We start from the raw sequence: 137,419 nt of genomic DNA on the forward strand, positions 1-137,419 counted from the left end.
GGATAGATGGTGGATGACTCACGAATGGGTTTTGAATGAATAATGAATTATGGCTGGATGATGTATTGATGGATGGAGGATATTGTGAGATGGGCAATAAATGGCTAGATAGGTGGTGAACAGAGATAAGAAGTGGGTGGATGGTAGATGGTGGCTCCATAGACATATGAATGGGTTAGGGATGGGGCGTGACTGGTGACTGAATTGTGGATAGATGAATTGTGACTCAGTGGTACAGAATCTGCCTGCCAATGAGTTTGATCCCTGGGTCGGGACAATCCCCCCGAGAAGGAAATGGCAACCCACTCCAGTATTCTTGTCTGGGAAATCCCATGGAGAGAGGGGCCTAGCAGACTATAGTTCATAGGGTCGAAAAAAGTCAGCCAAGATTAGCGACTAAACAAGAATAAACTGTGACTGACTGGCTGGAGGCTAATGGGTGAGTGGGGGATAAATTCAGGTAAATGGACAGTAGCACTGGATTAGTAACAGAACCAGATATGCGGTGAATGAATAAATCACCCGTAGATGGATAGACAGTTGTTAAATAGATGGAAAGCTGTTAGACAGTCAATGATGGTGGATAGATGGATGCTGAATTAATTTAGGACTGAAGGGTATTTTCATGGTGTACTGATGCTTGGTGAATGGTGGTGGGGGGGGGTGGTGAATGGACGGATGCATTTTGTTGTTGTTGACTCTGTGATCCTATGGACTGCAGCACGCCAGGCTCCCCTGTCCTTCACCATCTCCGGGAGCTTGCTCAAACTCATGTCCATTGAGTCAGTGATGCCATCCAACTATCTCATCCTCTGTCATCCCCTTCTCCTGCCTTTAATCTTTCCCAGCATCAGGGTCTTTTCACCTGAGTCAGTTCTTCCCATCAGGTGGCTAAAGTATTGGAGTTTCAGCTTTAGCATCAGTCCTTCCAGTGAATATTCAGGACTTATTTCATTTAGGATTGACTGGTTTGATCTCCTTGCTGTCCAAGGGACTCCCAAGAGTCTTCTCCAACACTATAGTTCAAAAGCGTCAATTCTTCGGCACTCAGCCTTTTTTATGGTCCAGCTCTCATATACATAGCTTCTCTTCCAAGGAGCAAATGCCTTTTAATTTCACAGCTGCAGTTACCATCTGCAGTGATTTTGGAACCCAAGAAAATAAAGTCTGTCACTGTTTCCATTGTTTCCCCATCTATTTGCCATGAAGTGATGGGACTGGATCCATGATCTTAGTTTTTTGAATGTTGAGTTTTAAACCAGCTTTTTCACTCTCTTTCACCTTCATCAAGAGACTCTTTAGTTCCTCTTTGCTTTCTGCCATAACAGTGGTGTCATCTGCATATCTGATGTTATTGATATTTCTCCCGGCAATCTTGATTCCAGCTTGTGCTTCATCCAGCCCAGCATTTCACATGATGTACTCTGCATATAAGTTAAAGAAGCAGGGTGACAATATACAGCCTTGATGTATTCCTTTCACAATTTTGAACCAGTCTGAACTAAAATGGACTGGAATGGGCAAATTTAATTCAGATGACCATTATATCTACTACTGTGGGCAAGAATCCCTTAGAAGAAATGGAGTAGCTCTCATAGTCAACAAAAGAGTCTGAAATGGGGTACTTGAGTGAAGTCTCAAAAAATGACAGAATGATCTTGTTTCGTTTCCAAGGCAAACCATTCAATACAAGTCTATGTATCAACCACTAATGCTAAAGAAGCTGAAGTTGAATGGTTCTATGAAGACCTATCAGAGAAGGCAATGGCACCCCACTCCAGTACTCTTGCCTGGAAAATCCTATGAACGGGGGAGCCTGGTAGGCTGCAGTCCATGGGGTCGCGAAGAGTCAGACACGACTGAGTGACTTCCCTTTCACTTTTCACTTTCATGCACTGGAGAAGGAAATGGCAACCCACTCCAGTGTTCTTGCCTGGAGAACCCCAGGGACGGGGGAGCCTGGTGGGCTGCCGTCTATGGGGTCACATAGAGTTGGACACGACTGAAGTGACTTAGCAGCAGCAGCATGAAGATCTATAAGACCTTCTAGAACTAACACCAAAAAAAAGATGTCCTTTTCATCATAGGGGACTGGAATGCAAAAGTAGGAAGTCAAGAGATACCTGGAGTAACAGGCAAGTTTGGTCTTGGAGTACAAAATGAAGAGGACAAAGGCTAACAGAGTTTTTCCAAGAGAATGCACTGGTCATAACAAACACCCTCTTCCAACAACACAAGAGAAGACTCTACACATGGACATCACCAGATGGTCAACACCGAAATCAGATTGATTATATTCTTTGCAGCCAAACATGAGAAGCTCTATACAGTCAGCAAAAACAAGACCAGGAGCTGACTGTGGCCCAGATCATGAATTCCTTATTGCCAAATTCAGACTTAAATTGAAGAAAGTAGGGAAAACCACTAGGTCATTCAGGTATGACCTAAATCAAATCCCTTACAATGGAAGTGACAAATAGATTCAAGGGATTAGATCTGATAGAGTGCCTGAAGAACTATGGACAGAGGTTCATAACATTATACAGGAGGCAGGGATCAAAATTATTTCCAAGAAAAAGAAATGCAAAAAGGCAAAATGGCTGTCTGAGAAGGTCTTGCAAATGGCTGAGAAAAGAAGAGAAGTGAAAGGCAAAGGAGAAAAGGAAAGATATACCCATTTGAATGGAGAGTTTCAAAGAGTAACAAGGAGAGATAAGAAAGCCTTCCTAAGTGAACAGTGCAAAGAAATAGAGGAAAACAATAGAATAGGAAAGACTAGGGGGCGGGATGAACATGGCGGCGCGTCGGGGGCCAGGGCTCTCAGGGCTCGCCATTGCAGCTGGGAATGCTCGTTTCGTGGGCTCCTGGGTCCCCGTTGATTGGCATCCAGCGAGCAGAGCGCAGGGCTGTGGGCCACAGATTGAAGATGCATTCCATGGTATTGCCAACTGAAGCCTTTTCATCGCTATGGCATATCTGTCCATGTCTTTAAGAACTTGGGCTCTGGAGCATGCAAACTTCAAGAGCTGTTCAAGGGCTTCGTTGCCCCTGGGCGTGTGGAATCTCCTACACAGGAATTGAACCCGTGTTCCCTGCATCGGCATTCTGAATTGGGATCCTTCTTGGGGGCACACGCATCACTCAGCTGAGATGGATTCCAGCGAAGTGGATCCTGGGAGGTTGGTAGGACCTCTGAATTGGAGCCTCCCATCTCCTGACCTCTCCAGAATTCTGTAGGTCATCCAGAGGACCTAAGACATGGTGGTTACTAATAGACTTCCCACAGTACTTCTTCATTCCACGTGGACTCCTTCACAGGCAGTGAGCATCGCAGCTTCCCTTGAACTTCATCTGGATTTAATGACAACAGGCTCAACTTTTCACTCACTTGTATGACTATGAGCAGTTTGACCAAGTTGAAGAAGATGACTCGTTTGTAGTCTTCCTCATCAGCTCATTCCATCTACTGGCTTTAAAATCATTTAGTACAGAGCTCACCGTCTAGGTGTTCATCCAGTGTTTTGTTTGCTTATCATGCAGGATCATTTTAAAAGGGAAAGTATGTGTGTATGAGTTAGAGCTCTGATCCCAGGAGTCCATGTAGAAGCTTCCCCTGAGAAATGGATCGTTTTTGCACCAATGCTACTGAAATGTGTGAATGTGGTATACCACGCGTCCCAATAAGTGTAAACAGCTTCACAGGCTACTTATTTGAAATGACCAGTACTCATGACATTCCATTCAACTGAGGACTAAATATAGCCAACGTAGGCTGTGTTTGCCAAATAGACTTTGAAGTATTCTTCACACAGTCCTTCATCGACGCCAGTTTTCAGATCGAAGAAACCCTTGCTCCATGAAGTTTGTGAACACATATACTCATGTTTTGTTTGAGATTTTAAAGTCATTCTTCAGTTTTGTTGGAGGAATGGTTCTGTATATGCCCCATGGATCCCCAAATCCACTGATGTTCATGTGTCTTGGGGCTTCCCAGGTGGTTCTAGTGGTAAAGAACATGCAGAACATACCCATGCAGGAGACATGGGAGGTATGGATTCCATCCCTGGGGCAGGAAGATCTCCTGAGGGAGAGCATGGCAACCCCCTCCAGTATCTTTGCCTAGAGAATCTCATGGAGAGAGGAGCCTGGTGGGGCCTAGTCCATATGATCCCAAGGAGTTGGACACAATGTAAGTGACTTCGCACAGCACATGATTCGTTGTCATAGCTAATATAATGGAGATGACATAAAAAGAAGCACCAGCGGGCGAAAGTCAATATCCATCACTTTTAAACTTTGGAATGTATTGTGATATTTTACATCCATCTTTGTATGACTTGATAGTTGGAGAATCGATGCATGTGAAGGCCTGGTTGTGTTATATGTATGTTGAGGGAAGATATATTTTTATGTGGTTTGACATATGGGTCCCATTTCATTCGTAGACATATGCATACTCATCACTTATCATCATTTTTTTTGAAAAGACCATTGTTTGGAAAGGTTGTTGTCTAACCATGAAAGATGCTTGAAATCTTGGGCTCCTTAGAGGAAGAATTCAACCCAGGGCCAGTGATGAGGCTTGATCAGTCAGAGCTTTTGTGTCCCAACGTTTTATTAAAGTATAAAAGAGAGAAAGCTTCTGACATAGACATCAGAAGGGGGCAGAAAGAGTGCCCCCTACTCATCTTTGGCTGGATGTTATCTAGCTACTAGCAGTCTACTCATTAGAGAAAGGAATGGCAGCAGACCCCTCACCCACAAGATATATGGAGATGACCGTGGCACCAGGTGAGTCATCCTGGGCCATAAAACGATTGATATGAGCAAATGGATAGCTTCATTCACATAGATCAGGAGAGCCATGTATGAGTAACGCATATTGGTTTGTCAAGTCAGTTCTGAGCCTTTAGGCAGAACCTACTTGAAGATAGAGTCTAGGGTAAATACCTAGTACATTCACATAGCTTAAGGCAAACCTTTCCATGAGAAAAATGCCTTGGTCAGCTCAAAGTATGAGAAAAGTGAAGTTCAGGTGGAACCAGGTGTCATTATAGCAACACAGAATTGTAAGAGAAAACCTCTTTTTAAATTTGTATCAAGAAGGGGAAAAAAGATAACAGCTTGTTTCCTCCTGCCTCGGAAGTGACAGATAACAACTGTCTGACACTTGCACCCCATTTCCTCCCTTTGGAGACCCCTGGCCTTCCTGGCTGTTACCCTCTCAGTTTCATTCATTGAGCGTTTTCTGCCTTGTGAAACATTGGGCATAGAAGTATGTGTTTATTTAGGGGTATTTCATCCAATTTCATTTAAATGCATATGTGAATTAGAAAGTTTGACATGCTGTTGCTTTGTATACCGATTGGGAAATGTGAGCCTCCAAGCTTAATTTAGTTTTTCATGTTCATTTTTCTTTTTAGGGGTACAAAGAAAAATAATATGACTGTTAAGATCAGCTTTTGTATTTTTTGCCAAATATGAATTGGGATCACATCGATCAGAGATGAGTCTGTGCATGAAAGCCCTAATAACTAATGCTAATTGACTTCACTACCATGGGATGTTTTCATATCTACTGAGGATTTACTTCATGTATTTCGATTTTAACTTTCTGTCTTACAGCCTTGTTTATAGATCAAAGCTATTTGAAATTGTCATCTGGTTTCAAATGGCTTGTGAGGTTATTCATGAGTGGTTTATAAAACCGAATGGATTGTACGTAGCCATACTTTGTTGTCATTCTATGAATTTGAAGAATGTCTGAAGAATGTCTGCAGTTATGCCTTAAAGATTCATACAATTGATGTCCAATATTTATCTCAATAGACTTGCTTTCAATTTGTAGTTTCCTATGCATATGTCTTTCTTTATGGATTTGGGTAGAACTTGTATTGGAACACTGAAAAATCTGTGATATCAACCCTGCTGACCTTCTTTCTGGTGGTCATCATTAAGATTTTCACGCTCACTGTCACTTTGTGCACTGCTATGGATCCTAGTGGAAACAGGTGCTGTTCATCCTACTTTTGTGAAGATTGAACTCATCGTAGAAAGTGGAATTTGTTGAAATATTTATGGTATAAATAAATCTTTTCTATATAATTAAAAAAAAAAAGGAAAGACTAGAGATCTCTTCAAGAAAATTAGAGATACCAAGGGAACATTTCATGCAAAAATGGGCTCGATAAAGGACAGAAACGGTATTGATCCAACAGAAGCAGAAGATATTAAGAAGAGGTGGCAAGAATACACAGAAGAACTGTACAAAAAAGGTCTTCATGACCCAGATAACCACGATGGTGTGATCACTCACCTAGAGCCCAACATCCTGGAGTGTGAAGTTAAGTGGGCCTTAGGAAGCATCACTACAAACAAAGCTAGTGGAAGTGATGGAATTCCAGTTGTGCTATTTCAAATCCTAAAAGGTGATGCTGTGAAAGTGCTGCACTCAATATGCCAGCAAATGTGGAAAACTCAGCAGTGGCTGCAGGACTGGAAAAGCTCAGTTTTCATTCCAATCCCAACGAAAGGCAATGCCAAAGAATGTTCAAACTACAGCACAAATGCACTCATCTCACATGCTGGCAAAGTAATGGTCAAAATTCTCCAACCTAGAGTTAAACAGTACATGAACTGAGAAATTCCAGATGTTCAAGCTGGATTTAGAAAAGGCAGAGGAACTAGAGATCAAATTGCCAACATCTGTTGGATCATCGAAAAAGCAAGAGAATTCCAGAAAGCATCCAATTCTGCTTCACTGACTATGCTAAAACCTTTGATTGTGTGGATCACAACAAACTGGATGGAAGCATGGTGGATAGAACTTGGACGGTGGAAGTTAGGTGGTGGGTTGTATGGGACAGTTGTTGGTTTATTGGTGGTGGGGGACCCATGGCAGATGGCTGAGGTTGGCTGGTGGTTGGATGATGATTGGATGGTAGAAGAGACATGAATAGATGGGCGTAGTAGATGACAGTGCCTGGGAAGCGGATGCTGAATGGTGGGTTGTAGGTGTGGGCTGGGTGTTGGATGTTGGGTAGATGATGGTGGTGAGGTGAGGTGCGGATGGTGGAAGGCTGGACCAACAGGCGTGCATCCTGGCCTCAGGTGTCAGGTCTACACGCTGGCTGAATGAGACTGTCCCTTTGGGGGACTGGAATCAGAGATGAAGAGGGGCCTGGTGTGGTGACGCTCTCCCGCCACACACACACTGGCCCTCACACTCGGGTGTGCCCCTTGTCCTCTTCACTCCTCCTTCCAGCTGGAGCGTGTCCTCGCTCTGATCTATCTAGTCGCCCTGAATTCCGCCCCGCTGAATTCCAGAACTTCAAACTTGAGGCTGGGTGCCTCGAGTGATCAGGATCAGGTGCTGGGGCGCTGCGGTTTTGGCAAGGGGGGAGATGGCACGGGCGTGCTACCTGGGAGCTGGACCTGGGAGCGCGAGTGTGGACGAGGGGCCGGGCGAGGGAGCGCTTGTGGGCGGAGAGCGCGCGGGAGGAAGGCGGGGAGCCAGCCAGGGCGGGCGGACTGGCAGCGGCGGAGCAGACAGTGCCGGCCCTGCGCGAGCACCCGCCGCGGTGAGTGTGAGCGAGACGCGGGGCGTGCCCCCTCCCCACCCTCGTCCGCCCGCGCCCCACAGTGCGCGGCGTCTGGGAGAGCAGGAAGCGGCGAAGGGTGGGTTTGAGTCGGCGCTCCCCGGAGAAGGGGAGGTGTGGGGACCACAGCCAGCCCTTGACTGCCGGACGCCGGGCTTTGGGCTCGAGCAGCGTCTCTGTCGGCTGGCCCGCCACACCTGGCCGCCGCTGCAGGTGTGGGTGGCCGAGCCTTCGCTGAGGGGATGCCCCACTGGCAGGGGCCCCTGGTGCCAGGCTGCGGGGAGGCAGCCCTCCGGCGTCTGCCTGCCGCCCGCCGCCCCCTTGGCTCCACCGTCTGTCTCCATCAGCTGCCCTCTCTCCTCCTGCGTCTCCATCATCTCTCACCTCTTTCTGTCGTCTCTCTGAATCTCTAGTTTTGTCATCCCTGCGTCCTCTCTGTGGCCCGCGCGGTTCTTTCTGCACCTCCCTCTGGTCTTTCTGGCATCTGTCTGGATCTCTGAGTCCACTTTCCTGGGATTGGTCCTGTCTGCCCTGGGCTCCAGTTGAGCTTCTGGGATCCTGGGGTGGAATCCCAGGAAGGGGTGACCCGGAGCCTCGGGCCTGGGGGAGGGCTCTCGCGTGCTCTGTGCCTGGGTGGAGGCTCTGGTGGGCATGTTGGCTGCCCATCGCCCCGGAGGCCCCATGCTGCATACACGTGGCCCACCCCCCACCCCCCAGAATCCCTGGGTCCCAGCGGGACCTGAGCTGACCCAAGCTGGGTTTTAGTCAAAGGAATTCATTTCCTGGAATAGCTGCCCCCTACCTCTTGTTGGGTGTGCACAGCACCCCTCCCCCACAACCAGCAGGGCATTGGGAGCCTTGCAGCCAGCTGGCCAGTGCCCTCCCTCTGCCCAGCACCCTCCCAGCACTCCTGCCCCTTGTCAGAGGCCTCCTGCTGCCTCCCAGCCGGTGCCCAAGTTAGCTGCCTGCCCGCCAGACCCAGCCCAGCCTGGTGCAGGTGGAGCATCTGAATCTGGTGCCCAGCAGTCCTGGCAGGGCCCCTCTTCCCAGCGCCCTCACTGTGTGGTCTCTAGCCGGACTCCCTGGCGCTTGGGCCTGGCCTGAGGGGAAGTGGCCACAGGCAGGCAGAGGGTCAGTCTCCCTTCAGCTGCGGGGGTTGAGGGCGGGGCCTCGGGTGTGTGCGTGGGGCGTCTGTTCTCAGGGAGGAGTGGGCCCTCCTGCCTCAGCCTAGGGCCCCCAGCGTGGGGCCTGTCCAGCGCCTCCCTGATGGTGGCTTGGGCGGGCGGCCGCAGCGGTGGAGGCCCAGCCTGGGCAGTGGCTGCGGGCCTGGGGTGGGGTGCGTGCGGGCTGGGGCAGTGTGGGGCTTCCGGGAGTGGACGGGGCACTGCAGCTGGGCCCTAACATGCACCCCGCTTCTGCTCCTTGTTTTTGTGCAGCTGGACAGCAGCTGCAGCATGAGCGGCCCCCAGCCCGCTGCCGCGCCCAAGCTGGGCTCAGACAAGCAGGCCGGAGGCCCGGCAGAGGTATGTGTGCGGTTGGGGACCGGCCGTCTGCCGCTCTCAAGCCCTGGCCTGTGGCAGCACGTGCCTCGGTTTACCCATCTGGGTGGGGGAGGCGGTTGCCCCTCCGCAGGAGTATGATGTGCACAGTCACTGAAGGCCCAGCTCTCCTGACTCAGGGAGCTCCCCAGCCAGCCCTGGGGGCCCAGGGCCTGCGCCCAGGTCAGTCTCGTCTCTGCTGGGTGAGGCCGTGCCAGGGCCTCCTGCTCCCACCTCAGCTCCTGCAGGAGATGCTGATGGAGCTAACAAGGGAGGTTCTTGCCCAAGAGGCCCAGGCCTGCCGCTCTGAGCCTGGAGTTGGGCTCTTCTTGTCGGGGCCAGCGGGCCCCTGAGGGGGTCCAGCCCAAGGGCCAGTCTGGAGCCTGGGGTTGCCCTCCTGGCAGGGGGTGGGGGGCGGATGGAGAGGCTGGACACCAAACTCGACTGGCCCAGATCTTCCTGCACCATCTGGGCAGAGGAGCGGCCCTGGGTCGGGCCCAGCAGGGCTTCCGGGAGGAGGGCGGAAAGGAGACTGGCAGGGTGAGGGGGAGAGGGGTTCAGGGGGGTTGGGCAGGGAGGAGCCCCTGGACAGGCAAGGCCAGCAGGGAGGCCCAGGAGATCCAGTCACTGGGCCATGGTGGGGTCGCTGGTCTTGTCCCTCTGATCCCATGGAAGTCCCAGCCTAGTGACACACTTTAGGATCTCTGCGGTACTTTGTTCAAAGGCTGATCAGACAGTGCACTGAAACACATGTTCAGATGGTTCCCCTGGGCGGGGGCAGGGAGGTGCGAGGGCCATTTAGCAAAGTCCTGCCAGCCGTGTGCCTGCTCTTCCCCGCCTAGACATGCCTTTGGGGAAGGCAGAGCGCCCAAGCAGCCAGCCTTCTGGGTAAGAGGTTGGGGACAAGCCCAACCAACCGGAGCAAAGGCATGGAGGTGGGTTGGCACAGGAGAGTTAGGGCTGCAGGTCTGCGCACAGCACGGGGCGTCTTGGGACCTCTACCTTGGAAGGCCTTGAATGGGAGGCGGAGATGCTGAGGGCTCCAGGAGGGCTTGGGGAGGCAGCCCCCGCAGGCTCTTGTGAGCACTGAACAATGAGCCCAGAGAAGTTGCTCAGGTTGCCATAGCAACAGCTTCCCAGCTCCCCTGAGCTGGGAGGGGGCCAAGGGCCCATAAGAGAGACCCCAAGAAGGGGCCCAGTGGGATGCGGGAGGCTGCCTGCCTGGGAGGCGCAAACACCCTGAGCTCGCTCACTGTGTGACCTTGGCCTTTCGCATAACAGGCCCTTCTGTGAAACGGGCCTGAGGGCCAAGCCCAGGTGGGATCTGTGTGGCCCAGGCGCTGAGTGCCCCAGTTCCAGGGGTGGGAGGGGGAGGGCCGCGACCCTATGGGGGATGTGCACGCACGCACAAGAGCTCACCTGGCCCTGGAGACTGGGCAGGTTAGGGACGCCCGTTCTCCCCATGGACAATGCAGGACAGGAGTGGCAGGCCGTGGGGAGCTCAGGCCTGCCATTGCTTTGACCCCCTGCCCACCCCCCTTGCAGGCTGTGGTGGGTGCCTGGGAGAAGGGCCCTCGGCTGGGCCAGCGGCTGCCCTCGATCGTGGTGGAGCCCAGCGAGCTGGGTGCGGTGGAGAGCGGGGAGCTGCGTTGGCCTCCAGAGGGCGCCCAGAGGGCGTCTGCCCAGAGCCAGGCTGCTGCTGGTGAGTGAGGGGCGGCCTGAAGGGGTCCCAGGAGAGGTCAGACGCCTGGTCCTCCACCCCTCCAGCCAGCCTGCACCCCACCTATCTGCCCGCCCCGTGAGCTTCTGTCGCCTGGGCACCGCCTGGCCTGGCCTTCCCTGCCACCCTCCCCACCATCTTCACAGGCGATTCCCCCATCCAGATGTGGCCCCAGGCCTGGCATACAGGTACACCCTTGCTCTCACCTCTCAACACCCGGTCCCGGCCCCTCTCCCCTTGCTCTCACGATTCATCACCTTTGGGACAAGTGTGCATTGCCCACTAAGGCCTGGAAGGGGTAAGGGTATGGGTGCAAGGCAGGGTGGGTGGGGGTGCAGAAGCTGGTGGCAGGCTTCTGTCCTGGTGTGGGTGCCCTGGTTAAAGGCCGAAGGGCTGCCAGGGCCAGGGAAGTTTCTAGGAGGAGGATGTGTGGGCAGGAGAGGGATCAGCCAGGAGCCAGTCTGCCGCGTAGGAGAAACAGCTGGCCAGGCCCCCAGGAAGGGTGCTCGAGGGGTGAGCCGTGCCCTGGGCGGCTTTGTCCCCTGAGCCCCCGAGGGGTCAGTCCTGGGGGATTTGGCCTCAGATGGGGCTGCTCTTCCCTGCCTGCCCTCTTCTCCTCCGCCATTGGCCCCTGGCCCAGCCCTGCAGCCCCTGTGGTCCGCCGCTCCCAGAGCTTGGGCCCAGAGGAGCTTGTCTGCCACCTCTCCCGAAAGTCCCCTCAACCTCCGACAGGTCTGCCCGGGGCCTGCCCCTTGGGTAACCACTGAGACCTGGGCTCTGGGGAGGACCCTGGGTCTCCGCCCAGTCGGCCACCCTCGAACTGGTGGCCTTGCCGGGGGCCAAGGGTCTCCTGCTCCTGGAGCCTGGCCTTGCCCACCCTTGCACCGGGAACCGTGCACCCAGTGACCCCCCGCCCCCTCACCGGCGGGGAGCTTGTGGCCTGCCCACCCTCACACCTCTCCTGGCAGACCTGTCAGAAATGCGTGTCCCGCCGACACAGAGGCCTGCGTGTTTCCTCAGCCCCCTCACCACGTCCGCCAGGAGAATCACCGGGGGAGGCTCCTGACGGCAAGCATGCCAGCTCCACGGGCCAGGCCCCCTGCTCCCGGCCGTAGGACAAGGACCGGCCGGATCCTGCCGTCCCCGGGCTCTGACAGCTGAGAGGGGGCCTCTGCCTCGGAGGGGCTGGGCTGACGCTTTGAGAGGCCTGGGCCTGCCCGGGCACCCAGTGGGCACAGCTGACCACCACCCCTCCTGCCTCACCAGGTCCACCAGTACCGCCCTCCCCCGCCGCCTCCCAGCCGCAGCCCAGGGTTTGGATCACACCCCTCCTACTTCTCTGGAGGGAAGCACAAATAAAGGCTCTTCCTGGCGGCCACTGGGCACACTGGGTGGGGACTCCAGGGGCTGAGGACAATTTGGGTCCTGCCAGTGACCTTCCAGGCGAAGGTTTCTGCTCAGAGCTCAGGCTGCCAGACCAGAGTGACCACTGGCTGTCCCACACTGGACGTGGGGGTGGCTGGTGCAGCTGTCGTGTCCGCTCCTGTGGCGCCCTGCCGAGACCCTCTGCCCCACTTCAGCTGAGGCTGAGACCAACGTCCTCCAGGTGGCCTCCCCACCTCTGCTTGGGGCCTCCAGTCCTGGCTGGCCCCTGAGGGCAGGACTCCTCCTGTCACCCCTTACCGACTCTGAGTGCAGTAGGACACAGGAATGGTACCTGGGTGGGGTGCCCTGTCCCAGCTTGAATCTTGCATAGTCCCATTGTACAGATGGGGAAACTGAGGTGCCCGAGGCTAGTGCTGGCCTCAACTGGCACAGGACTCCTGAAGTTGGGAAGCCACCCACCCAGCCAGATAGACAGTCCATGCAGGAGACTGGGTAGCACCTCTTCCTGAGCCACGTGAGGGGCCTATCCCTCCGAGGGGTCCAGCGACATGGCTTCTTGGCCCTGCTGACTGGTCAGGGTGGACCTGGGGCGTGGAAACCTGATCACTGCCTGGGTTCACTGTCCAGGTGTGCCACCCTCTCTCCCATCACCCCAGGCCTGATCCAGGCCTGAGGAAGCTCAGGGCCGGGCAAGGCGAGCCCTGAGTAAATGTTAGCTCAGTAAATCCACAGGCCCAGTGGGTGGTGCAAGGTCAGAGTCAGCATGGAGGAGGCAGAGGGAGACACAGGCCCCTCTGTTCTCTCCTGCAGGCCTCGCTAACCTCCAGGATGAATAAAGCACTTTCCAACCCGCCTGCCTTCTAAAAATAGCCCACCCCCCAAATGCAGGAGAGGTGGAAGGCGGAGGTGCAGAAGTTTGCCTGGCAGCCAGCTTTAATTTTAAACCTGTGGCCAGTATACAGGGCCCAGGCTGGTTCCTCTTAGGGTGGGGGATTGGGGGGATTGGGCTGTCCTTCAAGGTCCCTCCCGTCCTCCTCCGGCCCTTCCTGTCGCCTCCACAAGGGGGCAGGGGACAGACATTTCACAGAAAGCCTTGCCAGGGCTTGCGGACACGGGGGATTTGGGTCCAGGGCTCGAGCAAGCCGGGAGTCCTTCCCAGGCAGGGGTTTCCGGGTGCGGAATGTGTGTGTGTGGCGGGGGATGGTGCTGAGATTTCATTCTCGCCCCTCCTGGGCAGGGTGTCACAGCGACTTTCTAGAGGTCCCGCGGCTGATAAAGAGCCGGGCTGAGGCAGAATTCCCGGTGCGCCTGGGACCTAAGCGCCAGAGTGCTCACAACGCTACCCTCGAGCTCACCACCGATCAAGGCAGATCTGGGGAAGAGACGCCGCCTCAACTGGGGGTCTCGGGACCTCGTCGTGCCCCGGGAGCAGGGGAACGGGGGAGTCAGCCCCAGGGAGGAAGCCCGGTGGGGCAGAGCAGAGTAGCCTTACCCTATGGGCCTGCCCTGTAGCCACCAGAGCGGGCTGAGTCCACACGCAAGGCGACCGACCCGCGAGAAGCCGAGATAGGTGCAGGAGGCGGTGCCAGGAGTATACCCCGCCCACCGGAGGCCCCGCCCCGTCTTCACGGCCCCGCCCACCAGCAGGCCGGGCCAGGGACACCTAAGCAACGCAGCGTCCGGCTTGAGAGATCCAGGCTTGGAGACAGACACTGTCCCTCGTGCAGGCCAATAGCCGGTGAGGGGCAGAGACCGGAGCCTCTGTGTCCTGTTCCCAGGCAAAGCTCTGTCCTGGGCCCCGCAGCAGTGAAGCTGGAATTCAGGCACTTTGGGCCCCTATATTCAGCGTGCGGTAGCCTGGCTCCTCCCCAGGAGCCTCTAGGGCGCGGGCAGGCCTCTGGTGGTGTGGTCCTTGTCCCTCCCCTTCCAGTTCTGGGCGCCAGGTGCTCTGCCGAGGTGAACCTACTGGATCCCAACAGCAACCTCGTTTTATGGAGAAATAACCTGAGGCTGGGTGCTTCCCTGGTAGCTCAGCTGGTGAATCCGCCTGCAATGCAGGAGACCCCAGTTCGAGTCCTGGGTGGGGAAGATCCCCTGGAGAAGGGATAGGCCACCCGCTCCAGTATTCTTGGGCTTCCCTGGTGGCCCAGCCGGTAAAGAATCTGCCTGCCACGCGGGAGACCTGGGTTCGTCCCTGTATTAGGAAGATCCCCTGGGAGAAGGCGTGGCAACTGACTCCAGTATTCTTGCCTGGAGAATCCCCATGGACAGAGGAGTCTGGTGGGCTACAGTCCATGGGGTCGGTCGCAAAAGAGTCAGAAAGGGCTTAGCAACTGAACAACTACTACTACCCGAGGCAGACGCAGGGTCGCCTCTCTGAAGGCGGTGCAGTCCAGCATGAGGCAGCAGGGTCTGTTCTCCTCGTTGGGTCCCCAGCTGTGTGCCCCTCTCCAACTGCCCCTCGGCCCAGCCTTCTCCTGGCTCAGGCCAGACCAGCCCTGTGCCCAGGGCTCCTCTGAGACAAGGCTGGGACTTTGCTGACAGGATTTTACTGAGAAAGTTGGGGAAAACCACCTAGAAATAGGACAAAAGAAACATCCCAGCCTCATGCTGAAAAGTGGGCACAGGTTTGGGCAGGGGTGGGGTGCAGCTGGGAGCTGGGAGCTCTGGGAGAAACTCCCCCATCCTGGGCTCTGAAGTGGAGGTGACCCACAACGGGAGGTTCCAGCACCCAGATGAGCCTCGTTGAGCTGGAGAACAGGAGGGGTGGACTGAGGACCTTCCAGTGCCCACGCGTGGCCCCATGGGAAGACCCAGTCTTCAGAGGCAGAGACCTGGACTTGCCTGCCATGTAGCAGGTTCCTGTGTCTTTCCGAGCTGGTGACCCAGTGCAGCATGGGTGGGGACCAGCTACCCCACAAAGTCCCAGGGCTCCCACCAAAGAGCCCTGGTTGGTCTCCTCGAGGACCCCTCCTTCTGTCAAGAGTTGTGCTTGGCCCTCTGATCTGTTAGCTTCCTACCGTTGGAGAGATGCATGGGACAGGAAGCCGGCAGGCAGGCTAGCCTGAGCTGGGGGACGGTTCACCCAAGTAGCTGGTGCCTCACAGGCTTGAGCTGGGACTCTGATTACCTCACAGAGGGGAACCCAGGGCTCTAGGATCTAATGACTCAAGAGGAAACTAGAGGGCTTCCTGGAGGAGGTTGCTGCTCCAGGTACAGCATGGTCTGTCTGCAGACGACAGCAAGGCGCCGCAGCACCGTGGGTGCCTTCCAGTCTACTGTGGGCTGGACTTTGTCCTGCAAACTTCCTTCTGTTGAAGTTTTAACTCCCAGGACCTCAGAGTGGGTTTGTATTTGGAGATGGGTCTTTAAAGAGCCACGGGGTCCCAGAGAGTCGGACCCGACTTAGGGACTGAACAACCACAACAAGTTAAAACAAGCCCATTTTAGTGGGTCCTAGTCCAACATGGCCTTATGGGAAGGGGCGGTCAGGACACAGACCCACAGATGATAACCATGTGAAGACACAGGGAGAAGATGGCCGTCCGCAGCCCAGGAGAGAGGCCTCGGGAGAAGCCAGCCCTGCCAGCACCTTGATCTGGAACCTTGCAGCCCCCAGAACTTCGAGAAAATGAATGTCTGCGTTGGCAGGCTTGGGATGGTCCACAGGCTTGCGTCTGCTCTCTCCAGGATGCTATCTGGAGCACCTCCGCTGCTCTGCGCCATGGCCCTGTGGCTCCAGCCCGAGTGAACAGGCCTGGATCTGTCCTCCCTGGATTTTCCCTAAGTTTTTTTCCCTAGGACGCCGGCAGCGGAATCCCCCCAGGAAGGTGTGGGGCCTGCCTCTTCTGGGAAGTTTCAGTGGCCCTTCCCACTAAGTGTCTTTGGCTGGAGTCACCGTGGGGAACTAGGCTGCGTGCTCGTGGCTGATCAGCCTCAGGCCCACCTCTGCGCCGTCCCTCATGGGCTGACCCCTGCCACCCATCCCCGTCCCTGAGTGCGAGCCGATCTGTCCTCCTCCCAGCTGCTGAAGCGTGGCTTACAATGTTCCTTGTGTTGTCTCCGTGTCCCTCCCTGCTCTCGGTCCCCCATGTCTGCCCTCAGGGCTCTTAGCACCAGGCAGGGCACAGGGGCTCTCACGATGAGCTTGGCAGGGCACAGGGCTGGTGCTGGCGACTCCGCCCTGGAGGGAAGGGTCCTTCTGGGCTTGGACACCGTGGGCTGGGTGCCCACTTCCAGCCGGTTGGCTCCTGCTCCTTTGAGCCTCAGTCTGACCACGAGGGACGGGCTGTCCCAGCCGTCCCCAGCAAGGTCAGCTCCCTACAGACCCCAGAGTGCTACCCCTCATCCTCTCCTTCACCCTGAGAAATTGTTGTTTAGTCGCTAAGCTGTGTCCAACCCTTTTGCAACCTCAGGGACTATAGCCTGCCAGCCTCCTCTGTCCATGGGGTTTCCCAGGCAAGAATGCTGGAGCGAGTTGCCATTTCCTTCTCCAGGGGATCTTTCAGACCCAGGGATCGAACCCGGGTCACCTGCATTGGCAACTTTACCACTGAGCCACCTGGGAAGGAGCAATGGAATATTTCCTGTCGTATCAGTAAACAAGGGTGTCACAGTTGACCGCAATTGCAGCCCTCCAGTGTGAACCTGTGAGCCCTAAGGGGACACAAGAATACCTGCTATCTAGCAACCATCAGACTACAGCCACCCCCGACAGTGAGGCCTGAGAAAAGGAAGGAAGCTCCGGATGTGAAGAGCAGATGGCCGGCCCTGACAGCTGAGGTCCAGTGAAAGCAATGATTGCAGTGACAGCCTCTTGCGTCTTCCCACACAGAAAAGTGCCGAACTTCGTGACTTGGGATATCTGGTTTTCTTTAACAAGACTACCTTTCATTGCAAAACTTCAGTATAACCAGTCCCCTGCTCCCCTTCTCAGAGCAGTTCTCTCAGAGTACTTGAGGTGCTGCTTCCCAGGCTTGAAGTACTAAAACTGCCCACCAAATGGAATGCAACTCTCAACTTTTAGGCTGTGAGTACTTTTTAAGCCGACAGCCACCAAGGCCCCTGACCTGAGCCTGGGCTGGGCTCCACACTGCTGCAGGATCAAAGGTTGGCGTGATTGCCTCTGAGCAGGGCGGGGGGCGGGGGGAGGCCATCTCAAAGTGAAAGCAGGGCTCCTGGTGGAGGGTGGGGCTTGGGGTGGGGCTGGGGCCGGCCCGCGTGACTGCAGCTGGAAAGCCCCAGCCGTGGGTCAATCCCTCTGGCTGCTTCAGGGACCCCATCGCCCGGGTCCTGCTCTGAGGGCCCGGCCCCGCCGGCTTCCCCTGGTGGCCCTGCTCTGCCTGGGGCCCAGCGTCTACTCACCCAGCAGGTATGTCCACGCAGGTAGAGGAGGAGGGCCTCTGGGGTGTTGTGGGCAGGAGGCGGGGATTCGAGGGCTTGAGGACAATTCCGGTTCTGCCAGTGGCCTTCCAGGCTATAGGCTTCAGCTTAGAGCCCAGAGCAGTATGCCAGCTCAAGTCACAATGAACACACACACACACACAGATAGGAAGCAGACAGACAGGGACATGAAGACATGCAGACAGATGGAGACTCACGGACAGAGCCACTCACAGACCCTCTGAGGCACACACACACCAGGGGACACCACAGTCACAAAAGTGGCTGCACACCCATGGGCTGATGCGCCTACATGAAACTGCTTATCTGTTTTCCTTGGCACCTGCCATGGTTGGACGCTGGGTCAGGCCCACTCCCTGCTTGGGGGGCTCCTGGTCAAGGGGAAGATACCCCAGACTCTGGAAGTGCCCCTCAGTCATGGGAGAAGTCATGCACAGGTCAGGAACCAGGCGTGGAGCAGGAGGTCTTGACTGTGGTCTGGGGCTCAGGTGGTCAGGGAAGGCTTCTTGCAGGAGGAGCCGCCTGTGCTGAGCCGTGAAGGAGCTGGAGAAGGTGAGAGTGAGGTCACTGTTGGCAGAGAGAACAGTCTGTACAAGGTGTGGAGGACACGTGAGTGCATCCGAGTGACCAGAGTGGGTGAGCGAGTGAGTGAGAGAGAGAGGGTAGGAGAGGAACCTGCAGGGGCCAGGTGCTTCCTTGAATTCCGCGCTGAGCAGGAGGGTGTGCTTCTCCTGAGGGTGACGGCAGCGCGGGGTGGGGACAAGTGTTATATTTTGTTGCTGAATTAAGGGAAGCCTTTTTAAAATTGGTACTTATTTATTTATTTTTGGCTATGCTGGGTCTTCATTGCTGCGGGGCTTTTCTCTAGCTCTGGCCAGTGTGGGCTGCGCTCTGTTGTGGAGGGCAGGCCTGTCTCATTTCAGTGGTTTCTTTTGCTGTGGAGCACAGGGTCTAGGCACGCGGGCTTCAGTAGCTGCAGTTCAGGGCTCTGGAGCACAGGCTCGATAGTTGGGGTGCAAGGGCTTAGTTGCCGCGCAGCAGATGGGATCTTGCCGGGTCAGGGATCGAACCCACCTCTCTTGCATCGGCAGGTGGATTCTTTCCCACTGAGCCACCAGGAGCCTCAAGAAGGGAGGCTTTAAGTGCCTTTTTGTTGTTGTTGTTCAGTCGCTCAGTCGTGTCCGACTCTGCGACCCCATGGATGCAGCACGCCAGGCCTCCCCGTCCTTCACCATCACCCGGGGTTTGCTCAGATTTATGTCCGTTGAGTCGGCAATGCCATCCAACTATCTCATCCTCTGTCGTGCCCTTCTCCTCCTGCCTTCAGTCTTTCCCAGCACCAGGGTCTTTTCTAACTCTTTGCATCAGGTGGCCAAAGTATTGGAGCTTCGCCTTCAGCATCAATCCTTCCAATAGTTATTCAGGATTGATTTCCTTTAGGATTGACTGGTTTTGATCTCCTTACAGTCCAAGGGACTCAAGAGTCTTCTCCAACACCACAGTTCAAAAGCATCGATTCTTCGCCACTCAGCCTTTTTTGTGGTCCAACTCTCACATCCATACATGACTACTGAGAAAGTCATAGGTTTGAGTCTACAGACATTTGTCAGCAAATAACGTCTCTGCGTTTTAATATGCGGTCTAGCTTTGTCATAGCCTTTCTTCCAAGGACCAAGCGTTTTTTAATTTCACGGCTACAGTCACCATCTGCAGTGATTTTGGAGCCCAAGAAAATAGTCTGTCGCTGTTTCCATTCTCCCTGTCTATTTGCCATGGAGTGATGGAACTGGATGGCTTGACCTTCGTTTTTTGAAGGCTGAATTTTAAGCCAGTTTTTCCACTCTCTTTCACCTTCATCAAGACACTCTTTAGTTCCTCTTCACTTTCTGCCATAAGGGTGGTGTCATCTGCGTAGCTGAGTTTATCGATATTTCTCCCGACAGTCTTGATTCCAGTTGTGCTTCATCCAGCCCAGCATTTCACACGATGGACTCTGCTTAGACATTAAATAAGCAGGGTGACAATATACAGCCTTGACGTACTCCTTTCCCAATTTTGAATCAGTCCATTGTTCCACGTCCGGTTAATAACCTTTTAAAAATAGGCTTTTCTGGAGTTTAAGAAAGCTATTTCTAAGCAGGTAATCCATCCCCTCCAAATACTGACATTTTTATCAGGTCCTTCCCAATATTGATACCTCTTATTCATTTTTCTTGCCTTGTTGACTTAATTAGATCTTCCAGGCAAATGCTGAATGCTGAGAGCACACACGCTTGTCTTCTTCCTTATTTCAGAAGAATCTTACCCGCAGAGAAGGGCTTTAAGGGAGGGTTATATTTTGGCAAGACCCCCGACCCCTCTAAGGATGAAATCCAGGGGGTTTAGGAAGGAGTACAGGTAGGACCTGTGACCAGGCAATGGGGGGATGACCGGTGGGAGGTACGAGGGAGACGCAGTCCTCTGCCCCAGGTGGCTACTTTGGAGCTTTGAAGGATGGGGTGATGGTCCAGGCCCTGGGGAGGTGGAAAGATTGGGACTGCGATGGGATACCTGGGAAGAGCTGCTATAGGAGGGCAGGCCTGGGAAAAGCAGGTAGAAGCTAGGGTGGAGATACCCAGTGGTGAGGGGAGCCCAGACGTGACTTGGTCACAGATAGGGTGGCCTCAGGTGGGAGCTTCCAGTAAGCATGGCTTCTGGGTGGTGTTCCCACCCCTGTTACTGGCCCTGCAGTGGGCGCGATACCCTGACCTGGAGAACATGGGCCTCAGGGCGCAGCCCAGGCCTGCATCTCCTGGCTCCTGAAGCTCAGCTGAGGCCAAGGTGCAGGGGCCAGGGCCTCTGAACACTCAGGGCAACAGAACAGAGAGAGAGAGAGCCAGGAAGAGGCCCCATGGCTGGGGAGGCAGGCCCGGGACGGGGCCATGGCAGAGTCAGCAGGGACTCTGCAGCCCAGAAGACACCAGCCTGATACCCGAGAGGGCCCGCACAGGCAGGGGTGATCCTCACACTGAAGGCTCACTGTCCCCGCAGGCTGCCTCTGGGCAGTAAGGAGGGGTGGATGGACAGAGGTTCCCAGGCCAGTGAGGAGGCCCCATCTCCAGGGAGCCAGTCCAGGCCTGATGAGCAGGCAGGCGGCACAGCGCAGCCCACGGACTGCTGGGAGGTGGAGGCGACTGCACCCCAGCTTCTGAAATCCAGGTCAGCGCTGGGGAGCAGAGGGAGAGGCTGGGAGGAGGAGCTGCCTGAGCAGAAGCCGGGAGCCGGGCTGGGTGCAGGCCCAGGAGGCCCGGGCGTGAGGCTGGAGGAAGTTCAGACCTTGATGGGGGGCGAGGGCGGCTTCTAATGCCAGGCTGTGGGGAGCCACGGAAGGGTTTAAAGCAGGAGAGTGACCTGATTGATTGGTGCCTCCTGAAGGTCAAGAATGACTTGGGAAGCTGCTGAAGCAGGATTCAGGGGGCAGCGGGCAGAGGGAACACCAGGGGGCCTCGATGGGCTTTGGGACGAGGTGGTCAGGCAGGGTGGCTGGGTTTCAAGCGTCTGCCTCTGTTACCTCCCATGAGACCCAGCCGCCAGCTGCCCCTCTTCCCCCAGAATTTTCCCCTAGGCTTCCTGGAGAACTTCAAGTCTGATGCCACTCCTGGCATCTGGCAGCCTGCCCATCTTCAGACCCTCTGCCAGAAGAAAGGGTTCCCTGGGCAGCAACGCTGGGCTGCTGGTACAGGGAGACAGGGTTCAGCCTCTGCTCCCAGGTTCCTAGCCAGACCTGGGCTGGTCCTGACTCCCCACCCCTGAGCTGTGTGGCTTAAGGCAAGACCCTGCCCCTCTCTGAGCCTGTTTCCTTATCTATAAAGTGGGGAGAATGACACCCTGTCACTTTGTTGTCATGGGGATCTGACAGTGCCAGGCATTGGACTGAGCATACAGTAGGTGCTTACTAGGTGCGAGCTCTTGCCAACCAAGGTAGGCTGGCTTGTCCTACCCCCACACTCCCTGGAGACAGAGCCCAGAGCGGGGCAGGCTGGGCCCCGCTGGAATGGCTCCTTCCCCACTCCTGCCCCTGCTGGGCACCGGGGGGCACTGTGGGAGGTGGGGAGCGGCAGGGTCAGATGGCCGCTGGCACGATGCTCCCTGCTGTGTCGGGGCTGACCTGAGGGCATGGTCCCTGAGTCCTGGCACCTGGGGCAACCATGACCTGTGGCCAGGGCGGGGCTGATAAGGCTCCCATGAAGCACCTGGGCCGGCCCCTCCCTCGGGACAGCCTCCTTCCAGCTGCTCAGCTGCCTCTGGGAGAGGAAGGTAGGCCTCAGCAACCCCCTGCATGTCTGCCCCTAGACGGACATCTTGCTGGCAGGTGCGGGGAAGGGGGTGGGTTAGGGGCTGGGCCCTGCCCATCCTGGTGTCAATCACCCCAGGCACACTGAGGCCTGCAGAGAGGCCGCTCCGGCCCAATATCACCCAGGGGACAGGTGCTGGCTCCAGCCTGGCCTTTGTCCCCGTGGTGGGGGGTTGCTGGGGGATGGGGGGTAGCTCAGCCTCTGGTTGGTCAGTGACTTCAGCCGGTCCTGCCCTCTTTTGGGCCCTAGTTCCTTGGGCTGAAGTGAAAACTTGCTGGCCCCCACCAACTTCAAATTGTCTTTACACAGTGGGGTATGTGGGAGGTCCCAGCAGGCCAAGAAGTTTCTCTTCTTTTTCCCCAACAGCCAGGCGAGGCTGAAAGGGGGTGGGGATGAGCAGAGACTGGGGGAGCCTGGAGGTGGTGAGGGCCCTGTGCTCAGGCCTCCATGCCCTGGAGACCCCCTCCCCGTCCTCTACGGGGGCCAGTGGGGAGGAGATCATGGGTGAGAATCAGAGTTAGGAGCCTTCAGCCCCTGGTTAAATATAGAACCAAGGCCCCTCCCACAGCCTTCCCTGCAGGCTGCAAGGCCTCGATAAGCCCTGGGTGGCCTGGGCCAGCCCCCTCCAACCTGACCCCACCCCCGTCCAGTGCTGGGACATCCAGGGAAAGGGGTGGCCGTCTTCCACAGGGGGCTGTTGAGCTCCGCTTTGAGCAGAAGCAGTGAGTGTGATGGCTGAAAGGGTGTGAGCTGAGGGGTGAGGGGGCAGTGAAGGCGCTGTGGAGGGGGTAGACACGCTAGGCCTCAGGACTCGAGGTTCAGGAAGCTCTGGCCGTGGTTGCTGAGCCCACTCTGGGGACTGTGGGCTGCGGGCTGGGCTAAGCCCTGGGATATGCACCTTCGTTTCCCTCTCCAGCTCTGGTGGGAGGGTCTGGCTTGGCAGACCCAGCGTGGGTGGGTACTCAGGGGAGACCGTCATGGAACATGGTGCCAGGGGAGGCTTCCTGATAGAAGTAGCTGTCCGTGTCTGCAGAAGCAGCTGCATCCTGGCATAAGGACGGCTCAGGCCACGGGAGCTGCCTGGCAACAGTTCCTTTTGACAGCTTTGGGGTCACCTCTGGTGGTGGTGGGAAGCTTCCCCGACCAGCGCCTGGGCCCCCACACGCCCCCTGCGGATCTCATGGGGTTTTGGTGTCTGCTCCCGGGGACTGGTCGCCCCACCACCACCCCACCCCGAGTTCCTGAGCTTCCCTTTCACCCTCAGCTCCGCTGCTGCCAAGATGCCATTGCCACAGACACAGGCCTCTGGGCTGGAGCTGCACCGCCCCCAGGAGCCGGTGGAGCCCCACACCCCAGCCCAGGGCGCCCGGCGGGCGAGCAGCGAGGACGCGCCCGGCGCCCAGCACGAGGGCTTCAGGCCTGGCCTGGGCACCTTGCGGCGGGCCCTCTCGAGGGCGAGCCAGCGGGCCTCAGTTCGAGCCTCCCAGGGAGACGCAGGGCTGCTCAGGCTCAGCGGCCGCTTCCTGTTCGGGTCTTTGCGGCGCACTCCAGACAACTGCCCTGCCGTGGACCAGACCGGGGTGACCTCGGAGCCAGGGCCAGCCTGCGGCAGGAAGGGGTCCTCCAAGGCCAAGGAAGATGTTGGCCGGCGGTTGTCCACGGGGGCGGGGCCTGAGGAAGCCAAAGGTGAGGGCTGCCCCGCCCCCACTGAGCAGGGGAGGAAACCAAGGGGGGGGAGGGGGTGGGGGGGGGGGGGGGCGGGGCCCAGGCTTCTTGATGGGTTACCCTCCCCAGCCACCCCAAACCCCTTCCCCGGCACAACTGCACGGTAAAATTCTTCCAGCGTTTCAACAAGGGCAGCTGAGAAAAGTGGGGCTCAGAGAGGTTAAGTGACTTGCCTCACGTCTCACAGCTGGGAAGTGGAAAAATGAGATTTGAACCCAGATCTGCAGGGCCCCAGAACTCCACGGGCTTCCACAGCCTGGCTCCTGGCCAAACCGGACTGGTGGACAAGGCACTGGCCCAGTCAGATCACAGGATCACGGAGGGTGCCTGGGAGCCAAGACCGCCTCGAGGCGAGATTAGGGGGCCACCCAGGAGATGAGCCCTGAAGAGGGCGTGCAGGAGAAAGTGGAGGGCTCCTGGGGGTGGAGGCTGGCCCAGAGCGGGGAATAGCGGGGAACAAGAAAGGCTGAAGCTGGACACCGCGGGCAGGAACCTGGGCATCCAAGGGCACGCCCAGACTGAGCTCTGGCCCCACTGGACCTGAGTCAGGACTGCACTGGAGGCCACCAGGTCCAGCTCCATGCAGGGAGCAGCGGCCGATGTAGGGGCTGAAGGCAAGGGGAGGCAGGACACATCCCAGGCATGATCTGAACCAGGCTTGGGACCTGGGATCTGCCTCTTCAAAGGCAATTCCGAAGGACATAGAGCAGTCGGGTCCCTTGCTCCTGGTGCAGGCCTTCCGTAGCGCTCTGGGGCCAGGCAGCCAGCCCGGGGTGTAGGGTCGGGGCCGACCAGCTTACCTGGAGCGCCCCCTTCACTGGCCCTCTTCTCGCCCGACCTTGCAAAAGGCACGTCCGTGGCAGACCTCATCTCCGAGCGGCAACTCCTAGCCGCCTTCGAGCGGCTGCGGCACCTGGAGACGGGGCTAGTGACCGAGAAAGCCTCGTGCACCTTCCAGCAGGACCCCACGGGCTTTGCGCGGCGCGCCATGGACGTGTGCCTGCACTACGACGGGCTGGCCGCGGAGATCGGCGCCATCGTGCGCGAGACGCTGGGCCCGGATGGCGTGGACGCGGCCGCGCTCGCGGAGCTGGCCCGAGTGGTGCGTGCGGAAGAGGAGGCCCACCCGGAGCCCCCCGCAGACGGCGACTTTCTGCGCACGCCGCGCCGCTGGCGCCAGTACTGGGAGGACGCCGTGCGGCGGAGCGCAGAGGAGCGCGTGCGGCAGGCGGGCGCGGGGGAGGCCTCGGGGGTGGCCGACGCTGCCCCCGACTTGGCGCGGCTCCTGGCCGAGCTCGGCGCTTTGGTTCGCCGCGACCTGCAGAAGGTGCAGCGGGAGGTGCACCCCGCTTACGCGGCCGCCGGCTTCCCGGCGTGGGAGGCCTACCTGCGTGCCTTCCACGGCGCGGTGGCCGGGCGCCTCCAGGAGCTCGCGCACGACGCCCGCGGCTTCGAGCAGCTCTACGTGCTGCTGGACTGGGCCGCCAACGTCTACAGCAGGTGAGGCCCGGGCCGGCGGCCGGGGGGTGGGGCGAGGGCGAGGAGGGGCTGGCACTGCCCGCCCGCAAGGCCTTCGGGAACCTGCTCTGAAGGGCACAGGGCACCTTTCTCCTCCTTTTCCTCCCCGGGAGAGTGCTGGCTGTTAGGCACCCAAGATCCGAGATCCGGGAGCCCTTTGACATCCTCTCCTCCCCCTCCCAGACCCTGGTGCTCTCCCTTTCGGGTTCCCGAAGCTGGAGCGCTATGGGCGGGGTGGCTTCCGAGGCGGCGAGCCCAGTGAGTCCCCCCTAGTCCACACGGGGCCTTTGAGTGAACTGGCCAAGGGCGCCCCCTCCAGGCTGGACACAACCACGGCTCACCGCGCTCTTGAGGGCTGGCTTTCACCCCCACTCTTGCTTTGGATGGACACTGCGGTTCAGGGCTCTGCAGAACGTGATGGGGTGGGTCCCTCGTGCCCCTGAGCGCTCCCCAGCTCCCCAGGCAGGCGGGCAGTTGGAGGGGCGCCAAAGTGCTGGGCTCCTTAATATTCTGCCTGGCTGCAGACAGGCACCCGCCCCGGTGTGGGCTGGATCCTAGCTGGACCCTGAACTGCAAGGTCCTGGGGGCGTTTAGAGCTCAATTTGGGTGAACCCCGAGCGAGAGGGTGGAGGTCACTCCCGAAGCAAGCTGGTCGAGGTCCATCCGGACTGCCTTTATGCTTTCGGGGCACGCTCCGCCGACTGCTGAGCCAGGAAATCCTGAGGTGGGAAACCGAGTGGATGGGCGTTTGGCACGGAATCCCGGAGGGCGGGCTGGGGTGCTGGGCGTGTGAATGGAAGCCCAGATTCCGGGCCTCACAGCGATGGCATTAGGCTTTGAGCCAAGGCAGAGGGCAGTGGGGACAGCCGCGGCTGCATCAGAGTCCCGCCCAGACCTTCAGGCCCCGCCCTGCCTTCCAGTCCTGACTTCCTGGGCTCCCAGGACCAGGCTCTGCCCTCGGAGCCGCTGCCCCCACTCCTGGCACCGGACGTCTGGGCCCGACTGGAAGACGACTACACCAGCTTCCTGGAGGTGAGACCGGAGCGGGGCTGGGCCGAAGTGGGCGGGGTCCAGGTAGAGGGTGGTCAATGCCAGCGGGGTAAGGAGGCGCAGTGCCCAGGGTCAGAGCCTCTCCGCTCTGCGGCCTTGGGCGTGGGCCTGTGCCCCAGCAGGGGTGCCCTTGTCGCCAAGGGCGTGCCCTAGGACTTGGAGGTAGGGGGTCTCCCTCCTGGGAGGGTCTCACCGCGGCCCCTTCCCTGGCCCGCACAGACCAAGATCGCGAGCTGCTTCGATGGCATCCTGCAGCTGGAGCAGAGTCGCTGGGCGGCTGCGGAGGCCCCCGAAAAGCTGCAGGGCCTCTACCACACGCCGCTGTCCTTCGACGTCTGCATGGTGCGCCGGAGGGAAGGCCGTGGGTTTGGGCCTCTGGCGGTGGAGACTCTCTTATAAGACACAGTCACAACCGCCTCTCCCCATCGAACGGGAGCCTGAGGCCCCACGTGGGGCGCGGGCACAAGTCCTCGGGTCTCATGACCAGGCTGGGAGCGCGAGGCCACAGCTCCCAGCGTAGCGGGCTTGGGGGAGGGACCCTGTGGATGTGCGGAGCTGGGAGGGCTGACCCTCTGGAAATCGGGGCCCCTCGAAGTCGGAGCCGAGACTGGGAGGCAGAGCGGGGAGGGTGGAGACGTCCCTGCGCCACGATTGGGCGCTGGGGCCATCGGGACAGAGGGCTCAGACGCGCTCGCTCGCAGCTCGTGGCGGAGCACGTGAAGGCGGCCGGCGCCATCTCCAGAGAACTGGAGGCCACCACGTTGGGGATCTGCGCGCGGGCGCTGGGGCTCTTCCTGCACAGGTGCGGGCGAATCCTGGGCCGGGATGTGGTGGGCGGGGTGGCCAGGGTGTGGACGCTGGTTGTCCCTGGGGGGACCCATTCATCCCGTTACCTCGGAATTCGAGATTCCGGACAACTGGGAGGGAGAAACCTGGAGGGCGGACTCGGGGTCTTAGCAGCCAGGGAGAGTCTCCAAGGCCCCTGCGTACCCCGCCCCCCAGGTTCGAAAAGGCTTTTCTGGAGTCCGGGGCGGTGACCGAGCCTAACCTGTGCGCCGGCATCAATGCCTGCGAGGAGCTCAGGTGGGTTTGTCCCGCGGTGCCAGGCGCGACCGGCAGGGGGCGCGCGAGCCCTGGGAACCGCCAGGCAGACGCTGGCCCTGCGGCCCCAAAGCGGCCATCCCCAGAGGCCTTCTGAAGGGGACCCCCTCTCTGTGCTCGGCCCCGCCCCTGTCCCCGCCATGGTGTCCTCTCTTGGCCCCGCAGAGCTGAGGCCCTGGGAGGGACGCAGGGAGCTTCAGGGCTGAGCAGAGGCCGAGGTTCCAACCACCCTTGCCCAGCTCATCCCTGCCACCCAGGGCTCCATCTCTCCTCCCTCATCCCACTCAGCCTTCTTACTTTTAGGGACCCTGTCTCTTCTTGGAAGCCTGCCTCCCTCACGACCCCAACCCTCAGGGCCTTGCTGGTGCCGGAGCCTGGGTTCCTCTACCTCCAGGGGACAGTGGCCCTCCCCTGTGGGCTGCCAGAGCCTTCAGCCCCAGGCCAAGCCATAGTGTCCCCCAACTGAAGACGCATCAGCTACTGCTGATGGCGTGATGTCCCCACGGACAGACGGGAATGCAGTGTGGGGGCTCAGAAAGGCATCGCCGCTGGTCCACAGTCACGCAGGCAGTACTTGTTGGATCTGGGAACCCAAAGCACGACCGTGATAAAGTGCTGGCTCACTAACACTCTTCTGTCCCTAGACCGTGCCAGGCTGGTCCTGGGCACAGGGGACTCTGGTGTAGGCCATCTCTGGTCAAGCCCTGGTAGAAATTTAGCCTGCCTTTCTGTGTCCCTGCCTTTCTGGAGAAGGAAATGGCAACCCACTCCAGTACTCTGGCCAGGAAAATCCCATGGATGGAGGAGCCTGGCGAGCTGCAGTCCATAGGGTCACAGAGTTGGACTCAACTGAGAGACTTCACTTTCTGTGTCCCTGGGCTGCAAACTGGGAGAGCCTAGCCCTGTCTCCTCAATGGTGAAATGGGGACATTGTGATATTTGGAGAGGCAGTTATGAGGCTCAAAGGGCTTCCCTGGGAGCTCAGAGGATAAAGAATCCACCTGCAATGTAGAAGACCTGGGTTCAGTCCCCGGGTTGGGAAGATCCTCTGGAGAAGGGAATGGCAACCCACTCCAGTATTCTGGCCCGGAGAATCCCATGGATGGAGGAGCCTGGCGGGCTGCAGCCCATGGGGTCACAGAGTCAGGCTCGACTGAGCGACTCTCCCGAGCGTCTGAGGAGGGCCTCTGTGCCAGGAGGGGCTGTGCCGCACTGTTCTGTCGCCAGGAGGGATGAGGTCTGGCTCAGCCCGGCCACGGGGGCCCTGCCATGCGGTGGGACCTCGACACTCCCCTGGCCCACCCCTCCGTGCTCGGCTCCCGGGCGCACTGCCGCCCCCTCACGTGACGGCTCCCAGGGCTTCTCCACTGTGCCGCCCCAGGGGGCTGCCCTTCACACTATAGTCTGAGTGATCGGAGCTGGGGTGGCACCCAGCCTTCACGGCTGTATGCCAGGCTGTGAGCCCTTGCCCACTTTCCCCAATCCTGGCCCCTCCCCCTGCCCAGGACTCACCTTCTGGCCAAGTTCCCAGAGAGCTTTGGAGAGCTGGAGAAGGCCCTGGGGGCTGCCGCCCGAGCCTTTCAGAAGCGGCTGCTCCAGGGCTTGCAGGGCGCTGTGCAGGTGAGGGGGTGGGCCCTTCTCTCCCCACTTTCCTTGCCCAGTAGGTGCACCCTGTGTCCTGGAGCCCGGGGGCCCAAGTCACAGCACTCATTTACCGTAGGGGCGTGTTGGGGTGGTGTTTCGGGGGCAGGCAGGGAACCCAGATAGGCTCCCAGCTGAGCAAAAACAGTTGGGAACAATTCCCTTCTTCCTTCATGCCCTGGGCTTCTCTGGTGGCTCAGCTGGTGAAGAATCCGCCTATAACTGCAGGACACCCAGGTTCCACCCCTGGGTGAGGAGGATCCCCTGGAGAAGGGAATGGCAACCCAGTCTAGTACACTTGCCTGGAGAATCCCATGGACGGAGGTACAGTCCATGCGGACACAAAGAGTCGGACACGACTAAGCGACTAACCCTTTCACTCTCCTCTCAGAGACAACTCTGAGACTCTCTGAGGACCCTCTCCACAAGGCGGGTGCATCTAGGGAATGGCGCCTCATCCAGCCCCTCAAAGCGCCGCCAGGACTCCCGAGGCAAGGGCTGGCTAGAGGCTCAAACTCCAACCATGCCCACGGGGCCTGCCGGCCTGGAGGAGGCAGTCTCAGAGATTTCTCATCAGGGAAAGGTCTAGAGCAAGGAGAGGGGCTGTCCCCAAGATACCATAGAGAAGGGGGTCAGCTCCCCAGACTTTCTTCCTGATGCCAGCTCGCCCTTTGTCCTGAATCGCCCCTGTCCAGAGCCATGCCCTGGGTGCCCAGGGGAGGCTCTAGTGGGTGCTGGGGGTCAGCCCTCAGCCAACTGCCCACCGCTCTGCCCCTAGCCGCTCTTCAGGGTCCTGTGCACCAAGGCCTGGCTGACCCAGGACCTGCTTCAGCCCCTCATGGACAAGGTGGTGGCCTTCTCGGGCCTCCTCGAGCACATGGCCCCACCCCTGGCCCAGGTATCCGGGGGTGGGGGCAGGCGCTGGTGGGGGCGTGCCCTGGGCTCCTCCCAGTGACCCTGACCTCTACCCCCAGGAGACTCTGCAGCAGGTGCACCGCTACGTTGTCCGCGAGTACCTGGCGCAGGCGCTGCGACCCCGCGAGCGGCTCCGGGGTGTGGACCGCCGGAGCGGCTCCCAGAAGATGGGCCTTGAGGCGCAGGCCATCAGCAGCACCTTCCAGGGCTTGGTAGGAGCATCACCCGACTGCCCCCGGGCGCTGGCCTTCTTGGGGGTTCTCCAGCCCACGAACCCTCCAAAAGCGCCCCGCTCAGTCTGATTTCAGCTCGCCCCCTGTAAGAGACCCCCCGGTGGGCGGGCTTTGGCAAAGGATTCGAGGCACTCTCCGCGTGCTGGGGCCGGGCCAGGTGGGGAGACACGTAGCATATGTTTGCGTTGATTTGCATGTACTTTGTGGGGGTGTAGGGGAGGGATGAGGGTCGCAGCCCCGTCTGATGGGCGGGTACTGTGTGGGACCTCTCCTCCACCCCACCCCCAGCAAAGAGAGCTCAGGCATGTCCTCCCCACACAGACACCCCTGATCTGGGCCACTGGTCCCCGACTCCCCGTCTGATGCCAGGCAGGCCTTCCCCGCGGGGCCTGGGCTCACCTGCCTGAGTAGACACAGAAAGCCTCTTCTGTGCTGTGTGGTGGGGAGGGAAGAGGAACCCTGAGCCAGGGCGCGTCCCCTTCTGCGCGGCGGGAGGCGGTCCCGGTGGGGCCGCGGTGGTGGCTGCAGGAGGGCTAAACCGGGCACTCACCGAGGGGCTGCAGTCAGGGGTGGGGGTGGCCCACCGCGCTGCGTCTCTGCAGGGCTCCCAGGCCACATGGCTGGGCCAAGCTATCCCATGCGTGGCTGACATACTGGGCGAGACTTACAAAGATGACATCAGGCGGCACCTGGAGACGCTCATCAGAAGCTACCCTGACATCAGGTTCCTACCCCGGAGCTGGTTCTGGGACGGGAGACAGGGAGGGGGCCTCGGGGCGGGGCTCGGACTAGCACCGGCCTCCATGCACAGGTGCCAGCAGCGCGACCTGTGGGCCCTGGACCCTCAGGCTGTGGGGGCCTTGGTGGGATCATCGCTGCCCTTCCCTGGTGTTCTAATCTCACCGTCCTCATTCAGTCTTGTGGTCCCTGGAGTCTGAAGGGAGCCAGAGCCCTTCCTCCAGCGAGTCTTAGGGGGAGGCACAGGCCCCCAGCTCCGGGAGAAAGCCCTTTCTGGAAGCCCCGAGACCTGCCAGCAGGAAGAAGGCTTTGATCCTAGGGTGTGTGTTGGGGGGTGGTGAGTCATCACGCACTGGGAAATCCCAGCTGAATCTCTCCATGGCCTTGGAGATTCCAGGATGGGGAGGCTACAGAAAGCCCGGGCCTAACCCCTTCCTGGTCCCCTGCCCCACCCCGCCCCACCAGAGAATCCTCTGATCCCAGCCCGCTGCATCTGTTTGGCCTTGATTCAGAGTAACTCCGAATAGGCAGAAGGTTTCCCTTTTGGCCCCTTGGGGTTTTCCTGCGCAGGCTGGCCGGCCCTCCCTGGCTGCGGGAGACAGTGCTTCCAGCTCTTTGGGGTGCTCGGGGCGGGAGGGGCGGCACACTGGGCTAAGCTTCCCACCCCACGTGCCTCTCTGCTTGCCGCTGTGCCGGGGCTCCCCAGCACGGTTCTCAGGGGAAGAGGCTCTGACTCCCGTGCCTGCCCCGCTCCTGGCATCGGGGCATCGCGGCGCCCTGCTGCCTCCCTAGGTCCACTAGGTTTCCGGAACCGCTGCCTGGGGCTCAGAGGCCATTCCCATCAGGCTTGCCTCTTCCTGTCTCCGCCGGGCTTTGCACCCTTCAAGACCCAGGCACCCCCAGGAATGCTGGGTGCCCTAGCGCTTCCAGTCTGAGCCGCGGGGTGCCCCTCGCCCTGGGGTCCGGGGTGTCACTGGAGCTGTCGAGTCTGCAGCGGGGGCCCGCGTTGTCTCTGCAGGCGGGACCACGTGCTGGCCATCCTGGCACTGCGCCGACTGGGCCGCCGTCGGAACCAGCACTTCCTGCGCCACGCCCAGGCTGTGCTGAGGGCTGCCGCCAAGGCCGGGGGCTCCGGGGCCGCCGGGGGCCGCGTGCTCTTCGAGGAGATCGAGTTGGGCACCGGCGTGGACGTGCTGGTCACCTGCATCTAGCGCTGCTGGCCTGAAAGGGGGCGGCCCCGGGGGACGGAGAGGCGGCCACCTGCCCCTAGGGACCGAGCCCCAAGCCGGGGACCCGGGGGGCAGCCCCAGCGCAGCCCCAGGCCTGAAGCCCCCGTGGGGACCGTCCATCCTCCTCCTCCTGATGGCCAGGGGAGGTCATGCCAGGCATGCCAGCAAGCCTGAGAGGCATTCCAGGCATTTGGAGGAGGGTTTGGTGCAGAAGTTCCCTTTGGTACTGCCCACCTGGGAAGGCCTCCCTGTCTAACTGTCCCGCACCACCCCAATGTGAAAATGAAGAACAGAGTATTTATTTTAATATAAACATGAAATAAAATGGTATCTGTCTAAGGAGACGCGGGGCCAAGTTGACTGCAGACAGAAGGTCCGTGTCCCCACACACCCAGGGGCCGGCCAGAGGTTCTGTGCTGACTTTTCCTGCCCACTGTACCAACAGGGAGACTGAGGCAAGTCTGAACTGGGAAAGCCCACCACTGTGGTTAGAGAGCAAAACAAATTTTGACCCTGGTTTCCCGAGGCCCCTGGCCTCACGTGCCAAGTGAGCCTTGTCCCACAGGCGTGGGCACTGCTCTGTCCTGTTCTAAGCAAGCCTGCACCCTGGCAGATAAGGAAAGGCCAAAGCTTGTTCTACAGCTTGAGGTGTTTGGGTTAGATGTGCGAGGGACTTCCCAGCAGCGAAAGTTGTGTGCTGCCACAGGGCAAGTGTCAGCCTGGAGTGAGTGTGTGGAGGGGTGGACCCTGCCAGTCCTGGCTCTGGACCTGAGGCTGCAAGGAGCATACTCCGTCCTGACCCCTGCAAACCTCCCTCTTCATCTTTCTCTCTCGAACACGTGGCACTGAAATTTGGCTCCAGCCTGCAAGCAAGGCTGCTAGGAAACCCCATTTGTATTGGCAACCTGGGGCTCTCCAAGAAAGGGGGTGCTAAGATGGGAGATTGACAGGGAGGTGCTGATGGAGGCCCCACCAGCTGCCTCTCCCCCACCCTCCCTCCTGCTGGTTTCCTGGGGGGTCAGGAGCAAGTGCCAGGCACAGCCTGGCCGGGAGCAGGGCCAGGACGAGGAAGAGGAGAGGTTGGGGTTCTGGCCCCAGGAACAAGGGTTGGGGGTAGGGGCATGTGAGTGCTGACGCTGGCAGGCAGCCCTAGTGTCATTGGGGAAACTGAGGCCAGCACAGGATGGGGGTCTGCGCTGCCTCACACCAGGCCCCAGCACGGGTGGCCTGAGGTCCTACAGCCAGCAGCGGGGTGGGCAGGTATACAAGGGGCACCTCTTTCCCTCAGGAGCAGCAGGGGACTGACAAGCCAGCCTGACCCCACGAGTTAGCCCGGTGGCCGGCAGAGGTCGCGTAGGGGTCGTGCTACAGGAAGGCTTGCCCTGGTCTGGTCCTGGCCAGCTTCTCCACGGGGAGCCCCTGCGACCCCCGACAGCATTGCGTTCCCGGCCCCTCAAGGAGACCCCTCCTGCAGCCCTGACCCCGGCCCTGACCGACGGGCCTGGCGCTGCCTGAGCCCCTGGGCTTCAGGCAGAGGGTCCCAGGCTGGTTTCTGAGCCAGGCGTAGTTCTGCCACTTGCTTTCCAGTCAGAGGCTGTAGGCAGGTTTCGTCAGCTCTCTGCACCTGTGTTTTCCAGCTGCGAAATGGGGGTGCTGCCTGTGCCTCCCAGGCCAGGAGGAGTGAAGCAAGGGCCTGGCATAAAGCCAGGTCTGGGGCCCCGTGATCCCATGTTCCCATGGGCCTGGCACGAAGAAGCAGAAAAGACCCTGGGTGCAGGGCTAGGGGGCTCTGTCAGTGAATCCTGAGGTGGGCGGGGCCGTGAGTGGGGAACACCCCTAGGGGGAGGCGGGGAAGCGGGGGCTAAGCAGCCTGTGAGTGGCAGCGGGAAGGCTGTAGGCGGAGACCCAGGCCCAGAGCCAGAAAGGCAGGGTTTTCCTGGCAGGACCCTCCATGCCCAGGTGGCTCTGTGTGCCCCGGCTGTGTTCCTGTGAGCCCAGCAGAGCGTGAGGGGCTGGGGTCCGCTTCCCAAGGCTGAGTTGGGGTCAATAGGAGGCTGGACGGCAGCTCCTATGAGGGGTGCAGCCAGGGAGGCCGGGGACTGCAGGCAGGACCGAGGCCAGGGCACCCCGGCTGGCTCGGGTCCAGGGCCCTGGCCATTGGCCATCCTGTCCGGGCTGGGGGGCTGTGCTCAGGACCCTGCCCACCACCAGGTCCCAGGAGGCCTCACGAAGAGCCAAGTGTTTCCCTGGCCATTCTATTGTCCAGGCCAAGCACTGGGGGGAGAGGGCTGGCTCTCCGAGCTGCTTCCGGACTTGAGGACCAGGTTGTCTGGCTGATAAGGAAGCGTGTGTGCATGTGTGTGTGTGTTCATGTATGTGTGTGTTCCTGGAATGTGCCAGCCCCTGTCAGCACCCAGGGATGGTGGGAGGGGGGGCTTGCCGAGTGTCTGTTCCTCTGTGCAGCAGGACATCCTGCGTGCCCCCAGAGCGCGGGTCCCAGGCCCCACCTAGCCTGGCCACCCACTTCCCCCTGCGCAGGCCCCTGCTCTTCCCCCTTGGGCTCAGCTTGGCTTCACCATTGCCCACATTTCCTGGGGCTCCTCAACCGTCTCTGGCCCTGAGCCTGTGGCTCCTTGATGAGGCTGGGGGTGAGAGGGTGCAGGGGCCAGCCTGCCCAAGGCAGGACGCTCTGCTTCAAGGACAGGAAACCCAATCTGCTGACCCAAGACAGCCTGGGCGACAGGAGGGACCTGGTGTCCCCCTCACTCCACCTCGGCTTGTTCCCTCTGTGGCCCTCCGCCCAGCCTGGGGCCAGCCCTGCTCAATGGTGTTCAGGTCTCAGCTGCTGTCTCCTGCAGCAGGTGAGCCGGCGCGGTCCTCTCTGAGGCTGGGTCCCCTCCTCTGTGACACAGGAGATGCTGGGAGGCTGTGCCCCGCAGGAGTGGAGCTCAGGGATAGGTGGGATCTGCCAGAGACCCTGCAGTTGGGGCGCCGGGAGGGGCAGCCAGTCTGCCACCTCCGTGCCTGCGCATCCTCTCCCTCCTCTTCCCTGGTCTGCTGACCCTGGCCCCTTCCTTCCTGGACTTTATGGGGCCCCTGGACACGTGGGCGGCCCCCTCGGCGGCCGGGATGCAGTCCTCACAGAGCCCCCATCGCTGCCCCAGGGGAGAGGGGGCTGCAGGGTCCCCAGGGCCACACTGTCCCATCTCTCACCTCCTCCTTTACTACCTCAGAGTCCTTTAGGGACCTCCAGCAGGTCAGAGGGTCCCCCTCCCACCGAGGTCAATGTCTGCCCACCGTCCATTGGCCCGGGGGGAGGAGCTGGGACTAGGCAGCCCTGAACTAGATGGTGCTTCCCCAGCCATCTCCCAGTTGGAGCGCTGGATGGCTGGCCTGTGCCCTTGTACTGGGCAGGGCGATCAAAATTAATATAGATTAGTTGATTGCAGATCAATTGTAAATTAACTGTATTTAATTTTTTTTTAAAAAAGGATTAGGCTCTGGATTCAGACACCTCTGGGCTGGGAGCCCAGCTCTGCACCTTGCTAGCTGTGTGACGTTGGGCAGCTTACTCCACCTCTCTGGGCCCCAGCTCCTGGTATAACGTGGGGAGCATTACGGGAGAAAGTGCAAATGTGCAGGACGAGGCCCAGCCTGCCTGTCTGCACCCCCTCAGGATGGCAGTTATTGCTATTTAGATGCACCCGCTCCTTGAAGCCCTGTCTGGCAGCCCCCTAAGTGAGTGTCTGCTCTGTTTCTAGAAAGGATTGAGGCCAAAGGGGTGAAGCAATGTGTCTAAAGCCCCAGATGGGGGACTTCCCGGCAGTCCAGTGGTTAGGACTCTGCACTTTCACTGCCAAGGGCTCGGGTTCCATCCCTCCTCAGGGGAACTGAGCCCGCACAAGCTGCTCAGTTCAGCCAAAAACAGGAACCATAGATGGAGGTGGTGGGATGCCCCAGGGCCCAAGTGGTCTCCGTGCCCGAGCCCCCACCATCGTGCCCTCCTTCTCCAAAGTGCAGAGGCAGAGCTCCCTGGATGAGAAGGTATTCCAGCACCCAGACTGGAGGAAGGGGAAGGCCCGGTACTGGTTTGGGGCAGGTTCCCTCCGCCGTCGGCCTTGGCTGGCCCTGCACAGCCCTGGAATTCCCACAATTCTTGCCACATGACCCGCTCTGTCCCTGATGGGACTGTATGTGGAACAAGGCTGTTTTCCGGGAAACTGTGCTGTGGAGGAGAAGAGCCCGGGTTTCCAGGTCGGGAAAGTCCCGGGTCTGAAGCAGTTCATCTTGCATCACCACCAAAAACTGCTGCCAGAAACTGCTGCCAAAAACTGCTGTGGAAAGTCTGACAGGCCTAATCCCACCCCCTACCCCACCTCCTGCCGCCTCAGTTTCCCTTTCTGCAGGGGTGGATCACCCTGTCTGCCTTGCAGGGCTGCTGCAGGGGCAAGTTGAAGCCGTGCTGTATGAGTCACAACTTGGTGTATTTACTCTTGGGTGGTGGGGCAGGCCCTGTTATGGGTCACCCCAGTTACCAAGGAGGTCCGTTCCCCTCTGCTCCCCTTTCCCAGCCCTGCCCTGCTCCCTTCCTTAGGGTCAGCCGCATACCCCTCCACCGGTCCTCACCTGGCTTCCCCAACGGTCAAGGCGCCCAGGTGGGTGCTGCCTCTCTGGATGGTGGTGGTGCCCAGTGACTGGTGAGCTGAGTTCCAAACTGTTGACCATGGGGGCGTTTTAAGCCTCTCTGAACTAGTTACGTGAGATGAGGAAAATAGCACCCCTCCTGGAAGGCAGTGGGGAAGTGATGGGATGGGCACTCAGGAAGGGCCCAGGAAACGGAAGCTTCTGTGGTGCTGGCCTCACCCCACTTGGGGAGCAGGAAGTGTGCGGTGGAGCTTCAAAGCTCAAGTTTCCTGTCTGAGCTGCTGTGTGACCTCAGATAGGCTTGTGCCTCCTTGGGCCACTTGTCCCTCCAACCTGGGAAAGGGCTTGAGGGGGCACTGTGGTTTCTGTAGACCTGAGCCCCCCAAGGTCATAATCGGTGTCTGGCCCTGCCTGCCTCGTGGTCCCAGCGGGAGCAGCCCTGTTTCTGCTCATCGCGTTCCTCTGGGACCCCAAGCCACAGGAGTTGAGAGAAGAGCCGAGCAGAACGGAGGATGGGGCTGGGGTGGATTCCTGCCTCAGCCCAGCCCCTAGCGCCCTGTGACTGTTCTGGACATCAGTTCTCACTCTGTGCAATGGACCAGCAGCCGAGCTCTGCCCCCACCCTCAGGGTCCCCGGGGAGGTGGCCCCAGACAGGAACAAAGAGGCCGGCAAGAAGAAGAAGAATTGGAAAGACCGGGTCACCAACTTCTTCACCAAAGGGAGGAAAAAGAAGGGTCAGCCCAGCTTAGCAGAGACTGAGAGTGAGCCTGAGTCCAGTCCGCCGCCGCCTGCCCAGCTGCCCACAGGTAGGCGGGAGCCCCTTCCCCAGGCGGGCAGGATCTGTGTAGGATGGGGGCTCATTGGAGTGGATACCCCAGTCAGCCGGGACAGAGGGGGCAGGGCACGTGGGCGTCGAAGGGCCTCCCGTTCCTGCTTTCATCTGCTGCCCCCTGATCTCAGGATCTGAGCCTGGTGTCCCCTGCCCGGGCTGGGACACCCCGCATATTTTGGGGGTCTCGGCCCCTGGGAGGTGACCGGGGCGGGGAGCGGGTCTCAGAACCCCAGGCCGCGCTAACGCCGCGTTCTGGCCTCAGTGGAGGAGCTCAAGGCCGACCTGGAGCGCGGGCGGCTGGAGGCGGCGGGGCCGCTGCTGGCGCTGGAGCTGGAGCTGCAGGAGGCCGCGGCGGCGGGCCTCGCGAGCGAGGAGGAGCTGGTGCGGCGCCAGAGCGAGGTGGAGGCGCTGTACGCGCTGCTGCGCGACCAGGTGCTAGGGCTGCTGCGCCGGCCGCTGGAAGCGGCGCCCGAGCGGCTGCGCCAGGCGCTGGCCGTGCTGGCCGAGCAGGAGCGCCAGGACCGCGCGGCGGCGGCGGCGGCGGCGGGGCCCCCGGGGAGCCCGGGGCTGGCGGCCACGCGGCCCCGAGGCTGGCTGCAGCTGTGGCGGGACGGCGTGGCGCAGGCGGCCGCGGAGCGCCTGAGCCGGCGGCCGGCCGCGGACGCCGAGGGCCGCACGGAGGCCGAGCGCGCCTTCCTGCACATGGGCCGCACCATGAAGGAGGACCTGGAGGCCGTGGTGGAGCGCCTCAAGCCGCTCTCCCCCGCCGACTTCAGCGTGGTGGCCGCCTACGCCGAGAGCTACCACGCGGAATTCGCGGCCCAGCTGGCGGCCCTGACGCAGTTGGAGCTGTGCCGGAGAGACACCTACATGCTGCTGTTCTGGGTGCAGAACCTCTACCCCAAGTGAGCTCGGGCGCCGGGTGCCGGGCAGGCGTTCCCCAGGCGGGCAGGGCCTGGGTGTCACCAAGTGCAGGGAGTCCGCTGGGAGAACGGCCCAGGCCGGCCTGGAATCAAAGGGGCAGGGCCTCCGCTGGGCCTGCTTTGCCCCGGGAATCCTTAGTCTCTCTGGCCTTAGCTGCATCCCACAGTTGGGGAAACTGAGGCACAGAGAATGGGGGCTAGGACCTCATCTTTCTTTCCTGAGTTTCCAGTCTGGGTTAGGGGGTGAAGCCGCCTGTGATCAAGAGTCAGGAAGGGCTGTGGCCAGGAGCAGGAGCCCTGACCTTGCCTAAGTCAGCCCAGGAAGCCAGCTCGGAGGAGAAGGTTCAGGATTCTACCTGCCGCAGGAGGCATTGGCCCTGGTCCGGGGCCGCTGACAGTCTAACAGAAGTAAGGGATTTAGCGGGGGGTGGGGTTGGGAAGGACAGGCCGGGAGAGGGAGAGGCGGGGTGGTGTTCCCAGCAAAGGGAGCAGCCCTGCATGGCCCAAGGCTGAGCTGGGAGGCCTTCTGGGAGCAGTGTGGTTCAAAGCAGGCCCAGGGAGCACTCCCAGGCGGGATGGGGAGCACTAGGCCTGTTGGGGAAATCCCCACTGTGCACGGTGTCCCCCAGTGGCAGAGCTGAGTTCTGGCCACCGAGGCCTGGAGCTCCCAGTTTGGACGGTGCCTGTTGGTGCCGTGGAGAATCCCTGGTACCAACTGGATTCAGATCCGGGCATCCCCTGATGCACCCAGACCCCATGCATCCCTGAGCATGTTGCTGCCAGTATCTTGGCTTTCTCTGCCCACCGAAGCTGCATAAGAAAATCCGGAGACAGAGGCAAGAACACAGCAGGCTCCTGCCTCCAGAACTGTGTCCCTGCCTCCATGAGGAACCTAGGGGATCCTATAGCTGGGGGCTCGCAGTGTGTGGTTGGAGATGAACAGAGGCGTAAGGATCCTGCGTGCTTCTCCTCACGCTTTTTCAAAAACAATCATCAGGCTGGCGTTGGGTAGCCCGGTAATTTGGGTCTGGTAGTCTGTTGGCCCAGTCGTTGGGTCCGTTGTCTTTTCTGGACTGTAGTGAGACGTTCTTTCTATAATGCAGAGGAGAGAAAAACTCAAAGAGGTGGTTTGCAGAGAGGGTGCTGTGAAGGTGAGCCCTGGAAACAGAATGTTTTGAGGGGACTATAGGTGCAGCATGTAATTCTCAAATGAGGTTTAATCTTTTGATAAAGAAACTTAGTTACAGAAGGCAGATCAGGAACAGGTAAAGAACTGGAGGGAAAAAACAGCACAACACCTCTTTTTTCTTCTTTTTTCCCTTATTTTACTGCAACAAGCATGTCTGTCATTCATACAAGCTGGGTGGGGAGAGACTTAAACTGCAGTGTGGATCGATTCAGGGGGTTCTGGTAGGGGCTGGCCCCGGCCTGTAGCATAAAGCCTGCAGGAAGCCTGGAGATGTAGACCGTGTGAGCGATGTCTGAGGCTCTCAGGGATGTCAGTGGTCTCGGTTGGTGCTGGTGGGTCAGCCTCTAGCAGGGGCCCAAGGAAGGACCAGGTGAGGGTGGTGGGTGAGGAGTCAAGCAGGGCAGGGAAGCTGGCCCAGGGCAGGGGATACCAGAGTGGGTTCCTTCTTGTTGGTCCTGACTCACCAGGAAGTGCCGGGCCTGTCCCCTCTGCCCCTCCACCTTCCTGTCCCGGTGACCTCTGGGGCTTTAACCTGGGGCCCCCTGGGGTCAGTGCAGCCTGACGCTGAGCCCTGAGAGGGGGAGACCAGGGTGGGTCCGTGGAGGCTGGTGTCGCCAGAAGTCTGGGGAGCAAAGGGACACAGCACATCCAGCCTGGGTGGAGAGGGGGTGGTGGCGGGGGCAGAAAAGGCTATTCTTGAGCCTCCGGGCAGACAAAGGCCCTAAGGAAGTGCCAGGGCTGGGCAGTCCCCTGGGGGCTCTGGGACCCAATGGAAGCACCACAAGGATGGGTGGATATGCCTCCGTCCAGGGTGAGGTCAGGGAGGGGAAGACAGCCCCTCCTGCTGGGACTGGCCCTCCTCTGGGGGCAGCAGAGCCTGTCTGAGGGGAAGGCAGGGCAGGGCTGGTGGGATGCAGTGGGAGCACGGTGGGGGATGGTGGGAAGGAGACAGAGGGTGAGAAGGGGAGGGGGAGCCCTCGGCGCAGGGTGATCAGACCGGAAATGTGGTTCTGCCACTGCAGGGGGAGGGGGGACTGCTGGAGGCAAGGCAGGGAGCCCTGGAGGAGGGTCCTTCGGTGTGCCAGGCAGGAGATGGGGGCTGGGCCACGGGGTGCCTCTGGCCGGGAGGCTCGAGGCTGATGGGTTTCGGGAGCCTAACCTGGAGTAAGAGTGGATGCGGGAGAGAGTGAACGGAGGCAGGGTGATCCGGGGTTCGGGGCCTGGATAGAACTGAGATGGAGAGGCAGGGCTGGGAGGCACTGGAGGGAAGGCAACTGAACCTGTGCAGGGCTCTGGCCGGGGTGGGGGCGGCACGGCGCTGGTTTTCCTCACGCCAGCCCCTCTGCCCACAGCGACATCCTCAATAGCCCCAAGCTGGCACCTGAGCTGCAGGGAGTCAGACTGGGGACCCTCCTGCCCAAGACCCAGATCCGACTGCTAGAGGCCACGTTCCTCTCCAGCGAGGTGGTGAGTCCAGGGCCGGTGCTGAGCGGGGCTGAGGGGGCGCGGGTAGACAGTACGGCTGGGCAGGGAGCCTGGCAGGGATGCCCCCGTGGGCTTTGCGCTACCCTGAGTGGGCCCATCCTCCCCGCCAGGCCAGTGTGAGGGAGCTGATGGCCCGAGCTCTGGAGCTGGAGTCGGAGCGCTGGACCAAGGATGAGGCCCCACAGAGGCTGGACGGCTGCTGCCACAGTGAGCTGGCCATCGACATCATCCAGGTAGCACCTGCTGCCCTGCCCGCACTGGCCTCATCCCTGTGTGCAGATGTGCCTACCACTGAGCACACACCCCCTTGCTCCATGTCTTACCAGTGCCCACCCCTGCCCCAGCCCTAGAGCAGGTGGGCTTCTGCTCAGTTTCACCCCCGACCCCGACCCCTGCAGATCATCTCCCAGACACAGGCCAAGGCCGAGAACATCACCCTGGACCTGGGCACGCAGATAAAGCCTTTGCTGTTGGAAGAGCTGGCCAGATTCCTCAGGAGGTGAGTGATGGGCATGCACCCCCAGCATGGGGCTAGGGGCTGAGGGGTCCCTGCCGCCCCCTCTCTCAGAGCCCCAGCCCCTCCCTTGGGCCCCACGTGGGGGGTCTTAGCTAGACCAGCGCCCCCTCCCGGCCACTAGGGTGTCTGTTATTATGAGCAGGAGTCCTTGTCCCCCTGCACCACCCACCAGGGCACTGAGAGCCTCAGGTCATCTGACCTCCCCCCCCAACCGCGCTCAGCAAAGCCCCGGAAGAGCAGCCTCCAACTGCAAAGATGCCCCCCAAGGGACCGAGGCCCTGGCCCCCCTTCAGGTGATGCCCCCGGTCAGCGCCCCGAGTTCTCTTGGGTAACCGCCTCCCCACTTCTGCCTGCAGCTCTAGAGGGGCCTGGAGCTCTGCAGCGCCCTCTCCGGGAGCTCTGCAGGGGCCCTGGCCGCGCCGGGCTGAGCGTGTGAAGCTAGTTCCGGGATGCCTACTGCGCCCGCCCGCGTGTGGAGCGGGAGGCTGGCCGGGCGGCGGCGAGGCTGCCCTTGTCCCAGTGTTTGTGCTGCTCCTACGTGTGCCCTTTCCCTTCCACCAGCTACCAGCGCGCCTTTGATGACTTTCTGGAGCGATGCAGACAGCTGCGAAATTACAGGGCCAATGTCATCGCTAACATCAACAACTGCCTCCCTTTCCGGTAAGGGCGCTGGGCAGTGGGGGGAGTCACTGCGGCTGCCTGCCTGTGTTGGTCGGGGGCGGCGGCGGAGGCGTGGGGCGGGGGGGCCTGGGCCGGGAAGCCGGCGGGTGGCGAGGGCGGGAGGGGGTGGGGGTGCAGAGGGCCGGGCCGGGGGGAGGTGCCTGGGATGGGGGAGGAGGAGCAGCCTAAGCAGGGATGCTGAATTAAAATGAGCAGGGTGGAGAGGAAATGCCCGGGCTTACAGGGCAACAGCAAGCATTTGTCTAGTGCTGGCGGGTCAGGCGCTCACGCACAGGGTTTCATTTATGCTGTCAGCAACCTTGTTAAGCAGATACAGTGACTGTGTCCATTGAACCATGAGCATCCTGAGCTATGGAGAGGCTGAGCCACTTGTCCTCAGTTAGAACAGGATGTGGTGTTAGGCGGGTGTTAGGTGGGAAGGCTGGGTCCCACCTGGGAGCCTGGATGGAGTGCCTTGGTCCTTGCTCCCACTGGGACAGAGGAGCCAGGGAGGGTTCTAGAGCGATGGTTTAGGGAGATTTTCCTGGGGCTCCTGGGATCTCTTGGTTTAGGGCTGCAGGCTGGGCGGGGCTGTCATGACCTCCCTGCCTCCTGTGCTTCCAGGACTTCTGTGGAGCAGAGGTGGCAGACACCACCTGATCTCCAGAGCTCCCTGCTGAGCCCCCTGAATGAGCTAAAGGGCCGAGGCTTTGATACCCTGCTCCAGAGCCTGTTTGGGGACCTGAAGGTAGTCCAGCCTCCTGCCCCCTGGCACGTGTTGAGTCTAATGCTGGGGGCAATGGGGGAGGGCCAGGAAGTGTTGGGTCGGGGGTGGTCGGCAGTAACGAAGACTTGGCTCGAGGAGGCTCGGCATGGGGCAGCTGCAGGGAGGCTGGTGGCCCCCGTGATGGGGACATGACTTGCCCTTGACTTGACTCCCCTCTTCATCCTCGGGCTTGGCCTCAGAGGGCCGCTTAGGGCCCTGGGGTGCGGACGAGAAGCCTCAGTGCCCCTCCCTGTTTGGTTTCCACCTAGTCCTCAAGTTTGCCTGTAGTTTCCCCTGATGGCCCTAGGTCCTCCTGCAGGACCCTGCCTCCCAGCCAGGACACTCAGAGCCTCTGGCGGCTCCCACCATATCTGCAGGGGCCAGGGCATTCCCAGAGACCCTAGTGCCTGTACCGCAGGAGGAAGCTGGCTTCCTAGGGGAGGGAGAGGGGGCACTCCCTGCCTGCCCCGCTCCGGTGGAGGCCCCCTTCACCCCAGTGCCCCACGGCTGCGAAAGGCCAGGCGGTGACCCTGGATGACTCGGCAGGGTCATCATCATCATAGGCCCAGCCAAGCACTGGGCTGTGTTTATGCAGGAATTTATTTATTTAAGAGGGAGATGGTGGAGAAGGCCTCAGGGCAGGCAGATGGCAGTCCCTGCTGGTCAGCCTTGGAGAAGGGGACGCAGACCTGGCCTCCACTTCCTGCTGGAGTGCCCGAGGAGTGTTTAATATAACCTGACCCCTGTCCCGGCCCCGTGTGTGTCTGTGCGTGCGTGTCTACTGGGCAGGCCCTGCCTCTGCCGGGTGTGGCCACACAGCCTGACCCTCTCTCGCAGCCACTGTTCAAGAGGTTCACGCAGACCCGCTGGGCTGCCCCCCAGCAGATCCTGGAGGAAATCATCTCCACCGTGGCCGAGAGGATGCCTGAGTTCTCAGACCTGCAGGACTGCTTCCGAGAGGTGAGGGGGTGCTGGGCTGCCAGTGGGGGGACACGCAGGCAGGCGTGTGTGTGGGCACACCCAGATGCGCTTTTTCGCTCTGGCATCCGCCCCTCCCTGGACCTGGCCTTCGGGGAGGTGGTGGGTTCCCATGGCCCTGCCCGCTCGCCCACCCAGGAGCTGCTGGAGGCGGTCCACCTGCACCTGGTGAAGGAGTACGTCACCCGCCTCTGCAAGCGGCGCCTGGTCCTCAAGACAGCGGAGCAGCAGCAGCAGCTGGCGGGGCTCGTCCAGGCCAACGCCCAGCACATCCAGCAGTTCTGCACCCAGAGCGTAAGCCCCTGCCCACCCCGCACCCTCCCGTGGCAGTGGGCTGCCCTCCTGCTCCAAGCTCTTCACGGGCTAGAACAGCCCCTCTGGGCCTCTCCAAACCTGATGAGGTCCAACCCAAGCCTCTCTGGGCCCCCGGGCGCGCTTCCGGGCAGGGCCAGCCTCTCTCAACAAGCCTGTGCCCACAGGGCTCCCGGGCCACCTGGCTGCACCACGCCCTCCCCAAGCTTGCTGAGATCATTCGCCTGCAAGACCCCAGTGCCATCAAGATCGAGGTGGCCACGTACGCCACCTTGTACCCTGACTTCAGGTGAGAACCAGGGCCTCCAGGACCCGGGGAAGGCAGCATGGCCCTGTGGTTCCCCGCTGCGGTCGGAGCCTTGAGGGGGGTGCAGAGTGAGTCCCTGAGGGTGGGCAGAGCGCAGAAGATTACTGGCCACTGTGCCCAGATCGTTACAGCGGCTGTTCACTCGGTCTTCGCTGCCGCCTGCTAGAGCTGACACTCTTCATCCCCGTCGTCCAGATGAGACCTGGGGGATGTGAGGAATGTTTCCAGGGTAACGCTCTGGTCAGTCGTAGAGCCGAGACATCAAAACCAGGCATCCAGCTCCACACCGCATGAGCCTTTCCTTCAGAGGGGGATCTGAGACCAGAGGGACCAGGGACCTGCTGGAGGCTGTGGCATGTCCGTAGTGAAGCTGCAGTCTGCCGGTCAGCCTAGGGGTCCTCCGAGGCTTGAGATGTGTCCTGGGGCCTCTGTTCTAGAGTGGAGGCTCAATCCCTGACTGTCTGAGGATCTGGTGAGCCAGGGCAGCGGTCTCTGTGGGTTGAGTCCTCTGGTGTGGTCGGCCTGTCCCAGCATAGCCTGGTCCAGCTGCTGGCTGATCTGGTCCACCTGTTCAGCCACCCATCCAGTTACAGACTCACCCGTCCATCTACCCATCATACAGGCCCTTGCTTACCCATCTGGACGCCCATCTAGCTATCCAGCCATCTGGTCAGGCACTCATCTACCCATCTGTCTGTCCTTCCATCTATCCATCCATCCACCCATCTAGTCATCCACCTGCCCCCCTATCATCTATCCATTCACGGATCCTTGTATCCACCCAGCCCACGAACAGTTATCAAGTGGTCTCCTACTAGCTACCGGCTCTGTTTAGGCACCAGGATGCAAGGAGGTACAAGGCACACCAGGCCTTCTGACAGTCAGTCAGATGAGGGTTAGCAATGAGGAGGTCATCCGGCGAAGGAGTATTAGTTTTAAGTTTTAAAGATTGTTTAACCAAGGTTGTGAGTGGCGGGAGGTGCTGACTTTAGAGCTGGAAAATCCTCTCTGGGGAGGAGGCTTGTTCTAAGCTTTACTGTTTACTTTGGGCTGTGCTGGGTCTTTGCTGCTGCGTGAGCTTTTCTCTAGTTGCAGCAAGTGGGGACTGCTCTCGAGTTGCAGTGCCCGGGCTTCTCATGGTAGTAACTTCTCTCGTTGCGGAGCGCGGGCTTGAGGGCTCATGAGCACAGGCTCAGTAGCTCTGGTCCATGGGCTTAGCTGCTCGGTGGTATTTGGGATCTTCCCAGATCCGGGGTCGAACCCGTGTCTCCTGCACTGGCAGGCGGCTTCTTGACGGGAGGTAACATGTTAGCTAAGTGCTAAGGGGTGAGAAGGAGCTGGTTACCTCAAGGGCCTGGGGACGAGCATTCTGGGAGGAACAGCCAGTGCAAAGGCCAGACCGGGCAGGAGCTTGGCACCCTCTGGTGCCACTGTGGCAGGTGCCGTCCGAGCACAGTGGTCTAAGCAGAACGAGGCGCCCTCGTGGGCAGGGGGTTGGCTGCTGGGCCCTGTGGCTCCGGCCAGGAGCCTGGGGAGCTGGGAAGGGGTGTGAGCAGGGGTGTTGGTGAGCGGGCCAGACTGACGGGACCCTGTCTTTACCAGCAAGGGCCACCTGAGTGCCATCCTGGCCATCAAGGGGAACCTGTCCAGCAGCGACGCCAAGAGCATCCGGAGCGTTCTAGACATCAACACGGGGGCACACAAGCCCTCCAAGGCTCTATTTTCGCTTATAAAGGTTGGTTATCTTTTCCCATGGCCTGACCTCCTTAGGAGCACCTGGCGAGCATGGGACACCACTCCGTTTGGGGGTCGTCAGACAGGCACCAGCGTTACGGCCCCACGCAGCCCCTCCGGGTGTCGTGCGTTCTGCTACTGCTGCTGCCCAGGCGTGGCCGAGGAGTGGGCCCCTGAGCCACTGGAACTGGAACAGCTGTGTCCTGATGACCCCTCCTGTGGGGCAGGAGCCGTTGGGGGAAGCTCTGTGAATGAGAGTGGAGCTTGCATGCCCTGAAGGAGGGGTCAGGAGGGTGTGTGGCTCTGGGACCCAGCTCCGGGATCACTGCTTGTCCACGAGATCCTGCCCCACCTGCCTGAGGACCGCCCTGCTCAGGCTGGGTCTCCAGCCTCCCCAGCTCCTGAGCAGGCCTGAGCCTCACCCCTCCTGCCTGCTCTGGTCCAGGGCTGCGTTGAGCCGGCCTCAGCCTGTGAATGGAGCAGAAGGAAGAGCTGGAGGAGGAGAAAGGGGAAGATGAGCTCCTGTCTGGGAAGGCGGGGGGGACTGGAAAAGGGCCTCTGGGAGGACAGGGCAAGTGGGGCAAAGCCAGTGTCCGAGGCCCTGACCCCTCTCTCATACCCCTCGGTGTCCCCTGAGGATTGGCCTGGGAGGGCCAGGACCTGCTGGGTTTTCTTGGGCTCTGCCTCCCTCGACAAGGGGCCGACCCAGGGATGCCTCTGTGGGTCCTCCCTGGAAGTCAGGCTGAGGTCGGAGCAGGGCCATCTTGACCTCTGACCCGTTGGCCTCTGGGTCAGTTTCCTGTTGCCAATCTAACAAACTTCCACAGCCTGGGAGCCTAAAATGAGAACTTGCTTTCAGTTCTGGAGGTCAGCACTCTGACGTGGGTGTGGTGGGCTGAGCCAGGCGGTTCCTCTGGAAGCTCTGGCGGCGAAGTTCCTTGCTTTTTCCAGTTTTTAGAGGCCAGCCTCCCATATTTTTTGGCTGGTGGCCCCCTTCCATTTCCAAAACCTGCAACGGCCTCTCAAATCCTTTTTGCATCTCAGCACTCCCCTCCTAACTCTGTCTTCCGGTTTAAGGCCTCTGGTGGTGACCTTTAACCCACCAGACAATGACCTTTGACCTACTCAGGCACTCCAGGATTGTCTTCTGATGTTGAGGTCAGCTAATTATTAATTCCACCTGACAACCTTATTTCCTCTGCCTTGGAAACTAACAGTCAGAGGCCCAAGGATTAGGATATGAGCATCTTTGTGGGCTGGACATTATTTTGCCTACCACAGCCTTCACCCATCCCCTGCCCTGTGGAGTGCCTTATCCTCCCCAGGAAAGCAAAGGTTCACTCACCCTCCTCGGCCTGGGGCATTTGAGATGCAGGCGTGACCCACCCCGCCTGTGCCTGCGGGAACGCCCCTCTGTGACTGAGTTTGTAGCCGGCTCTCCTGGACTTGTCCTCCTCTTTCCAGGTACTGTGGCCAGAAATTGGCCTGTGTAAATGGTTCACAAAGGCCTTTGTACATTTGTAGAAGTTTGCAGGTTTGAGGTTATTATTATTTTTTGATAGTATGCTTTTGTATGTTTTTTTAAGAACAAACTCTTGGTTTTTATAGCTTAATATAAAGCTGATTTCAAAAGTGGCTGTGGAGTGGTTTCTCTTGGGAGAGGCTTTCTCAGCCTCTTGGGGTCTGGCAGACTCTGTCCCCAAGCGCCTCCTGCCCACCACTCACTGTGAGGGTGACGTTTGGGAGGGTCTGCTGTGGGCCAAGGCCCCTCACTCCACCCTTCATTTTCCTCACCTGGAGGTGGTGATCACGAACCTGTCTGACTTCCCCCACAGTCCTTTACAGAAGAGGGGGAAGGTGACATTTCAGCTCTGTGTGTCGGGCCCAGTGGCAACTGGCTCTGGTATTCCTGGAACTGACCTCGAAGGATCCAGCTGTGGCCCCAGCTCTCCACCACACCCCCATCCTGGCCCAGAATTTGGAGAAGGGTAGAGTCCCTGGGAGGCAAAGGGGAACCTTGGTGAACTCATTCCAGAGAGCTGGAGGCTTGTCGGGGTGGGGGCGGGGGAGGGATGACTAAGCCGACAGTAGGCGGAGTCTGGGGTCCAGCTGGAAAGGCCTGGACATCAGCGGCTGGAGCCTGAGGGAAGGCCGTTTGGGATGAGATTCGGGTAGGATGGACCCACTGATCGTGGGGAGCACCCAGAGGAGGGGGAGGGACAGGCCGCCCCAGGCTGAGCTCCGAGTGTGGGCCCTGGGCAGGTTGGAGCCTTGGAGTATGGGGATGGCCGGTGGGTTTCCACCGAGTTCCCCGTGTAGAGCATGGGAGGAAGGGGCAGGAGTGAAGGGGGAGCTCATGGAAGCTGAGGACCAGATGGAAATTTTCTGATCCAGGCAGATATTCATGGACCAAAGAGAATGGATTTGGGCCCCAAAATGCAGAGGGTGCTGAGATGCACCCCCCCAGCCTCCCTGCAGCAGGGTGGGCCAGGGTCCAAGGAGAACAGATGCGGTCAGAGGCAGGGCCCTGGGGTTGGGGAGCGGGCCAGGTGGACTCCGTGCTGGCGCTGTGGGGGGCGCCATCCATGCTGTCCCTGTAGGAGGGGGAGAGCCGCTAAGGTCCCGCGGGGTCACCAGCTCGGGCCCCTCCACCAAGGGCTCTGCATCAGTAACTTCCTGGTCACAGAAGGAAAATTCCTTTAAGGGAAAGATTCGCCCCAGAGGCGAGGAGTGGGTTGCTGGGCAGAGGGGACAGAGGGCAGGTCCTCCCGGCCCCATCCAGGCTCCTGTGAACTGGGAGGGAGGCCATGGTCAGCAGTGTGACAAGCGTGGATGGGACCCTCCAACCTCACCCCGTCCCTGCAGGGGGGCAGTGGGGAGGGCGGATCCAGGCTCTCCCTGAAGGGCTCACATCCCTGGAGGCCCGGAAGGAACAGGGAGCAAGTTAATAAACAGTCCAGGTTCAAGTGTGGGGCAGATGGCGTGGGGTGATGCAGCGGGTATGGGGGTGGGTCAGTCCCGCTGTGGCCACGGCGGTACTCACTGGGGGGTGGGGGCTTTTGGAGGGGGCACACGCATGTGGGCAGAGTGGGGAGGGGCAGTGCCCGAAGGGAAACAGCCTAGGACCGGGGAAGGGCTCGGGTTTTAGGGAAAGAAAGAGCTCAAGGCAGGGTTGGCCGGGAGTGGGGAGTCAAGCAAGCCCCCTCGAAGCGGCAGGCTGGCGCCGAGGGGGCCTTGGTTGGGGCTGGGCATTGGGGTCCACTCACTCCACTCACTCACTGTAAAGGGGGGAGCACTAGGGACTTTGGAGAGGCCGTTTGCTGTGATTGTGACTCGGAAAGAACTCTGTGGCTCCCACACTCAAGAAGCTCCCCTTTCGGAACACTGTGGGAAACCTAGAAAACTGACAACGTGGAGGAAAACTAAACCCTAACTCCTGCTCTCGTGCTTCAATGACGAGTGACCCATGCAACCCCAGACTCCATCCTTGGACCACGACAAGGGCAAGCCCCCACGTTCTCTCTCTCTGTGTCTCCCACAACCTGTGTGGTCCTCGGTGTGCTGTGCACCCTCCAGGACCTGTGAGTAATAAAGCTCGTTCCTCAAAGTTCCCTGAGGGGTTTTTGCTGACGTGTGTCTGCAATCCTAACGAGAAACTCGAGGCCAGCCCAGTCACAGCACTGGTCCTGGTGGTGGAAGGCCCGTGTTCACTGTGACAGCCGCAGCCAGTGCCTCAGGTACTCCTAGCCGAGAGCACCCCGTTAACAGCCTGGGACAGACACAACAACGTTTAATGATGTAGTTTTGTGACACCACTATCTGCAGCCTCCAATATACCAAGAGCCCCTGACCCAGCTGCACCTCTTCCACGGTGGTGGAGACACAAGAGGCAGCACTCTTTCCACCCCTTCTCTTCCCTTAGAGGGCGTTTCGGCATGCTCAGACCCCTGGACCTGACCAACTTGCTGCTGTGCCAGTCCACGGAGTAATCTTTACTTTCCCTTATCTGGCACATCGAAGACCCACTAGAATATCCAAAGTAGCTGCGTCTTCCTGTTTAACAGATCCCATTAGCACGGTGTCATCAACGTACTAGTGAATTAGCATATGCGTGCACGCTCAGTTGCTGAGTTCTGTCCGACTCTTTGTGACCCCATGGACTGTAGCCTGCCAGGCTCCTCTGTCCATGGGATTTTCCAGGCAAGAATACTGGAATGGGTTGCCATTTCCTCCTCCAGGAACTAGCATGACATCATGCACAATATCAAGAGGATTAGAGCTCTCCTGACCATGGACAGAGGGTAGCAGAGTTATTAATAACTCGGAGCTGAGGCGAGATGAGAAGGGGTATTGCTCTCCTTGGTGCATAGAGTTGAGTTGCTTTTGCTTCTCTGTCTGCATAAGAATTGAGACTAAACCACTCACTGGATCAACAGCTGCATATCACATTCCAGAGGGCTGGTCAGTCTGCTTCAGCTGAAAACTAACTGTGCCCAGCTCATCAGCTACAATTGGAACTACACTTGTATGAGTTCACATTAGCCCATCAGCATCAGCCGTGATTCATCTAGGCTACGCGTCCTGTACATGCCAGACAGGTGAATCAAATGAATGTTTTGGAGAGACCACCATCCACGCATTTTTTAAGTTTTTGGTGATGATGCTTTTATTTGACTCTTCCGACCATATTGGACTATAAACCATCAGTTCAGTCACTCAGTCGTGTCCAACTCTTTGCGACCCCATGGATAGCAGCACGCCAGGCTTCCCTGTTCATCACCAACTCCCGGAGGTTACTCAAACTCACATCCATCGAGCCAGTGATGCCATCCAACCATCTCATCCTCTCGTCCCCTTCTCCTCCTGCCTTCAGTCTTTCCCAGCATCAGGGTCTTTTCCCTTGAGTTCATTCTTCACATCAGGGGCCAAAGTATTGGAGTTTCAGCTTCAGCAACCTATACACCATAGGTTACAAAATTATTGAAAAGATAAATCACAACAAACAAGGAGTTTTCAAGCCTTTATTGGTGATATGTTGGCTAACATTACCTTCGGCCAAAGCAAGTCACATGTCCAAACCTGAAAACAAGGAGCAGAGAGATGCCACTTTTTGAAAAGAGGAGCATGAAAGACTTTGAGGTCATTAAAAAAAAAAAAAAGAAAAAAACTCAACAGCAACTCCTGCAGGACTTCCTAGTGCCCCAGGTGGTTGGGACTCTGCACTTCCAGTGCAGGGGGCACAGGTTTGATCCCTGATTGGGGAACTAAGACCACACATGCCGCAGGGCATGGCCAAAAATAAAATAAAGTGCTTTTAAAAAAGACTTCCCCTCTAGCTCAGTAGTAAAGAATCCGCCTGCAAGGCAGGAGCCACAGGAGACGCGGGTTCTATCCCTGGGTCAGGAAGATGCCCTGGAGAAGGGCATGGCAACCCACTCCGTAGTCTTACCTGGAGAATCCCATGGACAGAGGAACCTGGAGGGCTATAGTCCGGGGGGCTGCAGAGAGACGGATACGGCTGAGGCGACTTAGCACGCCCAGCATTGCTTTAAGAAGTGGATAAGTTGCATGGTGCCCACTTGACTTGGGATGCTATCAACCCGAGGTTGCATGGAACTGCCTGTTACACTTCCAGCTGCAGACAGAGGGGGCTGATGGTGTGGGACACAGGGCATCCGAGGTGTCAGCTACGTACGGTCCGCCTCTTGCACCACTCAGACCCTCTCACGGCACATTTGAAGTCCGACTTTCCAGTTTCTTTCAATCTCCAGAAGGGCCTAACTGCACAAAAATTAGGGGTGAGGCCGAGTCACTGGTGCAACTGGACTAGAGATGCAGCTGAGAGTCGTCTTCCTCCACCGCCTCTCGCGGGATTTTCCTCTCCCTCAACGTTCATTTCTATTGGCTCAGGTCGCTCGCTTGGTAGGGTGACCAGGACTGTCAGACTTGAGGAGTCGGAGTCGCCTTTCTCTTGTCAAAAGATGGTTGCTACAGCCAGCCATTCTCCATTTTCCCTTAGGATATAAGCACCCAGAGACGCCCCAGAGAATGCCCTGGGTTCGGATATGTTCCTCTCTGTCATCACTGAATAGCAGCACCGTCACTTCTCAGGATAACCAGGGCCGACTACCCCCACCAGGAAAGTAACTCCTTTGTTTGCCGGTCCATCAGAATACAGAGCTCAACGTGACCAGATGGGGTTCACAGGTTTAAGTTCAGAGGAACACTGTTCCTGGGGCAAGACTTCATCCCCTGGATAACAATGTAATGGGACCTAAACGTTCGGGGACCAGAAGAAAAAGTGCTTCCCTTGGGTTTCCGGGAGTGATGAGAGCGGCTGTTCCCACCTCCCCACAGTGCCTCTAGCTACTTGGATGTAGTATATATGGGCCATCGGTTCAGGGCGTTCCCCACACGCTGGGGGACAGAGCCTCAGCCCCGCAGGGTGACGTCCCCAGCCCGCGTCTTAGATGAAGGGAATCCTGATCTCTCTGCCCGGCTGCTTCAGCGACATGATCTGTGTCAGAACAGAGGAGCCTGCAGTCACAGCCCGCTGTCACAGCTCTTCTGGCTCGGAGGTGATGCTACGAAAGACCAACCAGACATCAGGTAACCTGGCAGAGCAGCTGTGGGCACAGAGAAAGTCTATATCCAGAGTAGGCATTGCCCTGTTGAGGAAGCATTTCTCCGTCTCCTGCTTCGAAGAGGTCTCATGTAATCAACTGGCCAAGTGAGTGGCTTGTCTTCTGTAGGGACGGTGTCACACTGAGGGCCCACAGCTCTTATGATGACAGGGCGGCCTTTGGAGGGGTCATCAGTGAGCTGAGTCTCAGGGAGAGGAAGCCCCCACCCAGCCTCCAGCCTGGCCCCCATTGTCCCTGGTCATGGCCCCCTGTGTAAACCCTGGTGTGGCTGAGGAAGCAGGCCCCTGTCGTCTACTGGACAAGCCATCTTGTCTACCACGTGGTCAAGTACTTCCTTAAAAGAGGGGAGGGGTCTCGGGTGGGCTCGGGTGGCACAAAGATCTACCCGCTTTGCGCCCAGCCCCCTCACACTCATATGCCTCTTCCCCAGACCTCCTCATCACTAGTCTTCCAGTCTCGCCCCTTTCTTATCCCAGACCAACAGCCAGCCATTCACCACCGCCCAGGAATCAGCATATCCTTACCACAGACCTCTCCCTCTCCCCTCCAGCCCTGCTGGGAGAACTTCACCTCACCACTGACCGTCCCCTGGGGACAGTCCTGAGTACAATGGTCTACCAAAGATGTGAAGAACGCTAAAACCAGTAGGTGAAATTGCGGGGGAACAGAATCCTGGCCAATGCGATGTTTGCAGGTTCCCCTATGGGCAGCTCATCCTCGCACGGGTGGCTCCCTGGTCCCCGGGAGCCGAGCCTGGATGGCCGCCCACCCCCTGCCCTGGCACCTGGTGGCCGAGATAACCTGAGCATCTTCCTCAACGTGACTAAGCTTCAGACATTTCAAGGGGGCAGAGAAAGGGTGTACAATGACAAGACTTCTAGAGCAAATACTCTAAGGAAAGGGAGGTCACAGGTCTCTCTACAGGCCTGTCCCTGTGGTGCCTCGTTACCTCCAAGCGGATCAACTGGACAAACCTAGTGTACGCGTGCACGCACGCGCAGTCGTGTCCCACTCTGTGTGACCCCATGGGCTGTGGCCCGCCAGGCTCCTCTGCCCACGGAATCTTCCAGGCAAGAACACTGGAGCGGGTCACCATGCCCTTCTCCAGGGGATCTTCCTGACCCACGGATTGAACCTGTGTCTCCTGCACTGGAGGCAGTTTCTTTACTGTCTGAGCCACCAGGAAACCCAGATAAACAGGGTCAGCTCTGAAAGCGGCCCAGCAGGGAAACGTCGTCTCTGGGAGCAAATTGCTTCCTGACCAAAGGGGCCGAGGCACCCGAACTACAGGAAGAGGACTCTGGGAACAGAGCTTGAGGGTAATGAGACTGTCAGGGGTGGGGCAGGGGACATTTACAGATGGACAGAAATGAATGACTCACATGGAGTCACTGAACCGGGACTCCAGTTCAGTGCCTGGCAAGGACACAGTCAACATTCACCGCTGGGACGGCGGCTTGAAGCCTGTGACAGCAGCCTTCAGTAAGGAGGTGGAGACGCCGGGGCCTCTTTGGCAGAGGACTGAGGGAGCGGAGCTGAAGGCCCTGCGGGATGGGCTGCAAGGTGAGGCTGGAGAGCTTCCACCAGACCTGGTGTCCTGGAGAGGGCTCTGTGTCAGGCAGTGAACTGGACGGGCTTCGGCACCTGTTAGAGCCTGGGGGATGGCTGCCGTCTGCAGACCGCGCCTGGCAGGAGAGGCTGCCCTGGGTTCACCGTCGGAGCCAGGATGGACATGATTGCTGAGATGAAGAGCCGGCCGCGGCGGCAGTCATGGCACGGTGGGGCCCGTGGTGATGGTCAGGAGAGGGTCGTGTGCGCGATGAGGTGGCATTTTGGACACTAACAGCTTCCAGAGCCAGCAAGCAGAAGGCTGATGGTAACTGGCTCGTCTGTGGAAAAATCACGGTCCTTCGCAAGCTCCGGATGTAGGACAGTTCTCAGGTCCAAAGGCGGCAGGTACACGCATATCCGTGGCCTTTGAGCAAGGGCCCTGGGGCTCTCTGCCCAGCGTATACAGTAAGCAGTCCTCCTAAGGGCTGGGGGAGGGGGCAGGTCCTGACTTTGAGGACAGGGGCATCCAGAGCTTGTTCTGCTGCTCAGTTCTGGAGGAAATGCCACCACAATGCCAGCTCCAGGGGGCTCTGGAGCACGGGCCTGCACCCGCTCCTGAGAGGCTGATGGGCCATTTCCCCAGTGCCGGACATACACTTGCCTTGGGCCCATCGTGCCCAGAGCAGTAGGAGCCCTTAGGGCTTGTCACTAAGAAACACACAGCTTGAAAGTTGCGAGTGAAGTTTTATCTGGGGCAAAATGAGGGCTGCAGCCTGGGAGCCAGCCCCTCAGAGAGCTCTGAGGGACTGCTCCAAAGAGAAAGGGGGACGGTCAGGATTCATATGATTCTGGTGAAGGGGGATACACGCCAGGGCGCGCGTATTTTCCCGGAAAGTCTCCGCTGGTCTCGTGAAGCCTTGCATGTCACGTGGAACAGGGGTCACCATGGGGGACTTTAGTGCTTTTCCAGATAAGGGGAGATACAAGAACTGGGCTCATAAAATCGGCTCCGGATCTATGTGAAGACCTGTCCTGGCAGTTCCCCCCACCCCAGCAGAGGGCGCCACATTTCCGCTCTGCACCCTGAACGCCTTCAGGGGGTGTTGAAGGTCAGCAGGTTCAGCAGGGCATGACTTAATCCTTGGAGAGGCCGACGGTGGCGGTTTAGTTGCCAACTTGCATCCAGCTCTTTGTGACCCCACAGACTTTAGCCTGCCAGGATCCTCTGTCCATGGGATTCTCCAGGCAAGAATACTGGAGTCGGTTTTTTACTTCCCGGGGCACCTTTCTGACCAGGGATGGAACCCAGCTCTGCTGCGTTGCAGGTGGAGTCTCTGCCGACTGACCCACCTTGGCAAACGCCACTTTGTAGTTGACAGGCTGGAGCCGTCGAGGGAGGTTTGAACGTGCCCCTTTCCCTGCTCAAGGCACACCTTCCCAGGACACCTTCCCAGATATCAAAGGGGATAGGTGTCATTTTAAAAGCTTCGTTTGAGGTCCCAGCAGCAGCCAGTGCTGGAGGTCTGTGTGTGTCCTTCTCCCAGGCTACCCATTGCCTCAAGATGGGTCAGTCCTTATGCCTTATTTATGCTGGGAACACTGTATCCTGTTTACAAGCAGAATTCTGATCACCGTGGCACCTAGGGTAACATCATAGCATGTGTTTACTAGTTACTCAGAATTCCCTGGACCGCCAGGAAAGTCCCAGAAGCATGACTTTCATTACCAAATATTTGAGGATTGTTTTTTCTAGAAATCTTCCTGTTATTGCTTATTAATTTAATTCCACTCTGGTTAGAAAACATACTTTGTATGACTTAAATATTTGTATGACTTTAAAATTTTTTGACACTTGTTTTATGGCCCAGAATATGATCTCTCCTGGCAAATGTTCTGTGTGCCTTTGCCAATAAGGTGTATTCTGCTGTTGTTGGTAGGAATGTTCTATGAATGTCAAACTTGTTGATAGTGTTAGTCGTGTCTTCTATTTCCTTCCTGAATTTCTGTGTCCCTGCATTGAAAGAGGGGTGCTGGGACGTCCTGCTCTAAGTGTGAGTTCATCTCTCTCTCTCAGTAGCTCCATCAGTTTTGGCTTCATTATGGGATATTTTGCAGCTCGCTGACAGGTGCGTGTATGCCCAGAATCATCATTCTTTAATAGACTCCTTTGTCCTCTGTCTCTGATAATATTCTTTTCTCTGAAATCTATCTTGCCCGATGTTGTAAGAGTCACACTGGTTGTCTTTTGATTTGATGTGGCATATCTCTCTCCCTCCTCTTATTTTTAAGCTGCTGTGTCTTTACATTTAAACTGGGTTTCTTGTAGGTAGCATAGTGTTGGGTCTTGTTTTTCTAAACCAATTCCACAATTTCTACCTTTTATACAGGAGTGTAGACCATTGTTTTTTTTTTTTCAAAAGAGTATACAGTTGCTTGACACGGCTGTGTCAATGTCTCCTGTACAGCAAAGTGAACTCAGCCACAGATACACAGATATTCCCTGTGTTTTGGATTCCCTTCCCTTCTAGGTCACCACTGAGCACTGAATAGAGTTCCCTGTGCTTTACAGTAGGCTCTTATTGTTGTCAACTTTTTGGGTTTTTTCAGTGTTTAAATTGTTTCATTGTTTAATTTTCTTGGTGTTCGGTCACTAAGTCGTGTTCAGCTCTTGGGACCCCGTGGACCGCAGCACGCCAGGCTTCCCTGTGCTTCAGTGTCTCCCAGAGCTTGCTCAAACTCATGTCCATGGCGTCAGTGCTGCCATCCAGCCATCTCAGCCTCTGGCTTCCCCTTCCCCTCCTGCGCCCGTGTCCTGAGAGTTGTAAATAGCGCTGCAGTGAACACTGGGGGTTGGGGGGCGTATATCTTTGACAACTGAGTTTTGTGTGACAACATCCTTACCGACTAATTCTTTCAACTGTATTATTTATGGGTCCATCTTGATGGCTGCTTTTTCTCCTCCTTATGCTTCTATTTTCCTATTTCATGCATGCCTGATACTTTCTGATGGGAAATCAGACCATGTGAAGTTTACCGTTTGGTGCTGGATATTTCTACATCCTGCAAATATTCTTGGTATTTGTTCTGGTTGCAGTTGAGTTACTTGGAAACAGTCTGATCCTTTTGGGATTTGTATTTAAGCTCTGTTAGGTGGGGTCCAGGGCTTCCCTGGTGGCTCTGATGGTAAAGAATCCACCTGCAATGCAGGAGCCACCGATTCAATCATTGAGTCAGGAAGATCCCCTGGAGAAGGGAACGGCACCCCATTCCAGTATTCTTGCCTGGGAAATCCCATGGACAGAGGAGCCTCGCAGGCTACAGGCCAGGGGCCGCAAAGAGTCGGACCTGACTGAGTGACTAACATTTTCACTTTTCACAGGTGGGGTATAAGAAGCATTTGGTCTGGGGTAATTTCCCTGCTCCTGAGCTGAGACATGCCTACTGTGGCTGATGGTACAAACGACTACCCTCCACCTTGTGTGAGCGCCAGCTGCTGCTGTTTCCTGTCCTCATGGTGGTTCTCTCCCAGCCTCGGGTAGATCACCGGCCCCCCACCCCATCCTGACCCGGCTCGTGCTCACTGGGGCTCAGCCGACACTGCAGGGCAGCCTCTGCAGGCCTCCAGAACTCTGTGTCTCTCTCCTCTTCAGCACTCCGCCCTGTGGGCTCCGGCGCGTGGTTCCTGGACTCCGCTCTGGAGACGCCGGGTCCTGGGCTTGCATCTAGTCCTGGACTCCGCTCAGGAGACACCGGGTCTCGGCCTTGCTTCTTGTCCTGGAAATACTCCAGCTGGTGCTCGCGTGCACAGCAGAGGGCACACCTCCCTAGTTGTCTGTTATCTTCACGGCCTGATGCCCAGTGTCTTAAAAGCTGTTGTCCGCTAGCTTTGCTGAGGTTTTCAGTTGATTAGGTCAGAGGATAAACCTGGTCCTTGCTCTTCCATCTTAAATAAGACCAGATGTCCTCTTGCCTGTTTTTCTCTGAAAGATTTCTTTGCTGGCTTTACTGATTTTTTCATTTGGCGCCTCTGGATCTCCGTTGCCGGCTGGGCTTTCTCGAGTTGCGGCGGCTCCTCTCCAGCTGCAGTGCTCAGGCTTCTCATCGCAGTGGTTCTCTTGTTGCAGAGCAGGGGCTCTGGGCACTCGGGCTGCAGTGGCTGTGGGATCAGTTGTGAGGCTCGTGGATTCTAGAGAGTGGGCTCGGGAGTTGTGGTGCACGGGCTTAATTGCTCCTAGGTGTGGGGGATCTTCCCAGAACAGGGATGGAACCTGTGTGGCCCACATTGGCAGGTGAATTCTTAACTACGGCATCACCAGAGAAGCCAGCCTGTTTTTAAATAGAGTCTGGGAGCCTATCTTCTTATTTAAAAAATTCTAGTTCACTTACAACGTTGTGTTAATTTCTGCTGTGCAGCAAAGTGATTCAGATACACACACCACGTGCGTGTGTGTAGGAGAAGACTCTTGAGAGTCCCTTGGACAGTGAGCAGATCAACCCAATCAATCCTAAAGGGAATCAGCCCTGAATATTCCCGGGAAGGACTGATGCTGAAGCTGAAGCTCCAATATTTTGCCCACCCGGTTTCAGTCTGTCTGCCCTCTGATGCCCTCTCTCAACGCCTACCGTCTTAAAACTGGCCTTTTCCAGTCCTGTGGCCACTGCTGAGTTTTTGTACAAGGGTTCCCCTTTCTCCACCCTTTTCTCCCTACCATCTGTCATTTGTAGACTTTTTAATGGTGGCCAATTTAACTGGAGTGAGAAGCTACTTCATTGTAGTTTTGATTTGCTTTTCTCTCATAGCTAGCAATGTTGAACATCTGTATGTCTTCTGTGCGGAAATGTTTATTTTGTTCTGCCCATTTTTCAATTGGATTCTTTGGGTTTTGTCATTGTTGAGTTGTATGAGCTGTTTCTGTATTTTGGAAATTAAGCCCTTGTTGGTTCCGTCATTTTCAAATATTTTCTCCCAGTCTGTAGACTGTCTTTTTGTTTTGTGTATGGTTTCCTCTGCTGTGCAAAAGCTTGCCAATTTCTTAGGTTCCATTTGTTTATTTTTGCTTTTCTATTGGCTTCAAGACTGACCTAAGAAAACATTTTACAATTTATGTCAGAGAAAGTTTTGCCTATGTTGTTTTCTAGGACTTTTATGGTGTCTTGTCTCATGTTTAAGTCTTTAAGCCATTTTACTTTTTGTATACTATGAGGGAGTATTCTAACTTCATTGGTTTTTATGCAACTGTCCAACTTTCCCAGAACCACTTGCTAAAGGGACAGTCTTTCTGCATTGCATATTTTTGCCTCCCTAGTTGAAGATCAATTGATCAGAAGTGTCTGGATTTATTTCTGGGCTCTATATTCTCTTCCATTTATCCTTATGTCTGCTTTTGTGCCAATACCATGCCATTTTGATTACTGTAGCTTTGTAGTATCCTCTGAAGTCTAGAAGAGTTATGCCTCCTACTTTGTTCTTTTTCGTCAGGATTGCTTTGGCAATTCTGGGTCTTTTATGATTCCATATAGATTCTAGGATTATTTCTATTAGTTCTGTAAAAACTGTCATGGGTAATTTGATAAGAATCACAATAAATCTATAGATTGTTTTGGGTAGCATGGCCATTTTAACTATATTAATTCTTCCAATCCAAGAGCATGGGCTATCTTTCCATTCTTTGAATCATCTTCTGTTTCCTTTATTAATAGATTAGAGTTCTCAGCATATAAGTCTTCCACCTCCTTGGTCAGGTTTTTCCCTAATTTTCTTTGTCTTTGGTGCAATTTTTAAAGGTATTGGGGACCTGTCCTTTAAAATTTGAATTGACTCTGTTCAACTCGTAACTGGCAGAAATTACTGATAACTTCTGCTTCAAAAGGAAGATGAGACAGTGAAAAGTTTTCTTTCCAACCAGTTTTTCAAGTTTTGAGAGCTAAAAAAACCCCAACATACCAGACACTAAGAGGTGGAACTCTGCAGTTCACCACCAACTGAATTCCACCACTTGGCAATGGCACAGGTGTGTGGCCACTGCCTGGAGATTTGCAATGGCAACTTCTGCCTAAAGTCAGGCTCTCTGCCTTCCCCCTGGGTGCCAGGAGTATGGGGGACCTGAAGAAATGACTCAGTGGTTTTGTGTTCACCCTCTGCCCCTGGAAACACCCTGGGGCTGCTCGTTGCTGTGGGGGCCCAGTGCTGGGCCGTGTTCCAGAAGCCCAGGGGCTCCTCCAGAGCCCAGAACTAGGTCTAGCCAGCCACTGAGTCGGAAGAGCCTGCAGGTGAGGCTGAGGCCAGTTTGCACCCTGGCCCTGCCCTGGGGATTCTGACGACTCACGTGGCCTAGGAGGATAAGTCCCTGATGCCAGGTCTCGAAACAGGCCTCCTCACAGGCTGCTCCCTTGGGCCTGCCTCCTGCGCTGCTGTGAGCTTCTCCAACTACAGCTTCATCCAAAGACCTTGTTGACTCCTGTGTTCCCAAGGCCTGAAACCTGGGCTCCTGGCTTGCTGGGGAATTGTGGGGGAGGGTCTCCAGATCTCATCCAGCTGGGGCTGTGCTAGCGCAATCAGCGGACAAGGCTTTAAGTGCATTCGTGAAATTCTGCAGACTCACAAGCAGTGGAGCGTGGACTGTGGGCTGCTGGCATTTGCAGAGAAAGGGCAGGTTTGGGGCTGGGGGGCTTCAGTGGCCATGCACAGGCCCCCCACCCCCAGGCTCCTCTGCCAAACGGCCATCATCCAGACACAGCATACAGGTGCCACTGCAAGACCCGTGCCACAGGCCACCCCAGAGTCCAGGGGAATGGGGTCCCTAAGAAGTCTCCTGAGGAAAAATTTAGAAATTTTGGATGAACTGTAACAAAAGTCCTTTAATCCTTAATTGGGATCCCATTAAAGAGAAAAGTCCATTGGCCAAAAATGAAAAAGACTCTGACAACCAGCGTGCTGGGTAGCACTGATGCCACAGGCCCTGGGGCTGTTTGCTCGTCCAGGGCACCAAAACTTTTCCATTGCAACGGCCACGAGAGATGGGAAAGCAGGCCGGGAGGGACCTGGGCGAGGTTAGCACTGAGACTCCAACCAGGAAGGACTGGACTCTCGGTGGGAGGGTGGGCTGAGGCGGAGAGCTCCATCTCAGGGTGGCACGGAAGACATTTGTCCTGGCCTGAGCCCTGAATGCTTAGAAAGTCTCCTCTGTAACTCGCACCCAGGGCCAGCCTTCTAGTCGGCTTGTGATTCAAGTTGAAGCCACGTGCCTTGTCTTAGAAGCTCAAGCTGAAGATCCAGCAGAGGTGTGAGCAGTCCTGATATGGGCTTCTGGGGTCCTGATTACAGGAGGAGCTGACTTCATAAAACTGTTTCCAGCTGGACATTTAGGATTTCGATGCATCTTATATATACATCATGCTTCCGCTTACTAATAAAATCTAACTTAACATCTGTAGGGTATGGCTTTCCTTACAAACTGTCCCGTTGTTGGATGCTGTTAAGGACTGAAGCACAGCTTGTTCAGCTGAAGACCCTGTTTCCTCTGGAATAGCCTCCAGCATGCGAGACCCCAGCAGAAGGAATTGCTAAGTGCTTGGGGCTGACAACAGGGAGAAAAACGCCAGCCACCACCAACAGCTGGGACGTCTCCTCTTTTAAAAGCTCCCATCACTCCCACCTTGCTTTGTGGGGACATCTGGTGCAGATCCTAAAAGTCAACTCAGAACTGTTATTCATCAAATCACTGGAAAACAAGGCTTCAGTCAGCCTTGGTCTACCCGGTGACCTCTTTTATTTAATTAACGAAGCTGGTTTTCATTGAGTCTAGTTCATCTACAAAGTTGTGTTATTTTCAGGTGTACAGCAGTGATTCGCATATATAGATATTCAGATGTATAGATTTAATATATATTTAGATTCCTTTCCATTATAGGTTATTGCAAAATGTTGAATATAGATCCCTGAGCTGTATGGCAGGACCTTGTTGTTGATCTGTTTTATATATACAGTAGTGTGTGTCTGCTAATCCTAAGCTCCTAATTTATCCCTCCCGGGCACCTTTCCACTTTGGTAACCATAAGTCTGTTTTCTATGTGTGTGGGTCTACTTATGTTTTGCAAATAAGTTCATTTGTATCACTTTTTTTTTAGATTCCAAAGAAGATATGATATATACATATATCACACATATCACATCATCTTTGAGGAATTAGTCCCTGGAATGCTCATGGACTCCTGATAAAAACACAGCAGTTATTTTAAACTGCTAAAGAAGGCAAACTATTGGAAACCACTTAGATGTGGAATTCATAAAATGACTAAGGAACTATTACATTCTCGAGTAGAGTGAAATAAGGTTAAAACTACGCTATAGAAAATGTTTCTCCAACTCTGGGGAGGACCAGCTAACCTAAGAGAGCAAAGCCACGGGCTATGTCACCAGCGATCCATGCAATCCCGAGGCACTGGACCTTTGAGACCACTCCCAAAGCTGGCCAGGGGTCTGGGAGAGAGCATGGAAGCTCACGTCTTTCCCCCATATCTTTGTTGTTGTTCAGTCGCTAAGCTGTGTCCAACTCTTTGTGACCCCATGGTCTGCACCACGCCAGGCTTCCCTGTCCTTCACCATCTCCCAGAGTTTGCTCAAACTCCTGTCCATTGACTCCATGATGCCATCCAACCATCTCATCCTCTGTGGTCCCCTTCTCCTCCTGCCTTCAATCTTTCCCAACATCAGGGTCTTTTCCAATGAGTCAGCTCATCACATCAGGTAGCCATAGTATTGGGCTTCAGCTTCAGCTTCAGTCCTTCCAATGAACATTCAGGACTGATTTGCTTTAGGATCTCCTTGCAGTCCAACAGACCCTCAAGAGTCTTCTCCAACACCACAGATCCAAAGCATCATTCTTCAGTGCTCAGCCTTCTTTATGGTCCAACTCTTACACGCATACATGACTACTGGAAAAACCATAGCTTTGACTAGACGGACCTTTGTCAGCAAAAGGGCTCTGCTTTTTCAAATGCTGTCTAGGTTTGTCATAGCTTTTCTTCTAAGGAGCAAGTGTCTTTAATTTCCTGACTGCAGTCACCGTCTGCAATGACTCAGCCCTTGTAGAGCCTTGCATCTCCCTGTTCCACTTGAGGCTGTGTCTTCTCTCGGCCTGCTGCTTCGCTGCCATCCTGGGGTTTCTCTTCATTCCTCATGGGACTTCTTTCTGTGCCTCTCCTCTGTTGAATGGGAATTCCGGGACCCCATGTCTTATGTTAGGAGGAAAAGGGGACGACAGAGGATGGACGTGGGATTGTGTGAACTCCGGGAGTTGGTGATGGACAGGGAATTCTGACAGAATTTGCTTTAGGACTTTGCTGATCCTAAAGCAAATTCCCCCATGCTGCAATTCATGGGGTCGCAAAGAGTCGGACACAACTGAGAGACTGAACTGAACTAAACTGAACTGAACTGAATGTCTTATGCTCTGGTGGCTTCCCTGGAAACAGTCCATCAGAGAGAAACTTTTTTGAGAACTAAACTAAACTAAACTGTCTGAAGATGCCTTTTCTTCCTTTGTGTTTGAATGGCAGTTTACCTGGGTATTGAATTCTAGGTTAAAAGTCATTTTCCTGCAGAACTTTGAAGGCCTGACTCGGATGTCTGCTGGCTCTTGTTACCAGGGGAAGCCTGAGACCATTGTGATCCCCACGCCTTGGTGAGATTTGTTCATCCTTAGTGTTCCTTGGGGGTCTTTCTGGGGGGGTGCACTTGGGTCCTTCAGCTCTCCAAAGCTTTCCTGTATTATTTCTTTATGAGCTCTGATTTCTTTATTCTAGCCTTTTTGGTCGCCTGTTATTCACATGTTGGGTCTTGTGGAGTTTTCTGTTAATTTCCTTTCTCCTACTTTTTTCTAGTTATTGACCTTTTATCCTTATTTTCCTGGGAGAGATCTTCAACTTTATCTTCTAGGCCTTACATTGCAGTTTTATTTCTGCCATCATCATATCTTTCATTTCTAAGTGTTTTTGTCCCTAGTATTCCTTTTTTATAACATCTTGTTTTTGTTTCATGAAGGCAATCATTTTAAAATCCATTTCCCTTTGTTGTTGTTCAGTCACTAAGTCATGTCCAACTCTCTGCCACCCCATGGACTGCAGCAAGCCAGCTTCCGTGTCCTTCACTGTCTGCCAGAGTTTGCTCAGACTCATGTCCACTGAGTCAATGATGCCATCCAACCTTCTCATCTTCTGTTGCCCCCTTATCCTCTTCTCAATCTTTCCTAGCATCAGGGTCTTTTCCAAAGAGTCAGCTGGAAAAGGTGGCCAAAGTATTGGAGCCTGCATCAGGTGGCCAAAATATTTGGAGCTTCAGCTTCAGCATCAGTCCTTCCAAAGAACATTCAGGGTTGATTGCCCTTAGGATTGATTGACTGGTTTGATCTCCTTGCTCTCACAGGGACTCTCAAGAGTCTTTTCCAGCACCACAGTTCAGAAGCAGCAATTCTTGGGCACTCAGCTTTCTTTATGGTCCAACTCTCACATCCATACATGACTACTGGAAAAACCATAGCTTTGACTAGATGAAACATTGTCGGCAAAGTGATGTCTCTGCTTTTTAATGTGCTGTCTAGGTTTGTCATAGCTTTCCTTACAAGGAGCAAGCGTCTTCATTTCATGGCTGTAGCTACAGTCTGCAGTGATTTTGGAGCCCAAGAAAACAAAGTCTGCCACTGTTTCCATTATCTATTTGCTATGAGGTGATGGGACTGGATGCCGCGATCTTAGGTTTTTGAATGTTGAGTTTTAAGCCAGCTTTTTCACTCTCCTCTTTTACCCTCATCAAGAGGTTCTTTAGTTCCCTTTCACTTTCTGCAATTGGGGTGGTGTCATCTGCATATGCTGCTGTCTATTAGGCTGAAATAATGAGTCATCCAGACTCACTCCTCCACTGACTTCTTTGAGTCTTGCCTCATCTGTTTTGGTCATCATTCTTCTTAAATCTTCATTCCGGATCCAGTTTCGTTTTCCTGAAGTGCACGCTTCACTCAGTCTGTTACTGACACTTTCCATTTTTGTTTCTCTGAAAATATTTTCATTTTTGAATGGTAGTTTAACAGAGTATAGAATTCCATGAGCCCTTCATGCCTTGGAGGGCCAATGGAGCTTGGCAAGCACAGTGGGTGATAGTGGAGGCCTCAGCAGGGGAGTTGAGGGGCTGACTGCAGGGCACACACTGGCCTGCTAGGGCCACTGCTGAGGCCTGGAGGTCACTGCAGAGAGCGAGGCCCAGGTGGACCAGGTGTGCACTCAGATCCAGTGGAGACTAGCCTGCACTGGAAGCTACAGTGAGGTCCTGTGCCACCTTGAATGTCCCCAGATGGGGGCCTTGGTACTGGCTGGGTAGAGGGCTGGCCTGTGCCAATGCCTTGGCCTCCAAGATCATGGGCAGAGAACAGGGGTGCTCATTTGTTCCCACCAGTGTGAAATCTGGTCCCTATCAATCAGCCCGTTAGCTTTCTCAGATTATCATAATGGCCCAAATGCAAGGGATAGTGTTTAAAAATATAAATGATTTTCTTAATCACATTCTGTATTTGTAATGAGTAAATTTTTGAGCTCAGAATTACCAGATTAATGCCTTTAACCTAGTGGCTCAGGTCGTAAAGAATCTACCTGCAATACTGGAGACCCAGGTTCAATCCCTGGGTTGGGAATATCCCCTGGAGAAGAGAATGACAACCTACTCCAGTATTCTTGCCTGGGGAATCTCATGGACAGAGAAGCCTGGCCAGCTACTGTCCATGGTGTTGCAGAGAGTTGGACACGACTGAGGGACTAACACACAAAGAGAATAAAAAGGGAGACTAATTGAGCCTCAAACTAGTGGTTACTTCTCTGCAAACTTCCTCCCTGTCTGGCATACTCATGCTTTGACACTTTGCTTCCTGGTGGAGGAGGCACCGTAGGACACGGCTGCATAGATGAGATAATATGCAGAGAATGCTCTGAGAGTTCTAGTTCATGTTTTCACTGAAGTTCCACATATTTGAAAGCTTGTTTGCAGCCCTGAACTGCAGCTGTGGCCCTTCCTGTATCGCTCCAAATATAGTTATGATCTCTGTAGGAATGCCTGGAGAAGTCTCCTGCATTGCTTGGGTATTAATTGTGTACCCAGACCCAAGAACTGAGCTCTGTCTGCCAGTTTTGTAATTTTTAGTCTCAGGAGACACTTGTGTCAGTAAACTGAGCACAAATAAAGTGTTTTACATTTGTCTGAATGAATTTTATTTTAAGGCTGTGTTAGCAAATTGTTAGCACGTTTACTTTTTAACTTCTCTCCAAGAATTCTGTGCAGAGGAAGGGCAAAATCTATGTAATGACAAACTGTTAGGGAAATTAAAATGGAGGTAAGTCTTGTTTAGGCTTCAGAAGAGGGAGGATGCTGGGAGCCAGCACAGGACATCCCACCCATGACAAGGTCACGTGGAGGAGACCTGATAGGCAAGGTAGATCAGGACTGGAGGGCCCCCCCTGGATCTGCTCAAGCATCTACCCCCAAACCAGAATCTGTCTATTTTGTGCCTTTCATCAACTCTTCTGACATTAACAGGGGGCTATCCCCGACCACCTTTTTTCTGGAGAAAATCAATTTAGGGCTCTTGCGAATAAGTCTCCTGGACATGAAAGGAGTATTTCAAATCAAACCCTGCTGATGGCTTTATAGCTTGCCTGACAGGTTTATCCAGACTCTTGCAGCTATGCCTCTGATTGTTCACAGCCTCCCAACAGTGAGTGGCACAGGAAGCCTAAACATTCTAAAAATATAGAGCCTTTCAAAGAGTTAAAAGCTTTTAGAATAGTGCTGGTGTAGGATTTCAGTGTTGAGCCAATGCTTGCTGCTAAGATCCCATATCTCTTATCCCCTGTGCACTTGGGAGTGCAACAGTTAATGTAGTTGGAATTTAAGAAAAACAAGCAGTAACCTTGGAATTAACCACATCGGACCTTTGAGCTAATTGGTTCTTTCTTTGTTGTAACTCACTGCACCTTTACTCCGTGAGAATGTAACTCTGTTTAATACTTTCTGAGGCTGACATAGATTAGAAATATAAAGAAAAAACATTTCAAGGAAAAGTAAGTTTTCTGGTTGGGCAGCCTTTATCAAAAGAGGGCCATAAAATGTTCACAGGCCTCCAAGGCCAGAAGATAATGTATACAACATTGTTTATGGGAAAGGTATGCAGAAAAAAATCCCGGTTTTGATAAAGACAAAACAGATGTAATGTTTGGGCTGACTCTGCATGACTTTGCATCTTTCATTTCCCTCTATGTACAAGTCAAGGTATAAAAGTTCCTTTTGAAAATAAAGTTATGGGCCTTGCTCACTGAAGCTTGGTCACCCCATGTCATTCTTTCTCTCTCTCTCCCTCCCTCTTCTTCAGGCTGATCCCTTGGAGCATAGAGGCTCTCTGCATTCACTTTCCTGCCTGGGCTTCGAAGACCCGATCGAGAAGGCACTCTGCATCTTCTTTCCCGCTAGAAGGCGCTCTGCGTCTTCACTCTGGCGAGAGGGTACCTGTGGCCTCCGTGAACAGAGCAAGTCCCTTGTCTGGGGCTTTATTTCCTTTCTGTGTAAAACAAGGAATATCAGCTTGTATTCTTTCCTCTCTCATTCATTCATTCATTCATTCACCGACACTGTTCATCCTGAGGGTACCCCTGGATCCTGCAAGGGCTGGATCTCAGCAGGAGAGGAACTTCCCTCATGGTCCAGTGGCTAAGACTCTGCGCTCCCAATGCAGGTTGCCTGGGTTCGATCCCTGGTCTGGGAACTATACCCCACATGCTGTGACTAAGACTCGATGAAGCAAAACAAATTTAAAAGTAAGAATAAACAAATAAATAGTTAAAAAAAAAACAAAAACAAAAACAAAAAAAACCCCAACCATGTAGGGAAGCAGGCCTCTACCCACTTCAGACCTTGCCTGGACCCTGCCTGGACTGCATGTCCGTCTGCAAGCACGCCGCTTGTTACCAGCAAGCCAAGAGGCACTTTAGGTGAGAAAGGAAGCGGGTCTCAGAATCTCTTCAGTTCCTGAGGGCCGGGCCAGCCCCCGGGGTCTAAGAAGGCCTATGACTCACTAGGTAAAACAAAGAGCATTGTAAAAGTTAAAGAAAAAACCAGAGCTGCATTTTTGCCCTGCAAACTGATGATGATATCCATTTGTGGCCTGAGAATATAAGCAGGAGCCCCCACCATGGCGACTGGAAGTTTCACCCGTGGGGTGGGCACACCACCCAGGACCCTCTCCCAGTTGGGACTATAGATTGCTGTTAAGGAGGGACTTCCCAGCGCTGTTAAGTCTGGATGTAGGTTGTCAGCTCAGTTTGGTGACCTAAGTGCTGACTCGATGGACGTGAATCTGAGTGAACTCCGGGAGTTGGTGATGGACAGGGAGGCCTGGCGTGCTGCGATTCATGGGGTTGCAAAGAGTCAGACACGACTGAGCGACTGAACTGAACTGAACTGATGCTGTTACTTCTACTGTTTCTATTTCTTTTCCTTTAATGACACCTAGCGCAGGCGGCTGCGGCCGGTGCACGAAGCGTGGCGGAGAGGAGCTACCCCATGTACAAGGTCAGGGGTAGACACCGGGAGGATCCCATGCCCGAAGGGCGACGGCCAAGAGGAGCCACCCTGCGCCCGATGCCAGGGACAGTGGCTGGGAGGAACAACCAAACGTCCAAGGAGCAGTGGCTGCACCAGTGCAGGAGGGCCTAGAGGAGCTATCCCACGTTGAAGGTCAGGAAGGGTGGCATTGAGGAGATACCCCTCATCCAAAGTAAGGAGCAGCGGCTGCGCTTTGCTGGAGCAGCCGTGAAGAGATACACCACACCCAAGGTAAGAGAAACCCAAGTAAGATGGTAGGTGTTGCAAGAGGGCATCAGAGGGCAGACACGCTGAAACCATACTCACAGAAAACTAGTCAATCTAATCACGCTAGGACCACAGCCTTGTCTAACTCAATGAAACTAAGCCATGGCCGCCGGGCAACCCAAGATGGGCGGGTCATGGTGGAGAGGTCTGACAGAATGTGGTCCACTGGAGAAGGGAATGGCAAGCCACTTCAGTATTCTTGCCTTGAGAACCCCATGAATAGCATGAAAAGACAAAATGATAGGATACCAAAAGAGGAACTCCCCAGGTCAGTAGGTGCCCAGTATGCTACTGGAGATCGGTGGAGAAATAACTCCAGAAAGAATGAAGGGATGGAGCCAAAGCAAAAACAATACCCAGTTGTGGATGTGACTGGTGATAGAAGCAAGGTCTGATGTTGTAAAGAGCAATATTGCATAGGAACCTGGAATGTCAGGTCCATGAATCAAGGCAAATTGGAAGTGGTCAAACAAGAGATGGCAAGGGTGAACGTCGACATTCTAGGAATCAGCGAACTAAAATGGACTGGAATGGGTGAATTTAACTCAGATGACCATTATATCTACTACTGCAGGCAGGAATCCCTCAGAAGAAAAGGAGTAGCCATCATGGTCAACAAAAGAGTCTGAAATGCAGTACTTGGATGCAATCTCAAAAACAACAGAATGATCTCTGTTCGTTTCCAAGGCAAACCATTCAATATCATGGTAACCCAAGTCTATGCCGCGACCAGTAACGCTGAAGAAGCTGAAGTTGAACAGTTCTATGAAGACCTACAAGACCTTTTAGAACTAACACCCAAAAAAGATGTCCTTTTCATTATAGGGGACTGGAATGCAAAAGTAGGAAGTCAAGAAACACCTGGAGTAACAGGCAAATTTGGCCTTGGAATGCGGAATGAAGCAGGGCAAAGACTAATAGAGTTTTGCCAAGAAAATGCACTGGTCATAGCAAACACCCTCTTCCAACAACACAAAAGAAGACTCTACACATGCACATCACCAGATGGTCAACACCGAAATCAGATTGATTATATTCTTTGCAGCCAAAGATGGAGAACCTCTATACAGTCAACAAAAACAAAACCAGGAGCTGACTGTGGCTCAGATGATGAACTCCTTATTGCCAAATTCAGACTTCAAATGAAGAAAGTAGGGAAAACTTTTTAAAAATAGGCTTTTCTGGAGTTTAAGAAAGCTATTTCTAAGCAGGTAATCCATCCCCTCCAAATACTGACATTTTTATCAGGTCCTTCCCAATATTGATACCTCTTATTCATTTTTCTTGCCTTGTTGACTTAATTAGATCTTCCAGGCAAATGTTGAATGCTGAGAGCACACACGCTTGTCTTCTTCCTTATTTCAGAAGAATCTTACCCGCAGAGAAGGGCTTTAAGGGAGGGTTATATTTTGGCAAGACCCCCGACCCCTCTAAGGATGAAATCCAGGGGGTTTAGGAAGGAGTACAGGTAGGACCTGTGACCAGGCAATGGGGGGGATGACCGGTGGGAGGTACGAGGGAGACGCAGTCCTCTGCCCCAGGTGGCTACTTTGGAGCTTTGAAGGATGGGGTGATGGCCCAGGCCCTGGGGAGGTGGAAAGATCGGGACTGCGATGGGATACCTGGGAAGAGCTGCTATAGGAGAGCAGGCCTGGGGAAAGCGGGTAGAAGCTAGGGTGGAGATACCCAGTGGTGAGGGGAGCCCAGATGTGACTTGGTCACAGATAGGGTGGCCTCAGGTGGGAGCTTCCAGTAAGCATGGCTTCTGGGTGGTGTTCCCACACCTGTTACTGGCCCTGCAGTGGGCGCGATACCCTGACCTGGAGAACATGGGCCTCAGGGCGCAGCCCAGGCCTGCATCTCCTGGCTCCTGAAGCTCAGCTGAGGCCAAGGTGCAGGGGCCAGGGCCTCTGAACACTCAGGGCAACAGAACAGAGAGAGAGCGAGCCAGGAAGAGGCCCCATGGCTGGGGAGGCAGGCCCGGGACGGGGCCATGGCAGAGTCAGCAGGGACTCTGCAGCCCAGAAGACACCAGCCTGATACCCGAGAGGGCCCGCACAGGCAGGGGTGATCCTCACACTGAAGGCTCACTGCCCCCGCAGGCTGTCTCTGGGCAGTAAGGAGGGGTGGATGGACAAAGGTTCCCAGGCCAGTGAGGAGGCCCCATCTCCAGGGAGCCAGTCCAGGCCTGATGAGCAGGCAGGCGGCACAGCGCAGCCCACGGACTGCTGGGAGGTGGAGGCGACTGCACCCCAGCTTCTGAAATCCAGGTCAGCGCTGGGGAGCAGAGGGAGAGGCTGGGAGGAGGAGCTGCCTGAGCAGAAGCCGGGAGCCGGGCTGGGTGCAGGCCCAGGAGGCCCGGGCGTGAGGCTGGAGGAAGTTCAGACCTTGATGGGGGGCGAGGGCGGCTTCTAATGCCAGGCTGTGGGGAGCCACGGAAGGGTTTAAAGCAGGAGAGTGACCTGATTGACTGGTGCCTCCTGAAGGTCAAGAATGACTTGGGAAGCTGCTGAAGCAGGATTCAGGGAGCAGGGGGCAGAGGGAACACCAGGGGGCCTCGATGGGCTTTGGGACGAGGTGGTCAGGCAGGGTGGCTGGGTTTCAAGTGTCTGCCTCTGTTACCTCCCATGAGACCCAGCTGCCAGCTGCCCCTTTTCCCCCAGATTTTTCCCCTAGGCTTCCTGGAGAACTTCAAGTCTGATGCCACTCCTGGCATCTGGCAGCCTGCCCATCTTCAGACCCTCTGCCAGAAGAAAGGGTTCCCTGGGCAGCAACGCTGGGCTGCTGGTACAGGGAGACAGGGTTCAGCCTCTGCTCCCAGGTTCCTAGCCAGACCTGGGCTGGTCCTGACTCCCCACCCCTGAGCTGTGTGGCTTAAGGCAAGACCCTGCCCCTCTCTGAGCCTGTTTCCTTATCTATAAAGTGGGGAGAATGACACCCTGTCACTTTGTTGTCATGGGGATCTGACAGTGCCAGGCATGGACCGAGCATACAGTAGGTGCTTACTAGGTGTGAGCTCTTGCCAACCAAGGTAGGCTGGCTTGTCCTACCCCCACACTCCCTGGAGACAGAGTCCAGAGCAGGGCAGGCTGGGCCCCGCTGGAATGGCTCCTTCATCACCACTCCTGCCCCTGCTGGGCGCTGTGGGGCACTGTGGGAGGTGGGGGGCGGCGGGGTCAGAGGGCCGCTGGCACAATGCTCCCTGCTGTGCCGGGGCTGACCTGAGGGCATGGTCCCTGAGTCCTGGCATCTGGGGGAACCACGACCTGTGGCCAGGGCAGGGCTGATAAGGCTTGCATCGAGCACCCGGGCCGGCCCCTCCCTCGGGACACCCTCCTTCCAGCTGCTGAGCTGCCTCTGGGAGAGGAAGATAGGCCTCGGCAACCCCCTGAATGTCTGTCCCCTGGAGGGACATCTTGTTGGCAGGTGTGGGGAGGGGGGTGAATTAGGGGCTGGGCCCTGCCCATCCTGGTGTCAATCACCCCAGGCACACTGAGGCCTGCAGAGAGGCCGCTCGGGCCCAATATCACCCAAGGGTCAGGTGCTGGCTCCAACCTGGCCTTTGTCCCCCTGGTGGGGGTGGCCAGGGAAAGGGGGGTGTGCTGGCGACGGAATGAAACACCAACACTGCAGAGTGGTTTAAATCTTTATATTTTAACACTTGCTTCTTACAGCTGCTTTATTTTATATCCCTGGCACAACCACCTACAGGGCAAGCTGCCAAGCACTATGATTCAGAGACTATACAGTGCGCAGGCGCAGGGCGAGATAACCTTTACCTTGACTTATTTACTGCAGCTAAGACTTTGTTTTGGGGAACTTCCTTATCAACTTAGAATCCGTTTTGTCCCAGGGTCTGTTCCTTTCGAGGAATCAGAGAAACATCCTTGTGTGCAAGCAATGTTCTTTTCCCATGGGAACAAACAGGATTCTTAGCTGAACATCTCGTTTGCAAGAATGTTCAGCCCTGGTTGAGAGTCTCGTTTGCAAGCACTTCTCAACGTTCTTTATACCTTGTTCCCTATAGGGGTGGCCGGGGAAAGGGGGGTGGCTCAGCCGCTGGTTGGTCAGTGACTTCAGCAGGTCCTGCCCACCTTTGGGCCCTAGTTCCCTGGGCTGAAGTGAGAACTTGCTGGCCCCCCACCACCTTGAACTTGTCTTTACACAGTGGGGAGGGTGGGAGGTCCCAGCAGGCCAAGAAGTTTCTCTTCTTTTTCCCCAGGAAACAGCAGGAGGGGCTGAAAGGGGGTGGGGAGTGAGCAGAACCTGAGGGAGCCTGGGGGTGGTGAGGGCCCTGCGCCCAAGCCCCCACGCCCTGGAGACTCCCTCCCAGTCCTCTACGAGGGGCAGCGGGGAGAAGATCGATGGGTGAGAATCGGAGTTAGGAGCCTCCAGCCCCTGGTTAAATATAGAACCAAGGCCCCTCCCACAGCCTTCCCTGTGGGCTACAAGGCCTCGATAAGCCCCCGGTGGCCTGGGCCAGCCCCTTGCAGCCTGACCCCACCCCCGTCCAGTGCTGGGACATCCAAGGAAAGGGGTGGACGTCCTCCTCGGGGCCGTTGAGCTCCGCTTTGAGCAGAAGCGCCAGTACTGGGAGGAAGCCCTGCGGCAGGAGGGCGCCAGGGAGGCCCAGGGGCGGCCGACGCTGTCCCCGTTTGGCGCGGCTCCTGGCCGAGCTCGGCGCTTTGGTTCGCCGCGACCTGCAGAAGGTGCAGCGGGAGGTGCACCCCGCTTACGCGGCCGCCGGCTTCCCGGCGTGGGAGGCCTACCTGCGTGCCTTCCACGGCGCGGTGGCCGGGCGCCTCCAGGAGCTCGCGCACGACGCCCGCGGCTTCGAGCAGCTCTACGTGCTGCTGGACTGGGCCGCCAACGTCTACAGCAGGTGAGGCCCGGGCCGGCGGCCGGGGGGTGGGGCGAGGGCGAGGAGGGGCTGGCACTGCCCGCCCGCAAGGCCTTCGGGAACCTGCTCTGAAGGGCACAGGGCACCTTTCTCCTCCTTTTCCTCCCCGGGAGAGTGCTGGCTGTTAGGCACCCAAGATCCGAGATCCGGGAGCCCTTTGACATTCTCTCCTCCCCCTCCCAGACCCTGGTGCTCTCCCTTTCGGGTTCCCGAAGCTGGAAAGCCCTATGGGCGGGGTTGCTTCCGAGGCGGCGAGCCCAGGGAGTCCCCCCTAGTCCACACGGGGCCTTTGAGTGAACTGGCCAAGGGCGCCCCCTCCAGGCTGGACACAACCACGGCTCACCGCGCTCTTGAGGGCTGGCTTTCACCCCCACTCTTGCTTTGGATGGACACCTCGGTTCAGGGCTCTGCAGAACGTGATGGGGTGGGTCCCCCGTGCCCCTGAGCGCTCCCCAGCTCCCCAGGCAGGCGGGCAGTTGGAGGGGCGCCAAAGTGCTGGGCTCCTTAATATTCTGCGTGGCTGCAGACAGGCGCCCTCCCCGGTGTGGGCTGGATCCTAGCTGGACCCTGAACTGCAAGGTCCTGGGGGCGTTTAGAGCTCAATTTGGGTGAACCCCGAGCGAGAGGGTGGAGGTCACTCCCGAAGCAAGCTGGTCGAGGTCCATCCGGACTGCCTTTATGCTTTCGGGGCACGCTCCGCCGACTGCTTAGCCAGGAAATCCTGAGGTGGGAAACCGAGTGGATGGGCGTTTGGCACGGAATCCCGGAGGGCGGGCTGGGGTGCTGGGCGTGTGAATGGAAGCCCAGATTCTGGGCCTCACAGCGATGGCGTTAGGCTTTGAGCCAAGGCAGAGGGCAGTGGGTGCAGCCGCGGCCGCATCAGAGTCCCGCCCAGACCTTCAGGCCCCGCCCTGCCTTCTAGTCCTGATTTCCTGGGCTCCCAGGACCAGGCTCTGCCCTCGGAGCCACTGCTCCCGCTCCTGGCACTGGACTTCTGGGCCCGACTGGAAGACGACTACACCAGCTTCCCGGAGGTGAGACCGGAGCGGGGCCGGGCCGAAGTGGGCGGGGTCCAGGTAGAGGGTGGTCAATGCCAGCGGGGTAGGGAGGCGCAGTGCACATGGTCCGAGCCTCTCTGCGCCCTGCGGCCTCGGGGTGGGCCTGTGTCCCTGCAGGGGTGCCCTTGTCGCCAAGGGCGTGCCCTAGGGCTTGGAGGTAGGGGGTCTCCCTCCTGGGAGGGTCTCACCGCTGCCCCTTCCCTGGCCCGCACAGACCAAGATCGCGAGCTGCTTCGATGGCATCCTGCAGCTGGAGCAGAGTCGCTGGGCGGCTGCGGAGGCCCCCGAAAAGCTGCAGGGCCTCTGCACACGCCGCTGTCCTTCGACGTCTGCATGGTGCGCCGGAGGGAAGGCCGTGGGTTTGAGCCTCTGGCGGTGGAGACTCTCTTATAAGGCACAGTCACAACCGCCTCTCCCCATCGAACGGGAGCCTGAGGCCCCACGTGGGGCGCGGGCACAAGTCCTCGGGTCTCATGACCAGGCTGGGAGAGCCAGGCCACGGCTCCCAGCTGAGCGGGCTTGGGGGAGGGACCCTGTGGATGTGCGGAGCTGGGAGGGCTGACCCTCTGGAAATCGGGGCCCCTCGAAGTCGGAGCCGAGACTGGGAGGCAGAGCGGGGAGTGTGGAGACGTCCCTGCGCCACGAGGTGGGCGCTGGGGCCATAGGCATCCAGTACTCAGACGTGTTCGCTCGCAGCTCGTGGCGGAGCACGTGAAGGCGGCCGGCGCCATCTCCGCAGAACTGGAGGCCACCATGTTGGGGATCTGCGCGCGGGCGTTGGGGCTCTTCCTGCACAGGTGCGGGCGAATCCTGGGCCGGGATGTGGTGGGCGGGGTGGCCAGGGTGTGGACACTGGTTGTCCCTGGGGAGGACCCACCCATCCCGTTACCTTGGAATCCGAGATTCCAGACAACTGGGAGGGAGAAGCCTGGAGGGCGGGCTCGGGGTTTCAGCAGCCGGGGAGAATCTCCAAGGCCCCTGCGTACCCCGCCCCCCAGGTTCGAAAAGGCTTTTCTGGAATCAGGGGCGGTGAGCGAGCCTCACGTGTGCGCCAGCATCAATGCCTGCGAGGAGCTCAGGTGGGTTTGTTCCGCGGTGCCAGGCGCGACCGGCAGGGGGCGCGCGAGCCCTGGGAACCACGACGCAGACAGCGCCCCTGCGGCCGCTTGGTGGCCTTGCCCGGAGGCCTCCGGAGGGGACTCCGTCTCCGTGCTCGGCCCCGCCCCGTCCCCACTCCGTGGGGTCCTCTCTTGGCCCCGCAGAACTGAGGCCCTCGCAGGGACGCGGGGAGCTTCAAGGCTGAGCAGAGGCCAAGGTTCCAAGCATCCTTGCCCAGCTCATCCCTGCCACCGAGGGTTCCCTTCATCCCACTCAGCCTTCTTACTTTGAAGGACCCTCTCTCTTCTTGGAAGCCTGCCCTGACACTCCCCCCGCCCCTTCCCCAAACCCCAGGGCCTTGCTGGTGCCGGAGCCTGGGTTCCTCTACCTCCAGGGGACAGTGGCCCTCCCCTGTGGGCTGCCAGAGCCTTCAGCCCCAGGCCAAGCCATAGTGTCCCCCAACTGAAGACGCATCAGCTACTGCTGATGGTGTGATGTCCCCACAGACAGACGGGAATGCAGTGTGGGGGCTCAGAACGGCATTGCTGCTGGTCGACAGTCACGCAGGCAGTACTTGTTGGATCTGGGAACCCAAAGCACGACCGTGATAAGGCGCTGGCTCACTAACACTCTTCTGTCCCTAGACCGTGCCAGGCTGGTCCTGGGCACAGGGGACTCTGGTGTAGGCCATCTCTGGTCAAGCCCTGGTAGAAATTTAGCCTGCCTTTCTGTGTCCCTGCCTTTCTGGAGAAGGAAATGGCAACCCACTCCAGTACTCTGGCCAGGAAAATCCCATGGATGGAGGAGCCTGGCGAGCTGCAGTCCATGGGGTCACAGAGTCGGGCTCGACTGAGCGACTCTCCCGAGCGTCTGAGGAGGGCCTCTGTGCCAGGAGGGGCTGTGCCGCACTGTTCTGTTGCCAGGAGGGATGAGGTCTGGCTCAGCCCTGCCACAGGGGCCCTGCCATGCGGTGGGACCTCGACACTCCCCTGGCCCACCCCTCCGTGCTTGGCTCCCGGGCGCACTGCCGCCCCCTCACGTGACCGTTCCCAGGGCTTCTCCACTGTGCCACCCCAGGGGGCTGCCCTTCACACTATAGTCTGAGTGATTGGAGCTGGGGTGGCACCCAGCCTTCACGACTGTATGCCAGGCCGTGAGCCCTTGCCCACTTTCCCCAATCCTGGCCCCTCCCCCTGCCCAGGACTCACCTTCTGGCCAAGTTCCCAGAGAGCTTTGGAGAGCTGGAGAAGGCCCTGGGGGCTGCCGCCCGAGCCTTTCAGAAGCGGCTGCTCCAGGGCTTGCAGGGCGCTGTGCAGGTGAGGGGGTGGGCCCTTCTCTCCCCACTTTCCTTGCCCAGTAGGTGCACCCTGTGTCCTGGAGCCCGGGGGCCCAAGTCACAGCACTCATTTACCGTAGGGGCGTGTTGGGGTGGTGTTTCGGGGGCAGGCAGGGAACCCAGACAGGTTCCCAGCTGAGCAAGAACAGTTGGGAACAATTCCCTTCTTCCTTCATGCCCTGGGCTTCTCTGGTGGCTCAGCTGGTGAAGAATCCGCCTATAACTGCAGGACACCCAGGTTCCACCCCTGGGTGAGGAGGATCCCCTGGAGAAGGGAATGGCAACCCAGTCTAGTACACTTGCCTGGAGAATCCCATGGACGGAGGTACAGTCCATGCGGACACAAAGAGTCGGACACGACTAAGCGACTAACCCTTTCACTCTCCTCTCAGAGACGAACTCTGAGACTCTCTGAGGACCCTCTCCACAAGGCGGGTGCATCCAGGGAATGGTGCCTCATCCAGCCCCTCAAAGCGCCGCCAGGACTCCCAAGGCAAGGGCTGGCTAGAGGCTCAAACTCCAACCATGCCCACGGGGCCTGCCGGCCTGGAGGAGGCAGTCTCAGAGTTTTCTCATCAGGGAAAGGTCTAGAGCCAGGAGAGGGGCTGTCCCCAAGGTACCGTAGAGAAGGGGGTCAGCTCCCCAGACTTTCTTCCTGATGCCAGCTCGCCCTTTGTCCTGAATCGCCCCTGTCCAGAGCCATGCCCTGGGTGCCCAGGGGAGGCTCTAGTGGGTGCTGGGGGTCAGCCCTCAGCAAACTCCCACCGCTCTGCCCCCAGCTGCTGTTCAGGGCCCTGTGCACCAAGGCCTGGCTGACCCAGGACCTGCTGCAGCCCCTCATGGACAAGGTGGTGGCCTTCTCGGGCCTCCTCGAGCACATGGCCCCACCCCTGGCCCAGGTATCCGGGGGTGGGGGCGGGCGCTGGTGGGGGCGTGCCCTGGTCTCCTCCCGGTGACCTTGACCTTTACCCCCAGGAGACTCTGCAGCAGGTGCACCGCTACGTTGTCCGCGAGTACCTGGCGCAGGCGCTGCGACCCCGCGAGCGGCTCCGGGGTGTGGACCGCCGGAGCGGCTCCCAGAAGATGGGCCTCGAGGTGCAGGCCATCAGCAGCACCTTCCAGGGCTTGGTAGGAGCATCACCCGACTGCCCTGGGGCGCTGGCCTTCTTGGGGGTTCTCTAGCCCGAGGACCCTCCAACAGCGCACCCCTCAGTCTGATTTCAGCTCCCCGCTGTTAGAGACCCCCCGGTGTGTGGGCTTTGGCAAAGGATTCGAGGCACTCTCCAAGTGCTGGGGCCGGGCCAGGTGGGGAGACACGTTGCATATATTTGCATTGATTTGCATGTACTTTGTGGGGGGTGTAGGGAAGGGATGAGGGTCGCAGCCCTGTCTGAGGGGCGGGGACTGTGTGGGACCTCTCCTCCACCCCACCCCCAGTAGAGCGAGCTCAGGCATGTCCTGCCCACACAGACACCCCTCATCTGGGCCACTGGTCCCCGACTCCCCGTCTGATGCCAGGCTGGACTTCCCCGCGGGGCCTGGGCTCACCCGCCTGAGCAGACACGAAAAGCCTCCTCTGCGCCCTGTGGTGGGGAGGGAAGAGGAACCCTGAGCCGGGGGCGTCCCCTTCCGCGGGGCGGGAGGCAGTCCCGGTGGGGCCACAGTGGTGGCTGCAGGAGGGCTAAACCGGACACTCACCGAGGGGCTGCAGGCGGGGGCGGGGGTGGCCCACCGCGCCGCGTCTCCGCAGGGCTCCCAGGCCACGTGGCTGGGCCAAGCTATCCCATACGTGGCTGACATACTGGGCGAGACTTACAAAGGCGACATCAGGCGGCACCTGGAGACGCTCATCAGAAGCTACCCGGACATCAGGTTCCTACCCCAGAGCTGGTTCTGGGGATGGCAGACGGGGAGGGGCCTCGGGGCGGGGCTCGGACTAGCACCGGCCTCCGTGCACAGGTGCCAGCAGCGCGACCTGCGGGCCCCGGACCCTCAGGCTGTGGGGGACTTGGTGGGATAGTCTCTGCCCTTCCCCGGTGTTCTAATCTCACCGTCCTCATTCAGTCTTGTGGTCCCTGGAGTCTGAAGGGAGCCAGAGCCCCTCCTCCAGCGAGTCTTAGGGGAGGCATAGGCCCCCAGCTCCAGGAGAAAGCCCTTTCTGGAAGCCCCGAGACCTGCCAGCAGGAAGAAGGCTTTGATCCTAGGGTGTGTGTTGGGGGGGTGCTGAGTCATCAGCACGTGGAAATCCCAGCTGAATCTCTCCATGGCCTTGGAGATTCCAGGATGGGGAGGCTACAGAAAGCCCAGGCCTAGCCTCTTCCTGGTCCCCTGCCCCGCTCCGCCCCACCAGAGAATCCTCTGATCCCAGCCCGCTGCATCTGTTTGGCCTTGATTCAGAGTAACTGCGAATAGGCAGAAGGTTCCCCTTTTGGCCCCTTGGGGTTTTCCTGCGCAGGCTGGCCGGCCCTCCCTGGCTGCGGGAGACAGTGCTTCCAGCTCTTTGGGGTGCTCGGGGCGGGAGGGGCGGCACACTGGGCCAAGTCTCCCACCCCACGTGCCTTTCTGCTTGCTGGGGGCCGGGGCTCCCCAGCACGGTTCTCAGGGGAAGAGGCTCTGACTCCCGTGCCTGCCCCGCTCCTGGCATCGGGGTATCGCGGCGCCCTGCTGCCTCCCTAAGTCCACTAGGTTTCCCGAACCTCTGCCTGGGGCTCAGAGGCCATTCCCATCAGGCTTGCCTCTTCCCATCTCCGACGAGCTTTGCACCCTTCAAGACCCAGGCACCCCCAGGAATGCTGGGTGCCCTAGCGCTTCCAGTCTGAGCCGCGGGGTCCCCCTCGCCCTGGGGTCCGGGGTGTCACTGGAGCTGTCGAGTCTGCAGCGGGGGCCCGCGTGTCTCTGCAGGCGGGACCACGTGCTGGCCATCCTGGCACTGCGCCGACTGGGCCGCCGTCGGAACCAGCACTTCCTGCGCCACGCCCAGGCTGTGCTGAGGGCTGCCGCCAAGGCGGGCGGCTCCGGGGCCGCCGGGGGCCGCATGCTCCTCCAGGAGATCGAGTTGGGCACCGGCGTGGACGTGCTGGTCACCTGCATCTAGCGCTGCTGGCCTGAAAGGGGGCGGCCCCGGGGGACGGAGAGGCGGCCACCTGCCCCTAGGGACCGAGCCCCAAGCCGGGGACTGGGAGGCAGCCCCAGCGCAGCCCCAGGCCTGAAGCCCCCCATGGGGGACCGTCCATCCTCCTCCTCCTCCTGATGGCCAGGGGAGGTCATGCCAGGCATGCCAGCAAGCCTGAGAGGCATTCCAGGCATTTGGAGGAGGGTTTGGTGCAGAAGTTCCCTTTGGTACTGCCCACCCGGGAAGGCCTCCGTTCCTAACTGTCCGGCACCACCCCAATGTGAAAATGAAGAACAGAGTATTTATTTTTAATATAAACATGAAATAAAATGGTATCTGTCTAAGGAGAGGCGGGGCCAACTTGACTGCAGACAGAAGGTCTGTCTCCCCACGCACCCAGGGGCTGGCCAGAGGTTCTGTGCTGACTGCCTTTTCCTGCCCACTGTACCAACAGGGAGACTGAGGCAAGTCTGAACTGGGAAAGCCCACCGCCGTGGTTACAGAGCAAAGCAAACTTTGACCCTGGTTTCCCTGAGGCCCCTGGCCTCACGTGCCAAGTGAGCATTGCCCCACAGCCTGCACCCTGGCAGATAAGGAAAGGCCAAAGCTTGTTCTACAGCTTGAGGTGTTTGGGTTAGATGTGCGAGGGACTTCCCAGCAGCGAAAGTTGTGTGCTACCACAGGGCAAGTGTCAGCCTGGAGTGAGTGTGTGGAGGGGTGGACCCTGCCAGTCCTGGCTCTAGACAGCATACTCAAGCCTGACCCCTACAAACCTCCCTCTTCATCTTTCTCTCTCGAACCCGTGGCACTGAAATTTGGCTCTAGCCTGCAAGCAAGGCTGCTAGGAAACCCCGTTGGCAACCTGGGGCTCTCCAAGAAAGCGGGGTGCTGAGATGGGAGATTGACAGGGAGGAGCTGATGGAAGCTGCACCCCCTGCTGGTTTCCTGGGGGATCAGGAGCAAGTGCCAGGCACAGCCTGGCCAGAGGCAGGGCCAGAAGGAGGAAGAGGAGAGGTTGGTGTTCCAGGCCCTGGGAACAGTTGTGGGGTGGGGGCGGGGCGTGTGAGTGCTGACGCTGGCAGGTAGCCCTAGTCTCATTGGGGAAACTGAGGCCAGCACAGGATGGGGATCTGCGCTGCTTCACCCCAGGCCCCAGCACGGGTGGCCTGAGGTCCTATAGCCGCTGGGGGGCGGGCAGGTATCCAAGGGGCACCTCTTTCCCTCGGGAGCGGCAGGAGACTGACAGGCCAGCCTGACCCCACGAGTCAGCCCGGTGGCCAGCAGAGGTCGCGTACAGGCCGTGCTACAGGAAGGCTTGCCCTGGTCTGGTCCTGGCCAGCTTCTCCACGGGGAGCCCCTGCCACCCCCGACAGCTTTGCGTTCCCGGCCCCTCAAGGAGACCCCTCCTGCAGCCCTGACCCCGGCTCTGACTGACAGGCCTGGCGCTGCCTGAGCCCCTGGGCTGCAGGCAGAGGGTCCCGGGCTGGTTTCTGAGCCAGGCGTAGTCCTTGTTCTGCCACTTGCTTTCCAGTCAGAGGCTGTAGGCAGGTTTCGTCAGCTCTCTGCACCTGTGTTTTCCAGCTGCGAAATGGGGGTGCTGCCTGTGCCTCCCAGGCCAGGAGGAGTGAAGCAAGGGCCTGCCATAAAGCCAGGTCTGGGACCCGTGAGCCCATGTTCCCATGGGCCTGGCACGAAGAAGCAGAAAAGACCCTGGGTGCAGGGCTAGGGGGCTCTGTCAGTGAGTCCTGAGGTGGGTGGGGCCCGTGAGTGGGGAACACCCCCGGGGAGGCGGGGGAAGCGGGGGCTAAGCAGCCTGTGAGAGGCAGCGGGAAGGCTGTAGGCGGAGACCCAGGCCCAGAGCCAGAAAGGCAGGGTTTTCCTGGCAGGACCCTCCATGCCCAGGCGGCTCTGTGTGCCCCGGCTGTGTTCCTGTGAGCCCAGCAGAGCGTGAGGGGCTGGGGTCCGCTTCCCAAGGCTGAGTTGGGGTGAATAGGAGGCTAGACGGCAGCTCCTATGAGGGGTGCAGCCAGGGAGGCCGGGGACTGCAGGCAGGACCGAGGCCAGGGCACCCCGGCTGGCTCGGGTCCAGGGCCCTGGCCATTGGCCATCCTGTCCCGGGCTGGGAGGCTATGCTCAGGACCCTGCCCACCACCAGGTCCCAGGAGGCCTCACGAAGAGCCGAGTGTTTCCCTGGCCATTCTATTGTCCAGGCCAAGCACTGGGGGGAGAGGGCTGGCTCTCCGAGCTGCTTCCGGACTTGAGGACCAGGTTGTCTGGCTGATAAGGAAGCGTGTGTGCATGTGTGTGTGTGTTCATGTATGTGTGTGTTTCTGGAATGTGCCAGCCCCTGTCAGTGCCCAGGGATGGTGGGAGGGGGGGGCTTGCCCAGTGTCTGTTCCTCTGTGCAGCAGGACATCCTGCGTGCCCCCAGAGCGCGGGTCCCAGGCCACACCTAGCCTGGCCACTACCTTCCCCCTGCGCGGCCCCCTGCTCTTCCCCCTTGGGCTCAGCTTGGCTTCACCATTGCCCACATTTCCTGGGGCTCCTTTGTGGGTGGAGGGTTGTCTCTGGCCCTGAGCCTGTGGCTCCTTGATGAGGCTGGGGGTGAGAGGGTGCGGGGGCCAGCCTGCCCAAGGCAGGACGCTCAGCTTCAAGGACAGGAAACCAATCTGCTGACCCAAGACAGCCTGGGCGACAGGAGGGACCTGGTGTCCCCCTCACTCCACCTGGGTGTGTTCCCTCTGTGGCCCTCCGCCCAGCCTGGGGCCAGCCCTGCTCAAGGGTGTTCGGGTCTCAGCTGCTGTCTCCTGCAGCAGGTGAGCCGGCCCAGTCCTCTCTGAGGCTGGGTCCCCTCCTCTGTGACACAGGAGATGCTGGGAGGCTGTGCCCAGCAGGAGTGGAGGTCAAGGGTAGGTGGGATCGGCCAGAGACCCTGCAGCTGGGGCGCAAGGGGGGGCAGTCGGCCTGCCACCTCCGTGCCTGTGCAGCCTCTCTGTCCTCCTCCCTGGTCTGCTGACCCTGGCCCCTTCCTTCCTGGACTTCATGGGGCCCCTGGACACGTGGGCGGCCCCCTCGGCGGCCAGGATGCAGTCCTCACAGAGCCCCCATAGCTGCCCCAGGGGGGGAGGGGGTCCCCAGGGCCAGCTGTCCCATCTCTCACCTCCTCCTTTACTACCTCAGAGTCCTTTAGGGACCTCCAGCAGGTCAGAGGGTCCCCCTCCCACCGAGGTCAATGTCTGCCCACCGTCCATTGGCCCGGGGGGAGGAGCTGGGACTAGGCAGCCCTGAACTAGATGGTGCTTCCCCAGCCGTCTCCCAGTGTGGAGCGCTGGGTGGCTGGCCTGTGCCCTTGTACTGGGCAGGGCGATCAAAATTAATATAGATTAGTTGATTGCAGATCAATTGTAAATCAACTGTATTTAAATTTAAAAAAAAAAAGGATTAGGCTCTGGATTCAGACACCTCTGGGCTGGGAGCCCAGCTCTGCACCTTGCTAGCTGTGTGACGTTGGGCAGCTTACTCCACCTCTCTGGGCCCCAGCTCCTGGTATAATGTGGGGAGCATTACGGGAGAAAGTGCAAATGTGTGGGACAAGGCCCAGCCTGCCTGTCTGCACTCCCTCAGGATGGCAGTTATTGCTATTTAGATGCACCCGTTCCTTGAAGCCCTGTCTGGCAGCCCCCTAAGTGAGTGTCTGCTCTGTTTCTAGAAAGGATTGAGGCCAAAGGGGTGAAGCAATGTGTCTGAAGCCCCAGATGGGGGACTTCCCGGCGGTCCAGTGGTTAAGACTCTGCACTTTCACTGCCAAGGGCTTGGGTTCCATCCCTCCTCAGGGGAACTGAGCCCCCACAAACTGCTCAGTTCAGCCAAAATCAGGAACCATAGATGGAGGTGGTGGGATGCCCCAGGGCCCAAATGGTCTCCGTGCCTGAGCCCCCACCATCGTGCCCCCCTCTCCAAAGAGGAAAGGGCAGAGCTCCCTGATGAGAGGTGTTCCAGCATCGGACTAGAGGAAGGGGAAGGCCCGGTGGTGGTTTGGGGCAGGTTCCCTCGCCGCCCTGCGCAGCACTGGGATTCCCAGAGCGCCTGCCACATGACCCGCTCTGTCCCTGGTGGGACTGTTTGTGGAGCAAGGCTGTTTTCCCGGAAACTGTGCCGTGGAGGAGAAGAGCCTGGGCAGCCCCGGGTCTGAAGTAGGTCAATTTGCATCACCGCCAAAAACTGCTGTGGAAAGCCAGGGCCTTTTAGGAAAGAGCCCAGGCCACTGGGGCCAGTGTGGAGATTCCCTGGTGCCCTGGAGGTGGTGCCATCCTTAGCAGGCCACTGGGATTGGGGTCCTTATGCCCAGCGGGCCCTGCTTTGTCCCATGTGGCCCCACCCACCTCTAGCACCTCCAGCTCTTTCTCCTCAGGCCTCATTTTCCCCATCAGGCAAACACAGAAAGGAGTGCAGGGCCTGGCTTCCTCTCTGGAGGAAGGGTGGGCTGTTAACAAGCAGACAGCTTCGAGGGGACCTGGGAGGACACTGCCTGTCTGCATGCACCTGCCCCGATGGGGGCTCTCCTGGGAGGGGCGGTCCTGGGAGGGTGGCTCCTGGTCAGCTGACCTGACCATCCCGTGGTCCTCGGGTGGTCAGGAGACTCGGGCCAAGGTCAGGCGCAGCTGCCAATGACCCTGAGCAAGTGACTTCCCCTTTGGGGGAGGCTGGATGGCAGCAGAGATCCCAGCCTCAAGGCCTCCGCTTTTTGCGTCCACTTGTTGCGTCCAAGGCTCGGTTTCCTCACCTGTCAACAGAGGATCCCATGGCTCTGCCCAGTGCACTTCGGGAGCGAGCGGGGACAGCCCCAAGAAACTAGAGGCCCCAGCAAGGGTCCAGGAGAGAAGCAGTGCGCCAGCGGAGCTGGGGCCTGGGAAGCGCCAAGTCATCGCCGGAAGGGAAGTGGGCGGGGCCGTGTAGGAGCCCCGCCCTCGGCCCTGCCCTCCCGCCCGGTGGTCCAGGGCGGCCAGACCCAGCGACCCACAGGCCCGGTGTGTTCCAGTCCCATCCCGCACGCACCGGGCTTTCTTGCACCTGCCGAGCCCTGTGGCAGGATGCGCGCCCTTCTGCCTTCCCCTCCCCCTCGCCCTGGGAGCTGCGGGAGAGGGAATCGAGGGAGGACGATCAGCACACACCACCGGCGTTATATTCTCTGGCCCCTGTCAGCCCCTCCTGCTGCCGCGCAGGCTGAGGGCGGAGACTCAAATTAACCGACCACACGAGGTCATGAAACAGATTGGGAAATACTTCTTTTTTTCAAAGATGAAAAAGGAGTAGAGGGCAGAAAAAAAAAAAAAAAAAAAAGCCTTCCATTTCTGCATCTGAGCTTCCTTGCCCGGCAGACAGTCCTTCCTTGCATCTGACTTAAATGCATCAAGCTGTATTTCAGTTGATCTGTGTGTGTGCGCGTACTCAGCCCTATCTGACTCTTTGTAACCCAATGGACTGGAGCCCGCCAGGCTTCTCTGTCCATGGGATTCTCCAGGCAAGAATCCTGGAGTGGGTTGTCATTTCCTCCTCCAGAGGATTGTCCTGACTCAGGGAGCGAATCCATGTCTCCTGAGTCTCCTGCATTAGCAGGTGGGTTCTTTACCCCTGAGCCACCTGGGACGCTCTGATCGACATTAGGGGGCTAAGCAGCAGCACACTCATTGGAAAAGACCCTGATGCTGAGAAAGATGGAGGGCAGAAAAGGGTGACAGGATGAGATGGTTGGATGGCTTTATTGACTCAATGGACATGAGTTGGAGCAAATTCCAGGATAGTGAAGGACAGGGAAGCCTGGTGTGCTGCAGGGTTGCCGTGGGGTTGCAAACCGTGGAAGACGCATGAACGACCGAATCACAACAATATGTTTAGTGCGGGCTCGCAGCTCCACCAATGAACGTCACGTGACTGGACCTATCTGTGCCTTGATTTCTTCGTCTGTGGAAAGGAGATAATTAAGGAGCACCCATTTCATCAGATTGTCTGCTGCAACCAGTTAACGCATACAAAGCACTTAGGAAAGAGCCTGATGCCTGTGGAGGGGGACACAAGTCAGCTGTCTAATCAAAAGAACCCCAAGCAGGGTCTGGCAGGGCTGGTTGAGTTCCCAGGCTCACAGCAGCATTATTCACAACAGCCAAGAGGTGGCAGCAACCCAGGTGTCTGGGGACAGATGAAAAGATAAACAGTGAAACGCTATTCAAGCTTTAAAAGGAAGGACATTCTGACACATGCCGCAGCACGGATGACCCTTGAGGATCTTATGCGAAGTTATGTAAGCCGGCCACGAAAGGACAAACGCTGTCCGTTGGATTCCACTTGTATGAGCTACTTTGAGTGGTCAGGTTTAGAGAGATGGGAAGTAGACTGACGGATGCCAGGCTGGAGGGAGGCTGAGAAAGGGGAGGTCGTGTTTAATGAGTGTGGCGTTTCAGTGTTGCAAAGTGAAAAGAGTCCTGGAGCTGGATGGTGGTGACGGCTGCCTAACAGCGTGTGACTCACTGCCACTGCACTGTGGACTTACAGTGGTCCAAACGGGGCATTAGGTTACGTGGATTCTACAACAGTAAGAGAAGTCACCTGTCATTTCCAAGCGGACGGAAGGCATGTGGTGTCCGGGGCCTCCCAAGTCCTGGGTTGCATGCAAAGAGCGGACCACAGCTCTGGGCCAGGTGTAGGGGCACTTGACGTCTGGGCTGGACTTGGGGGGGTCTGCTGCCAGTCCACCCCTGCCTGCTGGCCTCCTGCCAGGTGGAACCGGCCTGCAGCCTGAGCCCCAGCCCCCTGGGGAGGAGGGTAATGGAACAGCAGCTGACCAGGGACACTCCCAACTCCCATCTGATGCTCATTTCCTGCTGAGGGTGGAATTCTTGGCTGGCCTTTGGCTCCTTCTGGAAGTGTCTGGTCTCCTGAGGACTGTTTCCTCATCTGTCAAGAGGAAGTAAGAATAGCTCCTGCCCCCTGGGCCCCACTGACGGTCACACCCCTTGGCTCTCCACGCAGCCCTATTGTTAGAGGGTTGCCCTTGAGCTGGGGGCTTCACAGGACGTGACCCTTGACCCTCATGCCAGAACTCAGGGAAAGGGGAAGTGACTGCCACAGGAGGGCGAGGCAGCGTCTCCCATGCCCTGGTTGCAGCCTGGAGCCCGGGTGAAGCCCCAGGGAGGGACTGAGGGCATCATGGCAGCTGGGTAAGGGGGTGCCTAGCCTGCCCGGGCGTGTTCTTCCTGCCCCTGCCCATCAGGGTCTGGAGCTCTGAGGGGGTGGTGGGTCTGTGAGCCTGACGCTGTCCCCTCCTCCATGACCCAGAGCACTTTGGATTCTCCAGCGATTTCCCAATCTGGGGTTAGAAAAGGAGGCTGGCAGGGAGGACTGGGGATTGCCCAATGAGGCCACGGCAGACAGCCACGGAGGCAGTGGGCCAGGACCCCTTGGGTCGTGGCCTCATTACCCTCTCTGGCTGGATGGACTTGCTGTGGTTGCGGGCAGTCCTTCAGTCTTCCACTCGACGCACTGGGAGCAGCTGGAATGACCCCCTGTGACTGTTGTTTCAGATCTAAAAAATGTCGCCCCTGAGGCCACAGGCGAGAAGGGGCTAGAGTCTGGCTTACTCCAGCCTCCTGAAGCCCCCTCTTCCCACAACAACACCCCCCCCAACCCCCTCCTACACTGTCCAGAGACAGGATCGATGTCCAAGCCCCAAACTGGCCCCCAGCCGCCTTTCCCAAGGAGGAAGAGGAAGTTCTCAGTTCCAAGGGGCACTCCCATCTCCCCCCTGCCTTGCCCACTTGGCCGTGCCTCCCAGGCTGCAGAGCTTTGAGCCCAGTTTCCAGGGGGAGCAGGGAACCAGAGGGGAGGGGGGATGGGGGCACACAAAAGGGAGGGAGGAGCAGAAGCTCTGTTAAGGAGCAAAAAGGAAGTCAGTGCCCAGACGGGAAATTCCTGAGCTGCAAGGTCGTTTTCAGAGGGCAGGAATTTCTAGGATGTGAAACAAGGAAGAGGTCCTCTTTCCCAGCTCCCCTCCGGCCCCTTGACTGACCCAGAGAAACAGGCCTCAGATGGGAAACTGAGGCCCAGAAAGCAATGTGACCTGCTGAAGGCCATACCAAGTGAGGAGGAAGCCAGGCTGAGTGAGACTCAAGCCTGAGCTGTTGGGACCCCCACCTGGCACCTTTAGGAGCATGGTCTGACCCAGCTTGGGTCCCAGAAAGGGGAAGCGCTTCAGTGGGAGTCCTGCAGGCCTGGGTGTGGGTTCGGACCCCCATTTACTGCCTGTGTGACCTCGGGCAAGTCACTCACTTTTGTGAGCCATTTCCCCTTTTTAAGGAAGCCTGGGCAATGAGAGTGTATGCCAGGCACCAGCGCGGGTGCTCTGTCAAAGGCTGACCAGCACCCGGTCCCTTAGGGAGCCTCCTCCCCAAGGATGTGTGTGGCCACAGTGACCCTCAGGGTGTGAACACTCTTTCTGGAAGGGGTGATCCTCCGAGCGGTCAGCCTCAGAGTCAGGTGGGACAGTCCCCAGTACCCCGCGGGAGGAAGCGGACTCCCCACAGTTGGGGGTGAGCTGGGTTGCTAGGAGGTCCTCTGAGCTGCCCGAGGTGCTGGCTCTGTGACGCTTGAAAGTGGTTCTGAGTGCAGAGCCCCTTCCAGTCAGCCAATCAGCAGCTGTTGTCGGACAATGGGTCAGCACCGAACCCATACTGTCCGCTGGGGGGTGCGGGTCTGGGGCCCCACTCAGGCTTGGCGACAGCCAGCCCCGACACCCCGCCCAGGCTGGTGGGAGAGAGTGAGCCCTTCCCGGACACCCCAGCTTGGCAGGCTTCGCCTCGCTCAGGGGGCGCACGCGCGGCCCCGGGCGCGGGGACCCGGGCAGCCCCCATCACACTCTCTGGGCTTTGGCCTCCGCCCGGGGGTTTTCCGCGGGGACGGCGGGCGGGGCGGGCCGGCCCGACGGGGGTGGAGCCTGCGTCTATTTCAGGCGGCGCCCGGCTCTGAGGCGACAGGCTCGGCCCGGACACAGTAAGTGACCTGCGCTCGCGGTGCGTCCGGTGCGTCCGCCCCAAACTCTCCGCGCGGCTGCCCACCCGCCCCGACGCGACCCGCGTCTCCGGCCCAATCCCGGTAGGGAGCGGCTGGCGCGATGGAGGGAACCCCGCGCGGAGAACCCCAGGTCTTCCTCAGCCCGCCCTTCTAGGGAAACTGAAGCCTTAGGGCTCAGCTGCTGCGTCAGGGTGCAGAGGGTCGAGTTAGATGCTCCCAGCAGAGGGCTCTGTCCTGGGAAAGCCGGGAGGAGGGGGCTGTGGGAAGGGGCCCTAGTGTCCCTTCCTTTGCAGTAGGGGGGGGTGGCCCAGGGCGGGGTGGGGGCGCCTGGCTGTATGACAGAGGCCGAGTCACTTCACCTGCCGAGCTTGAATGTCCTCACGTGCAGGGACCAGGGAGGCTGGCCTGGACCTCAGCCCTGACCCGGGGGAGGAGAGTGAGAGTGTGTGCCCGCATAGAAACTGGGGGAGCTGGGCGGACCAGGGAGGTGCCCCAGGCTGTGGCCACACGGTGTGACTCGGAGCATACCCCTTCCTGCCTGAGTGTGCCCAGCCACTGGCCTCGGCTGAAAGGAATGCCTCTCCTGCCCTCTTATGCTGTGTCCGGCCACCAGGGTTAGCCTGACAGACCCTGGGACACAAGACTCAGACCCTTACTGAGGCCTGGCCAGGGGCCAGCATATGCGGCTGTGTGCTCCCCTCACAGCCTCCTTTCAGCAGCACTGTGAGGAGGGCTTCTCTTCCCCATTGCACAGATGGGAAGACTGAGGTCTGTGAAGGCAGGGTGGTGTCTGGTCTACACCCTAGTGGATGGTACAGCCAAGCCCACAGTGGTCTCTCTTTCTGCTGCAGCAGCGGCCTCAGAGTGAAGGCCTGGGCGGGGGCCAAAGGGGCTGCTGCGGACCTTGGCGCGGGAGGAGATTTTGTGCCCCAGAGGCGAGGAGGAGGTGGTGATGCCCTGCAGGGACCTGCAGGAACCAGGTCTGGAGGCTGGCGGGAGCCTGGCACGCCTAGGGACGGAGGAGGCGGGGCAGTGAGGCAGAAGTGAGGCCGGTGGGTCCGCAGCCACCCAGGAGGGCCCTGCTCCTCCCCTGGCAGCGGGGGGAGGGGCTGTGTGTGCGGGGAGAGGTGGGGCCTGGGCCCAGGGTGAGGCTGAGCGGCCCTTGCCAACCAGCCGGACCAGCTCCTGTGGGTGCCTGGCATGAAAGCGACATGGACTGGGAGGGATGCTGGGGGAAGGGATGGGCAGGGCAGAAGTGCCTAGTGGCCTTGCACCTGGGGACCCTGGCTTTGGGGCTCCCAGGAGGACCCTCAGCTTGGTTCTGGAGGGGAACTCGCAGTCCAAATGGCACCGGCTGGCAGCTGAGACCCAGCAGTGTAGGACTCTGCCCCCGGTATCTGGTGAGGCTGTGGGAGGAGAGAAAGCCCGGCTTCCTGGCCACTGAGTGGCTCTGGTCAAGCTTGGGGCTTTGGGAAGCGTTCCTGGGAGGATGGGTGGAGGTGGCTGGGCGGGTGGGAAGGCAGCAGGGGATGTGGAAAGTCTGACAGGCCTAATCCCACCCCCTACCCCACCTCCTGCCGCCTCAGTTTCCCTTTCTGCAGGGGTGGATCACCCTGTGTGCCTCGCAGGGCTGCTGCAGGGCGAGTTGAAGCCGTGCTGTATGAGTCACGACTTGGTATATTTACTCTTGGGTGGTGGGGCAGGCCCTGTTATGGGTCACCCCAGGTACCAAGGAGGCCCCTTCCCCTCTGCTCCCCTTTCCCAGCCCTGCCCCGCTCTCTTCCTTAGGGTTAGCCGCGTTCCCCTCCACCCGTCCGGGCCTGGCTTCCCCCACGGTCAAGGCACCAGGGCGGGTGCTGCCTCTCTGGATGGTGGCGGTGCCCAGTGCCTGGTGAGCTGAGTTCCAGGCTGTTGACCATGGGGGCGTTTTAAACCTCTCTGAGCTAGTTACTTGAGATGAGGAAAATAGCACCCCTCCTGGAAGGCAAGTGGGGAAGTGATGAGATGGGCACTCAGGAAGGGCCCAGGAAATGGAAGCTTCTGCGATGGTGTCGTCACCCCAGTTGGGGAGCAGGCAGGGTGCGGTGGAGCTGGGAAGCTGGAGTTTCCTGTCTGAGCTGCTGTGTGACCTCAGACAGGCCTGCGCTTGTCCCTCCGACCTGGGAAAGGGCTTGAGGGGGCACTGTGGTTTCTGTAGACCTGAGCCCCAGGGTCATAATCGGTGTCTGGCCCTGCCTGCCTCGTGGTCCCAGCGGGAGCAGCCCTGTTTCTGCTCACCGCGTTCCTCTGGGACCCCAAGCCATACGAGTCAAAAGGAGAACTGAGCAGATCAGAGGATGGGGCTGGGGTGGGATTCCTGCCTCTGCCCAGCCTCTAGCGCCCTGTGACTGTTCTGGACCTCGGTTCTCGCTCTGTGCAATGGGCCAGCAGCCGAGCTCTGCCCCCTCCCCCAGAGTCCCAGTGAGCCTGTGGTCCCCCTCCCTGCCCAGAGGATGGGCTGACAAGGAAGGATTTGCCAAAACGAAGTCCCCTTCTGTCTGGAGCTTCAGGGAGGGCCTGGGGGTTCTGCGGAAGTCGCATCCAGGGGGAAGGTTGAGTTGCTGGTACCCATCTGGGCCAGGAGACAGCCAGAGCCCTGGCGGTCATACAGGTGAAAACAGATCAACCTGGCCGCACGCCTGGGCTGGGGCGCCAGGGGCCAGTCCCCCGCAACCACTGAGCCTCTCATTCCCTCCGCTGGTCAACCTGCAGGCCTGAGTCGGGGTGATGCTGAAGATGCTGACCTTATTCCAAGGACTCCCAGGCCAGCAGCCTGTGTCCAGGGCCCCTGACTTCCCCAGAAGTGCCCAGAAGTTGCCCTCTACCTCAGAGGCAGAGTCTGAGGCCTCCATGTCGGAGGCCTCCTCCGAGGACCTAGTGCCATCCCTGGAGGTTGAGATGGCCGCGGACAGGGATGAAGAAGAGGCCGGCAAGAAGAAGAAGAAGTCGAAAGGCCTGGCCACCATGTTCAGCGTCTTCACCAAAGGGAGGAAGAAGAAAGGTCAGCCCAGCTTAGCAGAGACTGAGGGTGAGCCTGAGTCCAGTCCGCGGCCGCCTGCCCAGCTGCCCACAGGTAGGCGGGAGCCTCCTCCCCATGCAGGCAGGGTCTGGGCAGGATGGAGGCTCATTGGAGTGGAGGCCCGGCTCAGCCAGGACAGAGGGGGCAGGGCACGTGGGCGTCGAAGGGCCTCCCGTCCCTGCTTTCATCTGCTGCCCTCTGATCTCAGGATCTGAGCCTGGTGTCCCCTGCCCGGGCTAGTACACCCCGCATGTTTTGGGGGTCTCGGCCCCTGGGAGGTGACCCGGGCGGGGAGCGGGTCTCAGAACCCCGGGCCGCGCTAACGCCGTGTTCTGGCCGCAGTGGAGGAGCTCAAGGCCGACCTGGAGCGCGGGCGGCTGGAGGCGGCGGGGCCGCTGCTGGCGCTGGAGCTGGAGCTGCAGGAGGCCGCGGCGGCGGGCCTCGCGAGCGAGGAGGAGCTGGTGCGGCGCCAGAGCAAGGTGGAGGCGCTGTATGCGCTGCTGCGCGACCAGGTGCTAGGGCTGCTGCGCCGGCCGCTGGAAGCGGCGCCCGAGCGGCTGCGCCAGGCGCTGGCCGTGCTGGCCGAGCAGGAGCGCCAGGACCGCGCGGCGGCGGCGGCGGCGGGGCCCCCGGGGAGCCCGGGGCTGGCGGCCACGCGGCCCCGAGGCTGGCTGCAGCTGTGGCGGGACGGCGTGGCGCAGGCGGCCGCGGAGCGCCTGAGCCGGCGGCCGGCCGCGGACGCCGAGGGCCGCACGGAGGCCGAGCGCGCCTTCCTGCACATGGGCCGCACCATGAAGGAGGACCTGGAGGCCGTGGTGGAGCGCCTCAAGCCGCTCTCCCCCGCCGACTTCAGCGTGGTGGCCGCCTACGCCGAGAGCTACCACGCGGAATTCGCGGCCCAGCTGGCGGCCCTGACGCAGTTCGAGCTGTGCCCGCGAGACACCTCCATGCTGCTGCTCTGGGTGCAGAACCTCTACCCCAAGTGAGCTCGGGCGCGGGGTGCCGGGCAGGCGTTCCCTGGGCGGGCAGGGCCTGGGTGTCACCAAGTGCAGGGAGTCCGCTGGGAAAACGGCCCAGGCGGGTCTAGAATCAAAGGGGCAGGGCCTCCAGGGGCTTTGCCCCGGGAATCCTTAGTCTCTCCGGCCTTAGCTGCATCCCACAGTTGGGGAAACTGAGGCACAGAGAATGGGGGCAAGGACCTCATCTTTCATTCCTGAGTTTCCAGTCTGAGTTAGGGGGTGAAGCCGCCTCTGATCAAGAGTCAGGAAGGGCTGTGGCCAGGAGCAGGGGCCCTGACCTGGCCTGCATGCCGCAGGAGGCAGGGGCTCTGCTCTGGGGCCACTGACAGTCTAACAGAAGTAAGGGAGTGAGGCAGAGGGGAGCGAGGACAGGCCGGGAGAGGGAGAGGCGGGGTGGTGTTCCCTGTAAAGGGAGCAGCCCTGCATGGCCCAAGGCTGAGCTGGGAGGCCTTCTGGGAGCAGTGTGGTTCAAAGCAGGCCGAGGGAGCACTCCCAGGCAGGATGGGGAGCATTGGGCCTGTTGGGGAAATCCCCACTGTGCAGGGTGTCCCCCAGTGGCAGAGCTGAGTTCTGGCCACTGAGGCCTGGAGATCTCAGTTTGGGAGGCGCCTGGTGCTGCCATGGAGAATCCCCAGTACCAACTGGATTCAGATCCGGGCATCCCCTGATGCACCCAGACCCCATGCATCCCTGAGCATGTTGCTGCCAGTATCTTGGCTTTCTCTGCCCACCGAAGCTGGATAAGAAAATCTGGAGACAGAGGCAAGAACACAGCAGGCTCCTGCCTCCAGAACTGTGTCCTTGGCTCCATGAGGAACCTAGGGGATCCTATAGCTGGGGGCTCGCAGTGTGTGGTTGGAGATGAACAGAGGCGTAAGGATCCTGTGTGCTTTTCCTCAGCTGTTTCAAAAATAGTCAGCAGGCTGGCGTTGGGTAGCCCAGTAATTTGGGGCTGGCAGTCTGCTGGCCCAGCTGTTGGGTCCATTGTCTTTTGTGGACTGTAGTGAGACTTTCTTTCTATAATGCAGAGGAGAGAAAAACTCGAAGAAGTGGTTTGCAGAGAGGGTGCTGTGAAGGTGAGCCCTGGATACAGAATGTTTTGAGGGGACTATAGGTGCAGCATGTAATTCTCAAATCAGGTTTAATCTTTTGATAAAGAAACTTAGTTACAGACGGCAGATCAGGAACAGGTAAAGAACTGGAGGAAAAAAACAGCAGGACACCTCTTTTTTCCCTTATTTTCCTGCAACAAGCATGTCCCTCATTTGATCAACCTGGGTGGGGAGAGACAACCTGCAGTGTGGATCGGCTCGGGGCTGGCCCCGCTTGTAGCATAAAGCCTGCAGGAAGCCTGGAGGTGTAGACCCTGTAAGCGATGTCTGAGGCTCTCAGGGACGTTAGTGGTCTCGGTTGGTGCTGGTGGGTCAGCCTCCAGCAGGGGCCCGATGAGGACCAGGTGGGGGTGATGAGTAAGGAGTCAAGGAGAGCAGGGAAGCTGGCCCGGGGCAGGGGATGCCAGAGAGTCCCGCCAGCCGAGCGGGTTCCTTCTTGTTGGTCCTGACTCACCAGGAAGTGCCGGGCCTGTCCCGTCTGCCGCTCCACCTTCCTGTCCCGGTGACCTCTGGGGCTTTAACCCGGGGCCCCGTGGGGTCAGTGCAGCCTGACGCTGAGCCCTGAGAGGAGGAGACCAGGGTGGCTCCGTGGAGGTCCGTGTGGCCAGAAGTCTGGGGAGCAAAGGGACACAGTGCATCCAGGCTGGTGGGCCGAGGGATGCGGGTGGCAGAAAGGGCTATTCTTGAGCCTCCGGGCAGACAAAGGCCCTAAGGAAGTGCCAGGGCTGGGCAGTCCCCAGGGGGCTCTGGGACCCAGTGGAAGCGCCACAAGGATGGGTGGATATGCCTCCATCCAGGATGAGGTCGGGGAAGGGCAGACAGCCGTTCCTGCTGGGACTGGCCCTCCTCTGGGGGCAGCAGAGCCTGTCTGAGGGGAAGGCAGGGCAGGGCTGGTGGGATGCAGTGGGAGCACGGTGGGGGATGGTGGGAAGGAGACAGAGGGTGAGAAGGGGAGGGGGAGCCCTCGGAGCAGGGCCAGCAGACTGGAAATGTGGTTCTGCTGCAGCAGGGGGAGGGGGGACTGCTGGAGGCAAGGCAGGGAGCCCGGGAGGAGGGTCCTTCGGTGTGCCAGGCGGGAGATGGGGGCTGGGCCGTGGGGTGCCTCTGGCCGGGTGGCTCGAGGCTGATGGGTTTCGGGAGCATAACCTGGAATAAGAGTGGACGCAGGAGAGAGTGAACGGAGGCAGGGTGATCGGGGTTCGGGGCCTGGATCGAACTGAGATGGAGAGGCAGGGGTGGGAGGCACTGGAGGGAAGGCAACTGAGCTGTGCAGGGCTCTGGCCAGGACAGGGGGACAGCTCTGGTTTTCCTCACGCCAGCCGCTCTGCCCACAGCGACATCCTCAACAGCCCCAAGCTGTCGCCCGAGCTGCAGGGAGTCAGACTGGGAACCCTCCTGCCTCAGACCCAGATCCGGCAGCTAGAGGCCACGTTCCTCTCCAACGAGGTGGTGAGTCCAGGGCCAGTGCCGGGCGGGGCTGAGGGGGGCAAGCAGGGAGCCTGGCAAGGACGCCCCCGTGGGTTTCGCCCTACCCTGAGAGGGCCCTTCCTCCCCTCCAGGCCAGCATAAGGGAGCTGACAGCCCGAGCTCTGGAGCTGGAGTCGGAGCGCTGGACCAAGGATGAGGCCCCACAGAGGCTGGACGGCCGCTGCCACAGTGAGCTGGCCATCGACATCATCCAGGTAGCGCCCACTGCCCTGCCCGCACTGGCCTCATCCCTGTGGGCAGACGCGCCTGCCACTGAGCACACACCCCCTTGCTCCATGTCTTACCCATGGCCACCCCTGCCCCAGCCCTAGAGCAGGTGAGCTTCTGCTCAGTTTCACCCCCCACCCCCACCCCTGCAGATCATTTCCCAGGGCCAGGACAAGGCCGAGAGCATCACTCTGGACCTGGGCACGCAGATAAAGCCCTTGCTGTTGGAAGAGCTGGCCAGGTTCCTCAGGAGGTGGGTGATGAGCATACATGCCCAGAGCAGGGCTGGGGGCTGAGGGGTCCCTGCCGCCCCCTTTCTCAGAGTTCCAGTCCCTCCCTTGGGCCCCAGGTGGGGATGTTAGCTAGACCAGCGCCCCCTCCCGGCCACTAGGGTGTCTGTTATTATGAGCGGGAGTCCTTGTCCCCCTTGTACCACCCACCTGGGCGCTGAGAGCCTCGGGTCATCTGACCCCCACCCGCCCCCGACCCCGCTCAGCAAAGCCCTGGGAAGAGCAGCCTCCAACTGCAAAGATGCCCTGCAAGGGACTGAGGCCCTGGCCCCCCTTCAGGTGATGCCCCCAGTCCGCGCCCGAGTTCTCTTGGGTAACCGCCTCCCCTCTTCTGCCTGCAGCTCTAGAGGGGCCTGGGGGCTCTGTAGCGCCCTCTCCAGGAACTCTGCAGGGGCCCTGGCCGCGCCGGGCTGAGCTTGTGAAGCTAGTTCCGGGATGCTTGTGTCCTGGGGGCCCTTGTGTGGAGCGGGAGGCTGGCCGGGCGGCGGCGAGGCTGCCCTTGTCCCAGTGTTTCTGCTGCTCCTACGTGTGCCCTTTCCCTTCCACCAGCTACCAGCGCGCTTTTGATGAGTTTCTGGAGCGATGCAGACAGCTGCGAAATTACAGGGCCAATGTCATAGCTAACATCAACAACTGCCTCCCTTTCCGGTAAGTGCGCTGGGCAGTGGGGGGAGTCACTGTGGCTGCCTGCCTGTGTTGGTGAGGGGGCGGGGGAAAGCTGGCGGGTGGTGGGGAGGGCGGGAGGGGGTGGCGGTGCAGAGGGCCCGGCTGGGGGCAGGTTCCTGGGATGGGGGAGGAGGAGCAGCCTAAGCAGCGATGCTGAATTAAAATGAGCAGGGTAGAGAGGAAATGCCCGGGCTTACAGGGCAACAGCAAGCATTTGTCTAGTGCTGGCGGGTCAGGCGCTCTCACACAGGGTTTCATTTATCCTGTCAGCAACCTTGTTAAGTAGATACACTGACTGTGTCCATTGAACCGTGAGCACCCTGAGCTATGGAGAGGCTGAGCCACTTGTCCTCAGTTAGAACAGGATGTGGTGTTAGGCGGGTGTTAGGTGGGAAGGCTGGGTCCCGCCTAGGGAGCCTGGATGGAGTGCCTTGGTCTTGCTTCTGCTGGGACAGAGGAGCCAGGGAGGGTTCTAGAGCGATGGTTTAGGGAGATTCGCCTGGGGCTCCCGGGCTGTCTGGATTTAGGGCTGCAGGCTGGGCGGGGCTGGCATGACCTCCCTGCCTCCTGTGCTTCCAGAATGTCTGTGGAGCAGAGGTGGCAGACACCACCAGACCTCCGGAGCTCCCTGCTGAGGCCCCTGAATGAGCTAAAAAGCCACGGCTTTGATACTCTGCTCCAGAACCTGTTTGGGGACCTGAAGGTAGTCCAGCCTCCTGCCCCGCGGCATTTGCTAAGTCTAGTGCTGGGTTCTTTGGGAGAGGGCCTAGGGGGTGGTCAGCAGCACGTGCTGAGTCTAGTGGTGGGGTTGCTGGGGAGGGGTTGGGGGGGTCAGCAGCACATGCTGAGTCTAGTGGTGGCGGTGCTGGGGAGGGCCTGGGGAGGAGGGGTCGGTGGCACATGCTGAGTCTAGTGATGGGGGGCTGAGGGAGGGCCTGGGAGGGTGGGGTGGGGCATTGGGCAGCAGAAATGAAGACCTGGCTGGAGGAAGTCTCAGCATTGGGCAGATTCAAGGAGGCTGGTGGCCCCCGTGATGTTGAAGTCACCCCCTCCTTCAGCCTCGGGATTGCCCTGGGGTGCGAACAAGAAGCCTCAGAGCCCCTCCCTGTTTGAGGACTCCACCTAGTCCTCAAGCTTGCCTGTAGTTTCCCCTGACGCCCCCAGACCCTCCTGCCCGACCCTGCCTCCCAGCCAGGACACTCAGAGCCTCTGGCGGCTCCCGCCACATCTGCGGGGGCCAGGGCATCCCCAGAGACCCTTAGTGCCTGTACCCCAGGAGGAGGCGGGGGTCCTAGGGGAGGGAGAGGGGGCACTCCTGCCTGCCATCCGGGGGAGCCCCCCTTCACCCCAGTGCCCTGCGGCTGCGGGTGGCCAGGCGGTGACCCTGGATGACTTGGCAGGGTCATCATCATCATAGGCCCAGCCAAGCACAGGGCTGTGTTTATGCAGGAATTTATTTATTTAAGGAGGGAGATGGTGGAGAAGGCCTCAGGGCAGGCAGATGGCAGTCCTGGCTGGTCAGCCTTGGAGAAGGGGACGCAAACCCGGCCTCCACTTCCTGCTGGAGTGCCCGAGGAGTGTTTAATATAACCTGACCCCTGTCCCGGCCCCGCATGTATCTGTGCGTGCGTGTCTACTGGGCAGGCCCTGCCTCTGCCGGGTGTGGCCACACAGCCTGACCCTCTCTCGCAGCCGCTGTTCAAGAGGTTCACGAGGACCCGCTGGGCTGCCACCCAGCAGACCCTGGAGGAAATCGTCTCCACCGTGGCCGAGAGGATGCCTGAGTTCTCAGAGCTGCAGGACTGCTTCCGAGAGGTGAGGGGGTGCTGGGCTGCCAGTGGGGGGACACGCAGGCAGGCGTGTGTGTGGGCACACCCGGATGCGCTTTTTCGCTCTGGCATCCGCCCCTCCCTGGACCTGGCCTTCGGGGAGGTGGTGGGTTCCCATGGCCCTGCCCGCTCGCCCACCCAGGAGCTGCTGGAGGCGGTCCACCTGCACCTGGTGAAGGAGTACGTCACCCGCCTCTGCAAGCGGCGCCTGGTCCTCAAGACAGCGGAGCAGCAGCAGCAGCTGGCGGGGCTCGTCCAGGCCAACGCCCAGCACATCCAGCAGTTCTGCACCCAGAGCGTAAGCCCCTGCCCACCCCGCACCCTCCCGTGGCGGTGGGCTGCCCTCCTGCTCCAAGCTCTTCATGGGCTAGGACCGCCCCTCTGGGCCTCTCCAAACCTGATGAGGTCCAACCCGAGCCTCTCTGGCCCCCGGGCGCGCTTCCGGGCAGGGCCAGCCTCTCTCAACAAGCCTGTGCCCACAGGGCTCCCGGGCCACCTGGCTGCACCACGCCCTCCCCACGCTTGCCGAGATCATTCGTCTGCAAGACCCCAGTGCCATCAAGATCGAGGTGGCCACGTACGCCACCTTGTACCCTGACTTCAGGTGAGAGCCGGGGCCTCCAGGACCCGGGGAAGGCAGCGTGGTCCCGTGGTTCCCCGCTGCAGTTGGAGGCTTGAGAGGGGTGCAGAGTGACTCCCTGAGGGTGGACAGAGCGCAGATAGATACTGGCCACTGTGCCCAGATCTTTACAGCGGCTGTTCACTCGGTCCTCGCTGCCGCTTGCTAGAGCTGACATTCTTTACCTCCATCGTCCAGATGGGACCTGGGGGGTGTGAGGAATGTGTCCAGGGTAACGTGGCTGGTCAGTCGTAGAGCTGAGATAACAAAGCCAGGCATCTGGCTCCATACCGCATGAGCCTTTCCTTCAGAGGGGGATCCAAGACCAGAGGGACCAGGGACCTGCTGGAGGCCGTGGCACGTCCGTAGTGAAGCTGCGGTCCGCCGGTCAGCCTAGGGATCCTCTGAGGCTTGACCTGTGTCCTGGGGCCTCTGTTCTAGAGTGGAGGCTCAATCCCTGACTGCCTGAGGATCTGGTGAGTCAGGGCAGCAGTCTCTGTGGGTTGAGTCCTCTGGTGTGGTCGGCCTGTCCCAGCATAGCCTGGTCCAGCTGCTGGCTGATCTGGTCCACCTGTTCAGCCACCCATCCAGTTACAGACTCACCCGTCCATCTACCCATCATACAGGCCCCTGCTTACCCATCTGGACGCCCATCTAGCTATCCAGCCATCTGGTCAGGCACTCATCTACCCATCTGTCCGTCCTTCCATCTATCCATCCATCCACCCATCTAGTCATCCACCTGTCCCCCTATCATCTATCCATTCACGGATCCTTGTATCCACCCAGCCCACGAACAGTTATCAAGTGGTCTCCTGCTAGCTACCGGCTCTGTTTAGGCACCAGGATGCAAGGAGGTACAAGGCACACCAGGCCTTCTGACAGTCAGATGAGGGTTAGCAATGAGGAGGTCATCCGGCGAAGGAGTACTATTAGCAAGTTTTAAAGATTGTTTAACCAAGGTTGTGAGTGGCGGGAGGTGCTGACTTTAGAGCTGGAAAATCCTCTCTGGGGAGGAGGCTTGTTCTAAGCTTTACTGTTTACTTTGGGCTGTGCTGGGTCTTTGCTGCTGCGTGAGCTTTTCTCTAGTTGCAGCAAGTGGGGACTGCTCTCGAGTTGCAGTGCCCGGGCTTCTCATGGTAGTAACTTCTCTCGTTGCGGAGCGCGGGCTTGAGGGCTCATGAGCACAGGCTCAGTAGCTCTGGTCCATGGGCTTAGCTGCTCGGTGGTATTTGGGATCTTCCCAGATCCGGGGTCGAACCCGTGTCTCCTGCACTGGCAGGCAGCTTCTTGACGGGGAGGTAACATGTTAGCTCAGTGCTAAGGGGTGAGAAGGAGCTGGTTACCTCAAGGGCCTGGGGACGAGCATTCTGGGAGGAACAGCCAGTGCAAAGGCTGGACCGGGCAGGAGCTTGGCACCGTCTGGAGGCACTGTGGCCCGTGCCGCCCAAGCGCAGTGGGTTAAGCAGAGCAGGGCACACTTGTGGGCAGGGGGTTGGCTGCTGGGCCCTGTGGCTCCAGCCAGGAGTCTGGGGAGCTGGGAAAGGGGTGTGAGCAGGGATGTTGGTGAGCGGGCCAGACTGACGGGACCCTGTCTTTACCAGCAAGGGCCACCTGAGTGCCATCCTGGCCATCAAAGGGAACCTGTCCAGCAGTGACGCCAAGAGCATCCGGAGCATTCTAGACATCAACACGGGGGCACACGAGCCCTCCAAGGCTCTATTTTCGCTTATAAAGGTTGGTTAGCTTTTTCTACGGCCTGACCTCCTTAGGAGCGCCTGGCGAGCATGGGATACCACTCCGTTTGAGGCCGTGAGACCAGCACCAGCGTCACAGCCCCAGGCAGCCCCTCTGGGAGTCCTGAGTTCTGCTGCTGCTTCTGCCCAGGCCTGGCCGAGGTGTGGGCCCCTGGGCCGCTGGAACTGGACAAGCCATGATGTGTTGACCCCCCTCCTGTGGGGCAGGAGCCGTGAGGGGAACCTCTGTGGATGAGAGTGGAGCTTGCATTCCCTGAAGGAGGGGTCAAGAGGGTGTGTGGCTCGGGGACCCAGCTCCGGGATCACCGCCTGTCCGTGAGGTCCTGCCACACCTGCCTGAGGACCGCCCTGCTCAGGCTGGGTCTCCGGCCTCCCCAGCTCCTGAGCAGGCCCGAGCCTCACCCCTCCTGCCTGCTCTGGTCCAGGGCTGCGTTGAGCCGGCCTCAGCCTGTGAGTACAGCAGAAGGAAGAGCTGGAGGAGAAAGGGGAAGATGAGCTCCTGTCTGGGAAGGTGGGGGGGACTGGAAAAGGGCCTGTGGGATGACAGGGCAAGTGGGGCAAAGCCAGTGTCCGAGCCCCCGACCCCTCTCATTCCCCTCGGTGTCCCCTGAGGATGGGCCTGGGATGGCCAGGACCTGCTGGGTTTTCTCGAGCTCTGCCTCCCCCGACAAGGGGCCGACCCAGGGATGCATCTGTGGGTCCTCCCTGGAAGTCAGGCTGAGGTCAGGGCAGGACCATCTTGACCTCTGACCCCTTGGCCTCTGGTTCAGTTTCCTGTTGCCAATCCAACAAACTTCCACAGCTTGGGAGCCTAAAACAAGAACTTGTTTTCAGTTGTGAAGGTCAGCAATCTGACGTGGGTCTGGTGGGCTGAGCCAGGCGGTTCCTCTGGAAACTCTGGCGAGGAAGTTCCTTGCTTTTTCGTTTTTAGAGGCCAGCCTCCCAAGTTTCTTGGTTCATGGGCCCCTTCCATTTCCAAAACCAGCAGCGGCCTGTCAAATCCCTTTTGCATCTCAGCACTGCTCTCCTACTCGCCCCTGGTGGTGACCTTTAACCCACCAGACAATGACCTTTGACCTACCCAGGCACTCCAGGATCCTCTTCTGATGTTAAGATCAGCTGATTATTAATTCCACCTGACAGCCTTAATTCCTCTGCTGTGGAAACTAACATAGTCAGAGGCCCAGGGATTAGGATGTGAGCATCTTTATGGGGTGGACATTATTTTGCCCACCACAGCCTTCACCCTGTGGAGTGCCTTATCCTCCCCAGGAAAGCAAAGGTTCACTCACCCTCCTCGGCCTGGGGCAGTTGAGATGCAGGCGTGACCCACCCAGCCTGTGCCTGCGGGAACGCCCCTCTGTGACTGGGTTTGTAGCCGGCTCTCCTGGACTTGTCCCCCTTTTTCCAGGTACTGTGGCCAGAAATTGGCCCGTGTAAATGGTTCAGGAAGGCCTTTGTACATTTGTAGAAGTTTGCAGGTTTGAGGTTATTATTATTTTTTGATAGTATGCTTTTGTATGTTTTTTTAAGAACAAACTCTTGGTTTTCATAGCTTAATATAAAGCTGATTTCAAAAGTGACTGTGGAGTGATTTCTCTTGGGAAAGGCTTTCTCAGCCTCTTGGGGTCTGGCAGACTCTGTCCCCAAGCGCCTCCTGCCCACCACTCACTGTGAGCGTGACGTTTGGGAGGGTCTGCTGTGGGCCAAGGCCTCTCACTTCACCCTTCAGTTTCCTCATCTGGAGGTGGTGATCACGAACCTGTCTGACTTCCCCCACAGTCCTTTACAGAAGAGGGGGACAGCGACATTTCAGCTCTGTGTTTCGGGCCCAGCGGGAACTGGCTCTTGTATTCCTGGAACTGACCTTGAAGGGCCCAGCTGTGATCACAGCTGGCCCAGCTCTCCTCCACACCCCATCCTGGCCCAGGATTTGCAGAAGGGCAGAGTCCCTGGGAGGCAAAGGGGAACCTTGGTGAACTCATTCCAGACAGCTGGGGGGTGGGACGACCGGAGGACGGATGACAGTGGGCGGACGGAGTCTGGGGTCCAGCTGGAGAGGCCTGGACATCAGCGGCTAGAGCCAGAGGGAAGGCCCTTTGGGATGAAATGCGGGTGGGATGGACCCACTGATCGTGGCGAGCACCCAGGGGAGGTCGGGACAGGCCACCCCAGGCTGAGCTCCGAGTGTGGGCTCTGGTCTCTGCTTGAAACTGTCTACCAACAGGGAACTCTGCAGATGGGTCATCTCACAGCACACCAAGATGTGTTGCTTCCAAAGTCTAAAAAGACCTACCAAGAATTTGCCTCTTTTTTTTTTTCATGAAAGTGAAGGTCATTCAGTCGTGTCCAACTCTTTGCAACAGCATGGACTATACAGTCCATGGAATTCTCTAGGCCAGAATACTGGACTGGGTGGCCTTTCCCTTCTCCAGGGGATCTTGCCAGCCCAGGGATCAAACCCAGTGGTCCACATTGCAGGCAGATTCTTTACTAGGTGAGCCAAAAGGGAAGCCCTTTTTTCATGGTAGCTGGTAAAACATGCAGCAATTTCCCTTTCATCTTAGAGGGGATGTTTTAAAAATCTCCATACCAAATAACTCCCAGAAATTTAAAATCACAGGCCCCTAAATTTTTTTGGTGGGGCAGTGGTTATCACGCATCCTATAGTTCACATGTATCTTATTAATGTATCTGAAGTACTTCCTATTTCCTGTTTATCAGATCTAATCAGCATGATGTCATCAATGGGTCGACCAGTTGTAATGATCAGTTGAATAAGATCAATTCATAGAGATGAAAAATACAATAGTGGTTGTGAGGGGCTAGGATGAGGAGGGAATGGGGAGTTATTATTTAATGGGAACTGAGTTTCAGTTTTGCAAGAAGAAAAAAATTCTCAAGATAGTTGGTGGTGATGGTTGCATAACAGCATAAATGTACTCAGTGCTCCTAAACTGTATACTTAAAATCGGTTAAAACAGGAAGTTTTATGTTATGCATATATTACCACAATGTAAAAAAGAATTTCTTTCTGCAAAAAGCAAGCTAAGCATAGATTAAAACAGAAAATTTTTGTGTTTTTGTGTGACTGTATTTTAAAAAGTCAGTGTGTTAAGACCTTGATACTATCAAGAGTAGACAAAAGATTGGCAACATGGCATTCCCCTGAACATTTTTAGAAATGCAGAATGCCTGCCTTAGACTTTCTGGATTAGAATTCATAAAGGAAGAATTCCTAGGTGACTCATATGCAAATTAAAAGTTTTCCTCAGCTTTTGAAAAAGCACCGGTTACAAATAGTAAGAAAGATAGTAGAGATCTCTGTGGAATATACTGTGGCAGAGAGCAGGAGAATTTACAGAGTTTAGAGGCAACATTGTTAAGGTATACTGCTGGTCCTGCCAGGTAAAAGCAAACTGTTTCTGATGGTCCCTGATAATCAGTACAGAGAAGAAGACAATGACGAGTCTAATAGTCACATGCCTAGTGCCAGGGCCGTTGTGATTTGCCCCAGTAAACCTGCTACATCTGGGACAGCAGGTACAAGTGGAGTCACCGCCTGATTCCATTTCTCACAGTCCAGAGTCCTTCTCCCAGATCCATCCAACATCTGCACAGGCTAAGCTGGCTAGTCAGGTGTGTGGGAACGTAATAGGCATTCCCATTCCTGCTTCTTTCAAGTCTTCATGGTGGCAGTAATCTTTGCAGTTGCCCAGGGACACAATCACGGGTAGGACCAGGATCAAACAGTGAAGCACCAGGACACAAAATTTAAAGAGGTGCTCATCTCAGGATCACGAAAACCAAGCCTGCACATGAAATTGGTGCCCTAGGTGCCTCACTCCTTAGATGACACTCACTCCCAGGGTTACATGAAAAAAGTGTTGGGAATTAAGACATGCACCCACGATTGGTGTGACTGTAACTTAGCACAAAATTTCTCAAGGACATTTGAATATTTTTAAAAATGTATTCCAAGGTTTCAAAATTATCTTGTAACTCCTCACCAAATTTGTTGTGTCCTGTGAAATTTTTAAGTTTAAATTTATATTTTTACCAGGACAGCAAGGCAACTATTGTTCAAAAAAATCAAAGAACAGTTCTAAGCTCTTAATTAAAAAGTCAGGTCTCTGCCTCTGCCACCCTCACCACCGCAGGCAGCCCCTTTCACTCTACCTGTGAATTCTGGTCCTCCTCCTTGATTTTTAGTTTAAAGCATTCTCTACTGAGTTGCTGTCATATAGGTCTTAAACAATTCTGTTCAAACTTGTTACTAGGCTTTTCATGGTTTTAGCCAATATTGTGAATCAGACCTTTTCCTATAAAAATTCTCTTATAAGGTCCTGGGCACAAAGTGTTAATCTAAGAGTTTTGTACAGACATTTATTTTGTAATCAGTGAACTTAACAGATTGATTCAGTTCAGTTCAGTTCAGTTGCTCAGTCGTGTCTGACTCTTTGCAACCCCATGAACCCCAGCACGCCAGGCCTCCCTGTCCATCACCAACTCCCGGAGTTCACTCAGACTCACGTCCATTGAGTCGGTGATGCCATCCAGCCATCTCATCCTCGGTCGTCCCCTTCTCCTCCTGCCCCCATCCTTCCCAGCAGCAGAGTCTTTTCCAATGAGTCAACTCTTTGCATGAGGTGGCCAAAGTACTGAAGCTTCAGCTTTAGCATCATTCCTTCCAAAGAAATCCCAGGGCTGATCTTCAGAATGGACTGGTTGGATCTCCTTGCAGTCCAAGGGACTCTCAAGAGTCTTCTCCAACACCATAGTTCAAAAGCATCAATTCTTCAGTGCTCAGCCTTCTTCACAGTCCAACTCTCACATCCATACATGACTACTGGAAAACCATAGCCTTGACTAGACGGACCTTTGTTGGCAAAGTAATGTCTCTGCTTTTGAATATGCTATCTAGGCTGGTCATAACTTTTCTTCCAAGGAGTAAGCGTATTTTAATTTCATGGCTGCAGTCACCATCTGCAGTGATTTTGGAGCCCCCAAATATAAAGTCTGACACTGTTTCAACTGTTTCCTCATCTATTTCCCATGAAGTGATGGGACCAGACACCATGATCTTCGTTTTCTGAATGTTGAGCTTTAAGCCAACTTTTTCACTCTTCTCTTTCACTTTCATCAAGAGGCTTTTTAGTTCCTCTTCACTTTCTGCCATAAGGGTGGTGTCATCTGCATATCTGAGGTTATTGATATTTCTCCCAGCAATCTTCATTCCAGCTTGTGCGTCTTCCAGTCCAGCGTTTCTCATGATGTACTCTGCATAGAAGTTAAATAAGCAGAGTGACAATATACAGCCTTGACGTACTCCTTTTCCTATTTGGAACCAGTCTGTTGTTCCATGTCCAGTTCTAACTGTTGCTTCCTGACCTGTATACAGATTTCTCAAGAGGCAGGTCAGGTGGTCTGGTATTCCCATCTCTCTCAGAATTTTGCACAGTTTATTGTGATCCACACAGTCAAAGGCTTTGGCATAGTCAATAAAGCAGAAATAGATGTTCTTCTGGAACTCTCTTGCTTTTTCCATGATCCAGTGGATGTTGACAATTTGATCTCTAGTTCCTCTTCCTTTTCTAAAACCAGCTTGAACATCAGGAAGTTCATGGTTTACATATTGCTGAAGACTGGCTGGGAGAATTTTGAGCATTACTTTACTAGCATGTGAGATGAGTGCAATTGTGTGATAGTTTGAACATTCTTTGGCATTACCTTTCTTTGGGATTGGAATGAAAACTGACCTTTTCCAGTCCTGTGGCCACTGCTGAGTTTTCCAAATTTGCTGGCATATTGAGTGCATCACTTTCACAGCATCATCTTTCAGGATTTGAAATAGCTCAACTGGAATTCCATCATCTCCACTAGCTTTGTTCGTAGTGATGCTTTCTAAGGCCCACTGGACTTCACATTCCAGGATGTCTGGCTCTCGATGAGTGATCACACCATTGTGATTATCCGGGTCATGAAGATCTTTTTTGTACAGTTCTTCCATGTATTCTTGCCACCTCTTCTTAATATCTTCTGCTTCTGTTAGGTCCATATCATTTCTGTCCTTTATCGAGCCCATCTTTGCATGAAATGTTCCCTTGGTATCTCTAATTTTCTTGAAGAGATGTCCAGTCTTTCCCATTCTGTTGTTTTCCTCTATTTCTTTGCATTGATCGCTGAGGGGGGCTTCCTTGTCTCTTCTTGCTATTCTTTGGAACTCTGCATTCAGATGCTTATATCTTTCCTTTTCTCCTTTGCTTTTCGCCTCTCTTCTTTTCACACCTATTCGTAAGGCCTCCCCAGACAGCCATTTTGCTTTTTTGCATTTCTTTTCCATGGGGATGGTCTTGATCCCTGTCTCCTGTACAATGTCACAAACCTCATTCCATAGTTCATCAGGCATTCTATCTAACAGATTTAGGCCCTTAAATCTATTTCTCACTTCCACTGTATAATCAGAAGGGATTTGATTGAGGTCATCCCTGAATGGTCTAGTGGTTTTCCCTACTTTCTTCAATTTAAGTCTGAATTTGGCAATAAGGAGTTCATGATCTGAGCCACAGTCAGCTCCTGGTCTTGTTTTTGCTGACAGTATAGAGCTTCTCCATCTTTGGCTGCAAAGAATATAATCAGTCTGATTTCGGTGTTGACCATCTAGTGATGTCCACGTATAGAGTCTTCTCTTGTGCTGTTGGAAGAGGGTGTTTCCTATGACCAGTGCATTTTCTTTGCAAAACTCTATTAGTCTTTGTCCTGCTTCATTCCGCATTCCAAGGCTAAATTTGCCTGTTACTCCAGGTGTTTCTTGACTTCCTACTTTTGCATTCCAGTCCTCTATAATGAAAAGGACATCTTTTTTGGTGTTAGTTCTAAAAGGTCTTGTAGGTCTTCATCGAATCGTTGAATTTCAGCTTCTTCAGTGTTACTGATTGGGGCATAGACTTGGATTTCTGTACAGAGGGGTCTGATGGTGTGGGACACAGGGCATCAGAGGTGTCAGCTATGTACGGTCAGCCTCTTGCACCACTCAGACCCTCTCACGGCACATTTGAAGTCTGTTTCTTCAGTTTCTTTCAATCTCCAGAAGGGCCTAACTGCACAAAAATCAGGGGTGAGGCCGAGTCACTGGAGCACCTGGACTAGAGATGCAGCTGAGAGTCGTCTTCCTCCTCCGCCTCTCGCGGGATTTTCCTCTCCCTCAACGTTCATTTCTATTGGCTCAGGTCGCTCGCTTGGTAGGGTGACCAAGACTGTCACACTTGAGGAGTCGGAGTCGCCTTTCTCTTGTTAAGATGGCTGCTACAGTTAGCCATTCTCCATTTTCCCTTAGGATATAAGCACCCAGAGACGCCCCAGAGAATGCCCTGGGTTCAGATATGTTCCTCTCTGTCGTCACTGAATAGCAGCACCGTCACTTCTCAGGATAACCAGGGCCGACTACCCCCACCAGGAAAGTAACTCCTTTGTTTGCCGGTCCATCAGAATACAGAGCTCAACGTGACCAGATGGGGTTCACAGGTTTAAGTTCAGAGGAACACTCTTTCTGGGGCAAGACTTCATCCCCTGAATAACAATGTAATGGGACCTAAATGTTCAGGGACCAGAAGAAAAAGTGCTTCCCTTGGGTTTCCAGGAGTGATGAGAGCGGCTGTTCCCACCTCCCCACAGTGCCTCTAGCTACTTGGATGTAGTATCATATATGGGCCATCTGTTCAGGGCATATTCCACACGCTGGGGGACAGAGCCTCAGCCCCTCAGGGTGACGTCCCCAGCCCGCGTCTTAGCTGAAGGGAATCCTGATCTCTCTGTCCGGCTGCTTCAGCGACATGATCTGCGTCAGAACAGAAGAGCCTGCAGTCACAGCCCGCTGTCATAGCTCTTCTGGCTCAGAGGTGATGCTACGAAAGACCAACCAGACATCAGGTAACCTGGCAGAGCAACTGTGGGCACATAGAAAGTCTATAACCAGAGTAGGCATTGCCCTGTTGAGGAAGCATTTCTCCGTCTCCTGCTTCGAAGAGGTCTCATGTAATCAACTGGCCAAGTCAGTGGCTTGTCTTCTGTAGGGACGGTGTCACACTGAGGACCAACAGCTCTTATGATGACAGGGCGGCCTTTGGAGGGGTCATCAGTGAGCTGAGTCTCAAGGAGAGGAAGCCCCCACCCAGCCTCCAGCCTGGCCCTCATTGTCCCTGGTCATGGCCCCCTGTGTAAACCCTGGTGTGGCTGAGGAAGGAGGCCCCTGTCATCTACTGGACAAGCCATCTTGTCTACCACGTGGTCAAGTACTTCCTTAAAAGAGGGGAGGGGTCTCGGGTGGGCTCAGGTGGCAAAAGATCTACCTGCTTTGTGCCCAGCCCCCTCACACTCATATGCCTCTTCCCCAGACCTCCTCATCACTAGTCTTCCAGTCTCGCCCCTTTCTTATCCCAGACCAACAGCCAGCCATTCACCACCGCCCAGGAATCAGCATATCCTTACCACAGACCTCTCCCTCTCCCCTCCAGCCCTGCTGGGAGAACTTCACCTCACCACTGACCGTCCCCTGGGGACAGTCCTGAGTACAGTGGTCTACCAAAGATGTGAAGAATGCTAAAACCAGTAGGTGAAATTGCTGAGGAACAGAATCCTGGCCAATGTGATGTTTGCAGGTTCCCCTGCGGGCAGCTCATCCTCGCACGGGTGGCTCCCTGGTCCCCAGGAGCCGAGCCTGGATGGCCGCCCACCCCCTGCCCTGGCACCTGGTGGCCGAGATAACCTGAGCGTCTTCCTCAACGTGACTAAGCTTCAGACATTTCAAGGGGGCAGAGAAAGGTTGTACAATGACAAGACTTCTAGAGCAAATACTCTAAGGAAAGGGAGGTCACAGGTCTCTCTACAGGCCTGTCCCTGTCGTGCCTCGTTACCTCCAAGCAGATCAACTGGACAAACCTAGTGTACGCGTGCACCCACGCACAGACGTGTCCCACTCTGTGTGACCCCATGGGCTGTAGCCCGCCAGGCTCCTCTGCCCACAGAATCCTCCAGGCAAGAACACTGGAGCGGGTCACCATGCCCTTCTCCAGGGGATCTTCCTGACCCACGGATTGAACCTGTGTCTCCTGCACTGGAGGCAGTTTCTTTACCGTCTGAGCCACCAGGGAAACCCAGATAAACAGGGTCAGCTCTGAAAGCAGCCCAGCAGGGAAATGTCGTCTCTGGGAGAAAATTGCTTCCTGACCAAAGGGGCTGAGGCACCCGAACTGCAGGAAGAGGACTCTGGGAACAGAGCTTGAGGGTAATGAGACTGTCAGGGGAGGGGCAGGGGACATTTACAGATGGATAGAAATGAGTGACTCACACGGAGTCACTGAACCGGGACTCCAGTTCAGTGCCTGGCAAGGACACAGTCAACATTCACCGCTGGGACGGCGGCTTGAAGCCTGTGACAGCAGCCTTCAGTAAGGAGGTGGAGACGCCGGGGCCTCCTTGGCAAAGTGTTAGGTAAGGACGACCAGGACCCCGAAAAGAGTGTGTAACAGGCTTTTTAATGGCGAAGTGCTCCTGGGTGGGGTTCCCGGACCCGAATGAGGCAGGTCGAGGAAGTCTGGGCCTGGACCGTGTTGGGGCTGGTTTTTATACGTTCGTTGCGAGGGATGGTCAGGTTAGATGGACGGGGGTTCGGATAGGTCGCCAGGCCAAGGCGTCGCGGGCTGACAAGTCCTTCTACATGGCTGGGGTGGGGCGGCTTTAGCTGGTGAAGTGTGCTGTCATTGGTCCCCGGGATCTGGGGGGCTCCCTCCATTAGGGACTTCCCCCGCCAGCGGGAGGAAGAGGAGGGGAGGCCCATTGTGGCCCCTGGGGTCCAGCTTTACATTCTGACCCTTTTGATAGGATAAGGGGCGCCATTATCGCTTCTGGCTACTTCCTGCTGAATTGGGGCGTCACTGGGGCTGACGGTGGTGGCTGGATCCCAGTGACCTTTAGGGGGCCTCAGGGTCTCTGGACGGGAGCTTGGAGTATGTGGCTACCATCAACATCTGTCCAGTAGCCGTCTGGGTCAGCTCCCTGAACCTCCGGAGGATGATCTGAAAACCACAAGGTCTTATCGACAGGATAAGGAACAAGGCTGCGAGGGGTCCGAGAAGTGGGAGAAGCCATCTTGCCCAAGACGACTTTCACCATCCCGAGAAATCGAAACCGTCTGACTCGGCCTGTCCAAGTCTGATGCTCTCTCTCAGCTCTCGGACCTTGTTCTGAACTAGCCCCAAGGCATTAATGAAAAAAAAAAAAGCAACAGTCTTCCCTTAGGAACTGACAGGTTCCCCCTTTTTCAGCCGTTAGCAGGTCCAGGGCCCTTTGATTTAGGAGAGCCACTGCTGCCAGAGAGGTTATCGGGGTTTGTAATGCCATCAGGGAATCTGCCACCTTGGCCAGGTCTTGACTGATGTCTGTGGACAGCTTATAGTAGAAGTGTGTGGCTGATCCCAGTCCTCCCGCCCCCAATCCTAAGGCCTTGAATAAACCTCCCCCGAGGAGCAGGGGAGCTGCAGCTAGTGCCCTCTGGCGGCAGGTTGACTGGGTTTGGTCCTCCATTGCCTGGGGTGTCAGAACGGTCAGGTAGGGAGGAAGGAAGATTGGGGTGTAAGGCTGAGTCCCGTTGGGCGGGAAGCATTGTAATAAGGTGGTTTGATTGCAGAGAAAGAATATCCTGGGTTTTCCGCATATTGGAGGGTTTGGGGATAGGGGGTCTCATCTTGAGCCATCACAAACCACTGTGGTTAATGAGGTGTCATTGGCCAGAACACAAGAGGTGTTGGCTGGGAGGTACAGTACCTGGGTGGTCAAGGGCCCCATTGGCCAGGTTACTTCAGTGGCATTTTGAGTGAGATTTTGGGCCTCTACCTATTTTTTGGGGGTCAGTTGGGCGAGGAACAGTCAGGGTCTCAAGGGAAGACAGAGCCCATGGAACACTCCCGGTAAGACTTTGCTGCTGCAGGAGTAGCAAGTGTTTTTTCCCATACATTCTCTAACTTTATTTTAGGAAAAAACATTCTGTCTACTATTTTTAGCTATGCTGCTGTGGCCACTCTAAAAAGGGGGAGATGCCAGGGGCCAGCACGGGAGATCCCACCCATGACAAGGTCATGCAGGAAGAGTCCTGATAAGCAAGGCCTCAGGACTCGACGGACCCCCTGGACCTGCTCGAGCATCTACCCCCAAAGCAGAATCTGTCTGTCTTACTATTTTATGCCTTACACCAACTCTTCAGACATTAACAGGGGGCTGTTGCTGACCACCTTTCTCTGGAAAGAGTTAATTTAGGGCTCTAGTTGATAAATCTCCTGGGCATGAAAAGAGTGTTTCAAACCCCCGTTAGCATTCTAGCTTACTTGGCAGGATTATCCAGACTCGTGCAACATTGTTGAGCCAATGCTTGCTGCCAAGTTCTCACATCCCTTATCCATCGTGTTCCTGGGAGTGCATATAGTCGGGATGTAGAAAAAACAAGCAGCAGCTTTAGCATTAGCAACATTAGACTTTGAGTTAATAAGTTCTTTCTTTGCTGTAACCCACTGAATCTTTGCTCCATAAAAATGTAACTCTGTACTTTAAGGGTGATGCAGGCTAGGAATTTAAGAAGAAACACTTCAAGGGAAAATTATTGTTCTGGCTGACCAACCTTTATCAAAAAGGGGTCATAAAATATCAACAGGCCTCCGGGCCAGAAGATAATGTAGAAAAAATAAGACTCTTGCAGGAAGGAACCTGATATCGATAAAAGTTAATACAGATGGATGTTGAGTCGACTCTGCATTTTTCACCTTGCTGTATGCACAGCCCAGGGTAGGAGTTTATTGGGCTCATGCTGTGGATTAGAGGCTTCAGCTGTCAACTTTATTAAGTCCTGTTGGAGCTTATGTTGGATTTGTTTTTGTCTCTGATCTTGGTCCCCCTTTCCGTCTGTCATTTAGCAGTGGGATTGTATGGTGAAACAGAGGTCTTTGTCTCTAGCTTTATAGCAGTTAGAGGCTGAGTTTGATTTGGCAGTCCCAAGGCTCTTGGCCGTCCAATACCATTTACCCCCATGGGAGCATGGCTGGGCAGGTGAGACATAGCAGTCTCAGTGGACATAAGTGTAGGCTGTGAACCCAGTTTTTTAGTGGTCTCGTTTGGTGTAGCCCCGGGGGCAGGGTGTAGGTTGTCCCACCCGTGTTATCTCGGCCAGGAGGAATAGTGACAAGAGCAATTTTAGCTATGATATTAGGAGGAGAGTGATAAAGGAGAAAAAATCAATTTGAGCTTTTGTGAAAAGGAGGAAGGTCTCCTGTAAGTGCAGATCAGAAATTGCCTGGATGAAAGAGTCACAGTCAATAATCGGGGTAGCCAATCAGAGGTCTTGTAGAAGGGTCAAGATAAAGTCCTCAAGGCAGGCTAGAGACATATGGCCAGGTCAGGCCGTTCCAAAGGAATAGCACCCCAGGAGTAGTGAACAGATGATAAGGTAAGTAAGGGCCAGTGAAAGTCGGAGTGTGGGCGGCCAGTCCTACGGGGGCCGTGACACAGTCCAGTGGCGAAGAGTATAGCCAAAGTTGTGATTGGCAACAGCCACAACGGATGAGGCCAGTCAAGCATTGGACAGGGCGTGTCACTCACTGGTGTGAGGCAGGGGTGTCTTAGTAATGGTGAACTGCTGGAGCTGAGAGTCGCTAAGGTCTGACAGGAATTTGGAAGACGGGAGGTCAGCCAGGCGGTGTGGTGAGAATATAGTTAGGGGTTGATCTAGAATTAGCTTTTTTGCATCTGCGTATAGAGAAGCTGCTGCTGCCAGGGCTCGTAGGCAGGGGAACCATCCCCAGGCGGTGGGGTCTGTTTGGAGATAAATGCCACTGGCAGCATTTCAGGGCCCGCAGGCTGTGTGAGGGCTCCAAAGGCTAGGCCCCCTTTTTCATCAGTATACAGGTGATAGGGGAGGTTGGGATTGGGCAGAAAGAGCGGGGAAGGGGACAGCAAAGCTGAGCGGAGGTTGTAGAAAAACTTTTGGACCTCTGTTTCTGAAGAGAGCGGTCCAGTAGGGGTGTCTTTTGCAGCTGTGTTAGAGGGGTTTAGCCAGTGAAGCATAGTTGGGGACCCAGTGCCAGAAGAATCCTGTTAACCCCCAAAAGGACAAGATTCGTTCCCCAGTAGAAGAGGGGCAGAGGTCTTAGAGAAGGCTGAGTCTGCCAGTAGTTAGAGCTTTAGTTGTTGGGGTAATCTTTAGACCTAGGTAAGTTACAGAGGTCTGGGTGAGTTGGGCTTTTTGTTGAGATGCTCAGTGTCCTTTAGAGCTGAGGAAGTTGAGAAGAGTGATATGTGTCTGAGAGAGAGCTTGTGAGGGGCCGCTGAGCAGAAGGCCATCCACATACTGTAAGAGGACACTAGGGGCCAAAGGGCACATAGCCAGATCCCAGGCCAGAGCCTGGCCAAAAAAAAAAAAAAAAAAATGGAGGCTGTCTCTAAACCCTTGAGGGAGGACTGTCCATGTTAGCTGGGAGGACTGTCGGGTTTCTGGGTCGGTCCATGTAAAAGCAAAGAGGAATTGGCAGTCTGGGTGTAAGGGAATAGTGAAAAAGGCACCTTTGAGGTCTACGACAGTAAAGTGAGTCATCTTGCTAGGGATGTCAGAAAGTAAGGTATAGGGATTGGGGACAATCAGATGGGCAGGGATCATGGCCTTGTTTATCAGTCGAAGGTCCTGGACCAGTTGGTAGCTGCCAGCAGCTTTCCGTACCAGGAGAATGAGGGTACTGCAGAGCGAGGCCGTGGGGACTAGGAGGCCCTGGCCTAAGAGACGGTCTATGATTGGTTTAAGACCGCATAGGTGAGTCTGAGAGATGGGGAATTGAGGGCGGCTTGGGAAGTGGGAAGGATCACGTAGTTTAATCAGGATGGGGGTGTGATGGGTTGCTACCAGAGGAATTTCAGTGTCCCAGATGGTAGGGTTGACAATTGGAGCCTCAGGGGAGCAAAGGAAGAGTAGGGGCAAGGGGAGAGATTGGGAAAATGAGAGAGGTAGGTGAATGGTGGCCCAAAGCTTAGCTAAAATGTCCCGCCCCAGCAGGGGAGTGGGGCATGAAGGGATTATCAGAAAAAAATGTGCAGACAGGAAGTGGTCAAGCTGACAGGGCTGTGGCCCAGTCTGCAAGGGTCGTGAAGATGTGCCATCTGTACCCACCACAGAGACCTGGGAAGGATGCAAGGTGTCCCCAGAGGAGGGAAGGACTGAGTAAGTAGCCCCCGTATCCATCAAGAAATTGATAGCTTACCTGCCACTTGAAGCATTACCCTGGGCTCGGCTTGGGTTATGGGGGTCCCTGAGTCTGGGCGCCATCAATCTTCATCAAAGGAGAGAAGTCCCAAGGTGGGGTGCAGGGAGGAAATGTCCTTTTGGGAGCCCAGACCTCAGCCCAGTAAGGCCGGGGCCCGAGTCGCCTGGGGACAATCACTCGCCCAATGTCCCGGCTATTTGTAATGAGGGCAGGGCTTTGTCAGGAGCCGAGGGTTTGGGCATTGGTGGGCCCAGTGGCCCTCATGACCGCATTTGAAGCAGGCTCCTGGCGGTGGCTTCTGGGGACCCACCTCCTGTCCCATGGCTGGCTGCAGGGCTGCTACCAGTGCCTGGGTATGTCTCTCAAGGAGGTTAGCCTGGAGTTCGTCTTTTTGTTTAAGACTTGCCTTGCGGCTGGCTTCGGTGGCTTCTTCCCAGGCGTGGTAAACCGTAAAGGCCATTTTTACCAGGTCTCTGAGGGGGGTCTGAGGCCCATCCTCAGCCTTGGAGAGGTTTTGTTTTTTTTTTTTCCTGATGTCTGAAGCTGATTGGGATATAAAACGGTTGGCTAGGGTAGTAACCCCTGCTGGATAATCTGGGGCAATCCAGGTATAGGTGGTGAGAGCCTCTGTCAGTCTGTTAAGAAAGGCTGCTGGGTTTTCATCAGGGTCCTGGGTTATCTCATCTAGCTTAAGTAGGTTTACCACCTTGAGGGAGGTGGTTTCTATTTCCTCCAATAGGCATTTTTCCATGTGTTGAATGTTGGCTCCGCCTCTCTGTCCCTCCTGACAGTCCCAGTCTAGGTCTGCGTCTGGAATGGCAGCTGCTCCGGGTGGCCGGGCTGGGTCTGCAGGGTGGGCTACATGTCTCCGGTCTGCTACCACTCTTGCTGCCGCCCAAATGGCCTTTCTTTTCTCTGGGGTGGTAGTGGACCCCAGGATGACAAATACGTCTTGCCAAGTGAGGGCATAAGACCGAGACAGCTGGGTAAAGTTTTTGATGTAGTTGGAGGGGTTGGCCGAGTAGGAGCCTAGCTGCTGTTCGATATGGGCAATGTCTTGGAGTGAAGAGGGTACGTGGACATGGGTGAGACCCTCCGGGCTGGCCACCTGGCGGAGAGGAAGCAGAGGAGCTGGAAGCAGATTGGGAGCAGTCTGCGACCTTGTGTGTGAGCTAACTGGTGAGCCAGAAAGGGGTGGGCATGGAGGAAGGGGTGGATATTGAGGTGGAGCCAAGGGAACGGCGAGAGGCGTAGTCACAGGAGGGCTGGGCTGTGAGGACGGTGGGGGAGGGGAAGACATGGGAGAAACTGGCAAGGGGGATAGTTAGAAGAATTTCAGAAGGGGAACAGTGGGTATATAGGGTGGGACGGGAGCGCAACAGCCAGAAAACCTGAACCTAGGGTACCTCAGACCATTTTCCCGTCTACTAGCAGTAATTATCTAAGTCACGGAGGATGTTAAATTAGAAAGTTCCAGTGGGCGGCCATTGTGAGCCGTTATCTAAAGAATATTGGGACCATGCCTCAGAACAAAAGAAGGTTAAGCGTTTGGAATGAATTTCTCTGGAGATATGAAGAGTTCTGAGGTTGGCAGGTAAACACTCTAGCGGTGTAGACCAGGGTTGGTCAGCCTTGGAGGCAGCCGCCCCCATGGCAAATATGAATCGAAGGTCCTGGACCTGTCATTAACAGGGCTGGGAATGGCCCGGTCAGGCATCCCCAAACAGGCCGTCAACCCAGCAAGGAGAGGGCCACTCAGCCAAGATGGACGTCTCCAAATTGACAGGCAGTGGGAGGAGCAGTGGCTGCGCAGGTGCAGGAGGACCTAGAGGAGCCATCCCATGGTGAAGGTCAGGAACGGTGGCGGTAAGGAGATACGCCTCGTCCAAGGTAAGGAGCCTCGCCTGTGCCTTGCTGGAGCAGCCGTGAAGAGATACCCCACGCCCAAGGTAAGAGAAACCCAAGTAAGATGGTAGGTGTTGCAAGAGGGCATCAGAGGGCAGACACACTGAAACCATACTCACAGAAAACTAGTCAATCTAATCACACTAGGACCACAGCCTTCTCTAACTCAGTGAAACCAAGCCATGCCTGCAGGGCAACCCAAGACGGCCAGGTCATGGTGGAGAGATCTGACAGAATGCGGTCCACTGGAGAAGGGAATGGCAAACCACTTCAGTATTCTTGCCTTGAGAACCCCATGAACAGTGTGAAAAGGCAAAATGATAGGATACTGAAAGAGGAACTCCCCAGGTCATTAGTTGCCTGAAACACTACTGGAGATCAGTGGAGGAATAACTCCAGAAAGAATGAAAGGATGGAGCCAAAGCAAAAACAATACCCAGCTGTGGATGTGACTGGTGATAGAAGCAAGATCTGATGCTGTAAAGAGCAATATTGCATAGGAACCTGGAATGTCAGGTCCATGAATCAAGGCAAATTGGAAATGGTCAAACAAGAGATGGCAAGGGTGAACGTCGACATTCTAGGAATCAGCAAACTAAAATGGACTGGAATGGGTGAATTTAACTCAGATGACCATTATATCTACTACTGCAGGCAGGAATCCCTCAGGAGAAATGGAGTAGCCATCATGGTCAACAAAAGAGTCCAAAATGCAGTACTTGGATGCAGTCTCAAAAACGACAGAATGATCTCTGTTCATCTCCAAGGCAAACCATTCAATATCACAGTTATCAAAGTCTATGCCCCAACCAGTAATGCTGAAGAAACTGAAATTGAACGGTTTTATGAAGACCTACAAGACCTTTTAGAACTAACACCCAAAAAAGATGTCCTTTTCATTCTAGGGGACTGAAATGCAAAAGTAGGAAGTCAAGAAACACCTGGAGTAACAGGCAAATTTGGCCTTGGAATGTGGAATGAAGCAGGGCAAAGACTAATAGAGTTTTGCCAAGAGAACGCACTGGTCATAGCAAACATCCTCTTCCAACAACACAAGAGAAGACTCTACACATGGACGTCACCAGATGGTCAACACCGAAATCAGATTGATTATATTCTTTGCAGCCAAAGATGGAGAACCTCTATACAGTCAACAAAGACAGGACCAGGAGCTGACTGTGGCCCAGATCATGAAATCCTTATTGCCAAATTCAGACTTAAATTGAAGAAAGTAAGGAAAACCGCTAGACCATTCAGGTATGACCTAAATCAAATTCCTTATGATTTTAAAGTGAAAGTGAGAAATAGATTTAAGGGACTAGATCTGATAGATGGAGTGCCTGATGAACTATGGAATGAGGTTCGTGACATTGTACAGGAGACAGGGATCAAGACCATCCCCATGGAACAGAAATGCAAAAAAGCAAAATGGCTGTCTGAGGAGGCCTTATGAATAGCTGTGAAAAGAAGAGAGGTGAGAAGCAAAGGAGAAAAGGAAAGATATAAGCATCTGAATGCAGAGTTCCAAAGAATAGCAAGAAGAGACAAGGAAGCCCCCCTCAGCGATCAATGCAAAGAAATAGAGGAAAACAACAGAATGGGAAAGACTAGACATCTCTTCAAGAAAATTAGAGATACCAAAGGAACATTTCATGCAAAGATGGGCTCGATAAAGGACAGAAATGGTATGGACCTAACAGAAGCAGAAGATATTAAGAAGAGGTGGCAAGAATACATGGAAGAACTGTACAAAAAAGATCTTCACAACCCAGATAATCATGATGATGTGATCACTCATCTACAGCCAGACATCTTGGAATGTGAAGTCAAGTGGGCCTTAGAAAGCATCACTACGAACAAAGCTAGTGGAGGTGATGGAATTCCAGTTGAGCTATTTCAAATCCTGAAAGATAATGCTGTGAAAGTGTTGCACTCAATATGCCAGCAAATTTGGAAAACTCAGCAGTGGCCACAGGACTGGAAAAGGTCAGTTTTCATTCCAATTCCAAAGAAAGGCAAAGAACGCTCAAACTACCACACAATTGCACTCATCTCACACGCTAGTAAAGTAATGCTCAAAATTCTCCAAGCCAGTCTTCAGCAATACGTGAACCGTGAACTCCCTGATGTTCATGCTGGTTTTAGAAAAGGAAGAGGAACTAGAGATCAAATTGCCCACATCCGTTGGATCATGGAAAAAGCAAGAGAGTTCCAGAAAAACACCTATTTCTGCTTTATTGACTATGCCAAAGCCTTTGACTGTGTGGATCACAATAAACTGTGCAAAATTCTGAGAGAGATGGGAATACCAGACCACTGACCTGCCTCATGAGAAGTCTGTATGCAGGATAGGAAGCAACAGTTAGAACTGGACATGGAACAACAGACTGGTTCCAATAGGAAAAGGAGTACGTCAAGGCTGTGTATTGTCACCCTGCTTATTTAACTTCTATGCAGAGTACATCATGAGAAATGCTGGACTGGAAGAAACACAAGAGGGAATCAAGACTGCTGGGAGAAATATCAATAACCTCAGATATGCAGATGACACCACCCTTATGGCAGAAAGTGAAGAGGAACTAAAAAAAAAGCCTCTTGATGAAATTGAGGGTGGATAGTGAAAAAGTTGGGTTAAAGCTCAACATTCAGAAAATGAAGATCATGGCATCTGGTCCCATCACTTCATGGGAAATAGATGGAGAAACAGTTGAAACAGTGTCAGACTTTAGTTTTTTTTTGGGGGGGGGGGGCTCCAAAATCACTGCAGATGGTGACTGCAGCCATGAAGTTAAAAGACACTTACTCCTTGGAAAAAGTTGTGACCAACCTAGATAGCCTATTCAAAAGCAGAGACATTACTTTGCCGACTAAAGTCTGTCTAGTCAAGGCTATGGTTTTTCCTGTGGTCATGTATGGATGTGAGAGTTGGACTGTGAAGAAGGCTGAGCGCCAAAGAATTGATGCTTTTGAACTGTGGTGTTGGAGAAGACTCTTGAGAGTCCCTTGGACTGCAAGGAGATCCAACCTGTCCATTCTGAAGGAGATCAACCCTGGGATTTCTTTGGAAGGAATGATGCTGAAGCTAAAGCTCCAGTACTTTGGCCACCTCTTGCGAAGAGTTGACTCATTGGAAAAGACTCTGATGCTGGGAGGGATTGGGGGCAGGAGAAGAAGGGGATGACCGAGGATGAGATGGCTGGATGGCATCACTGACTCGATGGTCTTGAGTCTGAGTGACCTCCAGGAGTTGGTGATGGACAGGGAGGCCTGGCGTGCTGCGATTCACGGGGTCACAAAAAGTCAGACATGACTAAGCGACTGAACTGAACTGAAGTGAGGAATAGCAAGCCTGGCTTGTGGAGGAGGGTTCCAGATGCTGCCGCCATTTATAGAAACTGGGACAGCCTAGGCATAATCGCCATGGGAGCAACAACCCCCAGAGCCCAACCGATCGAACTTACCCTGTATCCTGCCAGACGGTTGAATGGTCCCGGAGGGGTGATGGGGTGACCTGGTCCAGCACGGGCCAGACCCGAGGGGGCCGCAAATCCCACTCGTCATGGGATTTAACATCTATGCCTTTGCCTCGGGCCCCACGTTGGGTGCCAAATGTTAGGTAAGGATGACCAGGACCCCGAAAAGAGTGTGTAACAGGCTTTTTAATGGCGAAGCGCTCCCAGGCCTGGTTCCCAGACCCAAATGAGGCAGGTCAAGGAAGTCTGCACCTGGACCATGTTGAGTGAGGTTTTTATACATTTGTTGCGAGGGATGGTCAGGCTAGATGGACGGGGGTTAGGATAGATCGCCAGGCTGAGGTGTCGCGGGCTGACAGGTCCTTCTACGTGGATGTGGTGGGGTGGCTTTACCTGGCAAAGTGTGCTGTCATTGGTCCCCGGGATCTGGGAGGCTCCCTCCATTAGGGACTTCCCCTGCCAGTGGGAGGCAGAGGAGGGGTGGCCCATCACGGCTCCCAGGGTCAGGCCTTACACAGAGGACTGAAGGAGGTGCGCTGAAGGCTCTGCAGGATGGGCTGCAAGATGAGGCTGGAGAGCTTCCACCCAGACCCAGTGTCCTGGAGAAGGCTCTGTGTCAGGCAGTGAACTGGACGGGCTTCAGCACCTGTTAGAGCCTGGGGACGGCTGTCGTCTGCAGACTGCACTTGGCAGGAGAGGCTGCCCTGTGTTCACCATCAGAGACAGGATGGACACAATTACTGAGATAAAGAGGAGGCCACGGTGGCAGTCAGGGCACGGTGGGGTGCCGGGGTCCAGCCCCGGTGGATCCAGGGAATTCAAAGCGGGGACGGAGTTGGAGTCTGGGAAAGGACTATTTAATTAGAAATATAAAGAGAGATTATATTAGAATAGTATAGTAGGAAAATTAGTGGAGAAAAGAGGCTGAATAACTTGGTTTACACGGAAAACTAATAAAACCTCGAGACAAGAGGTCCACACCATCTACGTTAGGCCACCGGTGCACAATTGAATAGCAGACCATGCCCTGCCTTGGGCTCCCTCTCGCATGAGTCTTAGAAGCCAGGGCAAGTAAGTAGACTTGGCCAGCCTCCGTGCTCCAGATGGGAATTCAGCCTGAAAAGGAGAGGGAGGGAGAGGGAGAAAGAGAGAGAGATTTGACACGGGGGAAACCAGTCTTTCCAGTGACTTTCCCATCCTCTATTGTCCAGAAAGGCTTTTTATACTTTTTTTGTACATAGGGATCAATGGATAATACAAAATTATGCAGCATCAGCAGCCCTGACTCTCATCGAGACCAGGCTTTCTCTCTGCATACCTAGTTGTATACACAAGTCTTAGGTGATTTACATCATCTTCTGGCCAGAAGGCCAATTAACATTTTATGGCCCTTTTCTGATAAGGGTCTGTCAACCAGAAAACTAATTTGTCTTAATAGTGTTGTTCTTCCCTAAGTCTGGTGCCACTCTCAGAAAGCACTAAATAAAGTTACATTCTTACATAGCAAGGACACAACCATTTATAACAATGAAAGAGGAGTACAGTGATTTATAACAAAGAGAAAATTCATTAACTCAAAAGTCTAGTGTTGTTAATATCAAAACTACTATATTCCTTTTTCTATATCCCAATTACATTGATTAATATCCTTCTGGTGCCTAAAAGATAAAGAATATGGAGACCTGGCAGCAGTCATTGACTCAACACTGAAACCCACCACCAATATGATTTTTAGCTCTTTAAAACAGGCTCTATATCTTTAAGATGCTTTAAGCTTTGTGACTCTTGCGGTTGAGGGCCGTAAACAATCACCAGTTGTAAAAGTGCAGGGGAATCTGTCAGGCAAGTTAGAGAGCTATCAGAGGGATTTGATCTGAAACATTCCTGTTATACGCAGGAGACTGTCAATTGGAGCCCTAAGTTAACTTTTTCCAGAGAAAGGTGGTCGGGGATAGCCCCCTGTCATGTCAGAGAGTATAGTATAGCAGACAGTAAACAGACAGATTTCGGTTTCGGGGTAGATGCTCAGACAGAGGACCCCTTGAGACCTGACTCGCCTTGCCCGTCAGGTCTCTCCGAATGACCTTGTCATGGGTGGGATCTCCTGTGCTGGCTCCTGGCATTTCCCTCTTTTTTATTTCTTAAGACAGCCAGATGTAGTTCAGTTGTGAGCTTCTCAATGTTCTGTCAAAGAATCCTGACAATACAAGGAAGAATAATTATGAGAAGCAGAATCACAGCAGCTACAGCAGCATAGCTAAAAATAGTAGACAGAATGTTCTTTCCAGAAATAAAGTTAGAGAAGGTGCGGGAAAAGTCATTAGCTGCTCCTGCAGCAGTAAAATCTAATCGGGAGTCTTCCATGGTCTGAATCTGATTATGAAGTTTCCCTAAATCTAAACCAATATCTGAGCTGTTCCAGATACCTGAAATGTGATTTTTAATTTTTTCCTAGTCATAATCTGTCTCGTTTACTTTCAGGGGTATAACACATATCCATCGGTAGTTGGCATGACAAGACAATGTCAATTTCACTCTTAAAGCCCATAATTTAGTCCCAATATGCATTATAGCCTCTTCTAGGGCATCTACCCTCACTTCTAGTCTCCTGTCGATAGCTTCCTGTGTTGCCAGCATTAGAGAGACATTTTTAGACATAGTATCAACATATTGGGCAGTATGCACTTGTTGAGTCAATGATATTGCCGCCACAGTAACAGAAGCAATTGCAGCTATTAAAGCTGATATTCCTAAGATAAGTAAGCCCGCAAACCGTCGCGTTCACATTAAATCTTGTAGTTGTTGTAACACAGCCAGACCATAATTATCATACCGATAAGTAGTTACAGTTACAGGCACCATAAGACAGGGTGGACGTTTGAACACCACAAGAGAGCAAACATTATATTGAGGAGTTAAGCGAGATGAACGCACACCTTGTTCTCAGGACACTGCATTAGGTCCACCTGAATGATTCATTTGTATAGTAAGTCTCCCAGAGTCACTAGTGAAAAGAAACACGTAGGGAGAGGATAAACAAGCCAAAGCAGAATAAGTAGAATGATTTTCTGGTCGGAGTTCGCGCTGCAGCAGCCGTCAGTCCCGCCGGGATCTCGGTGTTTATCTTGCCTCTCCTGCCGGCGGGCGCGGCGGGGCACTGGGTCCTGTCAGTCAGGCTGGCCCCGCCCGCGGCTCCCAGGGCGCGGCTGCTCCCTGTGGCGGCGACCGCAGAGGAACCAGGTGCCTGGGGGACTGCCATGGCGAATCAGCCTGTCCGGGATCCAAACTGGCGAATCTGCGTCCTGTGGAAAAATACAAGCACATCCTCGACCGCCAGTTAATAATGGGTCGGGACCTTTCCATTGTCCAGAGAGGAGGTCCTTCCACTTTACCGAGGGCTTTGCATTTTGTTGTTCCAGAATCAGCATTTAAGTTATTTATTACAAAGAGCGCATGTTGTAAAATTTGATGGGGAGAACTATACTTAAATTATGTTTTAACAACATAAATTTAGGGATATGTTAATTTAGGTCTAATGTTTAGTTTAGGTCTCTGTGTAAATTTAAATAATACTAACCTCTTTATCTCATTTAGGTATACAGATATACCTAAATGCAAAATGTATTTATATATGTATTTATATATGACAAGAAGTATAAACTTATTGACATATAATATACATAAATCAATATACTTGAATTAATCTTTATAATTATCATATTAATTAATATATATTACAGCAATACAACCTGTGCACAACTAATACCAACCAACACAATGTATAAACCAATGTACTGTAATAATATATATCACACATATAAAATTATACAGTATATATAATATATATTATCACAGCACACCAATCTATACCAACTAATATCAGCCACATACATACTATATTACTGCAATATATACGTTTATACAGTATATATATAATATGTATATATAGTATATTCATATACATATTAAGTATAGGTTTATAAATAGAATTAGGTATACATTTATTATATTTTATTTATACCCATACCTAATTAGGCAAACTGTAATTAGGCAAGTATATTTATATTATGTACTTATAACAATATATAAAGTATTGTTCATTGTACCGCCTGTTGATAACTAAGAAATTGAGAAAAACCTTTCTCTGAGCATCTCCTATTTGAGACAACACATCCCTCCCCCATAGGGTAAAGGGGAGCAAAGGAACTACATAGAGTCAGGAAGTTCTACAGATACCCTCAAACCGCCAATTTAATATTTTTGCACTCTTAGCTACTGCAGGGGCTCTTCCTAATCCCACCAAGTCATTTTCAGTAGTATGTGTGGGCCAGGAGCTGGGCCAATCTTTTCCAGCAATGCAAGAAACATCTGCTCTAGTGTCTAACATCCCTGACATTTTATTTCCTTGAATTAAAAAATCGTTCAAAGGCCTAGAAGCTGTAATTTCCTGCACCCAAAAAGCTAGATCTAAATCCTCTGGGGCTTCTAGCTTGAGAAGTCAAGGTTTTTCTGTCTGATAATAAGGTAAAAGCAAAAGCTGTGATATTCTTTGACCTTTATTAATTTGCACAGTTTTAGCAGGGGGCAAGATCAAAACTTTAATTTCTCCAGTATCATCAGAATCTACTACACCAGACACCACCGAAATTTCTTGAAAAGCAAGCAAGCTACGCCCTAGCACAAGTGCAGAATGTCCTCAGGCAGGGGGCCAGCCACTCCCGTTGGAATCGGCGTAACTGGCACATCAGGGGTTAATATTGTTGCGGTGGTGAAGCTGAGGTCTAGTCCTGAGCTACCTGGGGTTAATTGGCATGTCTTATTGTCTCTGTTTAGCAGGACATTGCCGGCAAAAATGTTCCATGTGGCCACAGGAGAAACATTTTGTATTTGTAAAATCCTTTGAACCCATAGTGATGGCCAGAGAGTGTCGTGCGTGCGTGAGATAGCATTTTGGACAGTAACAGCTTCCGGAGCCAGCAAGCAGAAGGCTGATGCTAACTGGCTCGTCCGTGGAAAAATCATGGTCCCTCGCAAGCTCCGGATGTAGGACAGTTCTCAGGTCCAAAGGCGGCAGGTACACGAATATCTGGAGCCCTGAGGCTCTCTGCCCAGAGTATACGGTGAACAGTCCTCCTAAGGGCTGGGGGAGGGGAGGGCCAGACTTTGAGGACAGGGGCATCCAAAGCTTGTCCTGCTGCTCAGTTCTGGAGGAAATGCCACCACAATGCCAGCTCCAGGGGGCTCTGGAGCACGGGCCTGCACCCGCTCCTGAGAGGCTGATGGGCCATTTCCCCGGTGCCGGACATACGCTTGCCCTGGGCCCATCGTGCCCAGAGCAGTAGGAGCCCTTAGGGCTTGTCACTAAGAAACACACAGCTTGAAAGTTGCGAGTGAAGTTTTATCTGGGGCAAAATGAGGGCTGCAGCCTGGGAGCCAGCCCCTCAGAGAGCTCCGAGGGACTGCTCCAAAGAGAAAGGGGGACTGTCAGGATCCATGTGATTCTGGTGAGGGGGGATACACGCCAGGGAGCGCATATTTTCCCGGAAAGTCTCCACTGGTCTCGTGAAGTCTTGCGCGTGGGGGACTTTAGTGCTTTTCCAGATACGGGGAGATACAAGAACTGGGCTCATAAAATCGGCTCCGGAAAATATCAATGTGAAGACCTGTCCTGGCAGTTCCCCCCACCCCAGCAGAGGGCGCCACATTTCCGCTCTGCACCCTGAACGCCTTCAGGGGGTGTTGAAGGTCAGCAGGTTCAGCAGGGCATGACTTAATCCTTGGAGAGGCCGACAGTGGCGGTTTAGTTGCCAAGTTGCATGCAACTCTTTATGACCCCACAGACTTTAGCCTGCCAGGATCCTCTGTCCATGGGATTCTCCAGGCAAGAATACTGGAGTCGGTTTTTTACTTCCCCGGGGCATCTTTCTGACCAGGGATGGAACCCAGCTCTGATGCGTTGCAGGTGGAGTCTCTGCCGACTGACCCACCTTGGCAAATGCCACTTTGTAGTTGACAGGCTGGAGCCGTCGAGGGAGGTTTGAACGTGCCCCTTTCCCTGCTCAAGGCACACCTTCCCAGGACACCTTCCCAGATATCAAAGGGGATAGGTGTCATTTTAAAAGCTTCGTTTGAGGTCCCAGCAGCAGCCAGTGCTGGAGGTCTGTGTGTATCCTTCTCCCAGGCTGCCCATTGCCTCAAGATGGGTCAGTCCTTATGCTTTATTTATGCTGGGAACACTGTATCCTGTTTACAAGCAGAATTCTGATCACCATGGCAGCTAGGGTAACATCATAGCGTGTGTTTACTAGTTACTCAGAATTCCCTGGACCGCCAGGAAAGTCCCAGAAGCATGACTTTCATTACCAAATATTTGAGGATTGTTTTTTCTAGAAATCTTCCTGTTATTGCTTATTAATTTAATTCCACCCTGGTTAGAAAACATACTTTGTATGACTTAAATATTTGTATGACTTTAAAATTTTTTGACACTTGTTTTATGGCCCAGAATATGATCTCTCCTGGCAAATGTTCTGTGTGCCTTTGCCAATAAGGTGTATTCTGCTGTTGTTGGTAGGAATGTTCTATGAATGTCAAACTTGTTGATAGTGTTAGTCGTGTCTTCTATTTCCTTCCCGATTTCTGTGTCCTTGTATTGAAGGAGGGGTGCTGGGACGTCCTGCTCTAAGTGTGAGTTCATCTCTCTCTCTCAGTAGCTCCATCAGTTTTGGCTTCATTATGGGATATTTTGCAGCTCGCTGACAGGTGCGTGTATGCCCAGAATCATCATTCTTTAATAGACTCCTTTGTCCTCTGTCTCTGATAATATTCTTTTCTCTGAAATCTATTTTGCCCGACGTTGTAAGAGTCATACCGGTTTTCTTTTGATTTGATGTGGCGTATCTCTCTCCCTCCTCTTATTTTTAAGCTGCTGTGTCTTTACATTTAAACTGGGTTTCTTGTAGGTAGCATAGTGTTGGGTCTTGTTTTTCGAAACCAATTCCACAATTTCTACCTTTTACACAGGAGTGTAGACCATTGGGTTTTTTCAAGAGTATACAGTTGCTTGACACGGCTGTGTCAATGTCTCCTGTACAGCAAAGTGAACTCGGCCACAGATACACAGATATTCCCTGTGTTTTGGATTCCCTTCCCTTCTAGGTCACTACTGAGCACTGAATAGAGTTCCCTGTGCTTTACAGTAGGCTCTTATTGTTGTCAAATTTGGGTTTTTTCAGTGTTTAAATTGTTTCATTGTTTAATTTTCTTGGTGTTCGGTCACTAAGTCGTGTTCAGCTCTTGGGACCCCGTGGACCGCAGCACGCCAGGCTTCCCTGTGCTTCAGTATCACCCAGAGCTTGCTCAAACTCATGTCCATGGCGTCAGTGCTGCCATCCAGCCATCTCAGCCTCTGGCTTCCCCTTCCCCTCCCGCGCCCATGTCCTGAGAGTTGTAAATAGCGCTGCAGTGAACACTGGGGGTTGGGGGGTGTATGTCTTTGACAACTGAGTTTTGTGTGACAACATCCTTACCGGCTAATTCTTTCAACTGTATTATTTATGGGTCCATCTTGATGGCTGCTTTTTCTCCTCCTTATGCTTCTATTTTCCTATTTCTTGCATGCCTGATACTTTCTGATGGGAAATCAGACCGTGTGAAGTTTACCGTTTGGTGCTGGATATTTCTGCATCCTGCAACTATTCTTGGTATTTGTTCTGGTTGCAGTTGAGTTACTTGGAAACAGTCCTATCCTTTTGGGATTTGCATTTAAGCTCTGTTAGGTGGGGTCCAGGGCTTCCCTGGTGGCTCAGAGGGTAAAGAATCCACCTGCAATGCAGGAGCCACCGATTCCATCCTTGGGTCAGGAAGATCCCCTGGAGAAGGGAATGGCACCCCACTCCAGTATTCTTGCCTGGGAAATCCCATGGACAGAGGAGCCTGGCAGGCTACAGGCCAGGGGCTGCAAAGAGTCGGACCTGACTGAGTGACTAACATTTTCACTTTTCACAGGTGGGGTCCAAGAAGCATTTGGTCCAGGGTAATTTCCCTGCTCCTGAGCTGAGACATGCCTACTCTGGCTGATGGTACAAACGACTACCCCCCACCTTGTGTGAGCGCCAGCTGCTGCTGTTTCCTGTCCTCATGGTGGTTCTTTCCCAGCCTCGGGTAGATCACCGGCCCCCACCCCGTCCTGACCCAGCACGTGCTCACTGGGGCTCAGCCAACACTGCAGGGCAGCCTGTCAGGCCTCCAGAACTCTCTGTGTCTCTCTCTTCTACAGCACTCTGCCCTGTGGGCTCTGGCGCATGGTTCCTGGACTCCGCTCTGGAGACGCCGGGTCCTGGGCTTGCATCTAGTACTGGACTCCACTCAGGAGACGCCGGGTCCCCTGCTTGCTTCTTGTCCTGGAAATACCCCAAATGGTACTCGCGTGCACAGCAGAGGGCGCACGTCCCTTGTTGTCTGTTGTCTTCATGGCCTGATGCCCAGTATCTTTAAAGCTGTTGTCCGCTAGCTTTGCTGAGGTTTTCACTTGATTAAGTCAGAGGATAAACCTGGTCCTTGCCCTTCCATCTTAAATAAGATCAGATGTCCTCTTGCCTGTTTTACTCTGAAAGATTTCTTTACTGGTTTTACTGATTTTTACTTTTTGGTGGCTCTGGATCTTCGTTGCTGGCCGGGCTTCCTCGAGTTGCGGCGGCTCCTCTCCAGCTGCAGTGCTCAGGCTTCTCATCGCAGTGGTTCTCTTGTTGCAGAGCTGGGGCTCTGGGCACTCGGGCTTCAGTGGCTGTGAGAGCAGTAGTGATGCTTGTGGATTCTAGAGAGTGGGATCGGGAATTGTGGTGCACGGGCTTAATTGCTCCAAGGTGTAGGGTATCTTCCCAGAACAGGGATCAAACCCGTGTCCCCCACACTGGCAGGTGAATTCTTAACTACTGCATCACCAGAGAAGCCAGCCTGTTTTTAAATAGAGCCTGGGAGCCTATCATATTTTTTTTTAATTCGAGGTCACTTACAAAATTGTGTTTATTTCTGCTATGCAGCAAAGTGATTCAGATACACACACACACACACGAGTCCCTTGGACAGTAAGGAGATCAACTCAGTCAATCCTAAAGGGAATCAGCCCTGAATATTCCCTGGAAGGACTGATGCTGAAGCTGAAGCTCCAATAGTTTGGCCACCCGGTTTCAGTCTGTCTGCCCTCTGATGCCCTCTCTCAGCGCCTACTGTCTTAAAACTGACCTTTTCCAGTCCTGTGGCCACTGCTGAGTTTTTGTACAAGGGTTCCCCTTTCTCCACCCTTTTCTCCCTACCATCTGTCATTTGTAGGCTTTTTAATGGTGGCCAATTTAATTGGCATGAGAAGCTACTTCATTGTAGTTTTGATTTGCTTTTCTCTAATAGCTGGCAAGGTTGAACAACTGTATGTCTTCTGTGGGGAAATGTTTCTTTCGTTCTGCCCATTTTTCGATTGGATTCTTTGGATTTTGTCATTGTGGAGTTGTATGAGCTATTTATGCATTTTGGAAATTAAGTCCTTGTTGGTTCCGTCATTTTCAAATATTTTCTCCCAGTCTGTAGACTGTCTTTTTGTTTTGTTTATGGTTTCCTCTGCTGTGCAAAAGCTTGCAAATTTCTTAGGTTCCGTTTGTTTATTTTTGCTTTTCTATTGGCTTCAAGACTGACCTAAGAAAACATTTTACAATTTATGTCAGAGAAAGTTTTGCCTATGTTGTTTTCTAGGACTTTTATGGTGTTTTGCCTCTGTTTAAGTCTTTAAGCCATTTTATTTTTTGTATACTATGAGGGAGTATTCTAACTTCATTGGTTTTTATGCAACTGTCCAACTTTCCCAGAACCACTTGCTAAAGGGACAGTCTTTCTGCATTGTATATTTTTGCCTCCCTAGTTGAAGATCAATTGATCAGAGGTGTCTGGATTTATTTCTGGGCTCTATATTCTCTTCCATTTATCCTTATGTCTGCTTTTGTGCCAATACCATGCCTTTTTGATTACTGTAGCTTTGTAGTATCCTCTGAAGTCTGGAAGAGTTATGCCTTCTACTTTGTTCTTTTTCATCACGATTGCTTTGGCAATTCTGGGTCTTTAATGATTCCATATAAATTCTAGGATTATTTCTTCTAGTTCTGTAAAAACTGTCATGGGTAATTTGATAAGAATCACAATAAATCTATAGATTGTTTTGGGTAGCATGGCCATTTTAACTGTATTAATTCTTCCAATTCAAGAGCATGGGCTATCTTTCCATTCTTTGAATCATCTTCTGTTTCCTTTATTGATAGTTTAGAGTTCTCAGCATATAAGTCTTTCACCTCCTTGGTCAGGTTTTTCCCTAAGATTTTTTGTCTTTGTTGCAATTTTTAAAGGTATTGGGGACCTGCCTTTTAAAATTTGAATTGACTCTGTTCAACTCTTAACTGGCAGAAATTACTGATAACTTCTGCTTCAAAAGGAAGATAAGACAGTGAAAAGTTTTCTTTCCAACCAGTTTTCCAAGTTTTGAGAGCTAAAAAAAAAAAACAACAAACCAGACACTAAGAGGTGGAACTCTGCAGTTCACCACCAACTGAATTCCACCGCTTGGCAATGGCACAGGTGTGTGGCCACTGCCTGGAGATTTGCAAAGGCAACTTCTGCCTAAAGTCAGGCTCTCTGCCTTCCCCCTGGGTGCCAGGAGTATGGGGGACCTGAAGAAATGACTCAGTGGTTTTGTGTTCACCCTCTGCCCCTAGAAACACCCTGGGGTTGCTCATTGCTGTGGGGGCCCAATGCTGGGCTGTGCTCCAGAAGCCCAGGGGCTCCTCCAGGGCCCAGAACTAGGTCCAGCCAGTCACGGAATCAGAACAGCCTGCGGGTGAGGCTGAGGCCGGTTTGCACCCTGCCCTGGGGATTCTGAAGACTCACGTGGCCTAGGAGGATAAGTCCCTGATGCCAGGTCATGAAACAGGCCTCCTCACAGGCTGCTCCCTTGGGCCTGCCTCCTGCGCTGCTGTGAGCTTCTCCAACTACAGCTTTATCCAAAGACCTTGTTGACTCATGAGTTCCCGAGGCCTGAAACCTGGGCTCCTGGCTTGCTGAGGAATTGTGGGAGAGGGTCCCAGGGTCTCATCCAGCTAGGGCTGTGCTAGTGCAATCAGCAGACAAGGCTTTAAGTGCATTCGTGAAATTCTGCAGACTCACAAGCAGTGGAGCGTGGACTGTGGGCTGCTGGCATTTGCAGAGAGAAAGGGCAGGTTTGGGGCTAGGGGGCTTCAGTGGTCATGCACAGGCCCCCCACCCCCAGGCTCCTCTGCCAAAGGGCCTCCATCCAGACACAGCATACAGGCACCCGTGCAGGACCCATGCCACAGGCCACCCCAGAGTCCAGGGGGGCGGGTCCCCAAGATGCTTCCTGGGGGACATTTAGGACGTTAGGGTGAACTGTAACAAAAGTCCTTTAATCCTCAATCAGGATCCCAGTAAAGAGAAAAGTCCATTGGCCAAAAATGAAAAAGACTCTGACAACCAGCGTGCTGGGTAGCACTGATGCCACAGGCCCTGGGGCTGTTCGCTCGTCCAGGGCACCAAAGGTTTTCCATGGCAAAGGCCACGAGAGATGGGCGAGCAGGCCGGGACCTGGGCGAGGTTAGCACTGAGACCCCAACCAGGAAGGACTGGACTCTCGGTGAGAGGGTGGGCTGAGGGGGAGAGCTCCATCTAAGGGTGGCACGGAAGACATTTGTCCTGGCCCGAGCCCTGAATGCTTAGAAAGTCTCCTCTGTAGCTCGCACCCAGGGCCAGCCTTCTAGTCAGCTTGTGATTCAAGTTGAAGCCACGTGCCTTGTCTTAGAAGCTCAAGCTGAGGATCCAGCAGAGGTGTGAGCAGTCCTGATAAGGGCTTCTGGGGTCCTGATTACAGGAGGAGCTGACTTCATAAAACTGTTTCCAGCTGGACATTTAGGATTTCGATACATCTGATATATATATATCATGCTTCCGCTTACTAATAAAATCTAACTTAACATCTGTAGGGTATGGCTTTCCTTACAAACTGTCCCGTCGTTGGATGCTGTTAAGGACTGAAGCACAGCTTGTTCAGCTGAAGACCCTGTTTCCTCTGGAATAGCCTCCAGCATGCGAGACCCCAGCAGAAGGAATTGCTAAGTGCTTGGGGCTGACAACAGGGAGAAAAACGCCAGCCACCGCCAACAGCTGGGACGTCTCCTCTTTTAAAAGCTCCCATCACCCCCACCTTGCTTTGTGGGGACATCTGGTGCAGATCCTAAAACTCAACTCAGAACTGTTATTCACCAAATCACTGGAAAACAAGGCTTCAGTCAGCCTTGGTCTACCCGGTGACCTCTTTTATTTAATTAACGAAGCTGGTTTTCATTGAGTATAGTTCATCTACAAAGTTGTGCTATTTTCAGGTGTACAGCAGTGATTCGCATATATAGATATTCAGATGTATAGATTTAACATATATTTAGATTCCTTTCCATTATAGGTTATTGCAAAATGTTGAATATAGATCCCTGAGCTGTATGGTAGGACCTTGTTGTTGATCTGTTTTATATATACAGTAGTGTGTGTCTGCTAACCCTAAGCTCCTAATTTATCCCTCCCGGGCACCTTTCCCTTTTGGTAACCATAAGTCTGTTTTCTATGTGTGTGGGTCTACTTATGTTTTGCAAATAAGTTGATTTGTATCACTTTTTTTTTAGATTCCAAAGAAGATATGATATATACATATATCACACGTATCACATCATCTTTGAGGAATTAGTCCCTGGAATGCTCATGGACTCCAGATAAAAACACAGCAGTTACTTTAAACTGCTAAAGAAGGCAAAATATTGGAAACCACTTAGATGTGGAATTCATAAAATGACTAAAGAACTATTACATTCTCGAGTAGAGTGAAATAAGGTTAAAACTATGCTATAGAAAATGTTTCTCCAACTCTGGGGAGGACCAGCTAACCTAAGAGAGCAAAGCCATGGGCTACAGCTCCATGTCACCAGCGATATAGGCAATCCCGGGGCACCGGAGCTTTGAGACCAGTCCCAAAGCTGCCCAGGGGTCTGGGAGAGAGCATGGAAGCTCAAGTCTTTCCCCCATATCATTGTTGTTCAATCACTAAGTCGTGTCCAACTCTTTGTGACCCCATGGTCTGCACCACGCCAGGCTTCCCTGTCCTTCACCATCTCCCAGAGTTTGCTCAAACTCATGTCCATTGACTCCATGATGCCATCCAACCATCTCATCCTCTGTGGTCCCCTTCTCCTCCTGCCTTCAATCGTTCCCAACATCAGGGTCTTTTCCAATGAGTCAGCTCATCACATTAGGTAGCCATAGTATTGGGCTTCAGCTTCAGCTTCAGTCCTTCCATTGAATATTCAGGACCAGTTTGCTTTAGGATCTCCTTGCAGTCCAACAGACCCTCAAGAGTCTTCTCCAACACCACAGATCCAAAGCATCAGTTCTTCAGTGCTCAGCCTTCTTTATGGTCCAACTCTTACACGCATACATGACTACTGGAAAAACCATAGCTTTGACTAGACGGACCTTTGTCGGCAAAGTAAGGTCTCTGCTTTTTAAAATGCTGTCTAGGTTTGTATAGCTTTTCTTCTAAGGAGCAAGTGTCTTTAATTTCCTGACTACAGTCACCATCTGCAATGATTCAGCCCTTGTAGAGCCTTGCATTTTCCTGTTCCACTTGAGGCTGTGTCTTCTCTAGGCCTGCTGCTTCGCTGCCATCCTGGGGTTTCTCTTCATTCTTTATAGGACTTATTTCTGTGCCTCTCCTCTGTTGAATGGGAATTCTGGGACCCCATGTCTTATGTTAGGAGGAAAAGGGGACGACAGAGGATGGACGTGGGATTGTGTGAACTCCGGGAGTTGGTGATGGACAGGGAATTCTGACAGTATTTGCTTTAGGACTTTGCTGATCCTAAAGCAAATTGCCCCATGCTGCAATTCATGGGGTCCCAAAGAGTCGGACAAGACTGAGCGACTGAACTGAACTGAACTGAACTGAATGTCTTATGCTCTGGTGGCTTCCCTGGAAACAGTCCAACAGAGAGAAATTTTTTTGAGAACTAAACTGTCTGAAGATGCCTTTTCTTCCTTTGTGTTTGAATGGCAGTTTACCTGGGTATTGAATTCTAGGTTAAAAGTCATTTTCCTGCAGAACTTTGAAGGCCTGACTCGGATGTCTGCTGGCTCTTGTTACAAGGGGGAGCCTGAGACCATTGTGATCCCCACGCCTTGGTGAGATTTGTTCATCCCTAGTGTTCCTTGGGGGTCTTTCTGGGGGGGGTGCACTTGGGTCCTTCAGCTCTCCAAAGCTTTCCTGTATTATTTCTTTATGAGCTCTGATTTCTTTATTCTAGCCTTTTTGATTGTCTGTTATTCACATGTTGGGTCTTGTGGAGTTTTCTGTTAATTTCCTTTCTCCTACTTTTTTCTAGTTATTGACCTTTTATCCTTATTTTCCTGGGAGAGATCTTCGACTTTATCTTCTAGGCCTTACATTGCAGTTTTATTTCTGCCATCATCATGTCTTTCATTTCTAAGTGTTTCTGTCCTTAGTATTCCTTTTTTATACCATCTTGTTTTTGTTTCATGAAGGCAATCATTTTAAAATCCATTTCCCTTTGTTGTTGTTCAGTCACTAAGTCATGTCCAGCTCTCTGCCACCCCATGGACTGCAGCATGCCAGCTTCCGTGTCCTTCACTGTCTGCCAGAGTTTGCTCAGACTCATGTCCACTGAGTCAATGATGCCATCCAACCTTCTCATCTTCTGTTGCCCCTTTATCCTCTTCTCAATCTTTCCTAGCATCAGGGTCTTTTCCAAAGAGTCAGCTGGAAAAGGTGGCCAAAGTATTGGAGCCTGCATCAGGTGGCCAAAGTATTTGGAGCTTCAGCTTCAGCATCAGTCCTTCCAAAGAACATTCAGGGTTGATTGCCCTTAGGATTGACTGACTGGTTTGATCTCCTTGCTGTGGAATGGACTCTCAAGAGTCTTCTCCAGCACCACAGTTCAGAAGCAGCAATTCTTGGGCACTCAGCTTTCTTTATGGTCCAACTCTCACATCCACAAGTGACTACTGGAAAAACCAGAGCTTTGACTAGACGAACGTTTGTCGGCAAAGTGATGTCTCTGCTTTTTAATGTGCTGTCTAGGTTTGTCATAGCTTTCCTTACAGGGAGCAAGCGTCTTCATTTCATGGCTGTAGCTACAGTCTGCAGTGATTTTGGAGCCCAAGGAAACAAAGTCTGCCACTGTTTCCATTATCTATTTGCTATGAGGTGATGGGACTAGATGCCGCAATCTTAGGTTTTTGAATCTTGAGTTTTAAGCCAGCTTTTTCACTCTCCTCTTTCACCCTCATCAAGAGGTTCTTTAGTTCCTTTTCACTTTCTGCAATTGGGGTGGTGTCATCTGCATATGCTGTTGTCTATTAGGCTGAAATAATGAGTCATCCAGACTCAGTCCTTCACTGACTTCTCTGAGTTTTGCCTCATCTGTTTTGGTCATCATTCTTCTTAAA

The 137,419-nt window shown here is 55.6% G+C and overlaps 5 protein-coding genes across 22 annotated transcripts; all 5 read left to right on the plus strand.

Moving 5' to 3' along the window:
* The first annotated feature begins 9,039 nt into the window (after positions 1-9,039).
* Positions 9,040-17,261, plus strand: LBHD2 (LBH domain containing 2). The gene is made up of 3 exons (XM_027957278.3): positions 9,040-9,121; positions 10,682-10,838; positions 11,877-17,261. The coding sequence occupies exons 1-3, from the start codon at positions 9,053-9,055 to the stop codon at positions 11,969-11,971; spliced, it is 321 nt and encodes a 106-aa protein (XP_027813079.1). The 5' UTR covers positions 9,040-9,052; the 3' UTR covers positions 11,972-17,261.
* A 227-nt stretch (positions 17,262-17,488) lies between these two features.
* Positions 17,489-32,471, plus strand: LOC101122728 (exocyst complex component 3-like protein 4). Of its 12 annotated transcripts, none has more exons than XR_006056937.2 (13): positions 17,489-17,613; positions 18,158-20,843; positions 23,244-23,665; positions 24,553-25,204; positions 26,143-26,254; positions 26,492-26,614; positions 26,974-27,074; positions 27,275-27,355; positions 28,879-28,993; positions 29,793-29,912; positions 29,989-30,141; positions 30,765-31,220; positions 31,919-32,032. XR_006056937.2 is itself a non-coding variant. In XM_060401950.1 (13 exons), the coding sequence occupies exons 2-13, from the start codon at positions 20,704-20,706 to the stop codon at positions 31,098-31,100; spliced, it is 2,268 nt and encodes a 755-aa protein (XP_060257933.1). In that variant the 5' UTR covers positions 17,489-17,613; positions 18,158-20,703; the 3' UTR covers positions 31,101-32,471. The 12 variants fall into 12 exon arrangements, 10 of the variants coding, with proteins under 10 accessions (XP_060257933.1, XP_060257934.1, XP_060257932.1 ...); XM_060401950.1 differs by having other exon boundaries at positions 30,765-30,886; positions 30,974-32,471; XM_060401951.1 differs by having other exon boundaries at positions 30,765-30,886; positions 31,079-32,471.
* Positions 32,472-37,063: 4,592 nt separating this feature from the next.
* Positions 37,064-48,112, plus strand: LOC105605780 (tumor necrosis factor alpha-induced protein 2-like). Its single transcript, XM_027957439.3, has 11 exons — positions 37,064-37,580; positions 37,869-38,511; positions 41,071-41,185; positions 41,314-41,436; positions 41,602-41,702; positions 42,282-42,380; positions 43,005-43,128; positions 43,984-44,106; positions 44,263-44,418; positions 44,604-44,725; positions 46,346-48,112. The coding sequence occupies exons 1-11, from the start codon at positions 37,286-37,288 to the stop codon at positions 46,752-46,754; spliced, it is 2,310 nt and encodes a 769-aa protein (XP_027813240.1). The 5' UTR covers positions 37,064-37,285; the 3' UTR covers positions 46,755-48,112.
* Positions 48,113-54,503: 6,391 nt separating this feature from the next.
* LOC114109056 (exocyst complex component 3-like protein 4) lies at positions 54,504-81,428 on the plus strand. The gene is given in 14 exon segments (XM_060401531.1): positions 54,504-54,684; positions 72,254-72,364; positions 73,911-73,945; positions 73,990-74,459; positions 75,400-75,511; positions 75,750-75,837; positions 75,840-75,871; positions 76,232-76,332; positions 76,534-76,614; positions 77,835-77,949; positions 78,749-78,868; positions 78,945-79,097; positions 79,720-79,841; positions 80,871-81,428. Coding segments are annotated over 14 exon segments (1,914 nt in total). The 3' UTR covers positions 81,064-81,428.
* Positions 81,429-90,075: 8,647 nt separating this feature from the next.
* On the plus strand, positions 90,076-103,772 carry LOC105605761 (tumor necrosis factor alpha-induced protein 2-like). Of its 7 annotated transcripts, XM_060401953.1 has the most exons (14): positions 90,076-90,123; positions 90,996-91,124; positions 91,933-92,035; positions 92,896-93,256; positions 93,545-94,184; positions 96,668-96,782; positions 96,893-97,015; positions 97,181-97,281; positions 97,868-97,966; positions 98,564-98,687; positions 99,677-99,799; positions 99,956-100,111; positions 100,296-100,417; positions 102,037-103,772. In XM_060401953.1, exons 4-14 carry the CDS (start codon positions 92,911-92,913, stop codon positions 102,176-102,178), a joined length of 2,091 nt encoding a protein of 696 aa, XP_060257936.1. In that variant the 5' UTR covers positions 90,076-90,123; positions 90,996-91,124; positions 91,933-92,035; positions 92,896-92,910; the 3' UTR covers positions 102,179-103,772. The 7 variants fall into 7 exon arrangements, 6 of the variants coding, with proteins under 6 accessions (XP_060257936.1, XP_060257935.1, XP_027813245.1 ...); XR_009597300.1 differs by lacking the exons at positions 90,996-91,124; positions 91,933-92,035 and adding an exon at positions 100,744-100,908 and having other exon boundaries at positions 102,037-102,181; XM_060401952.1 differs by lacking the exon at positions 91,933-92,035.
* The last annotated feature ends 33,647 nt before the right edge of the window (positions 103,773-137,419 follow it).

The sequence above is a fragment of the Ovis aries genome, chromosome 18 (genome assembly GCF_016772045.2).
Source record: "Ovis aries strain OAR_USU_Benz2616 breed Rambouillet chromosome 18, ARS-UI_Ramb_v3.0, whole genome shotgun sequence".
In the NCBI taxonomy this organism is placed as follows: Eukaryota; Metazoa; Chordata; class Mammalia; order Artiodactyla; family Bovidae; genus Ovis; species Ovis aries.

Excerpts from the sequence above, each read along its gene's own strand:
- LBHD2 (XM_027957278.3), top strand. The coding sequence starts at position 9,053 with ATGAGCGGCCCCCAGCCCGCTGCCGCGCCCAAGCTGGGCTCAGACAAG. Across the intron at positions 9,122-10,681 it reads AGGCCGGAGGCCCGGCAGAG|GCTGTGGTGGGTGCCTGGGA; the intron begins GTATGTGTGCGG and ends CCCCCCTTGCAG. Across the intron at positions 10,839-11,876 it reads CCAGAGCCAGGCTGCTGCTG|CCCCCTCACCACGTCCGCCA; the intron begins GTGAGTGAGGGG and ends GTGTTTCCTCAG.
- LOC101122728 (XM_060401947.1), top strand. The coding sequence starts at position 20,704 with ATGGACAGAGGTTCCCAGGCCAGTGAGGAGGCCCCATCTCCAGGGAGC. Across the intron at positions 26,615-26,973 it reads TGTCCTTCGACGTCTGCATG|CTCGTGGCGGAGCACGTGAA; the intron begins GTGCGCCGGAGG and ends GCTCGCTCGCAG. Across the intron at positions 27,356-28,878 it reads AATGCCTGCGAGGAGCTCAG|GACTCACCTTCTGGCCAAGT; the intron begins GTGGGTTTGTCC and ends CCCCCTGCCCAG.
- LOC105605761 (XM_060401953.1), top strand. The coding sequence starts at position 92,911 with ATGCTGAAGATGCTGACCTTATTCCAAGGACTCCCAGGCCAGCAGCCT. Across the intron at positions 97,016-97,180 it reads TGGCCATCGACATCATCCAG|ATCATTTCCCAGGGCCAGGA; the intron begins GTAGCGCCCACT and ends CCACCCCTGCAG. Across the intron at positions 97,282-97,867 it reads CTGGCCAGGTTCCTCAGGAG|CTACCAGCGCGCTTTTGATG; the intron begins GTGGGTGATGAG and ends CCCTTCCACCAG.
- LOC105605780 (XM_027957439.3), top strand. The coding sequence starts at position 37,286 with ATGGGGCTGGGGTGGATTCCTGCCTCAGCCCAGCCCCTAGCGCCCTGT. Across the intron at positions 42,381-43,004 it reads AACAACTGCCTCCCTTTCCG|GACTTCTGTGGAGCAGAGGT; the intron begins GTAAGGGCGCTG and ends CTGTGCTTCCAG. Across the intron at positions 44,107-44,262 it reads TGCAGGACTGCTTCCGAGAG|GAGCTGCTGGAGGCGGTCCA; the intron begins GTGAGGGGGTGC and ends TCGCCCACCCAG.